At 44.9% G+C, this 144,179-nt stretch overlaps 1 protein-coding gene across 6 annotated transcripts; it reads left to right on the top strand.

The window, feature by feature from the left end:
• Positions 1 to 31,184: 31,184 nt before the first annotated feature.
• FERMT2 (FERM domain containing kindlin 2) lies at positions 31,185 to 123,686 on the top strand. 6 transcript variants are annotated; one of them, XM_069738539.1, is made up of 16 exons: positions 31,185 to 31,547; positions 32,963 to 33,129; positions 65,713 to 65,946; positions 81,285 to 81,419; positions 82,215 to 82,440; positions 82,524 to 82,626; positions 84,616 to 84,723; positions 90,323 to 90,457; positions 91,127 to 91,176; positions 92,972 to 93,096; positions 94,584 to 94,690; positions 95,609 to 95,830; positions 96,462 to 96,482; positions 112,905 to 113,029; positions 113,147 to 113,288; positions 121,503 to 123,686. In XM_069738539.1, the coding sequence occupies exons 2-16, from the start codon at positions 32,973 to 32,975 to the stop codon at positions 121,674 to 121,676; spliced, it is 2,064 nt and encodes a 687-aa protein (XP_069594640.1). In that variant the 5' UTR covers positions 31,185 to 31,547; positions 32,963 to 32,972; the 3' UTR covers positions 121,677 to 123,686. The 6 variants fall into 6 exon arrangements, with proteins under 6 accessions (XP_069594640.1, XP_069594658.1, XP_069594630.1 ...); XM_069738519.1 differs by lacking the exon at positions 31,185 to 31,547 and adding an exon at positions 31,555 to 31,663; XM_069738547.1 differs by lacking the exon at positions 31,185 to 31,547 and adding an exon at positions 31,819 to 31,841.
• The last annotated feature ends 20,493 nt before the right edge of the window (positions 123,687 to 144,179 follow it).

Raw genomic sequence — 144,179 nt, 5'->3', positions numbered from 1 at the left:
AGGGTTACCGTTGAGATTAGGGTTAGGGGTGTGTTTGGATTAGGGTTTCAGTTATAATTGGGGGGTTTCCACTGTTTAGGCACATCAGGGGCTCTCCAAATGCGACATGGCGTCCGATCTCAATTCCAGCTAATTCTGCGTTGAAAAAGTAAAACAGTGCTCCTTCCCTTCCGAGCTCTCCCGTGTGCCCAAACAGGGGTTTACCCCAACATATGGGGTATCAGCATACTCAGGACACATTGGACAACAACTTTTGGGGTCCAATTTCTCCTGTTACCCTTGGGAAAATACAAAACTGAGGGCTAAAAAATAATTTTTGTGGAAAAATTTTATTTTCACGGCTCTGCATTATAAGCTGTAGTGAAACACTGGGGGGTTCAAAGTTCTCACAACACATCTAGATAAGTTCCTTGGGGGGTCTGGTTTCCAATATGGGGTCACTTGTGGGGGGTTTCTACTGTTTAGGTACATTAGGGGCTCTGCAAACGCAATGTGACGCCTGCAGACCAATCCATCTAAGTCTGCATTCCAAATGATGCTCCCTCCCTTCCAAGCTCTGCCATGTGCTCAAACGGTGGTTCTCCCCCACATATCGGGTATCAGCGTACTTAGGACAAATTGGACAACAATATTTAGGGTCCAATTTCTCCTGTTACCCTTGTAAAATTACAAAACTGGGGGCTAAAAAACAATTTTTGTGGAAAAAAAGTATTTTTTATTTTTACGGCTCTGCGCTATAAACTGTAGTGAAACACTTGGGGGTTCAAAACTCTCACAACACATCTAGATGAGTTCCTTAGGGGGTCTACTTTCCAAAATGGTGTCACTTGTGGGGGGTTTCTACTGTTTAGGTACATTAGGGGCTCTGCAAACGCAATGTGACGCCTGCAGACCATTCCATCTAAGTCTGCATTCCAAATGGTGCTCCTTCCCTTCCGAGCCCTCCCATGCGCCCAAACAGTGGTTCCCCCCACATATGGGGTATCAGCGTACTCAGGACAAATTGGACAATAACTTTTGGGGTACAATTTCTCCTGTCACCCTCGGGAAAATACAAAACTGGGGGCTAAAAAATAATTTTTGTGGGAAAAAATGTTTGTTTTATTTTTACGGCTCTGCATGATAAACTTCTGTGAAGCCCTTGGTGGGTAAAAGTGCTCACCACACATCTAGATAAGTTCCTTAGGAGGTCTACTTTCCAAAATGGTGTCACTTGTGGGGGGTTTAAATGTTTAGGCACATCAGTGGCTCTTCAAATGCAACATGGCATCCCATCTCAATTCCTGTCAATTTTGCCTTGAAAAGTCAAACGGCGCTCCTTCCCTTCCGAGCTCTCCCATGCGCCCAAACAGTGGTTTACCCCCACATATGGGGTATCAGCGTACTCAGGACAAATTGTACAACATCTTTTGGAGTCCAATTTCTTGTCTTGCCCTTGGGAAAATAAAAAATTGGGGGCGAAAAGATAATTTTTGTGAAAAAATATGATTTTTTATTTTTACGGTTCTGCATTATAAACTTTTGTGAAGCACTTGGTGGGTCAAAGTGCTCACCACACCTCTAGATAAGTTCCTTAGGGGGTCTACTTTCCAAAAATGGTGTCACTTGTGGGGGGTTTCAATGTTTAGGCACATCAGTGGCTCTCCAAACGCAACATGGCGTCCCATCTCAATTCCAGTCAATTTTGCATTGAAAAGTCAAATGGCGCTCCTTTGCTTCTGAGCTCTGTCATGCACCCAAACAGTGGTTTATCCCCACATATGGGGTATCGGTGTACTCAGGACAAATTGTACAACAACTTTTGTGGTCCATTTTCTCCTGTTACCCTTGGTAAAATAAAACAAATTGGAGTTGAAGTAATTTTTTTGTGAAAAAAAGTTAAATGTTCATTTTTATTTAAACATTCCAAAAATTCCTGTGAAACACCTGAAGGGTTAATAAACTTCTTAAATGTGGTAAAGGTAATGGTCATATTATATTATGTATTCGCTATGTATTGGTGATGGTGGTGGACATTGATTAGTTTTATTGTTTTCATCTTTTATAGTAGTAATTTTGATAATTTTAGTCTATGCATTTTATGTTTTTGGTTAGCAACAGTGGTATACTGTAATTTTATATGTATAGATGCTCTTTTAAATGGCTATAGGGGGGTTAGATGGGGAGACATGAACTTTGGGGCTAGAACCCCTGATCTTTTAGAACCCTAGCAATGTCCCTGCCTTACTGTGTGTTTACTTGTCAGTGTTTCTAGAGAGATATACTCGAGTATAAGCCGAGATTTTCAGCCCAAATTTTTGGGCTGAAAGTGCCCCACTCGGCTTATACTCAAGTCACGATCGGCGGTGGGGTCGGCGGGTGAGGGGGAGAGAGCGTGTTGCATACTCACCTAGTCCCGGTGCTCCTGGCGCTCCCCCTGCCCGTCCCACAGTCTTCGGTGCCGCAGCTCTTCCCCTGTTCAGCGATCACATGGTACCGCTCATTAAAATTATGAATATGGACTCCACTCCCATAAGGGTGGAGCCACATATTCATTTCTCTAATGAGCGGTAACGGTGACTGCTGACAGAGGAAGAGGCTGCGGCACCCGGAGACCAGCTGTCCGGGGGAAGGAGCCAGGGACGCCGGGAGCAGGTGAGTATGTCATAGTTACCTGTCCACGTTCCACCCGCCGGGCGCCGCTCTGCCTGAACAGTCAGTGCGGAGAGACGCCGAGACGGGACGCTGAGGAGCTGCAAGCAAGAGAGGTGAGTATGTTGTTGTTTTTTTTTATTGCAGCAGCAGCATTATATATTGCACAGATTTATGTGGAGCATCTATGGGGCCTTAATCAACGGTGCAGAGCATTATATATGGGGCAGCTTTATGTGGAGCATCTATGGGGCAATACTGAACGGTGCAGAGCATTATATATGGCACAGCTTTATATGGAGCATCTATGGGGCGATAATCAACGGTGCAGAGCATTATATATGGGGCAGCTTTATGTGGAGCGTCTATGGGGCCATAATGAACGGTGCAGAGCATTATATATTGCACATCTTTATATGGAGCATCTATGGGGCCATAATGAACAGTGCAGAGCATTATATATTGCACAGCTTTATATGGAGCGTCTATGGGGCCATAATGAACGGTGCAGAGCATTCTATATGGCACAGCTTTATGTGGAGCATCTATGGGGCCATAATGAACGGTGCAGAGCATTATATGTGGCACAGCTTTATATGGAGCATCTATGAGGCCATAATGAACGGTGCAGAGCATTATATATGGGGCACAGCTTTATATGGAGCATCTATTTTTATTTTTGAAATTCACCGGTAGCTGCTGCATTTCCCACCCTAGGTTTATACTCGAGTCAATAAGTTTTCCCAGTTTTTTTGTGGCAAAATTAGGGGGGTCGGCTTATACTCGGGTCGGCTTATACTCGAGTATATACGGTATGTATATTTGTAAGTAAGCTCAGTTATGGCACCATATCTGAGCAGTAAGCTTGGTTCTCGTACTGTATTGATGTAGTAATCTAGATTCTGGTACCATATGCATGCCATAAGCTTGGTTCTGTTCCGTATCTATGTAGAAGACTTATTAAACTTTGTTCTGCTCCTATGTCTCTGTAGTAAGCTCGGTTTTGCTCCCATATCTCTATAGTAAGCTCGGTTCTGCTCCCATATCTCTATAGTAAGCTCGGTTCTGCTCCCAGGTTTCTGTAGTAAGATCGGTTCTGCTTCCTTATCGCTGTAACATAGTAACATAGTTAGTAAGGCCGAAAAAAGACATTTGTCCATCCAGTTCAGCCTATATTCCATCATAATAAATCCCCAGATCTACGTCCTTCTACAGAACCTAATAATTGTATGATACAATATTGTTTTGCTCCAGGAAGACATCCAGGCCTCTCTTGAACCCCTCGACTGAGTTCGCCATCACCACCTCCTCAGGCAAGCAATTCCAGATTCTCACTGCCCTAACAGTAAAGAATCCTCTTCTATGTTGGTGGAAAAACCTTCTCTCCTCCAGACGCAAAGAATGCCCCCTTGTGCCCGTCACCTTCCTTGGTATAAACAGATCCTCAGCGAGATATTTGTATTGTCCCCTTATATACTTATACATGGTTATTAGATCGCCCCTCAGTCATCTTTTTTCTAGACTAAATAATCCTAATTTCGCTAATCTATCTGGGTATTGTAGTTCTACCATCCCCTTTATTAATTTTATTGCCCTCCTTTGTACTCTCTCTAGTTCCATTATATCCTTCCTGAGCACCGGTGCCCAAAACTGGACACAGTACTCCATGTGCGGTCTAACTAGGGATTTGTACAGAGGCAGTATAATGCTCTCATCATGTGTATCCAGACCTCTTTTAATGCACCCCATGATCCTGTTTGCCTTGGCAGCTGCTGCCTGGCACTGGCTGCTCCAGGTAAGTTTATCATTAACTAGGATCCCCAAGTCCTTCTCCCTGTCAGATTTACCCAGTGGTTTCCCATTCAGTGTGTAATGGTGATATTGATTCCTTCTTCCCATGTGTATAACCTTACATTTATCATTGTTAAACCTCATCTGCCACCTTTCAGCCCAAGTTTCCAACTTATCCAGATCCATCTGTAGCAGAATACTATCTTCTCTTGTATTAACTGCTTTACATAGTTTTGTATCATCTGCAAATATCGATATTTTACTGTGTAAACCTTCTACCAGATCATTAATGAATATGTTGAAGAGAACAGGTCCCAATACTGACCCCTGCGGTACCCCACTGGTCACAGCGACCCAGTTAGAGACTATACCATTTATAACCACCCTCTGCTTTCTATCACTAAGCCAGTTACTAACCCATTTACACACATTTTCCCCCAGACCAAGCATTCTCATTTTGTGTACCAACCTCTTGTGCGGCACGGTATCAAACGCTTTGGAAAAATCGAGATATACCACATCCAATGACTCACCGTGGTCCAGCCTATAGCTTACCTCTTCATAAAAACTGATTAGATTGGTTTGACAGGAGCGATTTCTCATAAACCCATGCTGATATGGAGTTAAACAGTTATTCTCATTGAGATAATCCAGAATAACATCCCTCAGAAACCCTTCAAATATTTTACCAACAATAGAGGTTAGACTTACTGGCCTATAATTTCCAGGTTCACTTTTAGAGCCCTTTTTGAATATTGGCACCACATTTGCTATGCGCCAGTCCTGCGGAACAGACCCTGTCGCTATAGAGTCCCTAAAAATAAGAAATAATGGTTTATCTATTACATTACTTAGTGCTCTTAGTACTCGTGGGTGTATGCCATCCGGACCTGGAGATTTATCTATTTTAATCTTATTTAGCCGGTTTCGCACCTCTTCTTGGGTTAGATTGGTGACCCTTAATATAGGGTTTTCATTGTTTCTTGGGATTTCACCTAGCATTTCATTTTCCACCGTGAATACCGTGGAGAAGAAGGTGTTTAATATGTTAGCTTTTTCCTCGTCATCTACAACCATTCTTTCCTCACTATTTTTTAAGGGGCCTACATTTTCAGTTTTTATTCTTTTACTATTGATATAGTTGAAGAACAGTTTGGGATTAGTTTTACTCTCCTTAGCAATGTGCTTCTCTGTTTCCTTTTTGGCAGCTTTAATTAGTTTTTTAGATAAAGTATTTTTCTCCCTATAGTTTTTTAGAGCTTCAATGGTGCCATCCTGCTTTAGTAGTGCAAATGTTTTCTTTTTACTGTTAATTGCCTGTCTTACTTCTTTGTTTAGCCACATTGGATTTTTCCTATTTCTAGTCCTTTTATTCCCACAAGGTATAAACCGCTTACACTGCCTATTTAGGATGTTCTTGAACATTTCCCATTTATTATCTGTATTCTTATTTCTGAGGATATTGTCCCAGTCTACCAGATTAAGGGCATCTCTAAGCTGGTCAAACTTTGCCTTCCTAAAGTTCAGTGTTTTTGTGACTCCCTGACAAGTCCCCCTAGTGAAAGACAGGTGAAACTGTACAATATTGTGGTCGCTATTTCCTAGATGCCCAACCACCTGCAGATTTGTTATTCTGTCAGGTCTATTAGATAGTATTAGGTCTAAAAGTGCTCCTCCTCTGGTTGGATTCTGCACCAATTGTGAAAGATAATTTTTCTTGGTTATTAGCAGAAACCTATTGCCTTTATGGGTTTCACAGGTTTCTGTTTCCCAGTTAATATCCGGGTAGTTAAAGTCCCCCATAACCAGGACCTCATTATGGGTTGCAGCTTCATCTATCTGCTTTAGAAGTAGACTTTCCATGGTTTCTGTTATATTTGGGGGTTTGTAACAGACCCCAATGAGAATTTTGCTACCATTTTTCCCTCCATGAATTTCGACCCATATGGACTCGACATCCTCATTTCCTTCGCTAATATCCTCCCTTAAAGTGGACTTTAGACAAGACTTTACATAGAGACAAACCCCTCCTCCTCTCCGATTTTTACGATCCTTTCTAAACAGACTGTAACCCTGTAAGTTAACTGCCCAGTCATAGCTTTCATCTAACCATGTCTCGGTTATTCCCACTATGTCAAAGTTACCTGTAGATATTTCTGCTTCTAGTTCTTCCATCTTGTTTGTCAGGCTTCTGGCGTTTGCGAGCATGCAGTTTAGAGGATTTTGTTTTGTTCCAATCTCTTTGCTGTGGATTGTTTTAGAAATGTTCTTACCTCCCTTCTGAGTATGTTTTCCTGGGTCTTCTTTGTTCAAGTCTAATGTTTTTCTTCCCGTCCCCTCTTCTTCTAGTTTAACGCCCTCCTGATGAGTGTAGCGAGTCTTCTGGCGAATGTGTGTTTCCCAGGTTTGTTGAGGTGTAGTCCGTCTCTGGCGAGGAGTCCATCGTACAAGTAATTCACACCGTGGTCCAGGAATCCGAATCCTTGTTGTCTGCACCATCGTCTTAGCCAGTTGTTTGCATCAAGGATCCTGTTCCATCTCCTGGTGCCATGCCCGTCTACTGGAAGGATAGAAGAAAAAACTACCTGTGCATCCAGTTCCTTTACTTTCTTCCCCAACTCTTCAAAGTCCTTGCAGATTGTCGGTAGGTCCTTCCTTGCCGTGTCATTGGTGCCAACATGTATCAGAAGAAATGGGTGGACGTCCTTGGAGCTGAAGAGCTTTGGTATCCTATCGGTCACATCCTTGATCATCGCACCTGGAAGGCAGCATACTTCTCTTGCAGTTATGTCCGGTCTGCAGATGGCTGCTTCTGTGCCTCTCAGTAGTGAGTCTCCCACCACCACCACTCTTTGTTGCTTCTTGGCTGTGCTTTTTGCTGTCACTTGTTGCTGTGTGCCCTTTTCTTTTTTGCTTGCTGGTATTGCTTCATCCTTAGGTGTGCCATCTTCATCCTCTACAAAGATTTGATATCGGTTCTTCAGTTGTGTGGTTGGTGATTTCTCCATGGTCTTCTTGCTTCTTTTGGTCACATGCTTCCACTCATCTGCTTTTGGAGGTTCTCTGAAACTTTTTTCACCTTCTGTGACCAGTAGAGATGCTTCTGTTCTGTCTAGAAAGTCTTCATTCTCTTTGATGAGTTTCAAAGTTGCTATTCTTTCTTCCAGACCCCGCACCTTTTCTTCTAAAAGGGCCACTAGTCTACACTTCTGACAGGTGAAATTTGATTCTTCTTCTGGTCGATCTGTGAACATGTAGCACATGCTGCAGCTCACCATGTAGGTTGTCACATCTGCCATGTTGCTCCTAGATCCTGCTGACTTGCTGTGTGTTTTCCTTCTTGTGTAATCTACTCAGCCAAGCTCTCTTGCAATAATGTCCTACAGGCAAAAATTTGCGCGCCTTAAAGCGCGCGGTTTGGTGATGCTTTCCAAGCAGCTGGTCCCGGCTGTATCCAACGATCTTCTAGCTTAGGGAGACTCCTTGCTTTTCCCAGAAGGCTCCTGGAATATGCAAATTAGCCTCCTCTAGCTTGAATCCCTGGTTTGGTGATGCTTTCCAAGCAGCTGGTCCCGGCTGTACCCAACGATCTTCTAGCTTAGGGAGACTCCTTGCTTTTCCCAGAAGGCTCCTGGAATATGCAAATTAGCCTCCCCCAGCTTGAATCCCTGGTTTGGTGATGCTTTCCAAGCAGCTGGTCCCGGCTGTACCCAACGATCTTCTAGCTTAGGGAGACTCCTTGCTTTTCCCAGAAGGCTCCTGGAATATGCAAATTAGCCTCCTCTAGCTTGAATCCCTGGTTTGGTGATGCTTTCCAAGCAGCTGGTCCCGGCTGTACCCAACAATCTTCTAGCTTAGGGAGACTCCTTGCTTTTCCCAGAAGGCTCCTGGAATATGCAAATTAGCCTCCCCCAGCTTGAATCCCTGGTTTGGTGATGCTTTCCAAGCAGCTGGTCCCGGCTGTACCCAACGATCTTCTAGCTTAGGGAGACTCCTTGCTTTTCCCAGAAGGCTCCTGGAATATGCAAATTAGCCTCCCCCAGCTTGAATCCCTGGTTTGGTGATGCTTTCCAAGCAGCTGGTCCCGGCTGTACCCAACGATCTTCTAGCTTAGGGAGACTCCTTGCTTTTCCCAGAAGGCTCCTGGAATATGCAAATTAGCCTCCTCTAGCTTGAATCCCTGGTAGTAAACTCAATTCTGCTACATTATCTCTGTAGTAAACTCTTATCTGCTCCCATATCTCTGTAGTAAGCTCAGTTCTGCTCCCATATCTCTGTAGTAAGCTCTGTTCTGCTCCCATATCTCTGTAGTAAGCTCTGTTCTACTCCCTTATCTCTGTAGTAAGCTTGGTTCTTCGCCCATATCACTGTAGTAAGCCCTGTTCTGCTCCCTTACATCTGTAGTAAGCTCTGTTCTGCTCCCTTATCGCTGTAGTAAACTCCATTCTGCTCCATTATCTATGTAGTAAGCTTGGTTCTGCTTCCTTATCTCTGTAGTAAGCTCAGTTCTGCTCACTTATTTCTGTAGTAAGCTCAGTTCTGCTCTCTTATCTCTGTAGTAGTAAGCTCAGTTCCTCTCCCATATCACTGCACTAAGCTCTGTTCTGCTTCCATGTCTCTTTAGTAAGCTCGGTTCTGCTCCCATATCTCTGTAGTAAGCTTCGTTCTGCTCCTATATCTCTCTAGTAAGGTATTTTCTGCTGTCTTATCTATGTAGTAATCCATCCTTCTCGTGTCTATGTAGTCAGTTTGCTTCTGTTACAGTATCTATGTAGGCAGTAAGCTTGGTTCTGCTCCCATATCTATGCAGCAAGCACCATTCTATTTATATATTTATGTACAAGCCTGTTTTTAAAGCCTGTTATCTCTGATGCTTTAATGCAACAGCCAGCAATAAGTAGGGCAACGGTGGGCAACTGCAACTCGAGGGCCACTGCCTTGTGATTGCCCCCAGGCTGAAAAGTGCCAGCCAGCCGCTGTTATGTGGATTAGGCATTTGGGGAGTATGTTTTAATTAAGATTCATTAAAGGAGTCTGTGTCATTATTTCAAATAAGGGACTTTATTCTGAGTGTCTATGGGGTTTCTAATGGTTAGGTGTCTTAGTGACGCCTCTCCATTACTAACCTCTGGGCATGATGTCACATGACAATACAAAGGTGACATCAACCCCACAAATATGAACCCCACTTACCACCACTACAGGGCAAGTGGGAAGAGCGAGGCTAAGTGCCTGATTTAGCGCATCTTATAGATGCGCCTTTTCTGGTGTGGCTGAAACTGATGTTTTTAGTCTGGGAGGAGCCAATAGGGCCGCCTTCTGGGCATTACTGACCTTACTGGTGTATGGGGCCTGATGAGCAGAGGGGACGCAGCGGGTCCCCTCTGTTCTGCTCACCGGGCCCCAGCGGCAGGATCCTAACACTTCAAGAACTGATCGTGCATCCTCCGACGCACGATCAGTTAAAATCTGTTGCCGTGCAGGTGATTCCTCGTGCACGGTAACAATTAACAGCCACCAGCCAATCACAGGCCGGTAGCTGATATATGACATCACTTTCATACACCGGAATGACGCTGCACACCTTATCTGAATCGGAGAGGGCACTGCTTGGGCACAGCCAGGTAAAGAAAAAAAAGTGTGTAAAGCTGCAGTATGGGGGTGCATTATACTAAGGGGCTACATTATACTCCTATGGGGGTGCATTATACTATGAGGCTGCATTATACACCTATGGGGTTGCATTATACTATGGGGCTGCATTATATTCCTATGGGGCTGCATTGTTCTATGGGGGTGCATTATACTATGGGGCTGCATTATACTATGGGGGTGCATTATAGTACTTTAGGATGCATTATATTCCTATGGGGCTGTATTATACTGCTAAGGGGGTGCATTATGCTATGGGGGTGCATTTTACTGCTATGGGCTGCATTATACTATGGAGTGCAATATACTGCTATGGGGGTGCATTATACTGCTATGGAGCTGCGTTATACCACACTGGGGCTGGATTATACCAAAATGGGGCTGCATTATACAGCTATGGAGGTGAAATATACTGCTATGGGGGTGCAATATACTGCTATGTGGGTGCATTATACTTTATATGACTATAGGGTACATTATACTACTATGGAGGTGCATTATACTATATATGACTATGGGGTACATTATACTATTATGGATGGCTATGGGGGCAATATGGAGAGACATGGGGAAGTATGGAGAGATATGAGGCAGAATGGGAGGACACATGGGGTCCACTGTTATGAAAGGCAATTCAGTACTATAATGGACATAGCGGTCAGAGCACATACAGTGATCTGACAATAACCCAAAATCATAGAACGAGCTCTGAGACGTGGGAACTCTGCAGACCGCAATCCCTAATCCTCTCCAAACAACACTAGAGGCAGCCGTGGATTGTGCCTAACTCTGCCTATGCAACTCTGCACAGCCTGAGAAACTAACTAGCCTGAAGATAGAAAATAAGCCTACCTTGCCTCAGAGAAATACCCCAAAGGAAAAGGCAGCCCCCCACATATAATGACTGTGAGTTAAGATGAAAAGACAAACGTAGAGATGAAATAGATTCAGCAAAGTGAGGCCCGACTTTCTTAACAGATCGATGATAGAAAAGGTAACTTTGCGGTCTACACAAAACCCTAAAGAAAACCACGCAAAGGGGGCAAAAAGACCCTCCGTACCGAACTAACGGCACGGAGGTACACCCTTTGCGTCCCAGAGCTTCCAGCAACAAATTAGACAAGCTGGACAGAAAAAATAGCAAACAAATAGCAAAGAAGAACTTAGCTATGCAGAGCAGCAGGCCACAGGAATGATCCAGGGAAAAGCAAGTCCAACACTGGAACATTGACAGGAAGCCAGGATCAAAGCATTAGGTGAAGTTAAGTAGAGAAGCACCTAACGACCTCACCAGATCACCTGAGGGAGGAAACTCAGAAGCCGCAGTACCACTTCCCTCCACCAACAGAAGCTCACAGAGAGAATCAGCCGAAGTACCACTTGTGACCACAGGAGGGAGCTCTGCCACAGAATTCACAACAGTCCACAATGTGGGATATTATTACTGTAGGGGCTAGTTAAAGGATATTTTTGAGGATACTGTTTTCAGTGTGGGGTAGGAGAGGTCATGTTACTGTGCAGGGTGACGTGGTCTCTTTTTTTCTTCATCTGGCGTAGTATAGAGGTTGGGGAAAAATTGGGGAATGTGCTCTAGATAATTGTGTAATTTTCTGCAGAGACTAGTCCTGGCTGGAAGAAGTGATGGTGGTGTGCACTGGGTGAAGATGAAAAGCAAAGATGAAGGACTTCAACTAGAGACGTCACCAGTGAGTCAGTATGTTACCTGTACACTGACACTGTATACTATATACAGAGCTCCTGTGTATAATGTCACTGGTGATCACTGTATTACCTGTACACTGACACTATACACTATACTATACACAGAGCTCCTGTGTATACTGTCACTGGTGATCATTGTATTACCTGTACACTACACTATACTATATACAGAGGTCCTGCATATAATGTCACTGATGATTCCTGTATTACCTATACACTGACACTATAAACAGAGCTCCTGTGTATAATGTCACGAGTGATCACTGTATATTACCTGTGCACGGACTCTGTTTACAAAGTACAGATCTCCTGTGTATAATGGCAGTTATGGTGATATTAGTATTGGGGGTTTTTTAATTAATGATCAGTATTGTAGTATTTGGTCTCTATGTGGTGGTAATATGTGACCTGGTCATGGTGTGGCGGTTTTTGTTCTTTGTATTATTTGATCACTATATGGTGGTAATATGTGGTCTGGTCATTGTGTGGTGGTATTTGTTCCTTGCTGGTGATATTATTGGTCATTTTAAAAATTGAAAAATAAAAATATACAGAAATTGCACTGGATATTTTAACAAATGTTTAATAGGTTAGAGTAGAGTATAGCCCAGCCAAAAGAGGCTACCTTGTCATGGTGGTGGATTAAAAAAATCGTTTGGCCAAAACAAAAGCTGCTGGCTATGTATGTGGTGATGGGAACTATAAAAGTGTGATTGATGAGGATGTGGTGCAGAAGTGGAGTTTTTCCAAGAGAGGGTGGTGAGACTGTTCGAGGGGTGGAGGCGGAGCTGGAGTGAAGCCTGGGCGGAGTCTCAAGGGGGCCCAAAAATTTTTGCCAATATGGGGCCCCGAAATTCCTAATCGCAGCCCTGGGGGCCAATATCCATGGCCCCTTCATAGGCTATTAGTATCAGCTCACAGCTGTCTGCCTATCCTTTGCTGGTTAGATTTTATAGGGGGATTCTATGTTAATCTTTTTCTGGGGTCACCCTGTAAACTAGCTAGTAAAGTCTAAGCAAACAGCTGTGAGCTGATATTAATAGCGTGGGAACCTTTATGGCTATTGGCTCCTTCCCAGAATGTTAACATCAGCCGTCGGCTTTCCCTCTGCCGGTTATTCAAATTATGCAGGAGCCCACACATTTTTCCTCATTTATTTTCTTTAACATTAACAGTTGCTGTTTGGTTACAGCCTATGTACGTTTGTTCTGTTAACGCTCCTACATAGGCTGGGGACTAGTTGTGTTTGTGCTTACTTATCGGCTTAGTAATGAGGGTGTCGGGCTGACACCTTTTCATTGCTAAGCCTAGAGCTGGGTGTCAATGACAGCTGCTGACACCAAGCCCTACTACTGCAGCCTCATGAAAAAGGTGGTGAACCAAGAAATCACAAAACTTTTTACAAAAATATCTTTAACTCAAAAAAGCATTCCTTGCTGTACAAAAACACTTGCAAAAACGCACATTTTTTTCCGTTGCATTTTTCCTGTCAAGAAATGCAGAAATTTCTGCAAGCAGATACTCAACGTGTGCACATAGCCTAATACAGGATGTAACTCAGAATCAGTACAGGATGAGTGATGTAATGTATGTACACAGTGACTGCACAGCAGAATAGTGAGTGCAGCTTTGGAGTATAATACAGGATGTAACTCAGGATCAGTAATGTATGTACACAGTGACTGCACCAGTAGAATAGTGAGTGCAGCTCTGGAGTGTAATACAGGATGTAACATAGGATCAGTAATGTAATGTATGTACACAGTGACTGCACCAGCAGAATAGTGAGTGCAGCTCTGAAGTATAATGCAGGATGTAACACAGGATCAGAAATGTATGTACACAGTGACTGCACCAGCAGAATAGTGAGTGCAGCTCTGGACTATAATATAGGATGTAACTCAGGATCAGTAATGTAATGTATGTTCACAGTGACTGCACCAGCAGAATAGTGAGTGCAGCTCTGGACTATAATATAGGATGTAACTCAAGATCAGTAATGTAATTTATGTACAAAAAGATGTTTTTATTTGTAAATTAATTCTTCATAAAAACTAGTTTAAAAAAAAATGTTTGATTCTAATCATCTGGACCAGTACAAAGAAGATGTCTGAAAGATACATTTGGTGCCATGTCCGTTAGTTTCTAGTCTGGATTAGTAATTCACAAATTAACATCCCTGTACAGGTTCTTTCAGTTTGTAAAAAGTTGATTATTTTCTAGCTATAACAATCATTTACCCAGGTCCCTCTACATGCAAATACCAGTAATTATCAAGTGTCGCTTTTTATTTGTGTCTCCATCTGAGGTCCTAAAATGGGACAGGAAATCAAGAGCTGATTTATTTTAGAATTGTCAGTTAATCTCACATTTTATTTTATAGCTTCATCTATGAATTTGTTGGATTTGTTACAAGTCTCCAAAATAAATCCTTAACTCGTGTTCCACATTGTCCTTTAAATATCAGCTTTTAGCTATCCGCCAAATTCTCACCAATTAAGATTTGATATATTAAAGGGAGTGTCTACATGTAGGGTCAAGCCTGCAGTTATTCCTTGTGACTGCAGACTTGTGAATCCTTACAGTGTGCAGCGTGAGAGCTGTCAGGATTCTCTGGTGCTGCCACCATGAGTGGGCGGACTTGTGACCGCAAGTATGTGATATAGATACTTCTGGTCACATTCCAACTAGATGAGTCTGGCCTCACTCAAGTCATTGCTATTGAGTGAGGCTTCACATGGCTAGTCAGCCTGTGACCTCATGGATGCAGATGGCATGCTTGTGGTCACACTCCCACTCACCGGGGAATCCTGACACTGTGCCCACTATGTGCTGTAAGGATTCACAGGTCTGCAGTCACATGGAATAACTACAGACTTGAGGCCCAAGCCTGGACAACCCCTTTAATAACAATACTAATTTAGTAAATGATGCGAGTGATGATAATTAGGGTTTAGCAAAACGGATCGGACAAATTCAAAAATCGCCGACTTTCGGCAAAGTTGGGTTTCGTGAAACCCGACCTGATCCTAGTGTGGGATCGGCCATGAGGTCGGCGATCAGCGCGTCAAAGTCGCATTTCGTATGATGCTTTCAGCGCCATTTCTCATCCAATGAAGGAGGACGCAGAGTGAGGGCAGCGTGATGACATAGGTCTCGGTCCCCACCATCTTAGAGAAGGGCATTACAGTGATTGGCTTGCTTTCTGCGGCGTCACAGGGGCTATAAAGGGGTGTGCACGCCGGCCGCCATCTTACTTCTGCCTATCTTAGCATAGGGAGAGGTTGCTGCAGCTTCATCAGAAGAAGGGATATAGTTAGGGAGGGAAGATTAACCCCAAAACTGCTTGTGCTGTAGCGATTTCCACTGTCCAACACCACCTTTTCTTTGCAGGGACAGTGGAGTTTATTTTTTGTGCATCAGCTCTGTAGCTTATTAGGCTGCCTTATCAGGCTCCCTGATAGCTGCATTGCTGTTTGTATGCCGCTGTGCAAACCAACTGCTTTTTTAAAAGCAAAAATCCTGTTGCTCCTTTCTGCACAGTTCTCTTGTTCCTTTGTCCACACTTTTGTGTGCAGCAGTCCTTTTTATTGCTGCCATACTTGTACTGAGATCATTGTAGGGAGATTGAAATTGTACTACAGCCCTTGTATTTTTTTATATATCTTCCAGCCACGTTCTGCCACTTACATTGTGTAGTGTAATACACTGGGCCTGAGTTTTGTTGCAGTCTCCCCCCAAAAAAAGGGAGATTTAAATTGGCACTAAGTGGATCTACGTCACAGTTGTGTTAGTTTGTCGTACATCTTCCAGCCACGTTCTGCCACTTACATTGTGTAGTGTAATACACTGGGCCTGAGTTTTGTTGCAGTCTCCCCCCAAAAAAAGGGAGATTTAAATTGGCACTAAGTGGATCTACGTCACAGTTGTGTTAGTTTGTCGTACATCTTCCAGCCACGTTCTGCCACTTACATTGTGTAGTGTAATACACTGGGCCTGAGTTTTGTTGCAGTCTCCCCCCCAAAAAAGGGAGATTTAAATTGGCACTAAGTGGATCTACGTTACAGTTGTGTTAGTTTGTCGTACATCTTCCAGCTACGTTCTGCCACTTACATTGTGTAGTGTAATACACTGGGCATGAGTTTTGTTGCAGTCTCCCCCAAATAAAAGAGAGATTTAAATTGGCACTAAGTGGATCTACGTCACACTTCTGTTACTTTGTCGTACATCTTCCAGCCACGTTCTGCCACTTACATTGTGTAGTGTAATACACTGAGCCTGAGTTTTGTTGCAGTCTCCCCCAAATAAAAGGGAGATTTAAATTGGCACTAAGTGGCAGCAGCCATCTACATCGCAACATCTTTCATCTGGCAGGCCCGTATCTGGCCAAAAATGTTTGTCAAATCCAAAAACTGTTTTAGGACATCGTGGCCATCCGGTGAAAGTAGCACAGCGTGCAATGCCTGAAAAGGTATTCCATAGTAGGAAGAGTGCAGTGTGGGCATTTTTTAACCAAGATCCGAATGATCAGTGCAAAGTTATCTGTAAGAAGTGCTCAAAGATCTTTAGCAGAGGGAAGAATCTCCTAAATTTAAATACAACGTGCATGCGTAGACATTTAACCAGCATGCACTTGCAAGCCTAGACTAACTACCAAACGTCCAGTACCGTTGGTGCACCTGCTCAGAATGAAGGTAGTCAGCAACGCTACATTGCTTCCCTCACAGTAAGCCCACCGGTTAGGACACCACCAGCAGCAAATGTGGAGGTATCGTCGCAAGGCCAAAGTAGTCAGGGAATCACAAGGTTCTTGGTAGGAAACACTGTAGGTAGGCCAACATCAAGAATACCATCAGCAACCCTCTCTCAATCTGCCATGTCCACCACCACCCCCGCTAGTTCCACTATATGCAGCTCTCCAGTCCAGCTCACCCTACATGAGACTCTTGTTAGGAAAAGAAAGTACTCATCCTCTCATCCGCGTACACAGGGTTTGAACGCCCACATTGCTAGACTAATCTCGTCAGAGATGATGCCCTACTGGTTAGTTGAAAGCGAAGCTTTCAAAGCCCTGATGGCCTATGCAGTACCACGATATGACCTCCCCATCGACACTTCTTTGCAAGAAAAGCCATCCAAGCCCTTCACCAGCATGTGAAAGACCGCATTGTCCATGCACTCAGGCAATCAGTCAGTAGAAAGGTGCACCTTACAACAGATGCATGGACCAGTAGGCATGGCCAGGGACGTTATGTGTCCATCATGGCGCACTGGGTTAATGTGGTGGATGCAGGGTCCACAGGGGACAGCCATAGTGGGACAGTTCTGCCTAGCCCACGGTCTAGGAAACAGTTTGCTGTAGGCTTTCGCCACCCCTCCTCCTCCTCCTCCAGAAGTGAAAGCTCGTCCACAGAGCACAGTCGCACGACCACTCCATCCGCAGCTACCAGTGTTGCACACGAGGTGTCCCATTATGGAACAGCTAGTGGTAAGTGTCAGCAGGCTGTGCTACAAATGAAGTGTTTGGGCGACAACAGACACACCGCGGAAGTACTGGCCGAGTACTTGCAGCAAAAAACTCAGTCATGGCTGGGCAGTGTACATCTTGAGGCAGGCAAGGTAGTCAGTGATAACGGAAGGAATTTTATGGCTGCCATAGCCCTTTCAGAACTGAAACACATTCCTTGCCTGGCTCACAACTTGAACCTGGTGGTGCAGTGCTTCCTGAAAAATTATCCGGAGTTACCAGCCCTGCTCCTGAAGGTGCGAAGACTTTGCTCGCACATCCGCCGGTTGCCCATACACTCCAGCCGTATGCAGAACTATCAGCGATCGCTGAATCTTCCCCAGCACCGCCTAATAATCGACGTTGCAACAACGTGGAACTCCACACTGCACATGGTTCAGAGGCTGTGCGAACAGAGGCGTGCTGTCATTTATTTGTGGGAGGATACACATACATGGGCAGGCAGTTGGATGGCAGACATGGAGTTGTCTGGTGTGCAGTGGTCGAAGCTCCAAGACCTCTGTCAAGTCCTTCAGTGTTTTGAGGAATGCACATGGCTGGTAAGTGCAGACGACGCCATCATAAGCATGAGCATCCCACTAATGCGTCTGCTGATGCAAAGTTTGACGCACATCAAGGAGCAGGCATCTGCAGCCGAGGAGGAAGGAAGTCTTGATGACAGTCAGCCATTGTCTGGTCAGGGAACTCTCCTGGACGAGGTGGCAGATGAAGAGGAGGAGGAGGATGATGGGGATGAATATTTATGGGAGGAGGATGCTTCTCAGGGGGCAATAGAAACTGGTGGCGTTGCAAGGTCAGGTACAGGGTTTTTGCGGGCCACAGGTGATGTTGATTTGCAAGAAAGTGCTCCTCAACCCAGCACAAGCAGTGAATTGACACCTGGAACATTGGCCCACATGGCTGAGTATGCCTTGCGTATCCTAAAAAAGGACCCCTGCATTATCAAAATAATGACCGATCACGATTACTGGTTGGCCTGCCTCCTGGATCCACGATACAAAGGAAAATTACTAAATATCATGCCACATGAGAACCTGGAGCAAATATTGGCTACCAAACAAGCAACTCTTGTAGACCGTTTGGTTCCGGCATTCCCAGTACACAGAGGCGGTGATGGTTCTCACACGAGCTGTAGGGGGCAACATGGCAGAGGTGTTAGAGGTGCACAAATCCGAAGTGGCGTTGGACAGAGGGGTTTTATGACCAGGTTGTGGAGTGATTTCTCAATGACCGCAGACACGACAGGTACTGCTGCATCAATTCAAAGTGACAGGAGACAGCATTTGTCCAGTATGGTTACCAACTATTTTTCCTCCCTTATCGATGTTCTCCCTCACAGGTCATTCCCCTTTGATTACTGGGCATCTAAAATAGACAACTGGCCTGAATTGACAGAATATGCATTACAGCAGCTCGCTTGCCCAGCTGCTAGTGTGCTATCAGAAAGAGTCTTCAGTGCTGCTGGTTCAATTCTGACCGAAAAAAGGACGTCTGGCTGACCGAAAAAAGGACGTCTGGCTACCCGAAATGTTGATGATCTAACCTTCATTAAAATGAACCAATCATGGATTTCAAATTATTTTGCCCCACCTTCTCCTGCTGACAGGTAGCTTGCCTTAAAAATGTCTTGCTTTTGGCCACCTCTTACTGACTGCTCCAATTCCTCCATTTGCAGCTTCTGAATGTCCACCATAGGCCATTTTTATACCTCCCTAAATGGGCTGACTCCCCCCACAGGGCCGTGGTCACCACTTGGCGCAAGCACCCGTGCAAGTGCCGTTTGCCTGGTCAGGTGGGTGTGCCCACTCTTGGGCGACGGCACTGGCACAGGGTCCCTCATAGTACAATGAAGTGTCTCTGATGGTGGTGGTGCACAAATAACGTCAGACACACCGTTGTAATATGAGGGGCCCTGTGCCAGTACCGCCGCCCACGAGAGAGTGTTCCCCCCCAGCTCAAACAGTGCTCTACCACTTGCAAAACTTACCTCTCCCTGCTCCACCACTGTGTAGTCTGTGCTGTTAAATCCTTTAATGGCACTGCCAATACAAATTTGTTGAAATGATAGATGATAGTAAAAATATACAGGGGCCCTGGCCTCCATTTAGACCAGTTAATACTTTGCGCCAACTACCACTGTCTGCTACTCAGCAGAGGAGCCCACCCGTGTACCTAGCTATGTCACCAGTTTATTTATGAACATTTTTTTGGCTGACATTTAGCCCGCTTTATTATTTTGGCCTACTAACTGTGTCTGCCACTTATTACAGTTGTCCTCCACTGAACAAAGCAATGCCACCTGTGTACTCCTGTTACCAATTTTGAACTGCATTTAGCCAACTTACTTATTTGGGGCTAGTAACTGTGTCAGCCTCTCATTACAGTTGTACTCCTCCGCTGAACAAAGCAATGCCACCTGTGTACTCCTGTTACCAATGGTGAACTGCATTTAGCCTACTTTTTTATTTTAGGCCTACTAAGTCTGTCTGAGCTACTTATTACAGTTGTCCTCCACTGAACAAAGCAATGCCGCCTGTGTACTCCTGTTACCAATTGTCCAATTGTGAACTGCATTTAGCCTGCTTTTTTATTTTAGGCCTACTAAGTCTGTCTGAGCCACTTATTACAGTTGTCCTCCACTGAACAAAGCAATGCCGCCTGTGTACTCCTGTTACCAATTTTGAACTGCATTTAGCCTACTTTTTTATTTTAGGCCTACTTCTCTTCTTCACACAGGTATTTTATCCATCCATCCATTTGTGTGCTGACCGCAAGTGTGAACAGATTCATATCTAGCAAGCTTTGCTCAGCGTATTTTATCCATCCATCCATTTGTGTGCTGACCGCAAGTGTGAACAGATTCATATCTAGCAAGCTTTGCTCAGGGTATTTTATCCATCCATCCATCCATTTGTGTGCTGACCGCAAGTGTGAACAGATTCATATCTAGCAAGCTTTGCTCAGGGTATTTTATCCATCCATCTATTTGTGTGCTGACCGCAAGTGTGAACAGATTCATATCTAGCAAGCTTTGCTCAGGGTATTTTATCCATCCATCCATTTGTGTGCTGACCGCAAGTGTGAACAGATTCATATCTAGCAAGCTTTGCTCAGGGTATTTTATCCATCCATCCATTTGTGTGCTGACCGCAAGTGTGAACAGATTCATATCTAGCAAGCTTTGCTCAGGGTATTTTATCCATCCATCTATTTGTGTGCTGACCGCAAGTGTGAACAGATTCATATCTAGCAAGCTTTGCTCAGGGTATTTTATCCATCCATCCATTTGTGTGCTGACCGCAAGTGTGAACAGATTCATATCTAGCAAGCTTTGCTCAGGGTATTTTATCCATCCATCCATTTGTGTGCTGACCGCAAGTGTGAACAGATTCATATCTAGCAAGCTTTGCTCAGGGTATTTTATCCATCCATCTATTTGTGTGCTGACCGCAAGTGTGAACAGATTCATATCTAGCAAGCTTTGCTCAGGGTATTTTATCCATCCATCCATTTGTGTGCTGACCGCAAGTGTGAACAGATTCATATCTAGCAAGCTTTGCTCAGGGTATTTTATCCATCCATCTATTTGTGTGCTGACCGCAAGTGTGAACAGATTCATATCTAGCAAGCTTTGCTCAGGGTATTTTATCCATCCATCTATTTGTGTGCTGACCGCAAGTGTGAACAGATTCATATCTAGCAAGCTTTGCTCAGGGTATTTTATCCATCCATCCATTTGTGTGCTGACCGCAAGTGTGAACAGATTCATATCTAGCAAGCTTTGCTCAGGGTATTTTATCCATCCATCCATTTGTGTGCTGACCGCAAGTGTGAACAGATTCATATCTAGCAAGCTTTGCTCAGGGTATTTTATCCATCCATCTATTTGTGTGCTGACCGCAAGTGTGAACAGATTCATATCTAGCAAGCTTTGCTCAGGGTATTTTATCCATCCATCCATTTGTGTGCTGACCGCAAGTGTGAACAGATTCATATCTAGCAAGCTTTGCTCAGGGTATTTTATCCATCCATCCATTTGTGTGCTGACCGCAAGTGTGAACAGATTCATATCTAGCAAGCTTTGCTCAGGGTATTTTATCCATCCATCTATTTGTGTGCTGACCGCAAGTGTGAACAGATTCATATCTAGCAAGCTTTGCTCAGGGTATTTTATCCATCCATCCATTTGTGTGCTGACCGCAAGTGTGAACAGATTCATATCTAGCAAGCTTTGCTCAGGGTATTTTATCCATCCATCTATTTGTGTGCTGACCGCAAGTGTGAACAGATTCATATCTAGCAAGCTTTGCTCAGGGTATTTTATCCATCCATCCATTTGTGTGCTGACCGCAAGTGTGAACAGATTCATAGCTAGCAAGCTTTGCTCAGGGTATTTTATCCATCCATCTATTCAAGCTTTGTTCAGGGTATTTTATCCATCCATCCTGTGTTATTTTTATTTTTTATTTTTCCCCTCTGTTTTTGGTTTCTGATTTATTTAAAGTGTTCAAAGCTATTTTTTTTCTTTATTCCTCTTTCCCACTCTTTTATGGCTTTGTTCAGCATTGGTTGTTTACCCTCCATAGTAATGCCTGCTCTGGCCTTATGCTAATTGGTTGATTGCTGATTGGGACCATTTGGCTCCTGATGCTAGCAGTCACTCTATTTCATATATATTTAGTCTGGCTGGGATAGGACGCGTGCGTGTTCGCATGTGCAACAGATTAAGTGCCACAGTTTAAAGTGCGTGGCAGTTATACAATGGCAGTTGGGCAGGAGACAGGTAAGGTGCATAAGTTTTCCAAACATTCATGCTTCTTGGTCAGTCGTACTACATTATGCATTGATCATATCACTCTGCTTCTTATTTGTTTTTACTTCTGCTTTCTCACAACTCACCCGCCCTTTAACACACTCTGGTCACTCTCTCTATATCCACCCCTCCCTTCTCCCCTCTCCCATGTTGGCTCTACTGACATTTCTTACCCATTTCTTACCCACTCCAAACCAGCCATGCAGCAGTCAAAATCTTCATACAAATCATCCCACCACCTGCTCTTCCTGTTTTTTCTCCTTCTACTAGTTGCAGGTGACATCTCCCCAAACCCTGGACCTCCCTCCACCAGCATACATTACTCTCCTCCAGCTACATATAGAAACCCTGATAATCTTATTAACATTCAGTGCATGCCTTCTCCTATTGCTTTCCACTGTGCTCTCTGGAATGCACGGTCTGTGTGTAACAAACTAACTTACATTCACAATCTTTTCCTCTCTAATTCCCTTAACCTTCTGGCTATTACAGAAACCTGGATCCAGCACTCAGACACCACTGCTGCTGCCGCGCTCTCGTTTGGTGGGTTGAAATTTTCACATACCACCAGACCTGAGAACAGACAGGGTGGAGGTGTTGGTTTACTCCTTCCATCACAATGTGCTTTCCAGGTCATCCCCCTGGTTCCCTCACTTACATTTCCTTCCTTTGAAGTCCACGCCATCAGACTCTTTAAGCCCTTCCCCTTGCGGGTGGCGGTTGTTTATCGCCCTCCAGGCTCCTCCCACCTGTTTCTAGACCACTTTGCCACCTGGCTTACTCACTTTCTATCCTGTGACATCCCCGCCCTCATCATGGGAGACCTTAACATCCCCATCAATGATCCCCTCTCCCAATCTGCCTCTCATCTTCTTTCTCTAACTTCTTCATTCAACCTCTCACAGTTTACTAATTCTCCTACGCATGAGGACGGGAATACTCTGGACCTGGTTTTCTCCCATCCCGGAGCGCTGCACGACTTTACTAACTCCCCTCTCCCACTCTCGGACCACAATCTTCTTTCCTTCTCTGTCAAGAATTGTCTCCTCACCCGGGATACCCCCACTTACCAAACTTATCGGAATACACGTACCATTAATACCCAGCAGCTTATGGACAACCTCCACACATCTTTAGCCCCCATCTCCTCACTCTCCTGTCCAGACTTAGCATTGTCACACTTCAATATTACACTGAAGAATGCCCTGGATGAAGCAGCACCTTCTACACGCAGAAAGACCCGACACAGGCAACGGCAGCCCTGGCACACTATGCAAACACACTTTCTTCAGCGCTGCTCAAGGTGTGCAGAGCGGCAGTGGAGAAAATCTCTCTTAGCAGAAGACTTCATCCACTATAAGTTCATGCTCAAAACCTATAACTCTGCCCTTTCTCTGGCCAAACAATCCTACTTCACCACCCTCATCACCTCACTATCCAACAACCCAAAACGACTTTTTGAAACCTTAAACGCCCTCTTGAAACCTAAAGTACAGGCCCCCATCTCCAATCTCAGTGGTGAGGATCTGGCCACTTATTTCCTAGAAAAAATCAACCACATCCATCAGGATATCTCAGCCCAATCTCCTCAGTGCCTGGATCCCCTTCCCTGCCGCACCTCAAGCTCACTAGACATCTTTGAGCCTGTTTCAGAAGAAGAAGTTTCCAAGCTCCTCGCTTCTGCTCGGCCTACAACCTGCAATAGTGACCCCATTCGTTCACCTCTCCTCCAGTCTCTGTCACCAGTGGTCAGTGGTCACCACTCACCTGACTAAAATATTTAACCTCTCTCTTTCCTCAGGCATCTTTCCCTCCTCATTTAAACATGCCATCATTACCCCTTTACTTAAAAAGCCATCCCTGGACCAGAACTGCACGGCTAACTACAGACCTGTCTCTAACCTTTCCTTCATCTCTAAACTCCTGGAACGCTTGGTCCACTCCCGTCTAATCCGCTATCTCTCGGATAACTCTCTTCTTGACCCCTTACAATCTGGTTTCCGCTCTTTACACTCTACTGAAACTGCCCTCACTAAAGTCTCTAATGATCTAATAACAGCTAAATCCAAAGGTCATTGCTCCCTGCTGATTCTCCTGGATCTCTCTGCCGCATTTGACACTGTGGATCACCAGCTCCTTCTCACCATGCTCCGCTCCATAAGCCTCAAGGACACAGCCCTCTCCTGGTTCTCCTCCTACCTCTCTGACCGCTCCTTCACTGTATCTTTTGCCGGTTCCTCTTCCTCTCCTCGTCCCCTTACTATCGGGGTTCCGCAGGGCTCAGTCCTAGGCCCCCTCCTCTTCTCTCTATACACTGCCCCTATTGGAGAAACAATCAGCAGATTTGGGTTCCAGTACCATCTCTATGCTGACGACACCCAATTATACACTTCTTCCCCCGACATCACCCCTACACTAATTCAAAATACCAAGGATTGTCTGTCTGCTGTCTCTAACATCATGTCCTCCCTCTATCTGAAACTAAATCTCTCCAAAACTGAACTACTTGTGTTTCTCCCTTCTACTAACCTCACTCTACCAAACATCGAAATTACCCTGGAGGGTTCAACTATAACTCCCAAGCAGCATGCCCGCTGTCTTGGGGTGATATTCGACACCGAACTTTCCTTTACTCCCTATATCCGATCACTCACTCGCTCCTGTCACCTGCATCTTAAAAACATCTCCAGAATCCGACCTTTTCTCACCTTTGAAACTGCTAAGACTCTTACTGTCGCTCTTATTCATTCTCGTCTGGACTACTGCAACTCTCTTCTGATCTGTCTCTCTCTTTCCAAACTTTCTCCTCTCCAATCCATCTTAAATGCGGCAGCCAGGGTCATATTTCTGTCCAGCCGCTTCACTGATGCCTCCATCTTGTGCCAGTCATTACACTGGCTACCCATTCGCTACAGGGTCCAGTATGAACTCCTCTCTCTCACCCACAAAGCTCTTCACAGTTCTGCACCGCCTTATATCTCCTCTCTCATCTCCGTCTATCGCCCTACACGTGCCCTCCGTTCTACAAATGACCTAAGACTAACATCCCCCGTAATCCGAACCTCGCACCTCCGTCTCCAAGACTTCTCTCGTGCTGCGCCAGCTCTCTGGAATGCACTTCCCCAGACGATCAAACTGATACCTAGCCCCGACCTATTGAAGCGTGCTTTAAAAACCCATCTCTTCAAACAAGCCTACCAAATCAACTACTCAGTAAACTAACTTTGTCCTGTTCCCTCCTTCCAAATATTATTTGCATGTGAATCTGCACCCTACTACTCATCTGTCTCCACACCCTCCATGCTAGGGTTGAGCGAAACAGGTCGGCCATTTTCAGAAGTCGCCAACTTTTGGCAAAGTCGGGTTTCATGAAACCCGACCCGATCCCCTGTGTGGGGTCGGAGATGAGGTCGGCGATCTTCTGAATCTGGTATCGGAATTCCGATACCGAGTTCCAATATGTTTGCAAAATCGGAACTCGGTATCGGAATCCATATTTAAGTGTAAAATAAAGAATTAAAATAAAAAATATTGCTATACTCACCCTCTGACGCGCCCTGGTACTAACCGGCAGCCTTCCTTCCTTAGAATCAGCGCGTGAAGGGCCTTAGATGACGTCGCGGCTTGTGATTGGTCACGCGACCGCCCATGTGACCGCTCGCGCGACCAATCACAAGCCGCGACGTCACCGAAGGTCCTTCAAGCGCTGATTCTTAGGAAGGAAGGCTGCCGGAAAAAAGCAGGGCGCGTCCAAGGGTGAGTATATACCTAACAGGAATATACTCACCCTCGGACGCGCCCTGCTTCTTTCCGGCAGCCTTCCTTCCTAAGAATCAGCGCTTGAAGGACCTTCGGTGACGTCGCGGCTTGTGATTGGTCGCGCGAGCGGTCACGCGACCAATCACAAGCCGCGACGTCATCTAAGGCCCTTCACGCGCTGATTCTAAGGAAGGAAGGCTGCCGGTTAGTACCAGGGCGCGTCAGAGGGTGAGTATAGCAATATTTTTTATTTTAATTCTTTATTTTACACTTAAATATGGATCCCAGGGCCTGAAGGAGTTTCCTCTCCTTCAGACCCTGGGAACCATTGGAAACCCAATGCACTGCATTGGGTTTCGTGTTTCGGCCGACCCCGACCCCGACTTTTTTATAGGATCGGCCGATTTCACTCGACCCGACTTTTGAAAAAGTCGGGTTTCGTGAAACCCGACCCGATCCTATAAAAGTAAAAGTCGCTCAACCCTACTCCATGCACATAACTGCACTTGATACTTGACTATTGCACTTAAACACACAGGCTGATGACCGGATCATGCAGCTTTATATGAAAATCCCTATTTACTATAATTGCCAGACCTGAAATAACAAGCACTTTTCACCTATTGTGTCCCCCCCATTTCCTTGTAGATTGTAAGCTTGCGAGCTGGGACCTTACCCCTAATGTCACTGTTTAAATTGTCTTAACTTGTACTGAATTTATTGTCTGTACATGTCCCCACTTATTGTAAAGTGCTGCGGAATTTGTTGGCGCTATATAAAAATTATTATTATATTATTATTATATTACTAAGTCTGTGTGAGCCTCTCATAACAGTTGTCCTCCTCCGCTGAAAAAAGCTATGCCGCCTGTGTACTCCTGTTAGCAATTTTGAACTGCTTTTAGCCTACTTTCTTATTTGGGCCTACTAACTGTGTCTGCCCCTCATTACAGTTGTCCTCCGCTGAACAAAGCAATGTTGTCAGTTTAGTCCTGTTAGCAATTTTGAACTGCATTTAGCCTACTTACTTATTTGGGCCTAGTAACTGTGTCAGCCACTCCTTACAGTTGTCCTGCGCTGAACAAAGCAATGCCGCCAGTTTAGTCCTGTTACCAATTTTGAACTGCATTTAGCCTACTTTCTTATTTGGGCCTACTAACTGTGTCTGCCCCTCATTACAGTTGTCCTCTGCTGAACAAAGCAATGCCGCCAGTTTAGTCCTGTTAGCAATTTTGAACTGCATTTATCCTACTTACTTTTTGGGGCCTACTAACTGTGTCAGCCTCTCATTACAGTTGTCCTCCGCTGAACAAAGCTATGCCGCCTGTTTAGTCCTGTTACCAATTTTGAACTGGATTTAGCCTACTTTCTTATTTGGGCCTATATCTGTTTCCTCCTCATCCTGCCCATTGCCCAGCCACTGCTAGATGAGTCTGCTGGTACATTGACCCAGACCACTACATTCCCCTTGCACCCTACACAGCCAGAATCTGACCCTGCTGAAAGTCAGGTTCCCCTTCCCGCATACTATACCACAAAGAGGAAGGTGCAGATGAAAGTGCAGGTTCCTTCATCAGGTGGGGAGGCATACTCGTTGGCACTGGCACAGGGCCCCTCATAGTACGCAAAAGTGTCTCTGGCAGTGGGAGGCGCCGCCCGCCATCAAACACACCGCTGTATTATGAGGGGCCCTGTGCCAGTGCCAATTAGTGGCCCCCCCTGCTTGCTCAGGATCACAGCACTTGCAAAGTTGAAATACTTACCTCTCCCTGCTCCACCGCCATGACGTATTCCGCGTTTCCTGGGCCCACGAAAATCTTGAGCCAGCCCTACCCCCCCCCCACAACTTTAGCCCAATGAGCCCGTTTTCAATGCCTAACTATTATTATAAAGTAAATTAAGATTGACAAGCTTCAGTAATACGAATTGATGTTTTTGGCATTAAAATGGGCACTGTAGGTGTTTTCCTGTCCTCCACTCACTGCCGACTTTGATTCCCCATTGACTTGCACTGGGTTTCGTGTTTCGGCCGACCCCCGACTTTTCGCAATAATCGGCCGATTTCACCCGACCCGACTTTTGAGAAAGTCGGGTTTCACGAAACCCGAAACGATCCTAAAAAAGTAAAAGTTGCTCAACTCTAATGAGAATCTCTGTGCTGCATTCTGCATAGTATTAGCGATCAGGAATACATCGTTTTTCTGCCACACCATTGTTACTTAATAGCACAAGTTCTTTAGATTGGGACAATTCTGAGTAAAACAAATTGCTCTCTTACACCATAAGTCACAACTAAAGTGGTTTTCTTACTGAACAAAATATACAGGACATAAGCCCCGCCCCATTGTCAGTCCCTGCTAATGGTTTAGCCAGAAAGATGCTGTCATCTGGTCCTTTCACACTCTGCCCGACATGCCTCCTGCTCTGTGGCCTCCCCTCTTAGGGTATGTGTCCACGGGCCGTTTTACATCCGCAGCGTCCAGATGTTACAGCATAGTGGAGGGGATTTTATGAAATCCCGTCTCCACTATGCGTGGTAACACGCATCCGGCGGCCCTGCTATTCCGGACATGCGGTGCGTCTTTTTAGATCGCAGCATGTCCGTTTACCTTGCGGCGACGCTGCGCCGCCGCAAGGTAAATCACAGGGCCCTATGTGTGGGGTGCGATGATTCCGGATGAGTGACACATCTGGCATCATCGCGTCTCCAGAAGGGGGCAGGGCTTTGGGCACAGCGAGTTTTCCGCTCCGTCCAAAGCGCCGGCCATCCTGAAGGTGGACACATACCCTAAGGCTGCCGTCACACTAGCAGTATTTGGTCAGTATTTTACATCAGTATTTGTAGCCAAAACCAGGAGTGGAATAATTAGAGGAAAAGTATAATAGAAACATATGCACCACTTCTGCATTTATCACCCACTCCTGGTTTTGGCTTACAAATACTGATGTAAAATACTGCTAGTGTGATGGCAGCCTTGGGGTATGTGTCCAGCCTAATACTCTCGCATCCCTCCAATCAATTCTAAACTCTGCTGCCCGACTAATCCACCTGTCCCCTCGCTATTCCCCGATCTCTCCCCTCTGTCAATCCCTTCACTGGCTCCCCATTGCCCAGAGACTCCAGTACAAAAGCCTAACCATGACATACAAAGCCATCCACAACCTGTCTCCTCCATACATCTGTGACCTCGTCTCCCGATACTTTCCTGCACGCAACCTCCGATCCTCACAAGATCTCCTTCTCTACTCCCCTCTTATCTCCTCTTCCCACAACTGCATACAAGATTTCTCTCACGTATCACCCCTACTCTGGAACTCTCTACCACAACACATCAGACTCTCGCCTACCATCGAAACCTTCAAAAAGATACTGAAGACCTACCTCTTCCGACAAGCCTACAACCTGCAGTGACCACCGATCGACCAAACCGCTGCATGACCAGCTCTACCCTCACCTACTGTATCCTCACCCATCCCTTGTAGATTGTGAGCCCTTGCGGGCAGGGTCCTCACTCCTCCTGTACCAGTCGTGACTCGTATTGTCTGCGATTACTCTACCTGTTTTTATTATGTACTAGATGGTGGCCCGATTCTAACGCATCGGGTATTCTAGAATATGCATGTCCACATAGTATATTGCACAGCCACGTAGTATATTGCCCAGCGACGTAGTATATTACCTAGTCACGTAGTATATTGCACAGCCCACGTAGTATATTGCCCAGCCACGTAGTATATTGCCCAGCCACGTAGTATATTGCACAGTCACGTAGTATATTGCCCAGTCACATAGTATATTGCCCAGCGACGGAGTATACAGCACAGAGCCATGTAGTATACAGACTTAAGATAAAAAATAAACATATACTCACCCTCCATTGAAGTCCTGGCCCTGTGTGCGGTGCACGCGGCAGCTTCCGGTCCCAGGGTTGGTATGGGTGCAGGACCTGTGATGACGTTGCGGTCACATGACCGTGACGTCATGGCAGGTCCTTGTCGCATACCATCCTTGCCACCGGAACCTGCTGCTTGCATGGAGCGGTTATCAGAGCATCGCCGGAATGTGAGTATATGATGATTTTTTATTTTTTTTATTATTTTTAACATTAGATCTTTTTACTATTGAGGCTGCATAGGCAGCCTCAATAGTAAAAAAAGTTGGTCACAGAGGGTTAATAGAAGCATTAATGGAGTGTGTTACACAGCGGCATAACGTGGTCCATTAGCGCTGCCATTAACCCTGCTGACTGGAGGGGAGTACGGAGCGGGCACTGACTGCGGGGAGGAAGGAGCGGCCATGTTGCCGCCGGACTGCGCCCGTCGTGGCAATGGGCGTGGGCGTTTTGCCACGACCAATCAGCGACTTGGATTCCATAACAGAGGCCGCGACCAATGAATATCCGGGACAGACGGACGGAAGTGACCCTTAGACAATTATATAGTAGATATCCCTCCTCACATGTAAAGCGCCATGGAATAAATGATGCTATAATAATAAATAAGAATAATAATGTTGTTTTTTTTTTGGATCGTTTGCATCGGTAGCTGTGGCGGATTGTTCCTCCAGACATCGCATGCGACTTTTTCTATCCGTGGAGCGCTGCAGTGTCCAGCTCAGGCATAAATGGAAAGCTAGCCGAACGTAGAATCATGGGATCACACTCCCGTGGCTGTCATGTAATCTCTACCCTTATTATTTCTCCTTCCTCTGATATCCCAAAAATATAGAAAAGACACAAAAAGAGACAAATCTGAAAGTATTGTGGCCGCCAGCAATTGATACACAAGCCATTATTCCACGCGTTTCGTGCACATGCTATAGCCTTATTCTTCAATCCTTAGGCTGCCGTCACACTATCAGTATTTGGTCAGTATTTTACATCAGTATTTGTAGCCAAAACCAGGAGTGGAACAAATAGAGGAAAAGTATAATAGAAACATATGCACCACTTCTGTATTTATCACCCACTCCTGGTTTTGGCTACAAATACTGAGGTAAAATACTGACCAAATACTGCGAGTGTGACGGCAGCCTTAAGAGTTTAGGAATTCTCTTCTCTTTGCAAGAAAATTAGAATTGAGAGTCCTCAGTGGTTGATACCTTTTAATGGCTAACTGAGAAGACTTTGATGACATCCTCCAGGATGATTGACACTTTGACATGATGTAAAGATGTCCTGCAGCAGCTGCAGCTTGTGACTTCCACATCGCCCAGCTGCTGGGAGTGGGGGGGAGGGAGGTTCCTGAACATCTGGAGACCAATGATGTGGAGCTGCAGCGCTGTATAACGGGACTACATCCCCTCCAGCCTCCTCTCCCAGCCCCCTTCCACCAGATTCCCGGATGTTGGATCCACTCCTGGAGTTTGATTCGCTTCCATAAAAGGGCAGCAGCCTCCTAAGACTCGTCCTGAGCCTGCAGCAGCTCAGTCAGCATCCCAACTCCCCAAACTTTTCTCCCCTCCTCCCCTCAGTCGTGAGTGGGAATAGAGGGGGAGTGACTGCAGCAGATTCGCCCAGAGCCTCGCAGCCTGGGGGACTCCATTAGAAGAGCTCTGCCCTCACACGGGAAGCTGCGTCCTCCCGGCCTCTGTGGCGCTTCCTGAAGGAAGAACGGTGAACGCTTTCCCTCAGCTCAGGAGGCCACGTTACAGGTGAGGGGGGATTTACTGCACAATGGAAAGTTAATGTTCCACCCGGGCTGGAAGCAGACGGACCGGTTGGATAAGTTGCGAGGAACAGGTGAACAACGGTTTGTGGAGAGCAGAAGGTGAATACTAACGACATGGCTGATCTGCGGAGCGGCCGAGGGTCCTGGCTTGGAGGGGAGGAAGCCCTGGACTAGGAGGGGCTGCTGCTGGGGGAGAGCTCAGCCTCCCCGCTGCTGACAGACCCCGACTGTAGGCTGCTAGGACTACGATTAGAGCTGGATAATAGTGCAGGCGCTGGTTGGTTGTGCTTGGACTTGTAGTACTCTTACAGAGGGGTGGGTGAGGGAGGGCACAGCTTGTTTTAGGATATGGCTCCCTATTGTTATGACAGGCCATTCTTAGACTTGTAGTTCTGCTGACTCTTTAGATTGTGGCTTGTTTTCATATAATTTGTGTTTGATCTATATCTAATCTAAACCTTCTGCCCTCTACTAGCTGGGACTACAAGTCTAAGCATGGCCTGCTATGGAGATCTAATCTGTGTGTGTCCATCCATTGAGTTGTTAACCCAGGCCAGCTAATGCATTTAATAGTAGGGGGTCTTTGTTTAGGTGTCTATATTTGCTATTTATCTATGTACAGATTTGTTGTGTTTGTTTTTGTTTTCAGTGCTGGTTTGTCCCAAAACCTGAAGGGTGTCCAGGTCCCAGAGAAGTGAATGAGAATCCTAGTCTACCCACACTGCTTATTTTTCACTTGTCAATTCTTTCAGCATTTTTTGCTGCAGATTTGATTGATACTGCTGAGTGGGTAAAACATCTGCACCAAAAAAAAACACATGTAAAAAAATTGCTCCTAGCGTTTTTTCTGCACCGCATACTGAATGCGTTCCCATAGTGTTTTGTTTGTTTTTTATATATTTACATCTTGGTAGAAGATCATGTCGTCACTTAGTTTCAGGCCATGTGCTGGATGTGAAGTGTTGTGTTATGGCAGCAGATTATCACTCACAATCTTTGTTCCCCTTTTTTTTTTTTTTTTTTTTTTCCTGGAGGGGTCTACTGGTCTTGTCTTGTGGTTTTCATTCTCCTCTTGAATAATTTCCTTTATATTGATGAGATGGGTGTGATGTCCCTTGTTCTGCGGCGCTGTCTGTTCTGCAGTCTTGGGTGGGGAGAGTGGAATGTAAAAAAAAAAAACTGCTGGGATTTCCCGATGGATTTTATTTTTTTATTAGGGCATCTGTGTCTTGTATTGTGAATGTATCAGTTCTGATAATAAAAGGTTGTATTGGTAAACATTTGTTAGTATGTTTCCTATAATTATTACATGTCGTCATACCAGCTATGGATATCCCTACTGTTCAGTGCATATAGATGGCTCCTTGCTAATGGGATTGTCATTTCCTTTCCTTCCAGGAAGGGAACGATGGCTCTGGACGGTATACGGATGCCAGATGGCTGCTACGCTGATGGGACATGGGAACTAAATATCCATGTGACGGATCTGAACCGGGATGTTCTGCTCAGAGTCACTGGGGATATACATATTGGAGGGGTGATGCTTAAGCTGGTGGAAAAACTTGGTGAGTAGCACATTGGGTAGGTGTGACTGGCTTACTGTACAGGGGTTGGATCGTTCCCATCCCCCTAAGCCAAAGTCTGGAATAATGAATTCATTTTGCTTTTTTTTTTTTTTTTAACCCTTTTTTCTGAATAACTTTTTTATTCTGCATTTACCTTCTATTTTTTTTTTCTTTCACTGTCTATTCAGGATTCCTAGTAATTGCTGATTAAATAATGTTTTTAGGCTTGTTGTATTTTTTATAAAAGATTAAGAACATGTGAAGTTTATGGTCACCTTTAGTGAAGATACAATGTAGCGATTCTTGTGTCCAGGGATTGACCACAGGGTAAATCCCTTGTGCCGTTTTTTATTGTTGTGTTGACTGGAGCAGGCTTTATAGAATAGAAGTATATTAGGGAATTTTGATATATGCGATTACTAATATACGTCTACTGTTGTAAACATCCACATAATGTGCAGGGAAATTCTGATAGTAAGGCAGAAAAGCCACAAGGAACTCCACTGTTTTCTTGCCGTCTGTTCCTGCTATGACATATGCAGAAATTAGGAGATTCCGGTATCAGAGGAGTCATTGATTCCACTATCCCTACATGATTACTGATTCTTTTCAGGCTGTAAAGGAAGTAGTTCATATACCGGAATAGTTTTTCTGTTATCAGTAGGGAAAACCCTTAAAACCCCTGCTGTCTATAGACTCCCTTTATCTGCACCATTCAAATGCAAGGACTGAATTGATAAAAGGTAATCAAGAAATCTTTGATTAAATAATTTGTTAAAAAAAAATAAGGGCTAAATATCTGATGTAACAAACTTTTTGTCAGATTTTCATCCATTGGATGAGAAATAGAATCATAGACTCACAGAATGGTAGAGTTGGAAGGGACCTCGTGTCCAACCCCCCCTGCTCGATGCAGCATTCACTAAGGCCTCTTTCACACTTCCGTCGTTTGAAATCCGTCGTTTAGGGCAAAAAACGGATCCTGCAAATGTGCTCGCAGGATGCGGTTTTTTTTTTTGTTTGTTGCCCATAAACTTGTAATAGCGACGGATTGCCACGCGTCACATCAGTCGTGCGATGGATCCGTCGTGTTTTGGCAGACCGTCGGCACAAAAAGCGTTCAATGTAACGTTTTTTTTGTGCGTTTCGTCTGCCAATTTCTACCGCGCATGCGCAGCCGTAACTCCGCCCCCTCCTCCCCAGACTGCAGAATGGGCAGCGGATGCGTCGAAAAACTGTATCCGTTGAACACGTCGTGCAGATATTTCACTACGTCCGTCGGTATGTCAGCCCGACGGAAATGTGAAAAGAGGCCTTAATCATCCCAGACAGATGTCTGACCAACCTCTGTTTGAAGAAAATGGTGAATTGACCTACAAAGTTTATTAGAAAGTTGCAAAAAACTTAAAAGGGTTAGAAAAACATGGCTGTTTTTCATTTAGAAGCCTCACCACCACCGAGGGGCGTGACATCGCTTCATCTCTCCGTTCATTTTAACATGGCTGAGTTGTAATATCCGACACCTCCCGTGGTCATAGTTGTGGCTGCAGCAATGTTTCTCTAATCATTATCAACCCTGCTAAATATACTGATAAAACTTTCCTCTACAGAGCTTTCTCTTTGGAGCAGGTTGGATTAGACAAGTCGAGTCCATGTCATAATCACATGGACGAGTGTATGGAAACAATCGTCTCTGAAACAAGCAGTCACTGCCTTCATAGTAGCCCATAATAGTAACTTTTGTGGTGAGATTCCCCTCCAAATCCTAAGCACCATCTTCTTGTATTGGTGCCTTTACTTATTTACTCTTCTGGAAATCTTTTTATCTTTGATCCTTTCAGCTGTGAGTCCTCCAGTTATTGCACATTTGGCCACGTCCTGCCATCCTTTTTTTTTTTTTTTTTTTTTTTTTTTTTGTGTTTTGCTTGTTCCTCTTGTGGGACTTTGTACGGCTGTCGGTGTATAAATAGCTGAATACATGGTTCGTACTCGTCGAGAATAAACATGTCAGATAATGGGCTGTGTGTACACACTGGCCGGAGCGCACAGCGTATAAATCCGCGGCGTGAATGATGTGTACCGCAGACGCTTGCTGATATGAGTGTGAGTCATCGAGGCTAGGTGATATGATTACCAGTTAACGGTTTACTTCACTGTTGTGCATCGTTATCTTTTTAGTTTATATTTTTTTTAAGTGATTTGGTAAAACAGTTTGAAATGGCAAGTGTTTTGCTCGTCCATCGGGTGATCAGCCGCTCGTTTCCACTGAAAGATTATCGTTAATAACCGTTCTTAGTGGCAATACATCTTTACTCTGGCGCACTCGTCATTGAGACTTTTGTGCAAAAGGCTAGTCTTGATGAATTGGGTCCATAGTTTGCCCACTTTACACATGAGATTTCAATGAACATCTAGGAATAATCTACTCACCGCTCGGGGGTCCTCCGAGTATTTTTTAGTGCTCAGATTTCGTTATTATTGCTGTAGCTGAATGATTTGCATCTGATAGCCAGCATAAGTACATGTGGGGGTTGCCTGGTTGCTAGGGAATCCCCACATGTAATCAAGCTGGCTAACAGATGTAAATCATTCAGCTGCGACAAGAAAAACTAAATCTCCGAGCACTAAAAAATACTTGGAGGACCCCCGAGCATGCTCGGGAAATCTCGAGTAATGAGTATATTTGCTCATAACTAATTAGAATAAATCGTTCCTGATTCCACCACCACCCAACCTCCCTTTATTCCAGACCTTCCTCTTCTTTTCCCAAACATTTGCCATCAGGTTAGTGTTGGGACCCTCATCCATACACGTTGGATAATTATGTAGTTCTTCTGAAATCTTTGATCTCATCCAGTTTTCATGTGATGGGCATCAGAAAAGCTATAGTATTGTTATAGATCAATCCAACTATAGCAGCACATGTCCATTGTCTTGCTCGGCCTGCCATCTTATTAATACTCATGTGTAAATTAGTGCATTTATTGTATAACTGGACTTTTTAGAACACTTTTTTTTTTTTTTTTTTTTTTTTAGTGCTGCACATATTGGGAGCTGCTTTTTCTCTGCCTTTGGCTGCCGTCACACTGTCAGTATTTGGTCAGTATTTTACATCAGTATTTGTAGCCAAAATCAAGAGTGGAACAATTGCAGGAAAAGTATAATAGAAACCCGTCACCACTTCTGTATTTATCTCCCACTCCTGGTTTTGAACACAGATGTAAACAACTGAACGTGTGAATCAAGCCTTAGGCCACGTTCTTATGTCCAAGTACTGACCGCGATGCACATGCCGGCCGCTGATCTCCTAGCCAAACTCCTCTGCATCAAGGCGTACTTAACTCGAAACGCAGATGTGTAAATCTGCCCCGACTGTATCCCATACTTCACGTTTGTTACATTAGGATTGGTTCACTAACCCTTGAGTGACATTGGATGAAGGAGTAGAAGGGAATGTGGGGGACAGTAAATAAAGTGTAACGAGCCGTATGGATGGCTTTATGGCCGCCACTCCCAAAATAACATATAATCTGGAATATGCTAAATAATTCCACCGCACCCTCTCATCAACAATCTGTTCCTACTGAAAGTGTGAATGAACGCTTTGCCAGTTGGCCATTTTTCACCGGCGAGCGGCTGAAGCCAATCCGACTTCTGTGATGTTTGACATATATCTGTAATTGTTAGTAAACATGGCCGCCTGTTATATAAAGTCTGTTGGTCTATATGCGAGTCCACACAGAACTCGTCTGCTGTGGGTTCGGCGAAGGGTTTACTGCAGCTTTTAGCGTTTGCATTGCAAATGGTGACATTCCCAGTGCCGTTTGTTGGGTGATTGCGGAGAGTCAGGGAGGAGTTTTCCTATGAACTCTCTTGTCCACCATTATTCTATACCGTGCTGTTTGCATCTCCATCTCCCCTTCCTCTGGCCGACATGAGTGACACTTGTTTTGGTTGGTGACTTTGCAGAGGAAAACTCGCATTTCTTAATTGCATTAGTGTAATTCCAGGTCATTGTGCTTGGTTTACAATCTGATTAGATCTATTCTTATTTCTGATGATGATGTTCAAGGATTGTGCGCAGTTGTTGCTGCTTCATTAGGAAGCGGTGAAATCCAGGACATCACCTTCACATCCAGAACATCACAATCACAACAATGACATTTGCTCTTTGTACAGAGATAAAGATTTTGCAATTGTCAGTGCAGGCTGAGCTGCATTATCTTGTGTGTCTGATCTACTATCTGTCAGATTGGTGATTACAGGGCAGCAAGCTGGAAACATAACCAGTAGTCCTTAGCATTTTGCCTTAAGCCCCCTCCTCCCCCGCCCCTTACACACTAAAGTCAGATATATCCACCACCAACAGTATAATGTGTATGGGGTCCACCCGGCTGCCCCTGAAGATGATGACTGGGGAGATAAGTGTTGGAATTAATCCTTGACCCTTTTTGTTATTCAGAAGATTAGCCGCTGCCATAGTCTCCGGCGGTGACTTTCTCTGCTCTTTTCTTAAGCTACGTTCACATTAGCGTTTCCCGACGCATGCGTCATGCGCCCCTATATTTAACATGGGGGAAGCATGGACATGCGTTGTGCGACGCATGCGTTTTTTTGGGGGTTTTTTGCCGCAAGCGTCGGGCAAAGAAAACGCAACAAGTTGCATTTTTTTTGCGTCGAAATTTTGGCGATTGACGCATGCGTCGCAAAACACAGCAGTTTTGGTGCGTTTTTATTTGCGTTGTGCGTTGCGTCGCCGACGCAGCGGCGCACAACGCAAATGTGAACGTAGCCTTACATATAATAAGTACTGGCATCTCAGTCACAAGTGTGACCCCAGCCTAAAGGTACCTCCACACTCAGCAACTTTACAACGAGAACGACAACGATCCGTGACGTTGCAGCGTCCTGGATAGCTATCTCGTTGTTTGACACGCAGCAGCGTTCTGGATCCCGCTGTGCCATCGCTGGTCGGAGCTAGAAGTCCCGAACTTTATTTGTTCGTCAGGTCGGCATATATCGTCGTATTTGACAGCAAAAGCAACGATGCCAGCAATGTTTTACATGGAGCTAACAACCAGCGAGAACGATAAGTGAGTCGCCGTTACGTCACTGGATCGCTCCTGCATCGTTCTGGAGCTGCTGTGTTTGACGTCTCTACTGCGACCTAAACAGCGACTCTGCAACGATCTAGTTTAGGTCGGCTCGGTGTCTATATCGCTGCAGCGTTGCAGAGTGTGACGGTACCTTAAATCTACTCCTCTGGTCCTGATGGGCGAGGGGCATTGCCAGGATCCTAAAAGATCCAGGTATCCATGACCCCCAAAACCTTAAGGCTATGTTCCCATGATGAGCCTTCGTTGTTTTTTTTTTCTTTTTCTTTATTTTTTATTAAATCCACACTCACACCAAAAGCTCATTGTGGGAATGTAACCGTGATCTCATGTTATCCACCTTCTTCCCCCTTACCCATCCCCCATATAAAGTAATAAATAGATGTACCGTAATATACAGTATATTAGTACAGTAATGCACAGACTCTCCTTCCTAAAACTTTGGCAAAATAAGAAAGCCTGTAAAAATGTAAGTAAGTAGAAGCAAACTCTAAATCTTATTTCTTGCACACCTCCCCCCCCCACACCCCCATAGATAACTTCTATGCTAATAATAAGGAATATCCATTTCCCCCCTTAGAGCTTTGGCCTGAGTTGCGCTGACTTAAAACTTTGTATGCCATTGAGATTGCAAGCTTGGGAGATTTCAGGAAATAAATCGGACTATACAGAACTGGCAGAAAATTGAAGTGGAATTTTTGGAGAGCTGAGTTTGCAGGTGTCTTGTATTCCCGAACCTCCTGTATATTTTAGGGTTGCACATACTTTCAGGGCCACATCATTCGGCTGAGGTTTCCTTTCTGGCCAGCTCTTGGCACATTCCCCCGGTAGTGCTGGTACAATGGCGACAGTGCCGTAATTTTCAACAATCTACAGTATATTCTATTAGTAGCAAGTCCATGGGATATGCTGGTGGGTTAGATTCCAGGGAAATGCATGACCCTCAAATTGCAGGATATTTTCCCCTATGGTGGTAATCCCATGATTTGATTGTAACTCACAAGTCTAATGCTGCACTAAAGTATACTACTACTGTCCCTGGAATAAACCAGGACTGTGGAGTCAGTGTCATGGAAATTGAGGAGTCGGAGATTTGGCTTACCGACTCCACTGCCCTGAATAAAACTTCTATGTTGTTGTATGTACTTGTTCTTTCAGCTTACTATGGTAAAAATAATGAAATTGATAAAAAAAAAAAAAAGGATTTTCTTTGATCAACAAGAAGTTTCCGAATAGTCATGTGACTTATCATGCCGATCCCGAGTGAGCAGATGGGAAGCATCCAAGCTGCTCTGTTTAACCCTTTTCACTAAAGGTCTGTGCACACGTTGCGGATTTGGCCCTGCGGATCCACAGCAGTTTTCCATGCGGTGTACGGTACCATGTAAACCTATGGAAAACAAAATCCGCAGTGCACATGCTGCGGAAAATTCCATGCAGAAACGCAGCGGTTTATTTTCCGCAGTATGTCAATTGTTTTGTGCGGATTCCGCAGCGTTTTACACCTTTTCCTTAATAGGAATCCATAGGTGTGAAATCCGCACAAAAACTGGACTAAATCCACAGTGAATCTGCAGGTAAAACGCAGGGCGTTTTACATACGGATTCTGCAGAATCAGCGTGGAAAAATCTGCAATGGAATCCGCAACGTGTAAACATACCCTAATAGATGTATCTGTCATGGTTGTTTGGGGGGTCTTTGGTTTGGCTGTCACTTATGGGGAATGCTCATATGTATAGGACAGATGGCTGTTGTGCACTCGGCTATCATATGTTTATGGCCACCTGGAGTAACAGGCTCCATATGTTGGTATTTAACCTTTATTGTGGATTTGCTGGACATTCGAGAACAGGGATGTGCTAATGTCGGCAGCTGATGGATGATATTGGGATAATAAAGGAACAGGTATGTTGCATGAAAATGCCCAATCCGTCTGCTCATTGTTGGCAACCTACTGCCGTCTCCTCTATAAGAACACGTGCATGCTCTGCTGAGTCGGGCATGTATGAAAATTAGGGAGATGCTGCTCACCAAATAGAGCATGCATGTGTCGGGAGACATGACCCTTTTAAAGGTGTGTGTGTGTGTGTGGCCGTCTCAAGGGGTCTGTCTAGTTCTATTCCACTTCTGATGCAGAAGTGAGCAGTGCAATATCGACACATACCCACCAGGACGATTTACAGGTATCAGCAGACATAATCAGACTGAAGGGTGCACACCGGACACAATCGGCACCTCCTGAGCAGAAAGAATATATGAGCCCTTTTCAGCCCAATAGCTCATCATAATTCACAACTCCACCTGCTTTGGAGGTGATGTGGCCCCCTTATCTCTTGCGCCCCTGATTGGCCACACAGGTTTCACCAATGATATGTCTGCCCCTGATTGTGCCATTGTCCTCTGGCTGTGCTATGGACCCGTCTCCTTTTGCTCCTTTAGACTAGAAGATGACTCCTGTATTAGATAAAACAGATATCACACAAATGCCAGAATATATTCATGAAAGGAAAAGGAGACCATGTCCCTAGCGCCTGTCCTGCACCCAGGGGAGTGAGCTCTGCCCAGTGCCAGTTATTTTTATACTATGGCATCACCAGTGAACGGAGCCGGTCAAGGTGACTTCTTCAGGGCTATTAAGCGCTCAAAATAAAATAATTAGTCTGCAGAAATGGCAGAAAGTAAAGGCTGGGCCTCAGCATCTGACTTATTGATTCTCTTCAGCCCCTTTCTTAGCTCTTGCTGGCTTCATCCTCTGCTTCACCGTGGTGGTGATAATGAATGGACTTTCTGTCTGGCACAAGGAGAAGCTATTTACTGCCTTTCACGTGATGGGTGTGGAATTTTAGAAATCCACGTGGTTGACGACAGGAGACCAAGGACTGGTCTGTTCTACCGTCCGCAGAGTCCTTGCAGTGTGAGCAGGGATAAGATGAAGGTCCCTGGGCCAAATGCAAACTCTGTAATGGTCCCCGGCCACCGTGTGCAGCCGGTGATCTTTTCTGCTGCCACCTTTAGGCATCAGGAGCTAAGTGCCTCTGTTACCTCTGACTTGGACCAACCACTCCCTGGGCCAGGCCAGAAGTGACAGCCAGGATTGTTCTCAATTTCCTCCCACCACATGGAAGTGTAAGGGGGAAGCTTTTACATTCTGGACAACATAACTCTTAGGTCTCGCGTTTGGTTCAGACTTGCAAGTGCAACACTTTTGATGGGTCCCTACAGTCTGTTACGCCATGCAACCACCTGCTGGGAGTTGTAGTGAGATGTGCTAAAAGAATTGGAACCACCAAGCGCTGCGCAACTGTAGAGCGACTTCAAAGTGCATCTCCTAATCTAAAAGCTCCCCCATTGATTTGTATTACACTGATGATCTCTTCAATTATAAGAACACTGTAATGCTTCATTCCCCCTGAGGAGGCGCTGCTATTCACAAGATAAGCGGTGTAGGAGATGCCAGCCGGACACATACTGTGAAGGTTTGCTGATGAGCGATCTCGCAGCTGACTAATATCCACCCATCTCGCTTCTCCCATCAACCTGATGGCACACGTATTATGTGGTGGAGATGAACGGCGATTATGGTGTGGATCTGGCTGTTAGGAGTCTGACATTGCAGGCAGTCTGGTTGTCTGCAGACACTCGGAGGGATCAGCGGCGCCCCTCCGCTCCTCTTTATCACGTCTGATGGTTCTGCATTAGCCTGGCTGAGATAAGTCTGCTTCATACAGTAAATGTAATGGTTCTTAGAATCTGAAGAAGCCGCTGACGTCGCAGTGCTACTGGGAAATGGAAACTGCTGTGGGGAAATGTGAGCGCAGGATCATGGGCGATCGCTGGGCTGTGGCTGCTACCATGTGACGGTGGATTTGAGGTCTCATACACATTACATGAGTCTGATGAATCTGAAAATGATGGAGCATAATGTGTATGGGGGTCTCACGACTAACCCACCCCCCCCACACCCCCCAAGAAATGATCTCTGGGGAGAGAAATAATTCTGATGGCAGAAACTTTTCTCCTGGAGATAAGATGAATCCAGCAGCAGAATTCTCATAGGTAACATGCGCACTTGGCCAAGCTATCCCGTGCACGGGGGAGATGGTGGCCTTCTCCACTTTCAGGGTAACCCCCTATATGTAATGGGGATAGTGATAGCATAAAGTGGGGTCTCCAATTCTGGACCCTTTTGATGATCAGAGTATGGAGCCGCTGTGAAGTATCAGCTGTAGCTCTGGTGGAAACCGACCGTCCCTTGTATTTATATGAATGGTAGTAATTTAATACTTCCATTTTGGCTCCTCCATAGCCGCCGTGACTTTCCGATAATGCCCCCTTTTCCTTTACTTTCCTACGCACTATTGACCTTATAATATAGTATTGTGGGTCAGATATTGCACAAGTCGCTACGTGTCAAAATCTTCTGTTGCAATCCAGGGGATGTACATGATTATAAAACATGACTGTGCGGCTCCATATACAGTGAATCCAGCTGAGATGCAATCCCAAACACAACCTGTGTACAGATGTGGCGCTGTTCTAGAAAAGTTATTTCGATCCGGTCTACAACAGCTCCATAATGTTTGGGGGCTCTCCTCCCTTTTCTCCATTGTTGCATATGGTGTAAAAAAAAAAAGGATGTGGCTATTAATAAATGATTTTCTGAATGTCCTTTACCTGCTTAATGATATATTCATAAATTATCCGGATAGTTTTATTTAAAAAAAAAAAAAAAAAAAAAAAAACAAAACCAAAAAAAACCCCTCACATCCAAAATATTAGCGCTCGCAGCAGTATTTGTAAGAATATTCTAAAGGGGGTTGTATAAATGTAATAACTTGTATGCCCTTATTTCCAACACTGCACCGCTCTAGTCCATGTGCTGCTGTTTTACTTGAAGGTGCTGAGCTACAACCTCAATCTAGATCAATGAATGAGTATCGCGATTTCTTTTGTTTCTCCCTATCGCCGTCTGTACAAAATAAAAATAGAAACCTTGTGGTTTTTAAGCTGGTCGCTTTAATTATTTTTATTTTAGAGACTGTTCTTTCATTAAATTCGCATGTACATTAGCAGCAATGAACTAACTCCGATCCTACCTTGTTGTACCGAAGCATCTAATGAGTGTGTGCAAAAATCACTGTGAAGGGAAGTGGAGCTGTGCAATTGTCTGTTGTGATTGGTGGATTATTATTATGCTTTTGTTATATTTTGCTATCAGATTCCACAGCGCTTTAGACATTATCTTCACTGTCCCCATTGGGGCTCACAATCTACATTCTCTATCAGTATGTCTTTAGAGTGTGGGAGGAAACCAGAGAACCAGGAGGAAACCCACGCAAACACAGAGAGAACATACAGACTCCTTGCAGATGGAGGATCCTCCATTATGGACTGTATATAGGTATGTTACCTGTCATTTTAGGGTATGTGCACACGTCCGGAATGCATGCAGAATTTTCCTGAGATAAACCTGAGGTTTTCCGCAGGAATTCTGCATGCATATTTTTCGCAGATTTTATGCGGATTTTTTGCATTTTTTTTTCCCCAGACACTCCAAATGCCATAATATAATGGGAAATCCGCAAAAATAATGAACAAGATGCTTATTTTCCCGCAGTGCGTTTTTTTTTTTTTTTTTAAACGCATCATGTGCACAAAAAAATGCGGAATGCATTCTAAATGATAGGATGCATATGTATGCGTTTTTAAGCATTTTAATCCTGCCTCTGCTGATAATAAGCGTGCTGAAAACTTCCTGAAAGGACAGAGTAGGGGTCTTTAGCAAAAAAAAAAACTGTCCATGTGAAAATTGCATGTTTTTTGTTATTTTATTTAAGTTTGCCATGCAAAAATGTTCATAATAATCTTGATAAACATTGTCCTTTTTTTTGGTGACACATCCCCTTTAAATACATATGGAGCACTGAAGGGGATTGCCCAATGAAGATAAGATATTCCCCATTCTGGTTGATCACATCTTTATCAGTGGCTCCACTGATCCGCAGAACGGTGTACTTTTACCAGCAGTGCACGTTCCCGACCGCTGCGCCAATCCTTTAGTACAGGCCTGCAGAGCACTGTGGCCGGCTTTTTCCTTGCAGCTGCTCCATTCTGGGTAAGTCCCAGCAGTTGGACCCCACTGATCTACAAGTAGAGGGGTCATACCGTAGATTTACTGGCTAGCGCTTAAAACTATGGATCCTTTTAATTTTTTTGTCCTAAAATGTCTCTTTAGATGTGGTACATAGCCCTGCCTAACCCTTGGAGCACGGCGACCTCTGGGAATATCCCGCCCTGCAGTGCTCCCTGCACCAAGCTTCTCACTAATGGCCTCTCCCATAGTCTATGAATAAACCAATGGCTTCATTGATTCCTGACATGGATGGAGGCCGCAGTGCACCGTGTGGTCCTGACCCGCGTCTTCACAGGACAATCATCTGGTCCTCCTCCCACAAATGCTAAACTGTCGCATTCTTAGCTGTCACGTGCGATCCTTGCAGAAGGTGAGAAGTTACTTGTCAGTGAGTAAAAAGCATTGCATCGGTGAACAGGATTGCGGAAATGCTAAATCTAGAATTGAACGGGTTAATTAAGCCAAGGAGGTGAGGTTCAGTAATGATGGATCCGGCTGAGGGGAGAGGCTCCTGCCGCAGCCAGTGATCTTAAGCCAACACACGATTTCTTTCATATAGTTTTCTCTATCTACATTCTGAAAGAGATTTTCGTTGTGTACATGTTTGCAACCCAAACTAGATGCTCCAATGCATCTAGCATGAGAAATGAGACCATAATAATAAATAAAAATAAAGATTCTTAAATGAGACAAGTTATTAATGTATACGGCTCCCATAAAGATCTATTTGTCGCCATGGTAACAGACTACAATGAAGCCCTGTGTAGTCAGATTCTGCAATCGTGCTTCCTCCATTTGGATTCCCACTTCGTACTAATATATAAGATGTTAGGACTGAATTGAAGTCAAAGAAGCAGACATAAGCCTTGAGAATACACAGAAAGGAAGTTAGAATTTCCTACAACTTTAGAATGGGCTTTTACTTTTCCTCCTGACAGCAGTTACCGTACATGTCTTTATGGTGTCTTATGAAGGATTTAGTCCAGACGAGTTGTCCATGAATGTTCTGCTCTTCCGGGGGATGAGTCTCCCGTGTTGTCACCAGTATGTGACTTTCCGTGTCCTGTTCAGAGATTATTGGCCTAGCCGCCCAGTGATCACATAACATATGGGCCGTGAGGACGTTCTATTTCCAGGTTTCGTCTGATCCCTGCCAAATTACCACAGAGAACTACAGGGAATGTTTATAGTTTCACAACAGTATACAGACAGCGCAACCCGAGCTGACCCCGTGTAACTAGTGATTAAAGATGGCTGCAAAAAACACCGTTCACTTCACCAGAGCTGAACTTCACTGGGCTTAAAGGGGTATTCCAATGTTAGAGTTAGGATGTGGCTAGTGGGAGTCTGGCATCCTTATGATCCTGAAAAGGGAGAGGCCGCGAAGCTGGTATAACCCTGCAGCCGCCTCGGTGCACCACGGCACACATCCACCCAGCTGTGCAGATAATTCCCAACCATTAATTTCCGCTAGTAAATATTCGGGTTGTCAGCTTTCCACAGACCACTCCACCCCCTGAATGGAGAAACTTTTGAGGCTTCATGCAATTTCCTTTTTTTTAAGGTAACCGTTGTTTTAATATCTCATAAACTTTGTATTATAAATTGGCATTTTTTTTTCTCCTCCCTGACTGATCATTCATTGTAACTAAATGGGTAAAATCTGTTTTCAGTTAGTTTTTTTTTTTTTTTTTTTTTTCCCCATTATTGAGAGTGCATGACAGTTGGTGCTCATTAAGTTCTATGAAGAACTTTTACTGTAATTTCAGGAGAACTGACAGCAAAATGTCTGCCACTAGCTCCTCCCCTCTGTCTGTGTTCCTTTAGTACCTCCTCTCTCCATAGGAGTTGACAGTTGGTGCTCATATAGTTCTATGGAGTGGGGAGGAGCTAAAGGAACACTGACAAAGAACTTAAAGGGAACCTGTCACCCCGTTTTTTTCAGATTGAGATATAAATACTGTTAAATAGGGCCTGCGCTGTGCGTTACTGTAGTGCAAACTCTGCTTTGGGAAAATGGCCGTCGCGATCTCTTCTGCGCACGTGTGGCATCCCGCGGCCATTTTCCTGAAGCCCCATGCAGCAGAGCACTCCATCTGCGCACGCGCGGCCCCAGGAAGATGGCCGCCCCCACCGATGAAAGGGATAACAGCGCAGATCGCGCGCTGTTTCTTCACGTGCGCGCAGGGAATTCGGAACTTGGACATGCGCACACCACTACGCCACCAACGGAAAGCTGGGGAAGAAAAGAGCGATGTCACCACGCCCACCTGACCTGACCAGCCTGATTGACAGGCGAAAACGGCGACTTTGGTAATGTATTTCTCAGCATAGGTGGGGAATCGGGGTACACTACAGTAACGCACAGCGCAGGCCCTATTTAACAGTATTTATATCTCAATCTGAAAAAACGGGGTGACAGGTTCCCTTTAATGAGCACCAGCTGTTATGTCCGATTTCAGTAATGTAACATTCTGTCTTCATTGAATGTAGATTTTACCCATGAAGTGAGTGAAAGAAGCAGATTTATCTGATGAGACCTTTTACAAAGTTGCTTATTTTCTTTTATATCATTGATTTATAAGATAAAAAAATGAAAATGACAGTTTTGCCTTAACAGTAGTTTGATATTGCTAATGCATTGTGTCTTTCTCACCTGCTGTTCTGTGTGCAACAGTAATTCTTATGTCCTGATCCTCCAGGTTCATGCAGACATGTTGTTATAGGGACCCACTACAGAGCCCAGGTTTTTTTTAGGGGAATTGTTAGACCGGGGCAGCACGGTGGCTCAGTGGTTAGCACAGTAGTTTTGCAACACTGAGGCCCTGATTGTTCTCTCCACATTGGCGTGGAATTTGTATTTTATCCCTAATGGGGCATTGATGAATGTGAAGCGTTGTGTAATTAATAACCGCAGTGTAATGAGTCAAATACAAATGTAAATATTAATAAGAATAAGGTTTTATTTTGTATCACAAATGTAACCATTTTAAATCAACTTAGACCCTTTGTATCAGGATGGGTGGATTTCCCCTCGTGATTTTGTGGCGTGTCCTTTCTGTATGAATAATTATGGAATTTTGATAAAATTCTGAAAGTTCTTTTCCAGGGTTCCCTGTTCTGGCCCATTTGATTTTTCTTCAATTATTCTGAAACCAAAGTGTCGCCTCTGTAAATTTCTCTTGTATGGCCTCAAACCACTCAGAACCGAAGCCAAAAAACACACGTTGTGGGGAGCGGAGGAAGCGAAGTCTCTGGTTTTCCATGAAATGAAATAATGGTCAATGCATGGTCACATAACCTTATCAGGAAGGGGGTGGGCGGCCGCGCAGCGTAAAGGGGAAATGCCGGAGAGTGACACAATCTCTAATATTAGGAGGGATTGTCAAAGCCGTAGACCAGTGCAGAGGTTACATAATACAAGAATCCTAATTTGTAGCCTGCAAACCTCTCTCAATGAGTACCTCTTCCTGATTTTTTTTTTTTTTTTTTTCCCCCACAATGTTTCACCTGCATCTGAGCTGATCAGCAAAAAACGAGCCACCTCTGTCTACGTTCTCTTCTTCCTCCTAACTTTATCCACAAAGTTACAGCAATCCTTTTCAGAAGCCAAGATTTAGTCGCAGCCAGGTCACCAGGCTTCCTACAGATTCATAGTCCCTGCTCTCCCCTTTTTACTTTTTGGCTCCTCTTTGTTGTCTCTTACAGTAAGGCCGGGGTCACACTTGAGTGTGATGTGAGGAACTCGCGCCAATACCATGCGCTGCCGCCGGCACTCCGCACCAGAGCATTCAGCTGCATAGAAATACATGCAGCCGCACACTCCGGTCCCGAGTTCCGGCAGCAGTGCCGGGTATTGAGGCGAGATACTCGCATCACACTCAAGTGTGACCCCAGCCTAAATCTACTCCTCTGGTCCTGATGGGCGAGGGGCATTGCTAGGATCCTAAAAGATCCAGGTGTCCATGACTCCCAAAACCTTAAGGCTATATTTCCATGATGCGCCTTCGTTGTTCTGTTTTTGTGTGTGTATTTAATAAAAAAAAAAAAAACTCACCAAAAGCTCACGGTGGGAATGTAGCCGTGGTCCCATGTTATCCACCTTCTTCCCCCTTACCCATCCCCCCCATATAAAGTAATAGATGTAATATACAGTATATTAGTACTGTCCAACCCCTCCCCCCCCCTCCATGCACAGACTCTCCTTCCTAAAACTTATAATAAGAAAGCCTGTAAAAATGTAAGTAAATAGATAAAAAACAAAGTAAATGGAAGCAAACTCTAAATCTTATTTCTTGCACACCTCCCTCCCCCATAGATAACCTCTATGCTAATAATAAGGAATATCCATTTCCCCCCTTAGAGCTTTGGCCCGAGTTGCGCTGACTTAAAACTTTGTATGCAATTGAGATTGCAAGCTTGGGAGATTTCAGGAAATAAATCGGACTATACAGAACTGGCAGAAAATTAAAGTGGAATTTTTGGAGAGCTGAGTTTGCAGGTGTCTTGTATTCCCGAACCTCCTGTATATTTTAGGGTTGCACATACTTTCAGGGCCACATCATTCGGCTGAGGTTTCCTTTCTGGCCAGCTCTTGGCCCATTCCCCCCGGCAGTTCTGGTACAATGGCGACAGTGCCGTAATTTTCAACAAACTACAACAAAATCCGCAATGGAATCTGCAGCGTGTAAACATACCCTAATAGATGTATCTGTCATGGTTGTTTTGGGGGGGGGGGGGGGGTGCTTTGGTTTGGCTGTCACGTATGGGGAATGCTCCTGTACGTGGACACTAGTGCTGCCGTCTTGGAGGGTCTTTTTGCTCACCCATAGAGAATATAAAGGCAAATGTCATGGCTGAGACTGGATGATGTTTCTAGCATGCAGTCATGATGCTATTGGCATTGAAGGGTGCTATATGACCGATTCCCTCTTTGACCCTGGACTGTCTATATATATATATATATATATATATATATATAATTTTTTTTTTTTTGTTTGCTTGTTTTAATAAATCGGCCACATGGTTAAAAAGATTACATAAAGGAGCAACTGGAATAAAATTAGAGGGAAAAACGGGCCCTTTTGAGCTGGTGTCAAGTTCTGTTTATCCTAGTCCTCAATGTCCGTTATGAGTTACACAGGTGAAGAGTTTTCGCCCTCGCTCCTGAATGTTCTTGATCAGCAGAATGAATGAGCTGCTCTCATATAAAGGGAGCATTGCTAACTGTCGCTGCCTGTGTAATGTAACAGTCAAATCATCGCGGCTTCTGATCTCTGCACCCTGAACCCTTTTTTGAGCTATGCTTTGTGAGCACAACTGCTGCCTCTAGAGCGCAGCAGGAGAGCTGACTTTGTGTTTTGCTGCTGCGCTTTGCACTTTGCAAAAGAGTTTTTAGAAACCAGCTTGTAAGCACTGCTCTGAAGCCACTGGATCTGGCTCCTGCACTCCACTGATCCTGCAGAGCGTAGCGGAGTGCAGCGGCTCCATAATGCCAAGCAAGAACCACCACCCCAGGGAGCAGGAACTGTTGCCCATGTAGGTGCTTGGCCAAACCTCTTGCCTCTTTACGGATGAGTTTATGAAGCCCCAAAATCAGTTTTAAATTGGGAGACCTGTGTATACGCTATCAATATTTGCTGCACATCCCAGGTATATAGTGTGTGGATGGTAGCGACGTCCTATTCTGATGTGCATCTGTTCTTCTTTCTCATTGTTGCTCATCCTGCAGGTTGGTGGCAGTTGCTCTTTGATCGTTTTTATCCTCTTAATGCCATGAGTCCCTCTCCTACAGTCACTGGGTGACCATGGAGGCCATTCCTGCCCATCCACCCGTTCGCATATTGGAACCTGCCATGACCAGCCTGCGTGGCCTCGGGGGTGCACCTGTTGAGATAATAAATATATATATATATATATATATATATATATATATCTTTCTGAATTGTCATGTCCCTCAGGATTTTCTTATCTGCAGAAGTTCAGTGACCACCAATGTGGTGTTACAGCTTCCATGGAAGTTGTCATCGGCCTTTCATAGACCCCTGAATTTCAGATCTGCCTGGTTATAGAAGCTAGACTTAGGGTACCGTCACACAGTGGCACTTTGATCGCTAGGATGGCACGATCCGTGACGTTCCAGCGATATCCTTACGATTTCGCTGTGTCTGACACGCCACTGCGATCAGGGACCCCGCTGAGAATCGTACGTCGTAGCAGATCTTTTGAAACTTTATTTAGTCGCTGGATCTCCCGCTGACATCGCTGAATCGGCGTGTGACGCCGATTCAGCGATGTCTTCACTGGTAAACATTGGGTTACTAAGCGCAGGGCCGCGCTGAGTAACCCGATATTTACCCTGGTTACCAGTGTAAATGTGTGTGTAAAAACAAAACAAAAAAAAAAACCCCTACATACTTACCTTCCCGGTGTCTGGTCATGTCCCTCGCCTTCAGCTTCCCGCACTGACTGGTGAGCGCCGGCCAGCCGTAAAGTACAGCGGTGACGTCACCGCTGTGCTTTCTGACTGTCTGGCGCTCACTGTCAGTGCAGAGAAGCACAGCGCCGAGGGACGCGACAAAAATGTAAGTATGTAGTGTTTGGTTTTTTTTTTTTTACGTTTACGCTGGTAACCAGGGTAAACATCGGGTTACTAAGCGCGGCCCTGCGCTTATTAACCCGATGTTTACCCTGGTTACCAGGGGACTTCGGGATCGTTGGTCGCTGGAGAGCTGTCTGTGTGACAGCTCTCCAGCGACCAAACAGCGATGCTGCAGCGATCGACATCGTTGTCGTATCGCTGCAGCGTCGTTTTAGTGTGACTGTACCCTTATTGAATACTTTGCACATTCCCTTTTTAAAATTTTTTTTAAAAAGTTATCTGTCTATTATAATACAATCGCACACATGAAAACCAGGGGCATGCAGGTCCTTGGAAGCTAAATCCATTGATGCCTTTCATATGTCATATTTGTTGTTGCATTTCTGAGAAATCTGCATTTAATTCACATGGGAATTAGTTAAGTGCTCTGGGCGTGATAAAGCACTTCCCGAGTCTCTGCTCTCCAGAGAGATGTGCTGTATAACTTCCAGCGGGATAAAGTTCTCATTTCTTTATTAGCGCGTTGTGCATCCCGTTCTGGCAGGCACTCGGTGTAGAGGTGCTGGCGCAGCGCGTGTTATGATAAAATACACATTATCTCCACAGCACTGGAAAGAATTTCTACAACCAGACAAAAGTTGGAGGACGCTGATGTATAAAACCCCTCAGCCAAGTCATTCTATGAGGGGTCTTATGGCCGAGATGCAGACTGAAAACACACGTTGTGCACAGAAATCCCAGAGATTAGGTGTTGGTGTGCTGCCAGGTCTCCTGCTTTTCCTATACTACAAGAGACATTAATCTGTTCTCCGGCCCCTTTACCATCCAGCGCTTGCTCTTCCTATATTTAATGCTATGATATACTTATTTTCAAGTCCTTAATTTACTGTTTTAAAGACATAGTGGACTTTAGAGATGACCATTTCTGAAAAGATAATAACATTTTTTATTTATATAGCGCCAACATATTCCGCAGCACTTTACATTATAGAGGGGACTTGTACAGACAATAGACATTACAGCATAACAATAAGTACATAGATCAAAACAGATACCAAGAGGAATGAGGGCCCTGCTCGCCAGCTGCAATCTGAGATGCCCTGAAGGGTATCTAGTGGGAGATCATCAGGTACACACCCCAACCTTCTGTAAAGTTTCTACTACACACTTGAATATTGTCAGGTAGAGTTTTCTAAGGGTCATGCAATAAGCAAAAAAAAAGGGTTTGGGCTAAAAAGCCACAGCCAGCTCACCGATCAAACGCAGGTGCACGGAACTTCATCTTGGACCAGGATGAGTAGATATAGTGGAAAACAGAAGAAGGCGTTCCAGCTCCATAAAATTTCAAATCTTTATTTCTCCGTTAAAATACGAATAAGAACAACAAATCCTTGTCTGAATGCGAATGCAGGAGCGCACATAACATGCGACGCGTTTCGATCGTTAACCCTGCATGTTATGTGCACTCCTGCATTCGCATTCAGACAAGGATTTGTTGTTCTTATTCGTATTTTAACGGAGAAATAAAGATTTGAAATTTTATGGAGCTGGAACGCCTTCTTCTGTTTTCCACTTTTCTAAGGGTCATCTACCTGGTTAATCGGTATTCAGATTCAGCTGCTCTTCGCCAGTCGTTACACTGGCTGCCCATTCTTTTATAGGGTCAATTCAAAGTACTTGTTCTCACCCACAAAGCTCTCCACAGTGCGGCACCCCCTTACATCTCCCTTATTTCTGTCTATCTGCCTAACCAACCGCTGCACTCTGCAAATGATTTTCGACTAACCTCTGCATTAATCAGTACCTCCCACTCCCGACTCCAAGACTTCTCCCGTGCTGCGCCAATCCTCTGGAATGCTCTACCCCAAGATATTAGGAACATCCACAATTTACATAGTTTTAGGCGCGCCCTCAAACCATTTGTTCAGAGTGGCCTGTCACGTTCCCTAATAAAAGTCATTTTATGTGTAAGGGCGCGTGTGTAGCCCATTCACTATCTCCATCTATCCCCCACCCCCTGAAGATGGCTGGACCATCATTGTAAATACATCATTGTAAATACACACCTGTACTTTGTATTTCCCCCACCTCATTGTAGATTGTAAGCTCTCACAAGCAGGGTTGTCTTATTGTGCTTTAATTATAGTATTGTTAACGTTGTTTCTTATGACTGTTGTTTGAAACTGTTAGGGTATGTTCACACGTTCCTGATTTCCATCCTTTTTTTTTTTCAGGACTGTTTTTTAAAAAACTGCAGCTCTTGGCAGAAAACGCAGGTCCTTTTTTTGGTCCTTTTTTTTGGTCCTTTTTTTGTCCTTTTTTGATGCGTTTTTTGATCCTTTTTTTTATGCAGTTTTCTATGCAGAGTCTGTGTGTTTTCTAGGAAGTTTTTTAGGGTTTAAATGGCTGAAAATACCCTACCCCTAACCCTATTCTAGCCTTAGTGGGAAAAAAAAAAAATTCTTAATTTTTTTTTTTTATTGTCCCTACCTATGGGGGTGACAAAGGGGGGGGGGGGTGTCATTTACTATTTTTTTTTTTTTTATTTTGATCACTGAGATTATATCTCAGTGATCAAAATGCACTTTGGAACGAATCTGCCTGCCGGCAGATTCGGCGGGCGCACTGCTCATGCGCCCGCCATTTTGCAAGATGGCGGCGCCCAGGGAGAAGACGGCCGGACGGACGCCGGGTAAGTATAAGGGGGGGGGGGGGGGAGATTAGGGCACGGGGGGGGGCATTGGAGCACTGGGGGGGCATCGGAGCACGGGGCGGTGGGATTGGAGCACGGGGGGGCGGGATCGGAGCACGGGGGGGGGCAGCCACACTCCGCCCACGCACTTCCGCCCGCTTCCCCGCACTTCCTGCTGCAGCGGTTCTGCACCACAAGCCGCAGTAAAATCCGCAGATATTTTTTTCATCTGCGGGTTTGACCTCACAATGGAGGTCAATGGGTGCAGAACCGCTGCGGCTCCGAAAAAAGAAGTGACATGGTACTTCTTTTTTCCCGCAGCTATTCAGCGCGGCTTTTTTTATTTTCCGCATTGTGGGCACAGCAGTTCCTGTTTTCCATAGGGTACAATGTAATGTACCCTGCATGGAAAACAGCTGCGGACCCGCAGCGGGAAAATCGCGGCAATTCCGCATGAAAAAAAGGATCGTGTGAACATGGCCTTAAACTGTAAAGCACTGCAGAATATGTTGGCGCTATATAAAGATTATTTATCATTATTACATCACTTTTTAATTAATGGGGTATTGTGGGCTTCATAACTGAGATCAGTGTGCGTTTCGCCAATCGCCAGAGTGGAGAAGTCATGTACTCCATTCTGGGGGGCGCAAAACCACAAGCAGGAGAAGTTTGGGTGGAGTGACTGGTTCTGCTGCTCCATTCTGGGTCAGTCACTAAATTCATCCAAATCCCATCAAAAAGTGATTGTTTGGGGGCAATCCGAGGTGATATTGGAGATGGGACTTAACTCTAAAACTTTACTGCGCGCAGGGTTATCTACATCCGGACCATAGACTTGGAAGGAAGACGTGTGCATGGCCAGTCGCTACATACATCTAGTCTTATGGCTGTGCGAGAGCAGGATGCCAACCTCCCATTCTTGTGCACGGGATCATGATCTGACTGCCAGTAAAAGAGTGATCATGTTTGTTGATCGGGATACCATGTTATGACCAATTTTACTTGATTGGTGCTGATACAATACATGGGTTTAGAGATTTGGGAACATGGTGTCATATTAAGTCATGTTTCCTATTCCCCCTCATTTGCACATGGGATGTGATTCAGCATTTAACCTATAATGTGACCTTACAATGTTCCACCATTGTTGATTGACCTCCCATAAGGGTGTGATCAGCGTGCAGTTATGTGATGAGCGTATTTCCCCATCAAACATTCCTGTCGTGCCTGGTTGTACAGTAAAAGGGAAGAAAATCTGCAGTTTATCCTCTCTCCTATAGAATGCAATGTATTGTTCTGTTATCAGCCATATAGGGCTTGGTAATTCTACAATGGTAATGCCATTTCCCATATCTACGGTGCTTAGAACCTCTAGGTACATGTCCCTCCATGTTGGTGAATTACATAATATTTTGCAGACATTTACTGTCATTATATGGGCAGCATGGTAGCTCAGTGGTTAGCATGGTATGGTGGCTCAGTGGTTAGCACTCTCACTTTGCAGCACTGGTTTTCTGGGTTCAGATCCCATTAAGGATGACATCTGTAAGGAGTTTATATGTTCTTCCCGTTTTTGTGACTGTTTCCTCCGGCCTCTCCGTACACATTCCAAAAAAACATACCGATGGGAAGTCTAGATTGTGAGCCTCCGTGGGGACAATGCAGGATGCTGCGGAATATGATGGCGCTATATAATCCAAAATAATACATTCTAACATAGGCCCTGCCACAGCAGTAATGGTGCTTTTTATCAGTCTTGCCCTCTGATCTCTGTTTGCTGATTTCTTAGGTCTCTGGCTCTTGGTTTTTATCTTGGCTTTTGTCTGAAGTGTCTGAGATCTTCTCTATCAGCTGTGAAGTGGATGACAGGGGATCAATAACCTCTTTGTACAGAGATTTGTAGCTTGGGTGTTCCTTCAGATACTAAAGCTTATGACTGAGGTGAGGAGTGAGAGTGCTCCTCCGATAAGAGACGTCCTTACCACAAATGGTCTCCTCTAGTCATTTAGGGTGGACCTGGGGACTTTGGCTGGGAGAGTTGAACAGATAAGAACCAAGCTGGACCAGTCCTAGAGTAAACATATGTGGTAAATGGATGACCAATGAATTATCTTCCTCAGTATTGCAAATTGTCTCTTCAGAGAGGAAGCGGACTAGAACTCTAGTGCCACCTATTGGAAGTAGCAATCCTAACAGTCAATGTCGACTCTTTAACGAGCCTTGTCACATGACTTAGGATAATAGCCAAACCAGAATCCTAAGTCATGTGACAAGGCTTAGTAAATTGACATTTACAATGCTCGTTAAATTGACAATTCCACATTGACTGTTAGGATTGCTACTTCCAATAGGTGGCACTAGAGTTCTAGTCCTCTTCCTCGCTGAAGAGACAATTTGCATATTTCCCAGAGGAGCATTGTGGTTTTAAGTCTCCTCGCCTCGACATGCTTATCATGTCACTCTCCGTGAGGAGAAACGATACTTCTTGGATCCTCTTCCTCAGTATTGGAATTGTTATATCACCACTAATTTTTCTTAGTATTTTAATGTTCTTTCTACTACCTCGTTAATTTTTGTAAAGCTCTATACAAAAACCTTGAATTCTGCCTTGGTGAAGGGAGGAGACCTGAATGTGGAGAGAGGCTCATGCACTCCCCCCCCCCCCCCCCGCCATTATGGCCACACAGTGGAATTTTCTTGTTTTCATAGACATGTGACTCCCCTCTTGTCAAGGAGAAGTCACCAGATATGGTCAATCATGACTGCTTGTTCCCCAGGCGGCAGTGAAAGAGCTCCAGCACTTCATGAAGCAAACACATAGTGCAGCCTAGCTGGGAAGGACAGGGTGACATCCCAGCTCTGCAGGGTTTGATTAGAAGTACCTGCATGGTTTCTCTATGAATCAAAGTAGATTCACTGTGGGATTAGCCAAGATGTGAGCTGCAGTTGAGACATGTCGGGGTCTCTTTCTGAATGCAGTGACTGAGGAGTCAATCTCGTGGATGTAGCAGAGGCAAAGATGTTCGCTTGTGAATGCACAGACCGTGGGCACCAGATTGGATGTGTTTTGGACCTGAAGCGAGGCCAGAATCTCTCTGAGAGTTTGCACAGGCCAGCATCAGTGGTCACTGTGGACAAAAGCTGTTGTTTGACCAGGATTTATGTTGGAATTTTGTTTTGGAGTTGTGCATCCTGTGGGGGGAAAAATGGATGTGTTTTGGACAAAAACTGCATGGCCTGTGTGAACGCAACCTAAGGTCGAATGCCTATCGGAGAGAGTGAATCTCTAAAATAGATTTATTGGAGGGTACTGGAGAAACCCAGGGGAGCCCAATGTAAGTGTTTTCCACAAGATAATGGTGGTCCTGGTCAGCTTGGAACTAGGATCTCCATGTTTCCATGCCTACTACTACCTTTTTATTACAAATGTAGAAAAAAAACCTTAATGTCAGACAATGCCATGTGGTTGCATTCTTTCTGCTAGGAATTATATTTCTACATCCGCTAAAGAGCCAAAGATTGCCAATCACCAGATGCAAATCAACCAAACCATCAATGTCGGTGAGAATGGACCTCATTTTTTTGTTTGGGAGTCTTTCAATTCACCTCACATGGCAAATATTGGGGGGGGGGAAAGAGGGAATGCGCATGTTAAACTTCAACATGCCCAATCCATTGTTTTTAGTGGCATGAGAGGCGACCACTAAAATGAACATGTTCACCAATGCAAGCCAACAAGAGACGTTAAAAATGAGTGTCTGATGTACCAAAATAAATGGTACCGAGGCTTCGTTAATGTGTGTTTTTCGCACTAAAGTCATGTGTTTTTTTTTTTTTGTTTTTGTTTTTTTGTTTTCTTCCTTCAATCTACTTACAAAAATAAATTGGCACACTTGTAAGAGGCTGGACCAGGGCCGTAGTCATGGCCGTGCACTCTGGTACATCAGTGCCCTGGTCTCCCAATACATGAAAACATTGTCCATTACTTTGTGTACCTGTGGCTCCACTCTCTGCGCCACCTCTGTTTTGCTGTAGGTTCCCATCAGTCGGTGTAACAAAGATTGAGACAGTCCTTTTCAGCTTTCAAATCAACAACTTTAGGCTACGTTCACATTAGCGTTTCCCGACGCTGCGTCGGGAAACGCAGCGGCGACGCACGCGTCATACACCCCTATGTTTAACATGGGGGACGCATGCGTTTTTCACGTTGCGTTTTCCGACACGTGCGTCATTTTTGACGCTAGCGTCGGACGCAAGAAAATGCAACAAGTTGCATTTTTCTTGCGTCCGATTTTCGTCAAATGACGCACGCGTCGCAAAATGCAGCGTTTTTGCATGCGTTTGCACGCGTTTTTGCGTGCGTCGTGCGTTGCGTCGCCGACGCAGTGGCGCGCAACGCTAATGTGAACGTAGCCTTACTGTAGGCTTTGCACAGCACATCCAGAGTCTTCACAGCAATTACAACAGGATCAGCATTACACATTGCCTCTGCTTTCCCTGCACCTTCCTTTCAGTCACATATCAGGGTCGGACCGTGCTGCACGTTTCCTCAGTGTCCTCCCAATTCAGCTCTGCTACAGTTAGGCCTTCAGTCTTTTGCCCAAGACAAGAGTTTCCATCTCCGAAGCTAGTTGCCACCTGGCGAGTGACCTGCCCTTCAGCATTGTGCTTTGTAGTGACCCAGCACTTTCCTGCTCCAAGCTCTCTGCTTTTGGGAACTGCCCCTGCTACCGTTTCACCCCGGTACTGGGAACATCTGCCCAAGCTATAAGCTGCCACATTCTAGGGCTACCTGTATCCGCGTCTTTCCTCTTTTCCTACTGCTGTACTGGCCTCTGCTGTTCTGGCCTGATGCTGTGTATGGCTGGGCTCTCTCCTCTTAATCAAACAATGTTGCATAGTAGCTGCTAATGTCCTGGGCACTTAAGCCCGTGTGGACTGTCTGGGTGCCCGGGCCCTTCTGAACTTAATCAGGGAATGTTCCTTCTCTAGCTGCAGCTGACCCCTCCCACATTAACTAGTAACATGTACACTGATCCACAACCATGCTTACCTAAGTGTACCAAAATGCCCCCACCCAGTGGAGAGAGAGAGAGAGATAGATAGATAGATAGATACATACACACACTTAGCAGATTAACAAAAAAAAAATATATACTGCATTTTCTGGCGTATAAGACTACTTTTTAACCCTTGAAAATCTTCTCAAAAGTCGGGTGTCGTCTTATAGGGAAGGTGCGGAGTAATCTGCGGTTGCCGCATATTGTGGGGGAGCGACCCCAATGACAAGGAGAGGGGGCACCTCACCGGGAAGGTGTAAGTGAAGCAGAGGCAGAGAAGGAGATAATAGGATACAAGGGTGAGCCAGATGAGTGAAAAAGGAGTGTTTTTTTTTTTCTAGGCACAGCACCGCTCTTTTTTTTTTTTTTTTTTTTTTTTGCATACCCCTGGCATCCCAGAAGCTGACAGTTTGCTTCACTTACACCTTCCTGGTGAGGCGCTCCCTCACCTAGTCATCGGGACCACTCCCCCCACTATATACATCGACCGCAAATTGCTCCACACCCACTCTATAAGACGACACCCAGCATATAAGACAACCCTCGACTTTTGAGAAGATTTTATATTTTAACTGGAAAAGTTGGGGGTCGTCTTACCATAATCCCCCAGAGTGTGTCCCCTGCAGGAACAGTGACCTGGGCCATCGGGAGGAGATAAGGCAATCCTACTCATTAACAGGCTGCAGTCGGGTGCTTGTTATCCGCTGAAGGATATTCTGCAGCCTCCCTGTTGAATAGACGCTTTATCTAATGACTTATTCCATTGTGCAGAGTGGGGGCTTCCTAGTAAAACTTGAAAGAGTCTGCAAGGTCTTTGAAGTAACAGAGCGGACATGCTGTTCTGTGTTTTATTTATTAAAATAAAAAGAAAAAAAATCTACAGACTGGTTACTCTTCCTTTAGAGGGGTGTACTTAATATATCTCTCTGATACACTAGTTAAAGGGGTTGACCACTTTAGAAACTCCCAGTTAATGGTCTATTAGATTTTAAGTTCATGGATTAGGGTTTGGTCGGGTGGACGCCCATACATTGACAGTTTGTACCACAGTACCTCAGTTCTCCTGTGGAGGCGCTCCAAGCTCTGATTTACTGGGGGAACCACAAGCAGGAAATCATGTGATCGGCTTATCTTTGACATCCTTCAAGCAAAAAAAAGAGGATTTGACCGAATCCAAACTTTCTTTATCGTGTTCACTTGCGGCTGTCGGATCATGTTGGGAGTTGCAGGATGGTTTGGGTTTGCAGATCACTAGCTAGTTCCATGTTTAGTTACTTGGTTTAACCCCATTAGATAGATATAAAGGGGGTAAATTAGGATGTATCACTTCGTGGTGTTAGGCGAGTGGGCTGATGTCTGCAACTACTGCACCCCATCCTCATTAGAATAGGACAGGTGTGTATGACCTGCACCCTGGCAGGTGTCTGTAGACATGATGTCTGCACCCTCCTAGATTTCAGAATGTTTTTTTTAGGGTGAAATAAGCTTTGGACAGATGCACACGTACATGCTCAGCCATCATGAGCGTGCATGTTTATGGGTCACGTGACAGCAAACGTCTATCTAATGTGTGTATGTTCAGAATTCGGAATGGACTTGCATACTGCAGTGCTAGGTCAGTGGTGCTGTAGAGAAGCATCTTGTGCCAACACTCACGTGGCGTTGTGCCAGTATTAAAGAACTGCACGTTGAAGAAGACAATAAGTGTCCTATTTAACACCGGAGAGAGTGTCTTAAAAGGCACAAGGTTGAGAAATTTGCATTCTTAGCAGGCTGCTGAAGTGACTGAAAATTAGGTCAGTGGTCCTTTTAGGGTTGGGGACACTATCTGGGGGAAGGGCCATTCCCAAAATGGTGATGTTAGTAATGATTGTAATTTTTTATATTTTTTACAATTGTCTCCATTGTATCCTTCATGTGTGTGCACTGGGCCAATTATTGTGCAGTATGGGCCTTGACATGCGTTACATAGTTGTGGCTGCTCTGCTTCCCACCCACATGTTCATGGCATGTCCCTGCAGCTTAATTCGGTAATATGGATTCTGAAGAACAATTAATAAAAGACCACCCATGTACAGACGGTCGTTAGTGGTCCCTATTGAGTGGGGAGTATCTATCAATGAATGGGTAAGGGGTCGCCATAGATGGAGCAATGCGGATGAGCGAGGGGTAAATAGATAAATGGATTCATAGAAATTATGGATGGATAGATCTTCAGAAATATTGTAGTTCCATAGATCTATAGATATATTAGGAATGATGGATAGATGCGTTCTATCTCTAGATCCATAGAAATGATAGGTAAATCCTATATCACATGGATGGATGAGACGATGGGACATTTTCACTTTATTTTCAACTACAAATTGCCTTATGGCAGATCATTGCCCTGTAATATTCTGTAAGGCGCAGTTCATACAATGCAGCTTTGATCGATTTGTGGAATGTAATAAATGTTACAACGTCTATTTGTCTGTGCAACATTGTATCCAAACCTTCTGATGCAGATTTCTCCTGTACCATTCAGGGGATTTTTGATGTATCTTGTTTCCAGTAATGTTTCCAGATCTCGGATGCGGCGTCCTTGGATTGATATTGATGTAACCGTTATACGACATGAATTACAATTGCTGCATTAGCCTGTAAATGCAGGTTGGCATCATGTCTGTGATGTCCCAAGACATGAACACTGGATAAATCCCTTTTAGTTGGTCTCCTTCTAATTTAGTTATTAACCCTAATTGAAATGCTCCATGGATGAGCATGGCTCTGAATGAAATTAATGTCTTCGGCCCGAATGTCTGTCTCTAAGGAAACTGAAATCTCCTTACAAGTTGGGGCCATTAAAGACATCGGTGTTAGTCACTGGAATGAAAACTGGTCAAATAATGTGAGAACGGCAAATTTTTAATTTTTTTTTTTTCATGTTATGGAGTACAGTACTACAGTGGGTAGGGAAAGTATTCAGACCTCTTTAAATTTTTCACTCTTTGTTTCATTGCAGCCATTTGGTAAATTCAAAAAAGTTCATTTTTTTTCTCATTAATGTACACAATGCATCCGATCTTGACTGGAAAAAAAAAAAAACAAATGTAGAAAGTTTTGCAAATTTATTAAAAAAGAAAAACTGAAACCTCACATGGTCATAAGTATTCAGACCCTTTGCGCAGTATTGAGTAGTAGCACCTTTTGAGCTAGTACAGCCATGAGTCTTCTTGGGAATGATGCAACAAGTTTTCCACACCTGGATTCGGGGATCCTCTGCCATTCTTCCTTGCAGATCCTCTCCAGTTATGTCAGGTTGGATGGTGAACGTTGGTGGATAGCCATTGTCAGGTTTCTCCAGAGATGCTCAATTGGGTTTAGGTCAGGGCTCTGGCTGGGCCAGTCAAGAATGGACACATAGTTGTTCTGAAGCCACTCCTTTGTGCTTAGGGTCATTGTCTTGTTGGAAGGTGAATCTTCGGCCAAGTCTGAGGTCCAGAGCACTCTGCAAGAGGTTTTCATCCAGGATATCTCTGTACTTGGCCGCATTCATGTTTCCTTCAGTGACAACCAGTCGTCCTGTCCCTGCAGCTGAAAAACACCCCCATAGCATAATGTTGCCACCACCATGTTTCACTGTTGGGATTGTATTGGGCAGGTGTGAGCAGTGCCTGGTGTTCTCCACACATACCGCTTAGAATTATCACCAAAAGGGTCCATCTTCATCTCATCAGACCAGAGAATGTTATTTCTCATAGTCTGGGAGTCCTTCATGTGTTTTTTAACAAAACATGCAGGCTTCCCCGCTGTGACCAGTGGGGTACCGCAGGGGTCAGTATTGGGACCTGTTCTCTTCAACATATTCATTAATGATTTGGTAGAAGGTTTACACAGTAAAATATCGATATTTGCAGATGATACAAAACTATGTAAAGCAGTCAATACAAGAGAAGATAGTATTCTGCTACAGATGGATCTGGATAAGTTGGAAACTTGGGCTGAAAGGTGGCAGATGAGGTTTAACAATGATAAATGTAAGGTTATACACATGGGAAGAAGGAATCAATATCACCATTACACACTGAATGGGAAACCACTGGGTAAATCTGACAGGGAGAAGGACTTGGGGATCCTAGTTAATGATAAACTTACCTGGAGCAGCCAGTGCCAGGCAGCAGCTGCCAAGGCAAACAGGATCATGGGGTGCATTAAAAGAGGTCTGGATACACATGATGAGAGCATTATACTGCCTCTGTACAAATCCCTAGTTAGACCGCACATGGAGTACTGTGTCCAGTTTTGGGCACCGGTGCTCAGGAAGGCTATAATGGAACTAGAGCAAGTACAAAGGAGGGCAACAAAATTAATAAAGGGGATGGGAGAACTACAATACCCAGATAGATTAGCAAAATTAGGATTATTTAGTCTAGAAAAAAGACTGAGGGGCGATCTAATAACCATGTATAAGTATATAAGGGGACAATAAAAATATCTCGCTGAGGATCTGTTTATACCAAGGAAGGTGACGGGCACAAGGGGGCATTCTTTGCGTCTGGAGGAGAGAAGGTTTTTCCACCAACATAGAAGAGGATTCTTTACTGTTAGGGCAGTGAGAATCTGGAATTGCTTGCCTGAGGAGGTGGTGATGGCGAACTCAGTCGAGGGATTCAAGAGAGGCCTGGATGTCTTCCTGGAGCAGAACAATATTGTATCATACAATTATTAGGTTCTGTAGAAGGACGTAGATCTGGGGATTTATTATGATGGAATATAGGCTGAACTGGATGGACAAATGTCTTTTTTCGGCCTTACTAACTATGTTACTATGTTACTATGTTTCATATGTCTTGCACTGAGAGGCTCCCGTCGGGCCACTCTGCCATAAAGGCCTGACTGGTGGAGGGCTGCAGTGATAGTTGACTTTGTGGAACTTTCTCCCATCTCCCTACTGCATCTTTGGAGCTCAGCCACAGTGATCTTGGGGTTCTTCTTTACCTCTCTCACCAAGGCTCTTCTCCCACAATTGCTCAGTTTGGTCTAGGAAAACTTCTGATGGTCTCAAACTTCTTCCATTTAAGGATTATGGAGGCCACTGTGCTCTTAGGAACTTTGAGTACTGCAGAAATTCTGTTGTAACCTTGGCCAGATTTGTGCCTTGCCACAATTCTGTCTCTGAGCTCCTTGGCCAGTTCCTTTGACCTCATGATTCTCATTTGGTCTGACATGCACTGTGAGCTGGGAGGTCTTGTATAGACTGGTGTGTGCCTTTCCAAATCAAGTCCATCAGTTTAATTAAGCAGAGCTGGCCTCCAATGGAGGAGTAGGACCATCTCAAGGAAAATCATAAGGAAATGGACAGCATGCGACTTAAATATGAGTGTCTGAGCAAAGGGTCTGAATACTTATGACCATGTGATATTTCAGTTTTTCTTTTTTATTACATTTTCAAAAAAATCTTTTTTCAGTGAAGAAGGGGTGCAGAGTGTACATGAATGTGGAAAAAAATGAACTTTTTTGAATTTACCAAATAGCTGCAATGAAACAGAGTGAAAAATTTAAAGGGGTCTGAATACTTTATGTACCCACTCTTTTTCTCCTTTGCAGAGACCGGTGAGCAAGGATTCTTAAAGGCAATGTTCGATGGGAGAAAAGTATGCAAACTGGCTCTCAGGATGAGGAGAATGGGATCTTACAGGGTAGCTACCTCTATTTAGGTGGTACTTGCAAGACAATACCTGCAAGTAATTTCCCCCGGGATCAATAAAGTGTATCGTAATACCTGACCTCTACATGTGCCTGTCAACATGACAAGTGCAAAATGCAAACCAGAAACTCTGCAGATAGCCTGATTCGGGGTAGTTGTGACAATTCTGAAAGAGCGTTTTGTTTTTTGTTTTTTTGCATAGTTTCCTGCCATGGAGCATTGTCTATAATTCTCCATATTCTGGTGGTTTTATTAAGGACAGACTCTGTTTTACACTAATGAGAGGCAAAGCTCTCGAAACATGCCTTCTATTGATGAGTTTTAGGTTTGACATCCAGCCTGTATCTTGTTGCAAGGATCAAGAAAGGGACTGACATTGACTCTGTATTGCTGCTACTTGGGAGATTAATTCTCTTGAAGAGGAAAGAAAAAACTTCTTTACGTACATTGGGTTACGGACAACAGCTTTTAGATATGAAGCCCTCCACTCCTTCCCAACTCTTCTTCCTCTGTCAGCCAGATCCAGGGTCCAAGTGCAGAGTTCTGCAGGATACATTAAAATTTGTCAGTGGGCATTGATGTCAATGGATGTCTTTTCAAATATGTATTTCTGGTCTCCTCTAATTATCACTTATTCCTGGAAATGAGACAATTAGTAGATTGGTGTTTGTCAGAGCAGGGAACTGGTTTCCCCCCCCCCCCCCCCCGAATCTCCCGTGGCTGGAGGACAAAAGCCGGGAGGAGATAACTGGAGCCGCAGGTCTTGGATGCACATCGCCCTTCTCAAGTTTAGGGCAATGACCATCCCCCTTTCTGTTTCCATTGCATAACCGAGATGTCATCCCAAATTTATGGGCAATTATAATTGTCATATAATGGCTATATCAATATGGTGCCGAGATAACGATAATTCCCTTTCCTGGAGGCTGAACGACCCTTTTAAAGTAGATTTTAATAGAGGATCTCTAAGCGGTGATGCCTACTCTTGGATATCCTAGAGGAACCTCTTTATTTCTTTCTCCAAAGTCTCCTGTGAACATGTACGTTCAGCTCCGTGTTGAGACTGGAGTGTCTCGCTCATCTGGCAGCTGCTTTTTCACAAGGAAAGGATTGAGCATGTTGCATTTGGACATGTGCCATCAGACACAGTGCGGTCACCCCCATACATATTATTCCTGCAGGAATCCGCAGGCTTGCCATCTCACATATATTATATAAGGACATCTGTAGTTCGCCTTCTCTTTAGACAATTTAGAAAATTGATCAAATTTCTTATTTTTGTTCCCTTTTCAGATGTAAAGAAGGACTGGTCTGATCACGCCTTGTGGTGGGAGAAGAAAAAAACATGGCTGCTGAAGACTCATTGGACCCTAGACAAATATGGCATCCAAGCAGATGCAAAACTCCAGTTCACCCCTCAGCACAAACTGCTCCGACTGCAGCTTCCAAACATGAAATACGTCAAGGTGAAGGTCAACTTCTCTGACCGGGTCTTCAAAGCTGTCTCCGACATTTGCAAGACATTCAGTAAGTTATAAAAGCCGATTGGGCCTCCAGCTGTTCAAATGGGAGAATATATATTAGCAAGGGGCTGTGTACCACTGGCATCATGTCAACAGGGGGTTAGAGCCAGGTCTCATGGAGCTGTTGAATCTCTCACATCAGTGTGCACAGATTGTGTCTTCCTGATGGGGAAATTATGTGACCTCAGGCTGTAGTTCAGGGCTTGTTTTGTTACAGCATTTTCCAGTAATGCCATCTTGTGATGTAATGCCCCATTCCCCCCCCCCCCCCCCCCCAAAAAAAAAAATATTATCATAACGCTGGGAGCGTCACTCTGTCCGAAGCCTTTATAGACTGCGCAACTGCCGGCGCAGTCTGGACCCCCACAGTGACGCAGCCCAGGAGATCGCAGTATGCATAAGCACTGAACGCACACCGCGATCTCCAACGGAGAAGCAGGGACGTGCCAGGAAGGTGAGTATAAGGCTACGTTCACATTAGCGCTGTACGGGGCAGCGTCGGCGACACAACGCATGCAAAAACGCATGCACAACGCAGCTTTTTGTGACACATGCGTTCATTTTTGCATGATTTTTGCATCACAAAATGCAAGACAACACATGTCCATGCGCCCCCCATGTTAAATATAGGGGCGCATTACGCATGCGTCGCCGTGGCTGCGCCCAATGCTGCCCCGCACAATGCTAATGTGAACGTAGCCTCAGCTATATTCACCTGTCCCGTTCCAGCGCTGCATGCCGCTCCGTCTTTCGGGTCCTCTGCCTGTGACGTTCAGTTCAGAGGGCGCGATGACGCGCTTAATGCGCGCCGCCCTCTGACTGAACAGTCACAGCCAGAGGACCCGGAAGAGGGAGCGGCACGCAGCACTGGAACGGGACAGGTGACTATAGCAAGTGTCGGGGGCCTGAGCTAGCGGCGACTCTGGCACCTGACCCCCTCAGCGCGCCGGTGTCTCCGCCTGCTCAGGATCCCCAGCACTCGGCGCCCAGCGACGATAGGTGAGTATGTTGTTTTTTTTTTTTTTTTATATATATATATCGCTGCAGCATACGGGGCATATAATACTATGGAGCATCTTATGGGGGCCATCAACCTTTATGGAGCAGCGTATGGGGCATATGGATGGGAGCAGCAAATTACAGAACGGTGGCGCAGGATGAGAACAGCACATTACAGAACGGTGGCGCAGGATGGGGGGAGGCCACATGACAGAATGGGGGTGCAGGATAGCAGCAGCACATGACAGAATGGGGGTGCAGGATGGCAGCAGCACATGACAGGATGGGGGAGCAGGATGGGAGCAGCACATGACAGAATGGGGGCTCAAGATGGGAGCAGCACATGACAGCATGGGAGAACAGGATGGGGCTGCACATGACAGGATGGGGGCGCAGGATGGAAGCAACACCTACCAGGATGGAGACCATATACCAATATAAATGCTCGCCACCCGGGCATAGAACGGGTTCAATAGCTAGTACATACATACATACATACATACATACATACATACATACATACATACATACATACATACATACATACATACCGATTCTAACGCATCGGGTGTTCTAGAATATGCATGTCCACGTACTATATTGCACTGCGACGTAGTATACAGCACAGAGCCACGTAGTATATTGCCCAGCCACGTATGTAACAGGTTAAAAAATAAAAAAGAAACAAATACTCACCATCCGAAGAGCCCGTTGTAGTTCCGGCGCTTGTGTGCGGTGCACGCGGCAGCTTCCGGTCCCAGGAATGGTATGAGCGCAGGACCTGTGGTGACGTCGGTCACATGACCGTGACGTAATGGAAGGTCCTTCTCCCATAGCATCTTTGGAAACGGAAGCTGCCGTTTTGCAGTGCCGAGGAGGGGACGCGACGGCGGAGGGTGAGAATAAGGTGTTTTCTTGTTTTTTTTAAATTATTTTTAACACTAGATCGTTTTACTTTTGATGCTGCATACGCAGCATCAATAGTAAAAAGTTGGTCACACAGGGTTAATAGCTGCGTAACCGGAGTGCGTTACACCGTGGTCTGGTAACGCTGGCATTAACCCTGTGTAAGGGCTGACTGGAGAGGAGTATGGAGCGGGCACTGACTGAGTGCGGGGAGGGAAGTGTGGCCATATTGCTGCCGGACTGCGGCCGTCGCTGAATGGTCGTGGGCGTTTTCCATGACAGACAGAGGCCGCGACCAATGAATATCTGAGACAAACAGAAAGACAGAAGTGACCATTAGACAATTATATAGGGTGGGTGTGTGTGTGTGTATATGTATACATGTGTATGTGTGTTATGTATAATATCCGTACGTACAGACCAAAAGTTTTTTCTGTATTTTCATGACTATGAAGATTGTACATTCACACTGAAGGCATCAAAACTATGAATTAACACATGTGGAATTATATACTTAACAAAAAAGTGTGAAACAACTGAAAATATGTCTTATATTCTAGGTTCTTCAAAGTAGCCACCTTTTGCTTTGATGACTGCTTTGCACACTCTTGGCATTCTCTTGATGAGCTTCAAGAGGTAGTCAAAGGAAATAGTCTTCCAACAATCTTAAAGGAGTTCCCAGATGCTTAGCACTTGTTGGCCCTTTTGCCTTCACTCTGCGGTCCAGCTCACCCCAAACCATCTCGATTGGGTTCAGGTCTGGAGACTGGAGGCCAGGTCATCTGGCGTAGCACCCCATCATTCTCCTTCTTAGTCAAATAGCCCTTACACAGCATGGAGGTGTGTTTGCGGTCATTGTCCTGTTGAAAAATAAATGATGGTCCAACTAAACACAAACCGGATGGAATAGCATGCCGCTGCAAGATGCTGTGGTAGCCATGTTGGTTCAGTATGCCGTAAATTTTGAATAAATCCCAACAGTGTCACCAGCAAAGCACCCCCACACCATCACACCTCCTCCATGCTTCACGGTGGGAACCAGACATGTAGAGTCCATCCGTTCACCTTTTCTGCATCGGACAAAGACACGGTGTTGGAACCAAAGATCTCAAATTTGGACTCATCAGACCAAAGCACAGATTTCCACTGGTCTAATGTCCATTCCTTGTGTTCTTTAGCCCAAACAAGTCTCTTCTGCTTGTTGCCTGTCCTTAGCAGTGGTTTCCTGGCAGCTATTTTACCATGAAGGCCTGCTGTACAAAGTCTCCTCTAACAGTTGTTGTAGAGATGTGTCTCCTGCTAGAACTGTGTGGCATTGACCAAGTCTCTAATCTGAGCTGCTGTTAACCTGCGATTTCTGAGGCTGGTTACTCGGATAAACTTATCCTAAAAAGCAGAGGTGACTCTTGATCTTCCTTTCCTGGGAAAGCGCTTGATGGTTTTTGCAACTGCACTTGGGGACACATTCAAAGTTTTCCCTTTTTTTTTTTTTTTTTTTGTCTGACTGACCTTCATTTCTTAAAGTAATGATGGGCACTCGTTTTTCTTTACTTAGGTGCTTTTTTTTCTTGCCATAATACAAATTCTAACAGTCTATTCAGTAGGACTATCAGCTGTGTATCCACCAGACTTCTGCACAACACAACTGATGGGCCCAACACCATTTATAAGGCAAGAAATCCCACTTATTAAACCTGACAGGGCACACCTGTGAAGTGAAAACCATTCCCGGTGACTACCTCTTGAAGCTCATTAAGAGAATGCCAAGAGTGTGCAAAGCAGTCATCAAAGCAAAAGGTGACTACTTTGAAGAACCTAGAATATAAGACACAATTTCAGTTGTTTCACACTTTTTTAAGTATATACTCGAGTATAAGCCGCCCCCCCCCCCCCCCTAATTTTGCCACAAAAAACTGGGAAAACTTAATGATTCGAGTATAAACCTAATGTGGAAAATGCAGCAGATACTGGTAAATTTCAAAAATAAAAATAGATACCAATAAAAGTAAAATTAATTGAGACATCAGTAGGTTGTGTTTTTGAATATCCATATTGAATCAGGAGCCCCATATAATGCTCCATACAGTTCTTTATGGCCCCATAAGATGCTCCATATACAAATATGCCCCATATTATGGCCCCATAGATGCCCCATATAATGCTCCATACAGTTCATTATGGCCCCATATAATGCTCCATGCAGTTCATTATGGCCCCATATAATGCTCCATGCAGTTCATTATGGCCCCATATAATGCTCCATGCAGTTCTTTATGACCCCATATAATGCTCCATGCAGTTCATTATGGCCCCATAGATGCCCCATATAATGCTCCATACAGTTCATTATTGCCCCATAGATGCTCCATATAAAGCTGTGCCACATATAATGCTGCTGCTGCAATAAAAAAGACATACTCACCTCTCATCGCTGCTCCTCAGCGTCCTGTCTCTCGGCACTGACTGTTCAGGCAGAAGGCGGCGCGCACATTAATACGTCATCGCGCCCCCTGACCTGAACAGTCACAGCAAGAGGACTGGAAGACTGAGCAGCGCCTGGCGGGTGGAACGCGGACAGGTAAATATGAAATACTCACCTGCTCTGGCGCGGTCCCTGGCTCCTTCTCCTGGACAGATGGTCTTTGGGCACTGCAGCTTCTTCCTCTGTCAGCGGTCACTGGTACCGCTCCCCTCTGTCAATCCCTTCACTGGCTCCCCATTGCCCAGAGACTCCACTACAAAACCCTTACCATGACGTACAAAGCCATCCACAACCTGTGTCCTCCATACATCTGTGACCTCGTCTCCCGGTACTTACCTACCCGCAACCTCCGATCCTCACAAGATCTCCTTCTCTACTCCCCTCTTATCTCCTCTTCTCACAATCGTATACAAGATTTCTCTCGCGTATCACCCCTACTCCGGAACCCTCTACCACAACACATCAGACTCTCGCCTACCATTGAAACCTTCAAAAAGAACCTGAAGACTCACCTCTTCAGACAAGCCTACAACCTGCAGTAACCACCGATCGACCAAACCGCTGCATGACCAGCTCTACCCTCACCTACTGTATTCTCACCCATCCCTTGTAGATTGTGAGCCTTCGCGGGCAGGGTCCTCATTCCTCCTGTACCAGTTATGACTTGTATTGTTTAAGATTATTGTACTTGTTTTTATTATGCATACCCCTCCTCACATGTAAAGCGCCATGGAATAAATGGCGCTATAACAATAAATAATAATAATAATACCGCTCATTACAGGAATGAATGAGGCTCCACCCCTATGGGAGTGGAGTCCATATTCATTACTTTAATGAGCGGTACCACGTGACCACTGAACAGAGGAAGAGCTGCGGCACCCGAAGACCATGGGACAGCGCCAGGAGCAAGTGAGTATGCGACAGTCCTCTCTCTCCCCCTCACCCGCCGACCCTGCCGCCAACCATGACTCGAGTATAAGCCGAGATGGGCACACTTGGCCCAAAAATTTGGGCTGAAAATCTCGGCTTATACTCGAGTATATAACGGTAGGAGCATCATTCTGTCCGAAGCCTTTTATAGACTACGCAAGTGCGACGCTCCTAGTGTTAGACTATAGACAGTGTCTGTATTCAAGAAAAATGGCGCCGGAAAACACAGACTGCGCTGGCGCCGAAATCTGTGTCACAATCCTGCCCATATTACTTAGTTTCCACCCCCACAGTGTCCCCACGCCCCCTGATTCCGGCCCTTAAATGTCCCCCTGCTCCCGGAATCAGGGGTCGTGTGGACACGATTCCGCCTTCTTGATGTTGCAGCAGATCATGCCACAGCAATTACTTGCGCCCCCTGATTCCGGCGCATGAATGTCCCCCTGCTCCCGGAATCGGCGCCTGCGCAGTCCGCGCTTTCTGGTGCCATTTTCTTGAATACATACATACTTCAGTGTGTCTTCCAGAAAATGGCGCTGGAAAGTGCGGTCTGCGCATGCACCGATTCCAGGAGCAGAGGGACATTTATGAGCCGGAATCAGGGGGCGTGGGGACACTGTGGACACGATCCCTCCCTCATGATGTTGTGGCAGTTCATGCCACAGCAATTACTTACTTGGGCCCCCTGATTCCAGGGCTTGAATGTCCCCCTGCTCCCGGTATCGGTGCCTACGCAGTCCGCCCTTTCTGGCACCGTTTTCTTGGATACTGAATTGTGTCTTCAAGAAAATGGCGCCAGAAAGCGTGGACTGCGCATGCGCCGATCCAGGGAGCAGGGGGACATTTATAGGCTGGAATCAGGGGCCGTGGGGACATGGTGGACACTATCCCTCATGACGTTACTTACATTGTACATCTGAAGAGACACTGCAGCGCGGACTGCGCAGGCGCCAATTACTGCGTCACAATCCCGCCTTCTCATGTCATGGCATTTCCGCCCACATTAATGATTTCGTTACAGATATCAGGAGCATGTGTAAGAATATCTACACTATACAATATGTCAGCAAAGCTACCAAGTAACTTTCTAAAGAACATATAACTCACGTCTGTGGAGCAAGGCAGCCACTTTCGACTCAATACCGCCATAGTGTTGCCATCACTGATTTAAAACGGGGGCGCAGGATGGGAGCAGCACATGACAGGATGGGGACCATATGCCAATATAAATGCTTGCCACCCGGGCGTAGAACGGGTCCAATAGTGTGTGTATATATATGTATATATGTATATATATATATATATATATTATTAATAATAATAATAATAATAATAATAATAATAATAATAATAATAATAATAATAATATTATTATTTATTATATATATATTATTATTTATATATATATATATATATATATATATATATATATATATATATATATATATATATATATATATATATATATATATATATATATATATATATATATATATATATATATATAAAGGAACAGCATCAAAACACTACCTTGAAATGACGTGCAAAGCTTCCCAAACCACTATTGCAGGTGGTTCAAGTATAAAGGAAAAAAAAGGAAAACGGCTCAACAAAAAGTAAAAAATGTGGACTTTAATGCCTGAACGGCGTGGCAACATTTCGGATATGTTATCCTTTCTCAAGATATATATATATATTTAGCCATTCAGTGCAGTGTCCTGATATTTACTGTCATAGAATAGTGCCACCTGGTGTTTAAAGTATATCACAATGTGCACATCCACCTATGGCATACAGTGCTGGTGGACGCACATGCTCAGTCAGGCCTCTGCATAGTGATTCTCTGAACAGCCAGTAGAAATAACAGAGGTGTGTGTTTGGAAAGGTGAAGGTCAGGGTTGTCTGTTTTAAGCATAAACTTATAATGGATGAAAATCTTTGTCTAGATTGGATTTTCTCCACAAATGTTGGGCACACCTGGAACACTGCTTGAGAAAACGTGTTTGCAGGATTGTCAGTCTGTACTGAGCTATTTTATGTGTACGCTGTGCAGCTCCATCCAGGGAACAATGCAGTGTTTCATTATAATGTTTCAGTGCAAAGTCAGGACATAAGAGAGAGGAAATTGGGGCCAACTATGACTGCACATTCTTCGTTAGTTTCTGGGCATTAATGGCACTTATATTACTGTAAGTGAGGGTATCCTGAGTGGGGTTACAGTTCTTGACAAAGAAAGAAGGATATGGTCAGAGTGGGAAAGGGGAGTTAGTAAAGTCATGCATTGAGCAGAGCTGGGAGAAGACCGGGTCCAGCGTATTCCTGTCTTCATGCGTAGGAGCGTTTGTAAGCTGTGAAAGGCAGAGGGAGGAAGTTGGAAATAAGTGAGGGGGATCACCAATGGGGATGTTAGTCCCCCATGATGAGGGTGGGGATGTCACAGGAGAGGAACTGTGGGAGCCAAGTGGCAAAGTGACCCAGGAATTTACTGAAGAGGCCCAGAGGATGATACACAACCGCCATTCACAAGAAGGGCTGGTAGTCTGATAGCATGTACCTCCAAAAGAATAATAATAATTTTTATTTATATAGCGCCAACATATTCCGCAGCGCTTTACAAATTATAGAGGGGACTTGCACAGACAATAGACATTACAGCATAACCGAAATCACAGTTCAAAACAGATACCAGGAGGAATGAGGGCCCTGCTCGCAAGCTTACAATCTGAGGAAAAGGGGAGACACGAGAGGTGGATGGTAACAATTGTTATAGTTATTCGGACCAGCCATAGTGTAAGGCTCGGGTGTTCATGAAAACCTGAAAAGTACTTTTTGATAAGAGGAGCAGACCAATACCTCCACCTGGTCTCTGAAACATATAGGCCACCATATGAGAGGGCAGCAGCAGCCATGGTGTCGGACTGCTGGATCCAGGTTTCAGTAACAGTCCGAAGGCTAAGCGAATTTGAAAGGTAGAAGTAATGAATTTAGGAGAGTTTGTTACAGGCGGACCGTGCGTTCCAGAGGGTGCAGTTAAGAGACAGAAGGCATGCAAGGAATATTAATAAGAGATTTGCAGGGTTTCTGAGTCTAGCGGGGGGGGGGGGGGGGTTACACTTTCTGGTACAAGTGGAGCCAGGGGCAGGTGCGCTCCTGCGACTAGGAGGAGAATAGAGAGCGTGAGCAGATGGTTGAGTGATTTGTGAGAGCGTCTCTCGTCTTGTATGGTAGGAGTGAATGGATCAATGCAGTTTAAGATTGTGAAAAGAGCTTGTGAGCTGTACATAGGAGGAGAGAGGGGCTGATATGGGTAGAGTACACAGAGTATGTAAAAGAGCGGTAGATGTGAGTGATTTTAGCAGCTACAAAGTAAATGATACAGATACATAAGGTGAATATATTTTGCAAACCAAATTACCTTGAAACAAGTTTCTTTGAAAATCTTGCAGGCCTCCTGCCAATGTTTTACTGCCCTGACACTTTGAAAAATATGGCATTGGGATAAAACCTGCATAAATGCTTCCCCTTTAGCTTTGTATCTATCTATCTATCTATATATCTATCTATCTATCTATCTAATATTTATGCTCTTAGATCCATTTACTGACCATAACCCAGCAGTTTCTACACGGCCTGGGAGGTCCTACTATATTGAGAATTTTTGATCCTTTGTGTTTTCTTATTGTAAGGGCTCATGCACACGAGTGCTTTGGTTTTGATACAAAGCACTCATGCCCATGTTATTCTATGGGGATGTGCACGTCAGGCTTCTTTTTTTTTTTTTTCCTCTCGAAAATCTTATCCCATGCAGATTAACATAATTTGACCAATTTTCTCAGATGGAGAGAAGACAGCCCTGTGACCCTTGAATTGCCAAGTTGCTTCTATAGTAAATGTGAACGTCCCAGTGGCTCATCCTCTGCAGTTATTGTTTCCAAATCTATCTAGACTTTATTTTATTTGTGTCAATGATAAAAGTTTATGAAATTGAAATGAGTGATGAAGTATATAGTGACCCGACCTTCACTTGTGGGACATTAAAAAAAAAAATGCTGATGTAAATCGTTGTTTTAAAAGATGGAGAGGTTGTAATTTCATTAACAAAAAAATGCTATTTCACCCCCCCCCTCAATGCTCAGCGACTAGTTCATGCCTTGTATTGATTGCTCTCTGATGAAAGGAGCGTTTTTAGAGAGTTTCTATGTAGCTAATTGTGTGGAATGTCTGTGCGGATGATGGGCATCATAGTGGTCACTTTGTGTGATGTCACGAGCCCCCTCTTAGTGAGAACTGTAAGAATGTAAAGCCCTTACAGACTGTGATTGTTATAGGGACAGGGAAAGGTCAGTCGATAGAGAGGAGATTGTTCCCTACAGGCACCAAGCGACACTTTCATCGGCCGCACATTCCACTTCTCTGGGAGTCAATGCAATAATCTCAAGTGTGTTTATATTCGGGGAGGTGGAGGGGGCAGATACTTATTCTCTTTACACGTATGATGAAAAATGCAAAACAGGAGCAAATTTTGAGTTTCTTGATTGACACAGAGGCACAGTAATATTTAATAATCTGCTTATCTGCATTTGCAATCTATTTTTCCTCCCTTACATAGGCTAAAATTAATTCACCTCTTATACTTATAAAAGTTTTTTTGTTTTTTTTTTTGTTTAGCTGCAATGTAATAAATCTACCAAAAATGTAAAGGGAATTTCCAGAAGCACTTCAGGACTTATCACTGGGGGGTCCTAAGATTCTTCAATTCTGAGAATGGTGGAGGTGGCCTTTGCTTGGAAATCAATGGTTTTTGCATTGGTTTCCTCCCATACTCCAAAAGATATGTCTCGAAGGGATATAACATTTCTGCAATGGAACAAACACATTTTGCTACAGTTTCCCCCTTACAATGGTGATATCTGCAGCAAAAATGTACATACTGTCAATCCACAGTGCGAGGCAATGGCTGGTATGTGAGAGATGTCATAAGACCTCACCGATAACACTGCTGCTATAATACCCAATGGACTTTTCACGCTTGGATCCACAGCTGAATATCCACTACGTGTTTTTAATTTTAGGAAAATGCCTGGGTTACTGGGACACCTTTAGAGAAGGTGGAAAAGAACATCACGTAGTGATAGAAATTAGTCTTAAGTTCACAATGTTCCTTCTCCGTTACTACCATCCTTCAGTTCTTCATGGCATGTAAAGGGTTAGGGAACTTTGGGTACATATTCCTAAACCTCAACCAGATGGGTATTTTGGGTCATTTTTGTTATTGAGGAGGATGTTCCCTGACATACTGAGCTCTTGTTACAACGTGTCTTCTTGTGTTGAGGCTTCTCCAGTTAAGGTACCGTCACACATAGCGACGCTGCAGCGATACCGACAACGATCCGGATCGCTGCAGCGTCGCTGTTTGGTCGCTGGAGAGCTGTCACACAGACGGCTCTCCAGCGACCAACGATCCCGAGGTCCCCGGTAACCAGGGTAAACATCGGGTAACTTAAGGTACCTTCACACATAACGATATTGTTAACGATATCGTTGCTATTTGTGACGTAGCAACGATATCGTTAATGAAATCGTTATGTGTGACAGCGACCAACGATCAGGCCCCTGCTGGGAGATCGTTGGTCGCTGAAGAAAGTCCAGAACTTTATTTCGTCGCTGGACTCCCTGGAGACATCGCTGGATCGGCGTGTGTGACACCGATCCAGCGATGTCTTCACTGGTAACCAGGGTAAACATCGGGTAACTAAGCGCAGGGCCGCGCTTAGTAACCCGATGTTTACCCTGGTTACCATGCTAAAAGTAAAAAAAAACAAACACTAGATACTTACCTACCGCTGTCTGTCCTCCAGCGCTGTGCTCTGCTCTCCTCCTGTACTGGCTGTGAGCCGGAAAGCAGAGCGGTGACGTCACCGCTCTGCTTTCCGGCTCCCAGCCAGTACAGGAGGAGAGCAGAGAAGCAGAGCGCAGCGCTGGAGGACAGACAGCGGTAGGTAAGTATCTAGTGTTTGTTTTTTTTTACTTTTAGGATGGTAACCAGGGTAAACATCGGGTTACTAAGCGCGGCCCTGCGCTTAGTTACCCGATGTTTACCCTGGTTACCGGCATCGTTGGTCGCTGGAGAGCGGTCTGTGTGACAGCTCTCCAGCGACCAAACAGCGACGCTGCAGCGATCCGGATCGTTGTCGGTATCGCTGCAGCGTCGCTTAATGTGAAGGGGCCTTAAGCGCAGGGCCGCGCTTAGTAACCCGATGTTTACCCTGGTTACCATCCTAAAAAGTAAAAAAACAAACGCTACATACTTACCTTCCGCTGTCTGTCCTCGGCGCTCTGCTTCTCTGGTCTGGCTGTGAGCGCCGGGCAGCCAGAAAGCAGAGCGGTGACGTCACCGCTCTGCTTTCCGGCTGACCGACGCTCACAGCCAGAGCAGGAGGAGTGCAGAGCACAGCGCTGGAGGACAGAGAGCGGTAGGTAAGTATGTAGTGTTTGTTTTTTTACTTTTAGGATGGTAACCAGGGTAAACATCGGGTTACTAAGCGCGGCCCTGCGCTTAGTTACCTGATGTTTACCCTGGTTACCAGCAAAGACATCGCTGAATCGGTGTCACACACGCCGATTCAGCGATGTCTACGGGGAGTCCAGCGACGAAATAAAGTTCTGGACTTTCTTCCCCGACCAGCGATCTCCCAGCAGGGGCCTGATCGCTGCTGCCTGTCACACTGGACGATATCGCTAGCGAGGACGCTGCAACGTCACGGATCGCTAGCGATATCGTCTAGTGTGACAGTACCTTTACTCCATGTTGCTACTTTCTTGCTGTTACATCTGTTTATATTGCAGATGGATCCCAGTGGGATTTCTTCCTTGTAAATCTAATTAGCAGGCAGAACACAGTACACCCCGGCCAAGGTGATCTTGCTTTCATTGATCCATCTAGCGGAAGCTTTGGCTTGTGAGAAGGTGACTCCTGATACAGTTGGCTAGGAGAACAATAAAAATCCCTGATCTACCACCATCCACAAAACAAAGTGCATCACTTAATCTGTTTCTTGGAAAGCTGGATTTCCAATATGACTATAATTAAATGGTTGTTGTTTAATGTAGACCCCAATATGGACCTTAACAGCAGGACGTTAAGTGGTCTTAATAGAGTGGGGCTTCACTTTAAAAAGTGTGAGAATTTGCTTTTGCAGGATGTTTATACTCTGCAGTAATTGCATGCCACGATGGCTAATGGGGGGGACATTACTGTTATGGCAGGCAAAACATTGGGGTCCAGAGTTACTGCCCCCCTGGCCACACACTGCACAGAGCTTATGTATCTGTCTGGGTGGGAGGAGGGTGCAGTCTTTGAACCTCAGTCACACAACAGATTTAGCAGCTTCTCCCCCTCCTACAGCTGCCAGGGACTTCAAAGCTCGTAACCGGATACATGGCCGGCTTGTATAAGTTCCTACTGCATGATAGGAAGTGCCCACACACAAGTGTTTCCTTATCACTGCCCCCAATGCCAAGCACAGGATCTCCAAGCTTTATATTGTGCTTATTTTATTCATCCTTGTGTCTATCATGCAGCGATAGAGACTTTTGCAAATCTGGTTGGAGACTTCTTCTGTGCTGTACCGGTTTTGTAGAATCACTGCTTTTGGACTTGGACTTTTCGCTTTCGATAGTCCCAGTTATAAATGTGTGGGTCTGTCAGGTTTCCATGATCTGTATACAACCTGACCTGGTCATGGTATCTCCCCTCCACCCTGTCCTCATCCAGCACCATATCTCCATTGCGTCAAGTTCCCTGTACATGGTAAATTGGATGGTCCTGCAGATGATATGACAATCATCTAATGTGTATGGGGGGTGGGCCAGGACACCCATCTGTTGGTGGAAAGAAGGATCGGACATGTTTTGTTTCCACAGCTGATAAGCCATACAAGACCCCGCTCACTCTTTGAAAACACAGCCAAGCCCCGCTTACATCTATATGGGGGATCAGGAGAGATAGCCAATGTCTGCCCAACTACCTACTACCTTATCTATAGCCAACAGTCAAAGCTGTGTATACTTTTGTCAAAACGTATCTTTTGCTTCCATGCACCTATAAATAATTCAGTAACTTACATATAATTGGATTAAATAGCCGCTGCCATGTTGTGTTTAGAGCAGTTATGACAAACTGTTTCCCTGATAACAGACTATGAGCAATCTGTGTAGTCTGATCCTGCAGTTCTGCATTACACCATGCCATCTATCCAATATGTTCTGTTAGCCGATATTTGGTAGGTTTACCCTTCCCTATATATTAGGGACAGCTCAGGGGGTAACATTGTGTCAACATGGAAAAGCACCAGCATATTCCACAGCCCAGCACAAATATTGTTGTCCTCAGTCCCTACAATTAATGGGGCTCTTAATGCTTTTTTCCATTGACACACACACACTACGGTGAATTTCTTAGGATGCCCACTGACCTTTTCAGTGAATTTTTGGAATGTGGGAGGAAATTTAAGTACTGGGAGAAACCCATGCGAACAGCGGGAGAACAAATACACTTTTTATATTTTGCCTGTTACCGGTAGTTGTTTTTGAACCCAGTGATGCATCGTCCCTCGTTTCTTCATCGCGCCGTCCCTCGTTTCTTAATCGCGCCCGTCCCTCGTTTCTTCATCGCGCCTCTCCCTCGTTTCTTCATCGCGCCTCTCCCTCGTTTCTTCATCGCGCCAAGGACGGCTCAAAGTGACTTGTGCTACGGCTTTGGCCCAATTAGCACATGAAGCAGAACGAAGAGATGCCATTGACATCCACGAGCTCTGATTGGAATGTGTCACATTGTTTCATGATCATACAACCCAGGGCACAGACTAAAGGTACTGTCACACTCGACGACGCTGCAGCGATATAGACAACGAGCCGATTGTTGCAGCGTCGCTGTTTAGGTCGCTGTAGAGATGTCAAACACAGCAACTCCAGAACGATGCAGGAGCGATCCAGTGACGTAACGGCGACTCGCTTATCGTTCTTGCTCCATGTAAAACGTTGCTGGCGTCGTTGCTTTTGATGTCAAACATGACGATACACGCCGATCTAGCGACGAAATAAAGTTCTGGACTTCTAGCTCCGACCAGCGATATCACAGTGGGATCCAGATCGCTGCTGCGTGTCAAACACAACGAGATCGCTATCCAGGACGCTGCAACGTCACGGATCGTTGTCGTTCTCGTTGCTGAGTGTGACGGTACCTTAAGCCCGGAGCTCCAGCAATGGTCTGGTCCGTGCCCCCCAGTCCTCCGCTACTGTCTCACTCTTTTGCTTTTTAAACTTTGTTCTTTCATCTGTCAAATATTGCATAATTGCAGGCAAAACTGTCTTTCCCCTTAAAAGGCTGTTTGTCTGCCTGTCTTTTCAAGGCTAGGCAAAAAAAAAAAAAGATAAATTCCTTTTTGCTGCCAGTTTAAATATATAACTTTTTAAGTCTGTCTTCATGGCCAATGACCCAGCTCTTAAAATGTGATTTCTCAATCAGCGATGAGTTACAAAATACACGTGTGGTTCAGCAGCCAAAGCCAAAGAATCCTAAAGGGCTTCTACCCCCAACAATTCCCCTTCCTCTTCTGTTAGAATTTATGGCAGTAAATATAGGTATTCTCCGAAAAATAACGATTCTGGAGCATCTTTTGTCAAAAACCTTTCCAGAAGATTTAACAAGAGGGAGGGATAACAGAAGTGATTAATCTGGAGTAAAATGGTCATATTGGTCCTGTGGTTATCAAACTGTGCTGATAATGATAATCCAATTATCAATTAATTGATCCATTTCCAGGATGAATAACAGAGGAACATCACAAAGCAGAGTTACAAGAAAAGCTGCTCCTTGAATTATTATAGTAATATAGTAAAACAGAGCTGTCCAGAGCGGAGACAGCTTCTTTTTTGATTTGGCCATTTCAGTTGTATTTATTCTGGGAAAAGCTAGGTGACGGTGTTAGAATTTTTTAGTTAATAATTTTACTTTCTTGCAGATATCCGACACCCGGAGGAACTTTCACTTCTTCGGAAACCGCGAGATCCAACAAAGAAAAAAAAGAAAAAGATTGAAGATAATCAAACCGAAGAGAACATTCTGGAACTAGATGGCCCTTTAACACCGGGGACTGGTCAGTATGGGACAGGAAGCGACAATCTAATGGCAGCCAGGTCCTATACCTAGGTTATATCTTTGTGCCTCGGTTCTCCGTCCTATCCTTTCTCTATGGTTCTGTGGATGTCATATGCCTAGGTTACATTCTCATGCCTTGGTTATAGTCACTGGTGGACCCAGACAGGAGAGGCCCCTGTGCAGGAACAATATATGGAACCTTTGCAGCCCAATAGCTCATCATTGTGCAGGTTCTCCCTGCTTTGGAGGTAGACTTGGCCCCGCCACCTCCTGGGCTCCTGGTCGGTTGCATCAATGAGATGTCCTCCCCTGGTTATAGCCTTAAGAGAATGATGCCTTGAGATCAAAAGCATTAGGCATATTAAAATTTAACATGCCCAATCCTTCCCTCCCCAAGATAACCTAGAGATTTTATAGATACCCATCTGTTCTGCTGACTGAGCACTTTCCTCCTATTCTTCACTCTTTGGCTTTCTCATTTCTTTTTTTTTTTTTTTTTTCTTTTTATTTCTTTTTCCACTTCTTTCTATAGGAAATGATGTTCTTTACATCGGGCCGGTGAAAGGTGAGCGCATTCTCTCTGCCTCGGTGTCTCCGCTCCTGTCTTCTTCCCTTTTTGTTTTCCCACCTTTTTGTATTTCATTTTGCTGGCTCGTGTAGCATGCAGGACTTGACTTGTGTTGTGACCATTTTTTTTTTTCTTTATTTTGTTTACAATAATATTTACAGGAAGAAAATAAAATGTATAAATCACTTACTTTCTGCTTCCCTTTTTTTTTTAATTTTTTTATAGGAAGCATATACTCCAGCCCTGGCTTATATAGTAAAACCATGACCCCGACATATGACTCCCGTGACGGCAGCCCTCTTTCACCCACTTCAGCATGGTTCGGGGATAGTGCCTTATCAGAGGGCAACCCTGGCATCCTGGCTGTCAGCCAACCAATCACGTCTCCAGATATCCTGGCCAAATTGTACAAGCCCCAAACCCTTCTTGACAAAGCCAAAATTAATCAGGGGTAAGAGGCTGTTTGTTTATTTTTTTTAGAATTGTTATTTTACAGTTTAATAAATGTAATTTCCTCCTTCTCTTCCTCCTCAGCTGGCTAGACTCCTCGCGATCTCTCATGGAGCAAGATGTCAAAGAAAATGAGGCTTTACTTCTGCGATTCAAGTATCACAGCTTCTTTGATTTGAATCCTAAGGTAATTCCATGCCTGACCAGTAGACGGCAGTAGTCATGGGGCTAAATCTTCTCTGGTAATCAAAAATAAACTTAAAGGGGTTGTAAGAGGTGGAAAGAATATCTATTTTTCTAGAAACCGCACCATCTTTGTAGGCTGCGTGTGATATTCCCAATCACAACCAGTTCCTAGTGTGCCGAGTTGATCAGAAAAAGGGTCAATGATTTTCTGATCTTATAGAACCCCCTACAAGGCCCATGTGCTCATCCAGTGTACTCTAGTTTAGTCATGAAGAATTGGAAAGATAAAGGAAGTCCCAGCAGATGTAGTGCCCGGAGGCATTTCTTTAATTTTTACATCTGTTTGGAACGTATGAATGGCGGTGTCATGATCGCGGCCGCAGAGGGCTATGTGCATCTCGGGACATGCGTCCAGCTGAAATGTACTGTGGTGCAAAGGCCCGCCATGATGCTGCACCACAATACATGCTGCCAGCCAATCGGAGGCCGCCAGTTGACTTCAGGGTGCCAGGCATTGCATTGGCAGTGACGTCGTGTGTCGCCATAGCAGGCATGTCTGTGTCAGGTGCCGGCTATAGAAGAGGACACCGCTCATCGTGGGAGCGGACGAAGGGTAGTAGAATGTGTGTGTTGTGGGGGGGTTATATGCAGCATCAGAACGGGGGACATGTATATCAGGAAGGGCCCCAGGATGGGGGGGGGGGTCTTGCAGATGAGAATGGGGCGGGGGGACGGGTAAATCAGGAAGGGGCCCAGAATGGGGGGGTAGGGTCTTGCAGATGAGAATCGGGGGACATGTATATCAGGAAGGGGCCCAGGATGGGGGGCATCTTTCAGACGAGAATGGGGGGACGTGTTTATCAGGAAGGGGCCCAGAATGGGGGGGGGGTCTTGCAGACGAGAATCGGGGGACATGTATATCAGGAAGGAGCCCAGGATGGGGGGGGGGGGGGTCTTGCATACAAGGATTGAGAACATGTATACCAGCAAGGGGCCCAGGATGGGGTGTCTCGCATACGAGGATGGGGGGGACATGTATATTAGGAAGGGGCCCAGGATGGGGGGTCTTGCATACGAGGATGGGGGGGACATGTATATTAGGAAGGAGGAATATATACCTGGAAGGGCCCAGAATGGTGGACATCTCTACACAATGAAGGAGGCGAGGGGCAATGTGTGTCTTTATAGGATTTAGAACGACACAAAGGTCCATACAGCTGACCAACTTATATGGGAATGTCCAAATTTTCCATCGGGGCCCATCGGACTCTCGTTACGCCACTGTGGAAATAGACATCACAATGGAGAATTTGCTACTTAAATGCCACAAAAGTTTATCCTTTAAGGGCGATTTTATGACTAAAGGTAATCAGTGTGGTCAGGGAATGACTTTGGGTGACAAGGAATGTGCGATGTGTCCATTACAGGATATGTGCGACCACAAACTAGGAACCGCTGCTACAATGCACAATTTACCGTCTGTCAGCAAAAAAATCTTACTGATGCCCCCTGACACCACAGACTGGTGCAAAAGGGAACAGATATCAGTACATCCACAATCTGGTTTTAGCATTGGCCGTGACGGCAAATGACTGGGTCCCTCATAGTCTTGGTGAGACACTGGGAGGTCGTTTTTTTTTTATTTGATTTGGTCATTAGATTTCATGTCTAAACTTACTTTGTCTTGTGGTTGGATATTGTGTGTATTTTTTTTTTTTTCTCCTTTATCCTGATAAAACTGTAATAATGTAAATCGCTCTTGTATATACCCCACAATATTGCATCCACCCCTCCCCCTTTTTTTTCAGCCCTCACTATAAGGCATCTAGCTGCAGCAGGAGCCTCTCCCCAAAGCTCGAATTCCCTTTTTTATGTACAGTAGTTATCTGGTTTTGAAATGGCAGATTTTTCTTTTTTCCCCTAGGGGATAGGTTTTGCCTTTCATTTTTTTTTTTTTTTTTTTTGCTGATTTTCTCTTGGTGTGTTGCAGTATGACGCCATCCGCATCAACCAACTCTTTGAACAAGCAAAATGGTCGATCCTGCTGGAGGAGATTGAGTGCACGGAGGAGGAGATGATGATGTTCGCCGCTCTGCAGGTGGGTAGATAAGGGCACAGGCGAGCTTATGGTTTCCTTTTTTTTTTTCCTCTTTTAGTCCTTGTGTCGAGGACCTGCCGCCCCTCCGCATTCTGTGAAGGGGACAATAGGTTTTGGTTGTAGTATTATTTTGTCTGGTCTGCATCTGATCTGCTCCTGGCGGGGCGTACGCAGCACATCAGAGCGCTGCTCTGGGCCTAACGACCCTTCCTGGGACTCTGCTGAGCGCTGCTCTGGGCATAGCGATGCTTTCTGGGACTCTGAGCGCTGCTATGGGCATAGCGACGCTTCCTGGGACTGTGCCGAGCGCTGCTCTGGGCCTAACGACGCTTCCTGGGACTGTGCTGAGCGCTGCTCTGGGCCTAACAACGCTTCCTGGGACTGTGCTGAGCGCTGCTCTGGGCCTAATGACGCTTCCTGGGACTGTGCTGAGCGCTGCTCTGGGCCTAACGACGCTTCCTGGGACTGTGCTGAGCGCTGCTCTGGGCCTAACGACGCTTCCTGGGACTGTGCTGAGCGCTGCTCTGGGCCTAACGACGCTTCCTGGGACTGTGCTGAGCGCTGCTCTGGGCCTAACGACGCTTCCTGGGACTCTGCTGAGCGCTGCTCTGGGCATAGCGATGCTTTCTGGGACTCTGAGCGCTGCTCTGGGCATAGCGACGCTTCCTGGGACTGTGCTGAGCGCTGCTCTGGGCCTAAAGACGCTTCCTGGGACTGTGCTGAGCGCTGCTCTGGGCCTAAAGACGCTTCCTGGGACTGTGCTGAGCGCTGCTCTGGGCCTAACGACGCTTCTTGGGACTGTGCTGAGCGCTGCTCTGGGCCTAACGACGCTTCCTGGGACTCTGCTGAGCGCTGCTCTGGGCCTAACGACGCTTCCTGGGACTCTGCTGAGCGCTGCTCTGGGCCTAAAGACGCTTCCTGGGACTGTGCTGAGCGCTGCTCTGGGCCTAGCGACGCTTCCTGGGACTGTGCTGAGCGCTGCTCTGGGCATAGCGACGCTTCCTGGGACTGTGCTGAGCGCTGCTCTGGGCCTAACGACGCTTCCTGGGACTCTGCTGAGCGCTGCTCTGGGCATAGCGATGCTTTCTGGGCCTAACGACGCTTCCTGGGACTGTGCTGAGCGCTGCTCTGGGCCTAGCGACGCTTCCTGGGACTCTGCTGAGCGCTGCTCTGGGCATAGCGACGCTTCCTGGGACTCTGCTGAGCGCTGCTCTGGGCATAGCGACGCTTCCTGGGACTCTGCTGAGCGCTGCTCTGGGCATAGCGACGCTTCCTGGGACTCTGCTGAGCGCTGCTCTGGGCATAGCGACGCTTCCTGGGACTCTGCTGAGCGCTGCTCTGGGCATAGCGACGCTTCCTGGGACTCTGCTGAGCGCTGCTCTGGGCATAATGATGCTTCCTGCGACTTTGCTGAGCACTGCAGATCTTTCACACTGTTCTGTTGACAAACGATATTTTGTAGTTCGTGAACTTTATTTTTTTACATTTATATTTTTAAGGCAAACCTTTTTTCCGTTTGATACTAACCCAGTGTCTAACTTTTGCGCTGTTTCTTGAGTACAGATCCTCTTCTGTTTACTGTGCATACTTTACATTTTTAGCTGCCACCGCTAGAGGAGCGATCAGCGACCTGCTGCTCGCTGGCTATTGTGAAAGTAGAGCGGGCAAAGGGGCCCTGCTAAAAATAAAAAAATGGCCACAGGGCATTCTGGGAGTTGCAAGATCAGCAACCTGCAGTTGTGGAACTACATCGGGCAGTAGTTGGGACTATAGACAGATGAGTTCCCTAGTGACCACAGCATGGGGCTGAGACTTTACATGTCCGTGCCTAGTGGGTAGACTAAAGGCAATACTAGAAATGGGAACACTAAGCTGAGCAATGTTTAAGGCTTTCTCCTTGTTAAAAATGTATTGTCGCTACATAGAAAATTCCTTACATTTTCCCCATCTAAGCCAGAGCTAAGAGAGCTTAACAAAAGAAAAAGCTTTCATTCCACTACTGAATTGTGGAATCTGTTATTATTTGGCCTGTATATAAATAAGAAGCATGTAATACTACATTTCCCCACAAGTGGCCACTGCAGGTAAAATGCATGTCTGGCAGATCTTTTCCCCTGGTCAGAAATCCCTGGTGATCACCTGTGATCGAAGTTAGACTCAACTCAAGAATTACTGAGAACTAAGGTCACGATTTGTTAAGCATTAAGATTTTGCCAGAAATCTGGTTACTTAAAGTGTCTACTAAATACAGCGCAAGTGGAAATAAAACGTAACTTTTACTAGAACAAGATAAAAATACAAACAAAAAATTCACCCAAAAGTGATATAAAAACACATGGGGTGAGGTCTCAACAAAGAGACACAACAACACAACCCCTAAAAAGGATTCAAAAGACTCCGCCTGCAGAGGCACTTGCGGGTGCAAAGCAGACCAACATATGTTTCACGCACTAGCTAACCAGAAACAAATGCATATGAATCATAAGGCAATATTACATATAGTTGGTTGCATGTAAATAAACAAATATTGCAAAATGCCAAAAAACATGGCACCTATACCACGGTGTCACTAATAAGAGTCAGACTAAAAAATGGAACATTCTCACCAACTCCAGGATAAATAGGCAGGAGAACCGGAAAACCTCTTGTTCAAGGAAGGATCCGGAATTTGATGAAGGGAACTGACAATACCCTGTCATTCCCTATGGGGCTAACAGTAGTCTATCCCCAAAACTCCTGCCCTTACAAGGGCAGTCCACAGCTACCCCTGCACTCTCCCTGTGGTCAGTCCCTGTGGTTTGTATTTAGTATTTTTCTTGTGGGGACATCTGTGTGGTTCACTTGGGCTACGTTCACATTAGCGGTTTGCATCGGGCGACGCAGCGGCGACGCATGCGTCATGCGCCCCTATATTTAACATGGGGGACGCATGGACATGCGTTGTGTGACGCATGCGTTTTTTTTTTGCCACAAGCGTCGGGCGCAGAAAACGCAACAAGTTGCATTTTTCTTGCGTCCAAATTTCGGCATAAAACGACGCATGCGTCGCAAAACGCAGCGTTTTTGCGTGCGTTTTGGTGCGTTTTTATTTGCGTTGTGCGTTGCGTCGCCGACGCAGCGGCGCACAACGCAAATGTGAACGTAGCCTTACATACAGATTTTTGCTATTTTTGTTACTTAAAGTGTCTCAAACTTCTTGTGTAACTGTGGACTGTGCAAAAGTTTTACGGCAGTCCTAGCCCGCCCCATCAGCTTTTTTCAAATTGAGCAAACTTTGGCAGGGTGTTGCTGATTGTGCCTGACAAACGCATCATTTACAGCACAAAAGTGGGGTAAATTAGGGCAGAAATGTCAGCCGGCCCCTGACGATGGAGCGCAGCACTGATACCAAATTGATTTAAAAAGATGCGGCCCTCCTCATGGATTTGACGCCGCCTCACTGATTTGGTGGATCTGTTCTCCTTCATTAACAGATGTACAAAATGCCAATCTGGATGAGTGGGATCAGATTAGTATGAAAACTGCAGGGGAGAATAAAAGGCTGTGGTAAATAAGGGGTTAACCTGGACGCCATTCACCTGCTCGAAATCAGCTCGTCTGTGCAGGGTTTCTCAGCGGAGACATTTCTGTGGCTCGGACATCGGATCTGGGAACGCGGCTGCGTTTCCTGTTGTCGTTTCTGTACATGTGAAAGGGGATCTGTTTTTCTTGCACAGCTGCTGGAGCTGTCAGGGGGCCGCGCTATTTATAAGTGGGCCGCAGGGTGGAGTCGTTTCCTCACATCTCTGGCCCCTAATTCATGTAATTAGCCGCTCACAGCGGACGTCGTAGGACTCGTTAATGTCCCAGCCCTTGTGTTCCCGAGAGCGCAGCTCCTTCGCAGTGTGAATGAGGCTCTGGAGTGTTGTCCCTGCAGAGCTCCGATATCTGGACTCGTCGTCGTCCCCGCAGCGTCTGGGAATGTGATCCAGACCCCCGTGCCATGCTCTCCCGCTCCAGACACTGACAGCCATGATGCTGATTCACAGACGTTCATTAATGGTCTGTAGTCGGTGACATTTGATGCCGTGACTCATACAGCGAGTGAGTAATCCTACAGCAGCAGATGTGCCGGACCCCACAAATGGGGGTTCAGGGGGTCCATCAACTTAAACAATTTGTACTGGTAACCTGTAAAATGTCTGCATGGTTGTAATATAATACCAGTCTGTTTTACTCACTACAACCCCCAACATCATTCTAATACGTTCTGTGCATAAGACTGCAACCCCCAACATGGCGATAATACAATTCTATTATTCCCTGTAAAGGGACTGCTACAACCCCCAACATGATCCTAATGCAGTTCGAATACGTTCTGTATATAGAACACTACAACCCCCAATATGACCAACCAATAGATATGACCGTTTTATTATACGCAATACATAAGATGCTACAACCCCCAACATCATCCTAATGCAGTTCGAATACGTTCTGTATATAGAACACTACAACCCCCAATATGACCAACCAATAGATATGACCGTTTTATTATACGCAATACATAAGATGCTACAACCCCCAACATCATCCTAATACAGTTCTAATAAGTTCTGTACCTAAGACTACAACCCCCAACATAATACAATTCTATTATACTCTGTAAAGAGAGCACTACAACCCCCAACGTGATTCTAATACAGCCTGTACATAGAACACTACAACCCCCAATATGAAGAACCACTGGATATGCCTGTTTTATTATACACAATACATACGACACTAGAACCCCCAGCAAAATCATAACACAATTGCAAAATACTCAATACAAAGAACATTACAACCCTCATCAGGACATGACTATTGGGTGTAACTATAATATAATTCTCTTGTTTGTTTAGAACACTACTACCCCCAATATGACCCAACCACTGGACACCTAATATTACTCTATACATGAAATTGCATTATGATCATGTTGTGGGTTGTAGTTTCTCTAGCACGCTCGGGTGTCCTCCGAGTATTTTTTAGTGCTCGGAGATTTAGTTTTCATTGCCTCAGCTGAATGATTTACATCTGTTAGCCAGCATAAGTACATGTGGGGGTTGCCTGGTTGCTAGGGAATCTCCACATGTTATCAAGCTGGCTAGTAGCTATAAATCATTCAACTGCGGCAAGAAAAACTAAATCTCGGAGCACTAAAAAATACTCGGAGGACCCCCGAGAAATCTCGAGTAACGAGTATATTCGCTCATCACTTCATAATCACCTGATCGTGTCGCAGCCGGGGGCGTCTGTAATCCGTGCTTTGCCCTCCGTAGATATGACCAATCCCAACATTGGACGTGCAGCGAATCCTGGCAGACAGGACCTCTCTCGGCTCTTCAGTGACATCACTGCTGTATGATGACATCATCCGTGATGGTCGTCCATCCGAGTATATGTGCCGCTATTTGTACACTACGCTGGAGATAAACCAGCCTGGATATGTAGTAGAGCTACTAACAAGTGGTGCCCAACAACAAACCCAGCTCTGCTACATCCATAGGAAGACATTCAGGCCTGTGATACATTGGCAGCTGCTGACGCCAGTCATCGTGTCTTTTGTTTTTTGCAGTATCATATAAACAAGCTGTCCATGATGTCATCAGAGAACCATTATAACAACAGCGATAAAGAAGTCGATGAGGTCGATGCAGCTCTGTCCGATCTGGAGATCACCCTGGAGGGAGGAAAGACGTCAACCATCTTGGTAAAATCAGTACTCCAGTCAGCACCGTTGAGACATGGCATTTTTTTTGTCACTTTTAGATTGGCGGAGTTCTGCCCAGTTGCACCCCGTCCTAAGCCAGAAAAAGGGGCCACGGAGCTCATTAAAGGAGATGTACAAGATTCAATAAACATGGCTGCTTCCTTCCAGACAGTCTCCTCTCTATGGGGCGTTTGGTGCTGAAGTTCAGCTCTAATTGAAGGAATGAGTCTGAGCTGCAATACCAGGTACAACCTGTGGACAGGGATGTCACTTTTTTTTTTTTTTTTCTTTTTTTTTTTTTTTTGGAAGAAGGGAGCCATGTTTTTTTAATTCGGGAAAACCCCTTTAAGCATTGTTGACTAATTTCATGCGTAGTAACACTCCAGGCCAAACTGAAGCTCTGATCACCTGTACAATGCTGGCAGCTGCCATAAGTGGTGGGGTTACAAAGATTAGCTGGACTACCTGGCAAGCAACAGCTAGTCCTGCAGGGCTAATCTCCTCCTGAGAAAACACTGATTGTATTGAAACTACAACATACAGTCTAATTAGTGATACATTGATGGAATCGGGGGTCTCTTCCCCCATATTATGCTGCTCTCAAATAAAAAAGCAAAAACCTGCTGACGGATTCCCTTTAATGCTCTATTGCCAATCTTTTTCTCTTAGGGTGACATCACTTGCATTCCAGAACTCACAGACAACTTAAAAATCTTCAAGTAAGTGCACAAATGTATGACCATAAATTACGGTGATGCAGCATGCCGCTCTGCCCATTGTGCCCAGAATGTCTTCATCCCAAGTGTCACCCCCTCCTGGACAGTTAGGCTTTGGTCGGCTGGCATCAGATGCTTGAATTAAACAGCACTCCGGTTGGAATCTGTTCTATCTGTGAGGATGGAGACAGGGGCACATTGTGAGACGGGGTCGCATTGAGACTGACCCCATTATCATAATGGGGACCGTAGCTCTGCAGTATTTTCCAGCCAAATCGGGAGGCTGCTGCGTCTGGGGAGGGGGCTGCTGCGTCTGGGGAGGGGGCTGCTGCGTCTGGGGAGGGGGCTGCTGCGTCTGGGGAAGGGGCTGCTGCGTCTGGGGAGGGGGCTGCTGCGTCTGGGGAGGGGGCTGCTGCGTCTGGGGATCGGGTGCAGAGTTTCGGATCTTGTTAGATAGTGAAGCCATGGCTTGAATGCCTTGGAGCTGAGAAAAGCTTTTGGCCTTTCATATAAGCTTTATGGTCTTGATGTATTTTCCATTGGCTCCGTACATGGGAAATCTAAGCAGCACCTGTGCTGGCCGCATCACTCCAAAGGACTAGAAATTGGTCCTCTGCCCATGTCTTGTTTGTGCTTGGATGAAAACCTGTTCCGTGGGCTGTTGGCACGTTAAAAATGGCACGATATCTGTCTCCGTGAATGCTCAAGTGCTATTTGTGTTCCCGGCACAAGAGATTGGTAAAGGTCAGGATACAGGAGACCCCGCGGGGCACACAGAGGGACAATGGCGGAGCTGTCAGAATATGGCAGTGGCAGTAACCCAATCTGCTCTTCCTTTAGCGACTCCCGAAATATCAGGCTCTTCCAAGTTGTGCCCGGAGCGTCTCTATTTATAGGGCCGCGCTCATTAACTCCCAATCTCTTGCTCTGCTTATCCAACTGAAGTCTGGAAGGATTCCAGAGCGAAGCCGAACCAAGGCCTCCATGCCGAGCACATGGCCGCCCTGACGCCGGATGAGCGCCTTATAATTTATTGCAGAAATCCACTCCAATCTGAAGAGGACACGGAATCCACATTGTTTTCCAAAAGTTATCCGATTCTGCCAAAAAAGTTTAAATTGAAGATCCAATCTCCGTTTGGCATGAGAACGATATTCCGGCACCGCTTTCAGATAGTTATTGGGATTATTAACCTATTAAATCTCGGAAACCTCGCTCTATCTCACTCTCTTCCTTTAACCGAGGAACTGATTATGTTGAAAGTGTCTTATGGTGATAGAAAGAAAATTGGCTGCGTTCATCCACAAGCGCCACTCATGTCCACAGGTTGCATGTGGTATTGCCGCTAAGCCCTATTAGCGTCTGTAGAGTCAAACTGTAATACCACAGGCAACCTGTAGACACGTGTGGCGCTGCTTCTGGAAGAAGACAGTTATGTGTTTCTAATGCTTAACACCCATAAGTAGAGTAGATGAATACAGACAAGATATGCCATTTGTGGCAGTCTGTATTATGTGAATTGTAATCGGCTTTTGTAACATTTCGGGCACAGCCATTGCCGCTCTTTTCTGAGACAACAGTATCATTTTGTAAACTTTGATACACTCCCATTATAGACAGATCAGCCCTGTGTGATAAACGCGGTCTGACCCGATCATCTGATGTCTCGCTTAGTTGGATGCTGAGAATTTCTGCTATCCACTGCGGATCATCTGATGATTGCAGGATCCTGACCGAAGGGGAAGATGATGTCACATGGAAACAATGATTATTGTCGTTTCTTTTCTTCTCATCATAGACCCAAGAAACTGACTCTGAAAGGTTATAAACCATATTGGTGCACATTCAAAGACACGTCAATATCCTGCTACAAGAGCAAAGAAGAAGCGAATGGAACCCCTGCTCATCAGATGAACCTGCGGGGTAAGGCAAAGACATGGGACATATAGTATTAGGTAGTTCTATTCTTGTACATAGGGGGCAGTATTCTAGTAGCTATATTCTTCTATATAGGTGCAGTATTATAGTAGTTCTAATCTTGTACATAGGGGGCAGTATTATAGTAGTTACATTCTTGTACATAGGAGCAGTATTATAGTAGTTATATTCTTGTACATAGGGGCAGTGTTATAGTAGTTATATTCTTGTACATAGGAGGCAGTATTATAGTAGTTATATTCTTGTACATAGGGGCAGTATTATAGTAGTTATATTCTTGTACATAGGAGGCAGTATTATAGTAGCTATATTCTTCTATATAGGGGCAGTATTATAGTAGTTTTCAGAGCTGTGTTATTCCCTGAGGTGTTAGATATTCAGTAGTATTGGTAGTTTGTCGTCCAGTCACCAGTTCCCCATTTAGTTGTGCAGTAAATACACTTGCTGCCAAATGATGTCAGGCCACAGTCATGACAGATGGCGCCAGGAATACTTTTTTTTAGGTACATTGATATGCTCCAAAAGCCGGTGACTACGCTTTATGGAATGCTGATCCTCTGAGTTATAATTGGAGCTCCGTTCTATGATTCGGGAGAGGTGGAGGGGTCTTTGGGACCTGCGTCACAGAGATGATTGGGTCTTGTGTGACATTTCCTAGTTTTATTTAAAAAAAAAAAAAAAAAAAAAATGAAGCAAACTGAAGTTTAATTAAAAAAAGCAAAAAATATTAATACTTAATACCTGTCAATGGGATGTGTGTGGCAGTACATCTTAGGCTAGGTTCACATTGCGTTAATGGGTTAACGCTAGCGGACTCCTTTACATGGCGAAATTGTCGCAATTAATGCCATGCAACGGATCCGTTAGCGCACCCATTGATGGCAATGTGCTGACGGATCTCTAGTGCATGCCATTTTCGGCACGCGCTAGCGATGTCCCGTTAGTTTTGGACGGACCGCGGATGCTGCTTGCAGCGTCCGAGGTCCGTTCCTCGCTAGCGCAGATCGGGTATCTGCGCTAGCGGGATTGGCAAACGCGATCCCTTTTGGGACATTGCGTTAGCGCAGTCCGTAGCGCTATGTGCTAAACGGACTGCCCTAACGCAATGTGAACCTAGCCTAAGTCCTCGATGAGTGAGACTGAACTGCAGTACCAGACACAACCTCAGGACAGGTCTGGCGCTGTTTTTGGGAAAGAAAAATCAACCATTTGTTTCTCTTTCTGAAGTAATTGCTTTGGGCCACATTTGGCATCTCCAAGCAATGCTTTAGAAGTCCTGCTTCTGTAGTAATTTTTTATACTTTTGTGACATGACGGTATCCTACAGAAGTGCAATGCAGCTAAACCATTGTCCAGATGTAAATGATTATTATGGCACATGTGATGTTCCCTTCCTCCGCCATAGTTTTAATATGAATGTTCTGTGTAAGAACTTGGGGCAATAAAATGTACCAACTCTTCCTGTTTTCCAGGCTGTGAAGTGACTCCAGATGTGAACATATCGGGCCAGAAGTTTATCATTAAGCTCCTCATACCGGTTGCTGAAGGAATGAATGAGATCTGGCTCCGGTGCGACAATGTAAGATATTGCGGAGCGTTTGTGGCATCAATATCCGTGAAATGGTTCCAACTCTGGCTTTAGGTTGGATGGTGTCTGCAGCGGTGCCTTATTTTAGTCACCATCCCATATGTATCACCGTCATAGCATACACCGTCATAGCATACACCACCTAATCATAACCACTCGTCTATTGTGCCATATGTGTCCAAATGTCTGTACAACAGACTAAATAAGAGTGCTATTCTGTGCTGCCACCGCCATACACTGCACAAATATTTTACTGTATAGGTACTTAATTAATGGGGCCTGACAACTGGCACTCATCAGCTCCTTTTGAATAGTTGTTCTGCAGTCATCGGCAAGGGCCACTACGCAGTGTGTAGTACAGCTCCATTTATTGTTTACATCTGGTCACCACCAGCTTGTCATGGCTACCGGGTGTCGGACCCCACCGATCTGTTACTGACTATCCTAGGAATAGGTGATCAATGTAATGTGCCCTGGGGGTGATCCTTTTAGGGAACAGTGCAATGCAATTCTTTGTAAAATAACACCATAAACTTCTAAATAACCTCTCCATACGAAATCTAATAACCGTGCTATACAATGACAATTATCAGACTGGTGGCACCCATAAGGCTCTGGTTCTTCACTTGTTGGGATGTCCATGATAAAGCTCCATGGTGGCGGTGTACGGCACTTGTGCACCTTGAGTAGAATTGAATGGCGTAGGTGGGGGGTCTGACCTTAGTCGCTTGTATGTCCCACATCGTATTGAAAGCCTGAGCCTAGGTTGGGATTGTCCTCCTTTCTGGTGCTTGAGTCCAATCCTAGAAATAATTTGTGGTCTAATGCAATGTCTTCTACTGGATCTGTGCATCTGTCCAATATTAGACGCTTCTAAATGAAGATATTACTCTTACATTATCCTTGCAGGAGAAGCAATATGCTCACTGGATGGCGGCCTGTAGATTGGCGTCCAAGGGCAAGACTATGGCGGACAGCTCCTACAATCTAGAGGTCCAGAACATCTTGTCTTTCCTGAAGATGCAGCATTTGAACCCCGACCCGCAGTTCATTCCAGACCAGGTTAACTCCGATATCAACCCAGAATGTGTAGTTTCACCCCGGTATTTGAAGAAATACAAGAACAAGCAGGTAATGGAGATGTTTTGGGGGTGCTTTGAACATGCTTTGGGCTCAAAGCTATGAGCATTTATTAATCACTTGTAGGATCCAGAAGCCTGTTTTGATAAGAAGCCGCATTAAGGGTTAATAACATGGTTGCTACATCCGGGAAGTGGCTTTTGTTGCTGGTCTAGAGGTCAGAAGGGACGTTTCTGTCCCACAGAACTGGTGACACTGGGCTGCAGTGTAAAGCAGGATGTTCTGTGCCGGGGGAATGTGCAGAATGCAGAGGCACAGGGCGGCTGGACCATCTGTACTGAGATTTAGGACATGGGTTATTATCCAAGAAATGTTACTATAATTAAAACATCATAATAAAATAAGTCGTTTACTGGGAATTCTTTCTAGAAATGAATCCGTATTCGCCTCCTTTCTGGATATTCCGGGGATTTGGTCTGTTGAGCGATTAGGTCTCTACTGTGTGCTGTAACTTTCAGCTCAGACTTTGTTGATTTCACTTTGTTTTATTGTTTCTTCGTTTTTTTTTTTTTTGCAGATCTTTTTCTTTTGCTTTTTTATATTTTCAATCCATATTTACTGTGTTTTCATGCTTATTTCCATCCTCTTACTATTTTCCATTTGTCGGCTCTTCCACCTGCAGCCAGGCTATGTAAGAGACTTGGTAAGTTACAGGCACAAGGGTTCCTGTGTTGTGGATGGCATGACACTGGTTTTTCCTGCTTTGGTGGAAGTTATAGTGGAGTTTTCTGGAGAATGGGTGTTCACTACGGAGCTTTTTAGAGAAGAGTCAGTGGCATAAATAACAATTACCTAATACGAGATCGGCAGGATACATGAGGTTTTCTGCAGCTTATGTCACAAAACCTCTGTAGGAAACTGAAATTTCATCTTGTTTTCTCTGTATTTCTAAGCTTGATGCAGATTGATTTACATCTACATGCAATTTTAATGGTAAATAATCTGCAAAATTGCAGAATCCTATACACTTAGATGGAGCAACTCTGATTAACGTATCGGGAATTGCTACTTGTGCAATTGTCTGTTATTTCTGATTTCTGCACTTTCATAAAATGTTACATAGTGTCCCTAATATATAGGAATGTCAATGACTAGTACCTAGTATTAGACCGCTATAGATACAGCAATGATCAAGGGCCGACATAGCATTGGTGCAGCCTCACAGGCGCCAAGGAGGTGTGCAATAGGATGATCTTTTTGGGTTGCAATGCAAAGGGTCCATATGTTGTTCTTGCACAGGGGCCTCTTCTGTGTCTGCCAGTGGTCGTGATGCATCATTTCCATTGCTACTCCAGAGTTCCACGCATCACTTCTATTTACGAGCGAGCCGCTCATTGCTGGGATTTTTGTCATCCGCTAGTAAGGCCGGGTCACACTTGTGAGTGTGATGCGAGAAACTCACGCATCAATACCCGGCACTGCCACCGGCACTCTGGACCGGAGCGTGCGGGTGCATGTATTTCTATGCAGCCGTCCGCTCCGGTCCAGAGTGCCAGCGGCTGTGCCGGGTATTGATGCGTGAGTTTCTCGCATCACACTCACAAGTGTTACCCCGGGATAAAAAAAGAAAGGATGTAATGATACGTTTATGGGATTGGAATGTGCTTCATCCCAACCCTAACCCATCTCTTCAACCTATCACTAACAACTGGTGTCTTCCCCTCAAGCTTTAAACATGCCTCCATCACACCTATCCTCAAAAAGCCCTCTCTTGACCCATCCTCTGTATCTAGCTATCGCCCTATATTACTTCTCCCCTATGCCTCCAAACTACTGGAACAACACGTCTACCTTGAACTGTCCTCTCATCTCTCTTCTTGCTCCCTCTTTGACCGCTTACAATCTGGCTTCTGGTCACACCACTCCACTGCAACTGCCCTAACTAAGGTCACCAATGACCTCTTAACCGCCAAGAGCAAGCGACACTACTCTGTCCTTCTCCTGGACCTGTCCTCTGCCTTTGACACAGTGGACCATTCCCTATTATTACAGACCCTCTCATCCCTTGGCATCACAGACTTGGCCCTATCTTGGATCTCATCGTACCTAACAGATCGGACATTCAGCGTCTCCCACTCACACACCACCTCCTCACCTCGCCCCCCTATCTGTCGGAGTCCCACAAGGTTCAGTCCTAGGGCCCCTGCTCTTCTCCATTTACACTTTTGGCCTGGGACAGCTCATAGAATCTCATGGCTTTCAGTATCACCTCTATGCTGATGACACACAGATCTACATCTCTGGACCAGATATCGCCTCCCTACTAACCAGAATCTCCGCTAGATTTCTGAAACTTAACATGGACAAAACAGAATTCACCATCTTTTCCCCCATCTCACGTGACCCCCCTCCCCCCCCACCCCCCCAAACCTATCAATTACAGTGCAAGGCTGCCCACTCTCCCCAGTCCCACAAGCTCGCTGCCTTGGGGTAAAGGTACCGTCACACATAGCGACGCTGCAGCGATACCGACAACGATCCGGATCGCTGCAGCGTCGCTGGAGAGCTGTCACACAGACAGCTCTCCAGCGACCAACGATCCCGAGGTCCCCGGTAACCAGGGTAAACATCGGGTAACTAAGCGCAGGGCCGCTCTTAGTAACCCGATGTTTACCCTGGTTACCATGCTAAAAAGTAAAAAAACAAACGCTACATACTTACCTACCGCTGTCTGTCCTCGGCGCTCTGCTTCTCTGGTCTGGCTGTGAGCGCCGGGCAGCCAGAAAGCAGAGCGGTGACGTCACCGCTCTGCTTTCCGGCTGACCGACGCTCACAGCCAGAGCAGGAGGAGAGCAGAGCACAGCGCTGGAGGACAGACGGCTGTAGGTAAGTATGTACTGTTTGTTTTTTTACTTTTAGGATGGTAACCAGGGTAAACATCGGGTTACTAAGCGCGGCCCTGCGCTTAGTTACCCGATGTTTACCCTGGTTACCAGCAAAGACATCGCTGAATCGGTGTCACACACGCCGATTCAGCGATGTCTACGGGGAGTCCAGCGACGAAATAAAGTTCTGGACTTTCTTCCCCGACCAGCGATCTCCCAGCAGGGGCCTGATCGCTGCTGCCTGTCACACTGGACGATATCGCTAGCGAGGACGCTGCAACGTCACGGATCGCTAGCGATATCGTCTAGTGCAGTGTTTTTCAACCAGTGTGCCGCGGCACACTAGTGTGCCGCGACACATGGTCGGGTGTGCCGCGGGGAACGGGAGTCAGCTGTTCTCTGTGCCGACTGTCAAGCTGACAGCCGGCACAGAGAAGCTGCAGCGCGCCGGCTCCCGGAGATCAATTGTACTCGCAGACATCTACCAGCTGCGAGTACAATTGAGGCTCTGACCGCTGGGTCAGAGCGACGCCAGCAGCGTGATCAAGTCATGTGATCACGCTGCTGGCGTCACTATCCGGCGCGCAGGGGACAGAAGACACTTGGTGGTAAGTGCTCCTGTGCTGTGGAGCTGAAGACACCGAAGATTCAGAGTGGGGTGGGTTTATGGGGAGTGTGTGGGGGGATTTATTAAGTGTGGGGGGATTTATTCAGCGTGGGGTGGGTTTATGGGGAGTATGTGGGGGGATTTATTAAGCGTGGGGTGGGTTTATGGAGAGTATGTGGGGGATTTATTAAGTGTGTGGGGGGATTTATTAAGTGTGGGGGGATTTATTCAGCGTGGGGTGGGTTTATGGGGAGTATGTGGGGGGATTTATTAAGTGTGTGGGGGGATTTATTAAGTGTGGGGGGATTTATTCAGCGTGGGGTGGGTTTATGGAGAGTATGTGGGGGATTTATTAAGTGTGTGGGGGGATTTATTAAGTGTGGGGGGATTTATTCAGCGTGGGGTGGGTTTATGGGGAGTATGTGGGGGGATTTATTCAGTGTGTGGGGGGGATTTATTCAGTGTGTGGGGGGGATTTATTCAGTGTGTGGGGGGGGATTTATTCAGTGTGTGTGGGGGATTTATTCAGTGTGTGGGGGAATTTATTCAGTGTATGGGGGGGATTTATTCAGTGTGTACGTGGGGGGGGGCTGGAATTTATTTAGCATGTGTGGGGCAGGGTGCATTTATTCTGTGGAAGGGGATGGATTTATTCTATCGGAAGGGCAGTGGATATATTCTGTGGGAGTGAGTGGGGAGATGGGGGTGGACACAGTAGCGAGGGGAAAAATGTGTGCTGACAGTACTGGGAGCAACGGTGATGGGATGTGTGAGGACAGTATGGGGAGTCGGGGGAATGTGTGAGGGGGGAATGTGTGAGGAGGAAATATGGAGAGAGCAAAGGGGTATGTTAGCAGGGGGGATGTACAGGAGGAGGCTATTAGAAATGTGTGCAGACAGTATGGGGGGATGAAAGTGTGAGTGGACACATAATAGATACTGAGTAGTGTGAGGGTAACAGCCAGGAGGAGACAGTATGCCAAGTAGGAGGAGTGTAATGAAGGGGCACAGTAGAGAGACTGGGCTCTCTATGAGGGACACCGTATGAGAAGGCAGTGTGAAGTATGGAAAAGAGAGAGAGGGTAGTGTGGATGGCATGTACCATAAGAGGGACAGTGAGGGTCATATTATGTGCTGGGAATAAAGTGAGGGGCAATTATTTACTCAGGGGCTCAGCCTAGGGCAGATATTGTTATTCCGGAGCATTATAATAACACTGCTATCTTTAAGGGTGTTGTGTCGGGATGTGCTGCAGAAGACAGGAGAAGATGGAAGTCTGCAGAAACGAGCTCTGCCGGTGGAAGAGAAGAGTCATCATGGCATCTGGACAAGGTGAAGATGAAAAGAAAGAGGCGACTCCACAAACAACGTCATCTATCAGGTACCTGGATGTAAATGTGTTTTTTTTGTGATACTAATTCTCATTTTTATTTGTTAGGAACATTAAAGGGGATGTCCAAGGTTGTGATGAGTCTGCAGTCATACTATGTGACTGCAGACTTCTGAATTCTCACAGTGCACACTGCTATCATAATTCTCTGATGTTGGTGATTTACATACATGCGGTCACGTGCTGACTAGACATGTGTGGCCTCATTCAATGAAAATGAATTGACTGAGGCCGGACACGTCTAGTTAGAATGTGACCAGAAGTATCCAAATCACATACTTGTGCTGTCATGACCGTCCACTCTGGCCACCGGCAAGGGAGAATCCTGAAAGTGTGCAGTGCTTGCGCTGTGAGAATCCAGAAGCCTGCAGTCACATAGAATGACTGCAGACTTTCATCTCAAACCTGGACGCACCATTTTGTGCCATTTTGGTTGGTGGTGTGCCTCGGGATTTTTTAAGTATAAAAAGTGTGCCGCGGCTCAAAGGTTGAAAAACACTGGTCTAGTGTGACAGTACCTTAATCCTTGACGCTGATCTCTCCTTTAAACCACATATCCAAGCCCTTTTCACTTCCTGCCGACTTCAACTCAAAAATATTTCACGAATCCGTACATTCCTCAACGAAGAATCTGCAAAAACCCTAGTCCATGCCCTCATCTCTCGCCTTGACTACTGCAACCTCCTGCTCTGTGGCCTCCCCTCTAACACTCTCGCACCCCTCCAATCTATTCTAAACTCTGCTGCCCGACTAATCCACCTGTCCCCTCGCTATTCCCCGGCCTCTCCCCTCTGTCAATCCCTTCACTGGCTCCCCATTGCCCAGAGACTCCACTACAAAACCCTAACCATGACATACAAAGCCATCCACAACCTGTCTCCTCCATACATCTGTGACCTCGTCTCCCGGTACTTACCTACACGCAACCTCTGATCCTCACAAGTTCTCCTTCTCCACTCCCCTCTTATCTCCTCTTCCCACAATCGTATACAACAGTGTTTTTCAACCTTTTTTGAGCCGCGGCACACTTTTTATACTTAAAAAATCCCGAGGCACACCACCAACCAAAATGGCACAAAATGGTGTGTCCAGGTTTTAGATGAAAGTCTGCAGTCATTCTATGTGACTGCAGGCTTCTGAATTCTCACAGCGCAAGCACTGCACACTTTCAGGATTCTCCCTTGCCGGTGGCCAGAGTGGACGGTCATGACAGCACAAGTATGTGATTTGGATACTTCTGGTCACATTCTAACTAGACGTGTCCGGCCTCAGTCAATTCATTTTCATTGAATGAGGCCACACATGTCTAGTCAGCACGTGACCGCATGTATGTAAATCACCAACATCAGAGAATTATGATAGCAGTGTACACTGTGAGAATTCAGACGTCTGCAGTCACATAGTATGACTGCAGACTCATCACAACCTTGGACATCCCCTTTAATGTTCCTAACAAATAAAAATGAGAATTAGTATCACAAAAAAAACACATTTACATCCAGGTACCTGATAGATGACGTTGTTTGTGGAGTCGCCTCTTTCTTTTCATCTTCACCTTGTCCAGATGCCATGATGACTCTTCTCTTCCACCGGCAGAGCTCGTTTCTGCAGACTTCCATCTTCTCCTGTCTTCTGCAGCACATCCCGACACAACACCCTTAAAGATCGCAGTGTTATTATAATGCTCCGGAATAACAATATCTGCCCTAGGCTGAGCCCCTGAGTAAATAATTGCCCCTCACTTTATTCCCAGCACATAATATGACCCTCACTGTCCCTCTTATGGTACATGCCATCCACACTACCCTCTCTCTCTTTTCCATACTTCACACTGCCTTCTCATACGGTGTCCCTCATAGAGAGCCCAGTCTCTCTACTGTGCCCCTTCATTACACTCCTCCTACTTGGCATACTGTCTCCTCCTGGCTGTTACCCTCACACTACTCAGTATCTATTATGTGTCCACTCACACTTTCATCCCCCCATACTGTCTGCACACATTTCTAATAGCCTCCTCCTGTACATCCCCCCTGCTAACATACCCCTTTGCTCTCTCCATATTTCCTCCTCACACATTCCCCCCTCACACATTCCCCCGACTCCCCATACTGTCCTCACACATCCCATCACCGTTGCTCCCAGTACTGTCAGCACACATTTTTCCCCTCGCTACTGTGTCCACCCCCATCTCCCCACTCACCCCCACAGAATATATCCACTGCCCTTCCGATAGAATAAATCCATCCCCTTCCACAGAATAAATGCACCCTGCCCCACACATGCTAAATAAATTCCAGCCCCCCCCCCACGTACACACTGAATAAATCCCCCCATACACTGAATAAATCCCCCCACTCACTGAATAAATTCCCCCACACACTGAATAAATCCCCCCCACACACTGAATAAATCCCCCCCCACACACTGAATAAATCCCCCCCCACACACTGAATAAATCCCCCCCCACACACTGAATAAATCCCCCCCCACACACTGAATAAATCCCCCCCACACACTGAATAAATCCCCCCACACACTGAATAAATCCCCGCACACACTGAATAAATCCCCCCACATACTCCCCATAAACCCACCCCACGCTGAATAAATCCCCCCACACTTAATAAATCCCCCCACACACTTAATAAATCCCCCACATACTCTCCATAAACCCACCCCATGCTGAATAAATCCCCCCCACACTTAATAAATCCCCCCCACACTTAATAAATCCCCCCACACACTTAATAAATCCCCCCACATACTCCCCATAAACCCACCCCACGCTGAATAAATCCCCCCACACTTAATAAATCCCCCCACACACTTAATAAATCCCCCACATACTCTCCATAAACCCACCCCACGCTGAATAAATCCCCCCCACACTTAATAAATCCCCCCCACACTTAATAAATCCCCCCACACACTTAATAAATCCCCCCACATACTCCCCATAAACCCACCCCACGCTGAATAAATCCCCCCACACTTAATAAATCCCCCCACACACTTAATAAATCCCCCACATACTCTCCATAAACCCACCCCACGCTGAATAAATCCCCCCACACTTAATAAATCCCCCCACACACTTAATAAATCCCCCCACATACTCCCCATAAACCCACCCCACTCTGAATCTTCGGTGTCTTCAGCTCCACAGCACAGGAGCACTTACCACCAAGTGTCTTCTGTCCCCTGCGCGCCGGATAGTGACGCCAGCAGCGTGATCACATGACTTGATCACGCTGCTGGCGTCGCTCTGACCCAGCGGTCAGAGCCTCAATTGTACTCGCAGCTGGTAGATGTCTGCGAGTACAATTGATCTCCGGGAGCCGGCGCGCTGCAGCTTCTCTGTGCCGGCTGTCAGCTTGACAGTCGGCACAGAGAACAGCTGACTCCCGTTCCCCGCGGCACACCCGACCATGTGTCGCGGCACACTAGTGTGCCGCGGCACACTGGTTGAAAAACACTGGTATACAAGATTTCTTTCGCGTATCACCCCTTCTCTGGAACCCTCTACAACAACACATCAGACTCTCGCCTACCATCGAAACCTTCAAAAAGAACCTGAAGACTCCCCTCTTCCGAAAAGCCTACAACCTACAGTAACCAACGATCGACCAAACCGCTGCATTACCAGCTCTACCCTTGCCTACTGTATTCTCACCCATCCCTTGTAGATTGTGAGCCCTCGCGGGCAGGGTCCTCTCTCCTCCTGTACCAGTTGTGTCCTGTATTGTTTAACCCCTTAGTGACCGAGCCAAATTTTTTAAATCTGACCAGTGTCGCTTTATGTGGTAATAACTCTGCGATGCTTCAACAAATCCCAGTGATTTTGAGATTGTTTTTTCGTGACACATTATACTTTATGATAATGGTAAATTTTGTTCAACATTTTTTGTGTTCATTTATAAAAAATATCAAAAATTTGAGAAAAATTTTAAAAAATTAGCAATTTTCTAAATTTGAATGATTATCCCTTTAATCCAGATAGTCATACAACAGCAAACCATTAATAAATAACATTTCCCACATGTCTGCTTTACATCAGCACCATTTGTAAAATGTTATTTTATTTTGTTAGCATTTTAGGAAGTTTAAAAATGTAGCAGCAATTTTTCATTTTTTCAAAGAAATTTACAAAATTTATTTTTTTAGGGACTTATCCATGTTTGAAGTGACTTTAGGGGTCCCATATATTGGGAAACCCACAAACGTGATACCATTTTAAAAACAGCACCCCTAAACATATTGAAAACTGCTGTCAGGTAGTTTATTAACCCTTCAGGTGTTTTACAGGAATTAATGCAAAGTGGTATGACAGAAATGAAAATGTGTATTTTTTTTTTTTTTTTTAAATTCGTTTATTAATTTCAGAATAGACAAACATTGCACATATTACATTTATCATTATTAAACATACCATCAGATACAAATGATTACAAACATCATCGCATCCAAAGTTCAGAGGCAATAGACTGTGCATGTTGAATCACTAGTACCTACAAAATACCTACTATACAACTTAAACAACTTTAACCTTTAGTAATAAGTCGCCAAAAGAAAACAGATTCAAGTTTGCTCTGCAACGATGTCCCCAAACCCCATGCCCTCATCCCCGTGCATATATCTAATCCACGCAGACTACAGAGTATGATGAGATGAGTTCCATCTACCCCAAATTTTTTCGAATTTACCTGGACATCCTCTATTATGGTACAGTGTTCTTTCATATGGGATAACCGAGTTCACCAGGTCAATCCAAGCTCTGAGAGACGGGGAGGAGCCACCCATCCACCTTAATGCCAGTACCTTTCGTGCTAAGAAGAGCGTTTCTCGAAGGAAGATCCCAGTATGGTGGTCCCAGGTCTCTGTATCCCACACCCCAAATAGGCAAGTCAATGGTTCAAGTGGGACAGGGATTAACAATAAAGACGTTAACAATGTCGTGACTTCTTTCCAATAATGAAGGATTACCGGGCACCGCCATATCATGTGGGTAAAATCCGCATCATGTGCGTGACACCGTAAGCAGTCTGACGTCTGAAGGCGGCCCATTTTAAAAAGTCGTGTCGGAGTCAGATAAGTCTGATACGTAATATATAGCTGGGTCATCCTATTGTTAACTGAGGGAGAAACTTTAGTTGGAGATTCCAAAATATCTTCCCACTCCTCTCCCATTGTATCGGGAAGGAGTCCCTCCCATTTCTTTTTTAAGGTGTTAATAGTGAGCCCATCTCCCACGGATAATAGGTATGTGTATAAAGAGGAGATGAGCCCCTGAGGACCCTGTGATTTGAGAATGCCTATAAGGGGTAAAGATGAAATTGCTCGACTTGCACCTGCATTTCGCATATGTGACTGGAAAGCTGACCTCAGCTGTAAATAACGGAAGAATTGAGATCTTGGGATATTGCAGGTATCCCGCAATTGCTCAAAGGACACAAAAACATCCTGGTTATACAAATTACCTACCGAGAGAACACCACATGAGATCCAGAACTCAGTAGACGGGTGATTTAGTAATTCTGGAAAATAACTATTATACCACAGTGGCATTTCGGCTATTATATCTGTATATTTAATAACTTTTTTAATTTGTCTCCATATTAATCTCGCTTGTCGAAGCAATGGCAGCAAACGGGGAGCACTGACTTTCTCCATTTCCAAAAAACCCAGTGGACAGTCAATACGGGCAGAATGGATTATATGGCTTTCTGAATTAGGTAGGGGGTTGCTAGGCATCCATTTGCTTATCGCCCTAGCCTGCCCAGCAAGATAATATAGATAAAAGTCTGGTAAGGCTGCCCCTCCCCCCCTTGTCGGTCTCTGTAGAGTAGATAGCTTGAGTTTGGGTCTAGTCTTCCCCCATATAAAGGACGTGGTCAGGGAGTTTAAGTTTGCAAAGAAAGATTTGGGTATTGGCACAGCACTATGTTGTAGACAATAATTAAATTTGGGGAGCAATATCATCTTAACTAAATTAATGCGACCTGCAACGGAGAGAGGGAGTTTGCTCCAAGCTATGAATTTAGATTTGGCCAGGTCCAATAGTGGATAAATATTAAGTCGTAGGTCCAGCTGACTATATTGAGACATATGTATTCCTAGATATTTGAAATTGGAGACTACAGGTAGTGACGAGAGATTTTCGAGACGGGGCATCGGCGCATGAGACAGAGGCATCAGAGCAGACTTATCCCAATTGATATAGAGACCAGAGAATTTGCTAAAATTATCTATAGTCGTTATTACTCGCGGTAGTGTTTCTTCTGTTTTATCCATAAATATGATCATATCATCAGCATATAGACCGATGGTATCTACACGATCCGCAATACTTATTCCCTTGATATCTGTGGAAGACCTTATGCGTATTGCCAATGCTTCTATCGCGAGGGCAAAGAGGGCCGGGGACAGAGGACATCCCTGACGGGTTCCCCTATGTAAAGTAAAGGAATCAGAGATAGAATTATTCACAATTACCCGTGCCCTAGGATTCCTATATAGTGTATCTATCCCTCTAATAAATTTATCTCCAAAACCGTATTTCTGCAGACATGCAGAAAGAAAAGGCCACTCGAGGGAGTCAAACGCTTTAGCTGTGTCTAGGGATGCCAGAGCCCAGTTATTATCCAATTCTAGGGAGCTATATTGAATCACTGATTGGACCCGCCGAATATTAATAGAGGTACTTTTCCCAGGCATAAAGCCTGTTTGATCTGGGTGTATAAGATCTAATATGATTGTATTTAGTCTAGTGGCCAATATTTTAGTGAAGATTTTATAATCTACGTTTACCAATGATATGGGGCGATATGATCCACATTCCAAGGGGTCCTTTCCCTCCTTCTTAAGTACAATGATATTTGCATCATAAAATGTTTCAGGCATAATTTCTCCCTCCCATATATTCTGAAGCACCTTCAATAAGAGTGGTGCCAGGTGGTCCCGATATTTTTTATAGAACTCAACGGGAAACCCGTCAGGTCCAGGGGCCTTCCCGGTGGCCATATCCATTATAGCCTGTTCCACCTCCTCCAGAGTAAACTCGGCTTCCATAAAAGCTTGCTGGGTTGGGCTCAGTAAGGGGAATGTCATGTCTGATAGATAGTCTATACATTCAGGGACCCCAAGACCACTACCCGATTTGTACAGTGACTTATAGTAATTGCAAAAACTTTGAAGAATTTCCTCGGTGGAGGATACCAACGAACCATCGAGTGTCCGAATCTGTAGTACCGTGTTGGAGGTGTTATGCTGACGTACCAAAAAAGCTAGGAGTTTACTGGCCTGATTCCCCATTTCAAAATAAGACTGACGGGTAAAAAATAATTTACGTTTTGATTTAGTGTCTATATTTTGGGTGTATAATCTTTGGGAAGTGAGCCACTCCACCCTGTTGCCGTTAGTTTGATTGGCCACATAGGCGGCTTCCGAGTCCTTCAGCCGTCGCTCAATCTCGTCATCTTCCCCCGCCGTCACCCTCTTTATATAGGAGATTGTAGAGGACAGACATCCCCTCAAGTATGCCTTTAGAGTGTCCCAGAACAGATTGAGATTCGAGGGGTCTGGGTGAGTAGAGACAAAGCAGTTTAACTGATCAACCGTTCTATCACTAGCATCTATTAGTTTCAGCCAGAAGGGATTCAATTTCCAAGGTATATTATTATTTGACTGACCGTATTTAAGTTTGAGAACAATTGGGCTGTGATCTGATATCCCCCTGTTACCATGTTCGACACTATTCACCCACAGCGCTAGGTCGCTAGATCCAAATATGTAATCTATACGGGATAGAGACTGTCTAGTTGAAGAATGACAAGTATATTCCTTTATCTCAGGGTGACGTGTTCTCCATAGGTCTAACCATCCGCTACCGTTCATAAATGATGCCAATTGAGAGTGAGATTGAGAAAGGGGCCCCCTTGACATCTCGCCGTCTAGTCTCAGTCTGTCTTTAAGATTATCCATGACTAAATTAAAGTCTCCCATACAGATAACACTAGCATTAGGATAATTTAGGGAGAAACCCAGTGCCATGCGGAGAACCGATATGCCGGCCGGGGGTGGGTTATAAACACATAATATCACATATTCCTTCATATTAATAAAGGCATGAACAAAAACAAAGCGACCTTCGGGATCGCGTCGTGACTCTCTAGCCTCCCACCTGACATTCCTATGTACCAACAGGGAGACCCCTCTGGAGTAACTGGTGTGAAATGCGTGAAGGGACCATTGCACCCACGGTTTTTGAGTACACTTAGCTGTGTCTCTGGTCAAATGCGTCTCCACAAGTGCTACAATATGTGGATGATACCTTTTAATTTGTGAAAATACCTTAATTTTCTTTCGAGGAGTCTTAATACCCCGTATGTTCCACGTCATACATACAATCTCAGATCCCATATCTACGTTCGGGAAAAGGCATAATATACACCACAGCCTGGGCGGGAATCAGGAACATCATACAGAGCATAAGGTTATCACTGGCGACTAATAAACATAACAAACAATTGAAACTGGTGTAAAATACCAAACCAAACAACATTTGAACAGTGGAGGAGTGTAATCCTACACTCCTATAGTTGAGTAGAATAGGGGATACCCTCACTAGAATCAGCGTCCGGTATAGTTGACAAACTCAGCACCCACATAGAGAGCTCTAGATTGTGTTGCCATCAGATAGAAAGAGCTACTCAAGAGTCCGGGGTACTAGGCCCCTTGTATGACCGTAACCATTCGACCGCCTCCGCCGGGTCAGTGAAGAACAGGGAGGAGCCTTCATGAACAATACGGAGTCGAGCTGGATAAAGCATGGAGTAAATGATGTTTTTATCCCTGAGCTGCTTTTTGACTTCCATAAATCGAACTCGCTGCTTTTGAAGTTCCATAGAGAAGTCCGGGAAGATTGATATAGTGGCATTATTGAATTTAATAGGGGCCTTCTGCCTTGCCAAGCGAAGAATTGCATCCCTGTCTCTGCAGTTAAGGAGACGTGCCAGAAAGGGTCGGGGCGGAGTTCCAGGAGGAAGAGGTCTCGTTGGGACCCTATGGGCCCTTTCCACAGAAAATGTTGAGGAGAATCCGTCTCCCAGGGAGGTTTTAAGCCAGTCCTCTAGAAATTGTTCAGGTTGCTGACCCTCCGAGCGTTCTGGTAGGCCAATAATTCGGATATTATTACGGCGCAGCCTGTTTTCCAGGTCATCTGCCTTTTGCTTCCAGGCATTCACAGAGCCAGTGGCCTTTGATAACTTAGCCTCCATTGGGGCAATGGTGTCCTCTATCTGAGACACCCTTGTTTCAACCTCTGAAATACGCCCTCTCATAGTTTGTATATCTTGTCGCAGACGGCCCACTTCAGTATGCACGTCTTCTATTTTCTCAGTGAGAGAGGACCTGGTGAGAGATATGGCCTGCATCAACTGCTCAGATGCTTGTTTAAGAGTCAGTTCGTCTTGTTCTCCCTCCTCATTGCTGTCAGAAAGACGATTTTTGCGTTGACACTGCGTGGGATTATTTCTGAGAGAGCGTGTATTATCTGGGGCATCTTCTCTGGCATATTTCCTCAACTTGTCAGCAGCCCCCGCTCCTTTAGGATGATGCATAGTGATTGGCAGAAGATCCCCACCAAAGGACCAGAGTTATTATTATGGCAGTCTATTCTCCACTAGCAGACCGGACAGGGCCAAACACCGGGATGCACCCCCGAGAGGCAGCAAACCAAGCAAAAAGTCTCAGATATCTGCAAATGTATCAACTTAGGGGTTTGCCCAGGCACCGTGTCCCAAAGCAGCCACAGTTCCCCAGGAAGAACAGCAGGGAGGGGGAACGATCCCTCCAAAGTAATGGTGCAAGCAGGGGTTTTGATAAGGGGAGTGCAGGGCCCAATTTTCCAGGGCGCACACCGCTCTGCCCCTTTTAGTGTTTCAGGCCGGTAGCTCACCTCCTGAATGCACCGCAGTCTTGCTATATAGCGCCTCTCTCCTTGCTGCTGGAGAGTGCGCTATGGTAATGGCCGCCGTCTCCCAGGGCCCGCCCGCCGCTCCAGACCCGGCACCTGTCTCCTGCTCCTCGATGTTCCACAGCGTCCCCGCTGTATGTAAGTGCCTGCCGTGCTCCCCGGGGGATCCACCCGGCTTCAGCCGCCGCCGGCACTGCGTCCCGCCCGTCGGAGCCGCGCTCAAAGATGGCCGCCGCAGCTCAGGGACTCTGCCGCTCTTCCAGGCCGCCACAAATACCGGCTCTCCAGCGTTCCACCGCCGCCGCCCGAGGAGTCGCCGGTCTCCCGAGCTCTCAAAGCACCGTCTCAGCCGGTGCAGGCTGCAGTTCAGGGGAATTAGTGGCCGGATTCAGGTCAGGATAATGGGAGCCTCCAAAAGGTGCGTCTTCTCTCTTGGCTTACATAGCCACGCCCCGAAAATGTGTATTTTTACCACCTAAATGTTGCTAACTTCTAAACAGATTACTACAGCCGTCAGACTCTAAGGCCGTTATTTGGTCATGAATTGCCATCGCAAACATCAGGACAACAAAATCATGATCTGAGGGCACCAATTGTGACAAAGAAGAAGCCCCCACACTCTGTTAACCATTTATAATGATGTAGTCACTATTGACAGCAGCACCTAAGGGGTTAAACAGATTTAGATGGTGCAAATACTGATCGTGGCTGATACAGCAAGTTGTCAGCTATAGTGTACAACAGACAGATGCTGGATTGTCATCTGTATGGGGAGGCTATGCTCTTATATCTCAGGTCAGTTAAAAGACGTATTGGCGGTCATTAAGGGGTTAAGATTATTGTACTTGTTTTTATTATGTATACCCCTCCTCACATGTAAAGCGTCATGGAATAAATGGCGCTATAACAATAAATAATAATAATATTAGTCATTTGTTTGTAAAAGCTGCATTCCTGTCCTTCTTGTGTAATATTTGTGCAATCTCCTGGAACTTGTGGTTCCCCAAGAGCTGAAAAGCTGCAGATTGCAAATCCTTGATGTACATTGCTTGTAAAGCACATATGGCTCTGAAATGACGACTCGATGGGTACAAGCCAGTGACACAATCCAGGGGAGGGGTGTCTTAGAATCTTGTGCATAAGATGAGTCGGCACTGCCACCGTAATAATCAATATAACTTTCTCCCTGTTTGCAGTTAAATGTTCTGCTCGCAAAGCCTTTTTCATAATGAAATGACTAATCATTTGCATGTGTCAGTTATTTTTCTAAACTAATTCACTGCATGAGTTGGGCATTATTTATCTGACAACTTAAAGACCTCACATAGGTGGATGAGTAAAGTCGGCCATGCATGTTACATGGCTGTCAGCTGAGCCAACGGCCATCTCAGCTGACTCTCCAATATACAGCCGACAGACCAATTTATATGGAGTCCTTTAAAAAGTGGTTGGGTGCATGGATAGGTGGAAAGCTTAAACATGGACTGATGGGCAGATGGGTACTCTAATGGAGTTGGATAGAGGGGTGGGTGCTCTAATGGAGTTGGATGGAGGGTTGGGTGTACGGGTGGAGTTGGATAGATTAGTGGGTGGAGTTGGATGGAGGGGTGGGTGCCCGGGTTGAGTTGGATGGAGGAGTGGGTGCCCGGGTGGAGTTGGACGGAGGTGTGAGTGCCCGGGTGGAGTTGGATGGCGGGGTGGGTGCGCGGGTGGAGTTGGACAGCGGGGTGGGTGGAAGGTAAATGTGGCAATATGGGCTTGGGTATATGGGTGATGGGTGGTTGTACGGTCCCTATATCCAGTATTCAACAATCCAGAATATTTTTCACAACTCTCTACTTTTCCGTAACCCTGAATGTTTGTCCTGGACATTTTAATATGATGTAAATCTCAATTCTTAAACATTTTCAAGTGAAGTAATGGTCCTAACTGAGGGATGGCTACAACTGTATCCAGTCTAGACAATGCTCTGTAAGCTGTAACCCAGACTGATACATTGTAACAAACTAGAAGAGGGGTTTGCACAGCTGCTGCTGATGTGCTCAGCTCACAGAGCATTGTCTACACTGGATACATTGTATCGGCTGAGAGCAGGACTATCTACAGGGTTCATCATTTCTGAATGTCAGAAGTAGAGATGTCGCCAACGGTGGAAGATTGATAATCCAGTATAAAGTTGTAGAACTTTATATTGATCCAGTGTCACATAAATTGTAGGAATGCAGGAAGATGGGTTTAGCACTTTGATGTATTGGCTTTTTCATGTTCAGATTACAGCCCGTATTTTGGAGGCGCATCAGAACGTCGCTCAGATGAGTCTAATAGAAGCCAAGATGCGGTTCATTCAAGCGTGGCAGTCATTACCAGAATTTGGAATTACCCATTTTCTTGCCAGGTTAGTGAGGTTTTCTTTGTTGCAGGAGATATAACATCTATTTTTAGCATTGTCAAGTGTGTAATAAATTTTGCCCTTGTTGTTCTATATACTGATGCAAATTGATTTTCTGAACAGGTTCCAAGGTGGAAAAAAGGAGGAGCTGATTGGCATTGCCTATAACCGGCTCATCAGGATGGACGCCAACACTGGCGATGCCATTAAAACCTGGAGGTTTAGTAACATGAAGCAGTGGAACGTCAACTGGGAAATAAAGATGGTGAGACCGCTGGGATTAACGATTGGTCTAATGAGGGGCACTGTGAGTCTGGCATTAGGAGGGGTTATTGATGGCCTCTGGTCAGGCTGAATAGTGGGGGTGCTGGACCCGGGTGATGAGATATTGATAGCTTTATTAAGACCCAGTGTAAGAAAAGTCCTTAATGAGAGCTGGAAGAGTTGGGAAAAATATGTAGACAATGCTCTTATCAAGCTGAGACTGAAGTTTATTCTGAGTTTTCGCAGCAGAACAGTTCCATGGAAAGTCGGTGAGATAAAGCATGCAGGCACAAACAGGAGTCCAGACAAAGTAACGCTGGAATATCTGGCCATGGTGTGGCACGGTGGCAGACTGGTGGTGTTGTGGCCCTGAACAACAATAACGGGCTTTTTATACATGATACCGACAAAGAGACAGAGAAAGCACATTGCAGCAAAAGGGCGTATACATGATAACAACATATTGTGGAGAAAAACATATATTTAAGGACAAAGCATACAATAGTTAAGTGTAATGACTTTAAGGCTCTTTTCCCCAAACTCCATTAGAACTCGTAAATCTCCATGTTCCTCTTAGCCACTGTCATTAATCACATCACATTTTAACCCTGCCCCGTAATTCTTTTTTTTTTTTTTTAACTCATAGATTTTTATCAAGAATACAATTACAGTTTACATGTCATATTCTAGTTTTCAGTACAAAGTTTTCCTCATACCCAAACCCCATTATTCCCAACTTATCCCACCCCCTCCGAACAAGACAGCCCTTCTCTTTCAATATCACGACCATCAATAATACTGAATAAATATCATCCCATTTAGGACCACATGCCTCATATTCTGTTCTCACCAACTCAGGTCCTTGACTCACCCGCCCCCTCAATTGAACCTCATCCCATTTCAGCCCCAGTAATTCTTACTATATATTGACAACTATATGTCTATTTTCCAATATCACTACAACGAATACATTTATTTATTGCCATATGTTACCCTTTTCTCATTGCCCTGCAGCTGATCCAATTAACCTGTTTATGTCCACTATACCTGCTAATGGCCATGATCTCATCTTGTCGCCAGTCTGTCTGACTTTCAGAAGTACATCTTATTAGCTTTTCAGAAGCCGAAAAGCCCCCCCCTAATTTTGTCACAAAAAACTGGGAAAACTTAATGACTCGAATATAAGCCTAGGGTGGAAAATGCAGTAGCTACTGGTACATTTCAAAAATAAAAATGGATACCAATAAAAGTAAAATTAATTGAGACCTCAGTAGTTTAATGTTTTTGAATATCCATATTGAATCAGGAGCCCCATATAATGCTCCATACAGTTTATGATGGGCCCCATAAGATGCACCATATTAAAATATGCCCCATATAATGCTGCACAAATGTTGATTATGGCCCCATATAATGCTCCACAAATGCTGATTATGGCCCCATAAGATGCTCCATAGAGACATTTGCCCCATACAATGCTCCACAAATGCTGATTATGGCCCCATAAGATGCTCCATAGAGATATTTGCCCCATATAATGCTGCACATGGCCCCATAAGATGCTCCATACAGACATTTTCCACATATGTTGTTGTTGCGATTAAAAAAAAAAAAAAAAAAAATCACATGCTCACCTCTCAGGCCCCCGACACTTGCTATATTCACCGGTCTGCTTTCCACCATCGGCTGCCGCTGTGTCTTCCCCTGTGTCTTCTCCTTCCCATGTTCAGGCAGAGGGCGACGCGCACACTAATCGCGTCACCGCGCCCTCTGACCTGAGCGTCACTGCAGAGGACTGGGAAGACGCAGCGGCGGCCGTCGGTGGAACGGGGAGCAGGTGTGTATTGTGCACTGCGTTATACTCACCTGCTCCTGGCGCGGTGCAGTCCATGGTTCTCCGGCAGCTTCTTCCTGTAGTGAGCGGTCACATGGTAACGCTCATTCCAGTAATGGATATGGGGCTCCACCCCTATGGGAGATGAGTCGGGTCCATATTCATTTTTTTGATCAGATAACAACTCAACCCCATCCCCTCCCCCATCCCTTCCACCCTTAGAGACCCGCCAAGAGCCTACCGATCTTCGCCATCCTATAAATAAAAAACAATACTCCCAAAACCCACCCAAGGTACCCTAGAGCTCACAAGTTTAGGCCCACCCCCTTAGCTCAAGTCAATCCAAGGTTGCCACAGCTTATAAAAAAGGTCCAGCTTCTGCCTTTTAGTGTATATACTTCTCTCCAAAGAAAAAATGTGGTCCACCTGCGCCAGAAAATCTCCCCTCGTCAGAGGCTCTTCCCTAATCCAAAACTTGGCGATCAATTTCTTGGCAATAAATAACAACCAAGCAATAACAATTTTAAGTGTGTTGTCAATTGCAATCTCCTCCACATACCCCAAAATACAAACCAGGGGATGCCTGGGAACAGTGCAATTATATACCACCTCAATTCTGTTTAATACTATTATCCAAAAGGAGGACAGTCTAGGGCATAGCCACATCATATGAATACCTGCCTCAGATTGTGAGCACCTAGGACATTGTGAGTTAGGCCTCATCCCAGCTTTGAATAATAAATTGGGCGTTCTATAGGCCCTATGAATTACAAATAATTACGACAACCTCCCTGGTTCACTCATAGAAATCCTAGGCACGTACTCTAGAATTGATTCCCATTTATCTTGATCAATTTCTCCCAATTCCGCTTCCCATTCACCTCTAGCCTTAATAGGGTGTTTATCAAGAAAAGAAAAAAGGAGATACTCGTGTATCACTGTTTTTAAGGATAAAGTCCAGCATAAGATCCACTTGCAACACTATGGGACTCCTTTTACATTGTGCCAAATATGCATGAGAGATGCAGCTATACTGATATAGTTCAGACCGCGGCAACTGAAATTCCTCCTGCAGTGCTTCAAAAGACCTAAGTTTACCCTGAGACTGCAACTGCCCAATCCTACTAATGCCAGCCTCTTTCCAAGCTCGGAACCCCTTCAGTTGCCCAAGTTGTGGTAGATACAAATTTCCCCAAATCGGTGAGTATCTATTAAGGTTCCCCACACCCCTAATAGTCTTAACTGTTACCCATACCTTATGAATTAATCTAATGGTACAATATTGAGACCCCAATTTTTGAAAGCGACCCCCTTCCAGACTCTCGCTTAGTACCTTCACATTAAATAAAGAGCTCAAGCAATTGGGTACAGAATCCCTCCCCGTATCATCTCCCCACCCCCTGAAATGCTGGCACTGTGCCACTAGGGAGTATAACCAGGGATTGGGAAGCGCCAACCCACCCTCTGCCTTAGGCCTTTGAAGTATCTCCTGTTTGAACCTAGGACACTTGCCCCCCAAAATTAAATCGCCAAACAAAGTCCTAATCTTACGAAATCTACACTGCGGGATCCAAATGGGAGAGTTATGTATCACATAAAGAAGCTGTGGCATTACAATCATCTTAATAAGATTTGCCCTACCCACTACCGACAAATGCAATTTTTTCCATGCCCCCCCCATCATTACCTACCTTATCCCCATCAATCAGGATCATACAAGATTTGTCCCAATTGATCCTGAGACCTGAATACCTCCCAAAATCCTCAATAATAGCCACCGCCTTATGAAGGGTCCCCTCCGAGTCCTCCAGAAACCACAAAATGTCATCGGCATACAAGGCCACTTTATCTTCTTTTAAACCATACACAAAACCTCTCACCTCTTGTGTACCTGTTATTTTGGCTGCCAGCAGTTCTACAGCAAGAGCGAAAAGCAGCGGAGACAGTGGACACCCCTGCCTAGTTCCCCCTAAACAAGGAAAAACTCTCCGACAAATTGTTAACTCTAATTTTTGCCGTTGGGTCAGAGTACAGCAACCTTACCCAAGAGATAAACTTGGGACCAAATCCCAGCCGATCCAGCACCGACCACAGATAATTCCACTCTATACAGTCAAATGCCTTATGGGCATCTTAAGACACCACAGCCCTCGTACCAGCATTATCAGAAGGAATTTGCATATTTAAAAATAACCTTCTCAAATTGAGTGCTTTTGATTTGTTGGGCATGAAACCTGACTGGTCCGAATGAATCAGTTTGTCAATCACCTGGGTCAGTCTGTTTGCCAGAGCTTTAGCCAGAATCTTAATATCAGCCGTTAAAAGTGAAATAAGTCGGTAAGACTCCGGCAACAGCGGATCCCGATCAGCCTTAGGAATAACCACCACAATAGCTTACCTCATAGACAGAGGCAACACCCCCCTCTCCAACGAATTATTGAATACCCCTTCCAATTTAGGCACGAAGTCATCTTGAAGAATTTCATAAACCTCAGTCAGAATGCCGTCAGACCCTGGGGCCTTAACCCCTGCCATACCTGAAAGAGCTGCCCTTTAACTCTTCCTCCCCAAGTGGTTTATCCAACCATTCACAGTCTTCCTTACTTAGCCTTGGCAAGTCAACCCCATTCAAGTAGCTAGTCATTTCCTCTTTTCCCTTTACCCCCCTAGAGGAATATAATTCACTATAGAATTTCCTAAAAACTTCTAATATTTGCCCACCCTGGGTAACCACTTTCCCTTCCTCAGTTTTTATGGAGTAAGTATGGGAAGAGTCCCGCTGCGCAGACACCACCACGGACAGTAAGTGTCCCGCCTTTTCCTCTTCCAAATAAAGTGTCTTTTTGGAATGCTCTCATCCCATCAGCCTTACGCAAATATAACTGATTAACCGCTGACTGAGCCAACCTCATACGTTGGTGTGTCCCTTGTACATTGGATACCCAGTGCTTCCTCCGCTGCCTTCAATTCCTCCAACACCGCTGTATCTTGGATTTTAGACCTAGTCTGATGTCTAGAGATATCTCGAAATAAGATACATCTCAGGTAAGCCTTCATAGTGTCCCATATTACATGACTCTCAGCGCTACCCTCGTTAATCCTGAAAAACTCCACCACTTCGGCCCTCACCTTCTCCATATCCAAAATCTTTAGCCAGGAAGGGTGTAATTTCCATCCCAACCCTCTAGATCTATCCTGTTCTACTAACTTAAGGGAAACCAAGACCGGGCTATGATCTGATATTACTCTGGGTCTATAGTCCACCTCATGTATTAAGTTATTCATACCTTCATTACCTAAAGCGACATCAATGCGAGACAGAGCTGTATGTCGTCGAATAACATGAATAAGAATATTTATCAACATTACGTACCCGCCATAAGTCTATCCATCCTATCTCTCTCAGGTAGTTACCAAAGGAAGTAGAATTACCATCATTTCTCGACAATGCATGCATCCTCTTATCCCACTGATCATTAATGATATTATTTACATCTCCCACAACTAGAAGAGGGACCCCCTCCCAATTACCCATGAGCTCCAGAATTTTCCGAATCTTCTTCCCGGAATAAGGTGGTGGAATATATAGTGAAACAATACAAAGTAATCTATTAAAAATCTTACATACTAAAAACACATTGTCCTTCCCATCAGTTTAACCTCAATCTCTTCGAACGGGGTACTAGTATGCATCAATACTGACACTCCTCTAACATAAGTTGAGAATGTCGAATGATATGCCTTTCTCACCCATGTCTTTTGTAACAGAGCAACTTTATCATCCACTAGGTGAGTTTTCTGTAAGCATATCACCGAGGGCCTCAGTTTCAGAACATACTGAAATACCGCTGCACGCTTGGTTGCATTTGGAAAACCCCTGACATTCCAACTTAAAATTTTAACATTATCCCCCATCATGACTTAGATTTTTGTGAATACCATCAGGCTCCCCCAGGTCTCTAACTTTGCCCTCCTCCCCCCCACCACTCCCCCTTGTATCAGCCAAACTCTACCCATCCCAACCAAAATAACCCACTAGTAACTCCCCCCGACCCAATAAGAACTATACAAATCCCAGTAGAAATGAGTCAAACTAACTTTCTCTATACAAGATCAGAGGGCTCTTTTACAGCCCAGAATTATAAGCAATAACCAATATCCTCCTAACTCCCTCCCTCCCACCTGAGTCAACATGAACTGAACATTGCGCCGCCGAACACCAAAAAGTTGAAATACAGCAGATCAAACTTGACCACCATAGAAAAATTTAAAGAAATTCTTCAGAAACACCCATCAATCCTGCAGACCCTCCAAACCCTCTTCACCGGGTCTGCTCAGCTTGGATATGTTTAGCATTGAGGTCTAACCACTTTGTGGCCTCCTCCGGATTTTGAAAGAAATGCACCAGGTCCATAGCTACCACCCTGAGTTTAGCTGGGTAGATCATGGAGTATCTCAAGTCTAATTCTCTGTTGCCGATTGACCTCCCCACACTGCATCCTGAGTTTTTGTACTACTGCAGAATAGTCTGGATAGATGGAGACCTTCTTTCCGTCAATAGTAAGGCCATCGCTTCCCCTGGCCTTTCTCAGCAAAGTTTCCCGGTAATTCAAAATTTTTGCCAGGATAGCTCGCGGGGCAGATTCCGACTGCAAAGGTCTGGTTGGGATTCTAAGCGCCCTTTCTACCGAAAATTGAACAGACAGACTGTCGCCGCCCACTGAGTTTTTCAGCCATGACTCAATATAGTCAGTTGGATTATTCCCTTCCACTTTTTCTGGCACACCAATTATTCTCAAATTATTCCAGCGGGAACGGTTTTCCAAATCGTCCATTTTAAATTCCAGTTCTGCAATGCGTTGAATATACTTCTTTTCCCTCTTAAGCAGTTCAGTAGTTTGATCCTCCACACCGCCCACACGCTCTTCCACCTCCTCCCTCCTCCACTCTTTTCTCCACTTTGTGCATGGCACAGTTAAGGGACATAATCTCCACCTTTAAGTCATCTACACGAAGATTCAATGCTGCTAATGCGGATTTACAGTAAATTACTACTGCAAAAATATCTTTCAGAGTCGGTTCCTCCATATCAGTCAGATCCGCAGTTACCACAGAGCTAGCCTGAGCAGCCATTTCCACAGACCTCACGGCTCCACTCACGTGTGCAGCCTCCTGCATCTGCGGGGACCCCCGCAGCGACACACCACCACCTCTCAATTGGTCCTCTGGGTCTCTCAGCTCTCCAGGCCCCTCGCCCTCCGCCTCCTGCCGCAATTTACCGGCCTCCTCGGTCCTTGCAAACCGCTCCAGTTTGGCTATGACCTCCAGCTTCTTGCGGTAAGCGGCACTTGCTTTCGCCGCCGCCTCCTCTGCCACAGCGCCATCATGGATCTTCGCGCCCTCCGCAGGCGCCGGCTGTTTACGGCACGGCATTCTCGGACACAGCACTGTCGTTTCCAGCCCCGCTGGTGCCCCTCTGCTCACCCGGTCTTCAGGCACACACTTGGCCAGTTTAAGCGTTCGGCGGCGCCGCCAAGGTATGAGTTAATTAGTGGTGCAGGGAGAGAGATCCGACACACGTCTACTCACATTGCCCGCTAGGCCACGCCCCCGGGGTCCATATTCATTACTGTAATGAGCGGTACCATGTGACCGCTCACTACAGGAAGAAGCTGCCGGCACCCGGTAAACCGGGGACCTGCAGGGACCGGACCAGGAGCAGGTGAGTATGATTAGACAGCTGCCGCTCCCCCTCCCCTGCCAACCCATGGGTATGACTCGAGTATAAGCCGAGAGGGGTTAATTTCAGCCTAAAAAATGGGCTGAAATTCTCGGCTTATACTCGTGTGTGTATATACGGTAGTTAGTTTCTAAATTTGCACAAGATGGCTGCTAGAGCCAACGTGGCTGTTAAATATATTATGGCTGACCATTCTCTCACACCAGAAAAAAACTTTAAAAGGACATTCAATTGGCTTCTAAACCAGCAGCTTCCTCAGGCTGCCCCCCAAATTTCCAGGTGTTATACTAGGGAACATGGATATCTGAACATAAGCCTGACTGCTCTTCCGCCCCATCACTCACTAGCCATGGATGACTGTTTCCTTGTCCCCATACAATCCCACATCAAAGCAAACCACCTCTGGGAATTGGCCACCATTTGCACCTTGTTCCCCCAAGCTGGTAGCTCCAGTTCCATTCCATTGTTCCTCTGACAACACTTCATGATCCATGTTGTTGGAGTTCAGTCTTGGGCACATCTTGTCAATCCTGCAGCAGTAAAAGGCGCTAATGTATTTTCCACAATTTTGGGTCTGGGACTCGTGTTTTTTTTTTTTTTTTTTTTTAAATGCTCAGTAATGCCTATTGTTTCCTTCACAGGTAACGGTGGAGTTTGCCGATGAGATGAGGCTCTCCTTCATCTGCACAGAAGTAGATTGCAAAGTAGTTCACGAATTTATCGGCGGATACATCTTTCTGTCCACGCGGGCCAAGGATCAGAACGAAAGTCTTGATGAAGAGATGTTCTTTAAACTCACCAGCGGATGGGTGTGAGACCTATGCCCCCCGCTCACCGCGGTCCTTCACCCCCGATTACCAGAGCTTTTTTTTCTACTTTTTTTTTTTTTTTCCTAAGTATGCTGCTTAAGAAAAAAACAAACATAAGCTTGAAATGTATCCACCCTAGGAAAGTTCTGCATCTAACAAGCTGTGGGCACTAACCAAAGCACTTCCACACTACAATATGTAGCCAGTACTGCCTGCCGTCCGAAAAAGGCAGAAATCAAGTTTTGTTTTTTTTTCTTTTAACCACTCTTATTTGCCGGTGGTTTGAGGATGCCTAATACAAGAAGGCGAACATGCGAGAATTTAAAGCCATTAGCCAGAAGACTATCAAGGGCTTAGACTATTACACAATAATCAGGCCTGCGTGGATTTTTTTATATTTCCAAAAAAAAGTTCACCTTGTTGGGTTTTGTTTTTTAACCCTTTTGATGAAATGTTTTTAGCTTTTTTTTTTTTTTTTGACACATTTAGCTCAATCTAAACAGATTCTTGTGCTTTTTCAAGAAGACTATGGCCATATAAAAGAAAATTATGGCGCTGGCTGACACTTTAAGACCCTAGGGTTAACCCAACGAGTTAGTTTGGTCCACGTCGTGAAGTTGGAGCATTGCCCTCATCTTGCCTCAAAATTGCTTTGATGATCATGTTCTCTGGGTTATTGGCAGCTGTGTATGGGCTGCGGTACATATACATTTAGTTACATTTCCCTCTTCGTTACCTTTTGCTCTTTTTCTGTCTGCACCATATAGTATTAAACAAAAATGTAGTGTTCACCAGCGTCCGATATGCAACGTTTTATGACTATATGAAGTAAAGGTCGAATGAAGTATGTTATTTTTTTTGTGTAACTTATGTAAAAACACAAATTTTATAAAATTGTACAGTGTTTATTTTTTTGTTACAAGCTCACTTATTTGTTTTGTTTTTTTCGTGGTGTTTTTTTCTTTGTTTTTGTGTTTTTGGGGGGCTTTAGTTACATAATCTGCATTTAAGAATGTATTCCTTATTGTTATTTTAGTATTAAATATATTTCACTGCAACCTAATGGTATTGTTTATCACTGAAGTATCGATGGTCCCAGAAAAATCCGTGCGGGTCATAAATTTTGACTTTATTGAGAAAACGGCTTTTAGGTGTTTTTAATATTAAAAAATAAATAATACTATGGACACGTATTTTTATTTCTAAATGATATTAGACTTTAACTCAACTGCTTCGGTGCTAATGGTTTTCATATTTCTTTGCTAGAAAAATTGGTCTTTCCCCAAAACCTTGTTTAAAGGGAAGCAGAGAAAAATTCAAGTGGCTGTATGGGACGTTAAAAACACAACTGCTGTCCTTCAGAAATGGCGCCACCACTGACTACAGGTTGTGTACAGTACTACAGCTAATTTCCATTTACATGAGTGCCACGCACAACCTAAGGACAGTGGTGGTGCTGCGTTTTTTTTAATCCTGTATAACCTTTTATAACATTAACACTAATGTAATTTAGCAAAACCGACAGAACTTCTACTTTCAATTTCTGACCAGTTTTGATAAATGAGGGCCATTCTTTTGCACATTAGACAAGTCTTTGGATTGATCACATAAAATTTTCTGTAATCCACATGTTCACCTCTCTTGGGGAAGGGGGGGGGGGGGCACAATCCTTAAATGGTTCAATTTGATTTCCAAATTATTTTTCCAATTTAATCTGCGCAGATGGAAATCTTCTTAAATATGGAGTTCATCCACAAAACTGCAAATATAATATTTCTAAATTCCCTAAGTCTGACCTGGACATCTTTTGCGTTTTTTTTTTTTTTTTTTAATTTGACCCCCTCCAAGCCCCCCAATCCCAGAGAGGGTTATTTTTCCATTGTTTAGAGCAAAGTGCTGCATGAAACACCTCAGCCATGCTGCGTAGTAAGGTATTATGTGCAGACATGATATATTATGATTACAAACTATGTATAAATGCTTTTTATTTTAAATAAAAGATAACATTTTATTTAACGTCTGTTGTGGTTTTGTTTGTTTTATTTTTGGTTGTTTGGTATTTGCCTTTTACTTAATGGAGCTGCAATACTAGGCTTGACCCACGGATAAGGGTGGCGCTGTTTCTGGAAGGAAGAAGACCATGTTTGTTTCTTATCCTGGACAACCCCTTTGATTGCGTTTTAAAGTCCAGTGTAATAATTATCACCGATCAAGATGGCTGATGACTTATTTTGTCTAGAATAGTTACTTTTGAGAAAAACTTTACAGTCCACTGATCAATGTATCTAATCCTTTTCTGTGTGATGCAGTCCCTGTATCTAATACTATTGTGTGGCGTATATAGTCTGCTGAGCCATGTTTCTTTTTCTATCCGCGTTCTGAACTGTGTAACTACTGATATATGAGAGTTGCAGCCACAGTGATATGACTGCTCTGCTCAAATCTCTGTAAAGACCAGTGAGCATCACAGCATCAACTAACAGACTTGGCGCTGCCGGTTATCCGCGCTGACATTGTCTGTAGATCAGTATCTTTGTGCGGTCACCAATAGAATGTCCCTGCTCTGTGATCCTAAACTTCATCAGCCCATATCATATCCTTATCTCAGAAGTGGCAGGAGGAGTGACATCAGATGCATGTGAGCAGACCCTGCCCACACTTACTGCAGTCATAAAGCGAGCTAGCAGCACTCCTAGATAATCAAAGATTTCAGCATCTACTCCACCGAGAGTTTAAAAGTTGGAAGAAAAATTGTTTTTAATGTTTTACACCATTGAAATGTAGTTGTTGTTTTTTGGGTGTTTTATACACCCTCAATACTTTCTATTTTTTCAATTGTTAAAAACATTTTTTTCCACATTCCCTTTAAGACTGGGGCCACATGGTCACTTAGAAGGTGAGACTTTTGTCAAGGTCAAAGATTGTCGTGCTCAGCTGCTACATTGCAGCTTGGTCTACGTGAATGGTGTCACATGTGACCAGCAAGTACTGAAGCGGTTGAATTTTACTGTGACCTGCTTGTCGAAGTATCTTGCGGGTCAAGATCTGACCCAATTAACCTGTATTATGTTGCAATGCAACAGCGCCACCCCAACTCACAGGTTGAGTTTTGTACTGCAACTCTGCTCCATTCACTTCAATTAAATTAATCTGCAATACCAAACCCCGGCCACTGATGTCTGAGGCGCTGTTTTTGGAAGAAGCTAGACTGCTTGAGGAAAGGCTAGGTGACAACCAACATGGCCACGATCACAGGTTGTCACCCAGCTTTTCCTGACCTCTGAAAAACAAGTTTGACTAGTTATGACAAGATATTTCTACTGTTCTGCAACTATTGAGGTTTTCATTAGTAACACTCGGAGTAGAATTTTGACAAAAGTCAATCACTTTTCTAAGATATCTGAATCTCACTGTAGCGTTATGGACGCCGGCCACTAATTACACGGCACTAAAAACAAAAACAAAAAAAAACACCCGCGGCGTGAGTCATGACATTGCACCGTGCGTCCTGCTTACAAAGACTTTCCATTTTAGAGGCAACATTTTTGACAGCTTCCTTTTTTTTTTTTTTTTCCTTTTTTGGCAAACCGAGAACTATTTGGATTTATGTTTGTTTTTTCCTATTTTTATATTCTAAACTTTTTTTTTTATACTCTTTATTATATTCATCCAATTTTGTCTGGGGTCTTTTGGAAAGAAGTTGCATGTGAATCCCTGCCAGCCGATCCTTCTTGCCTACTCTCCAAGCCCCAATCCTATACTTGCTGCCTCTTTAGGGTCTCCTAGCTGCTCCTGACTAAATTCTCGCCTCGTCTCATTCCTGCGGATATCTTCAGTCCTCAGATTTGGGGTCCGTGCCAGGCAGACGTCTATGATGCCTTGAAGTGGAGAAATCTGCGAGCATCAGGAATGGGGAGCGGCGTATCTGCAGAGTCTGGGGGTCTACATTATTCTAGGAAGTCTACATTTCTTTTTAGGGGGGGTTAGTAGTTTATTTCTTTAGGGGCCAGGACTGGGATCTGATCTCTTCTGGGTGGGTCTGTATTACTTCAGGGGGTCTGCAATTGCTTGGGGAAGGGGGGTCTGTTTCTATTATTATCATCTACTTTTATTTTTATAGCGCCTTTTATTTCAATAGGTCTGATCTAAGAATTTTCTGTTTTGTTTGGGATCTGTATTCAGGGGTCTGTTATTTTGGGCAATCTGTCCGAGATCAGGGGTCTGTATGAAGAAATTTGGTTTTAGATCTGTATATAGGGGGGATAAGGGGATGTATTACTTTACAGGGTCTGATCTGAGATCTGTATTTTGTTTACGGCTCTGGATTTGGGGTCTGAGTAGATTTAGGTGGTCTGGCATGGGGTCTACATCAATTAAAGCAATCTGGGTTCAAATCAATATAGAGAGCACCTGTTCTGGGGTCTTTATAGATTTGGGGCTTGGTAAAGAGGGTCCTAAGCACTACCTGGGCTGTGGGTGTATTTTGTACAATGGGTAAGACCATCGTAAAAAAAAAAAATGTGCGCCACTTATTAGATCACTTCTGGAATCAACTAGTTTTCACTCTGTAGGGGGCAGGCACAATATTTTTGTAGGGTTTTAATTTCAAAAATGATTTTTTTTTTCTGATTTTCCTAATTTTCTTAGAACTGCCCCCACTGTGCATAGCATATGATAGGGAGGGGTGGCCCCTGACTTTCATGATGTCGCTGACCCTTATTTTCCATGATGTTCCGCCAGTGGCGACAGCTGCAGGGCTAGAGGTGGCCCATCCTTAATTCTCAATATTCTTCATATGAATTCAACTACTTCCAAGGATTTATCCAGCCTCTTTAGAAATACCTAGCATGGTTCTTACTGGAAAAAGGCAAAGTGTTTTATACAGTTCCCACGTGTAGGACAATTCGGTCTCCAATTGTTTGGAAGTTCTGATAATCCCACATGTGCAAGATTACCGTAATTATCTGCAGTTATAAACCTCTTATCGATTTTGCTATTACTATATATAAAATTTATTTTTTTTCTTCTGGAATGATTGCACTGTCCATGGAACAAGGTGACACTTTTCAGCACTCCTCCCGAACTGTAGGGGGCAGGTATTTAATCCTTTTTGGGTTTTTTTTTTTTTTACAAGGGCTGATGACCCTGACAGTTGACCTGTGCCAACGTGGCAGCAATCAGCTGATCGTTTGCTAGTTTTTGGATAATTGTATCATTCATGAGTAAGGGATAAGCAGACCTGTGGAAGTTGAGGTTCTTGTACCCAACCCAAACTTTATTTTAAAAATCAGTTCTGGTACCAAAACTGTGCCCAATCTTCAACCAGAACCAGAACCCCACTGAAAACAATGAGGACATGGACTTTTAAGCTGGAAAAAAATCTCCTTTCCCCAGAACCCCGAACCCCGAACATTGCAAAGGACTTCCATGAAAACTCAGTGTTCGGCATTTTGCAGAGGACACTAACTGTCCGGTACGATCCCCGAACTTTAAGGTTCAGGTTTGCTAATCTCTAGTCATGAGGCTTAGTGGTGAATTACTATGAATCTGTAGGAATGCCACATGGTGCACTGCACCTAGGGGAGAATACTGCTATACTGCAGCATGGGATGGTATATGTGCTCATTTGTGCGTGTTCAGTCTGAGCACAAGCTAAGGGGTTAACTCCGCATTTCGAGCCAGTGTACGGCTCCCATTTGCAGAGTAATCTGCAGCTTCCTGCACACAGTGCATTAGGCTAATTGATGACTGGCTCTGTGATGGGTGCACTCAGGAAAATGGAGATGAGGGAGGAACATCCTGAGCACCCATCACCTCCAGACCTACTCTGCAATATTGCCAAGGAAGGACACACAACAGTGATGTTTCCTGCGGGCAGATGCAGGTCACATATTCAAGGATTAGAAAAACGTATGCTTCTTCTAGAAACAGCGCCACCCATGTCTTTTAGGCTGTGTCTGGTTTTGCAGTAAAATAAGAACTGGGATCTAGTGATGATAGAACATGCCCGGGTATTGTGTTGTCCGAGTATCTTGGGTGTGCTCGTATATTATGTTCAAGTCTTTGCGACTGTTAGGAAAGCCCTGCATGTCGTGCGGATGTCTAACAGCCGCGAATCATGCAGCCGCGGGAACAAGAACATATTATACGAGCACGCACAAGATATTTTAATAACACGATATCCAAGCACGTTCACTCAGCACTACTGGGATCTGATTGGTTTCCCTGGGTTATTGTTGGTGAGAATGGAGAGAGCTGTGACTTCTGCCTACATCTGCTTGCTGTCTGTGGATGGTAACGCTCATATTTTGAATTGGCAAAGCAAAACCTGCCCCGATTATGTATCGCAAACACGAGGCGACGACATATTCCAGTCTGTGGGGCAGATATTGAACTGTATTTTCGGTTACATCAGGACCTCTATTCTTTTCCTATGCAACTTACTCAATATCTCACTTTTTGGGACATTTTTGTTTTTCAGAGCAGTGTCCACCAATCTCGTGTCGTTCTGCGGCACCTTCATCTAGTGCCGTGACAAGCTTGGAGATTTGTAAGTATCAGGTATAGCCCCATTTTACTATCTCCGTCCTGCGGAGGTTGGTGCTTATAGCCCAATGAGCAGGTGGGGGCGCCATCCTGTCACAGCCCTGGGTTGCTGTCCCACTTCCTAAGGCAACAGTAATTCCTTTAACTTTTTGAAAGGAATTATGATGTTACCAGTAGAAATGAGTAGACCTGTGGAAGTTCGGGTTTGTCAGGTTCGATCGAACTTTACTCCAAAGTTTGGTTTAGGTACCAGAACTCGACACCAAGCCCCCATATAAATCAATAGGAACCTGAACTTTGGTGCTGTAAAATGGTCGTAGGAAGAGCTAGCGTGCTAAAAATGGGGTCAAGAGTAGAACAATTGCCATGCAAACAAATATGGATAGGGAAATTACTTAAAATAATACAAAATAAAAAAATATAAAAAATTATAATTTTAAACCAGGAGGTGGAGGTCCAAGAGGATGAGTGAAGCAGTGCCTTGCGTGTGTAGTTTGCTGTGCTTATTAATAAATACAGTTTTGCTCAAAAGTCTACATACCCATACATGCAGAATTTTTGCTTTCTTTGCCTTTTTTTAGAGAATATGAATAACACCAAAACTTTTTCTCCACTCATGGTTACTGGTTGGGTGAATCTATTTATTGTCAAACTACTGTGTTTTCTTTTTAAATCATAACAACCCAAAACATCCAAATGACCCTGATCAAAAGTTCACATACCCTATTTCTTAATACCGTGCATTGCCCCCTCTAACATCAATGACAGCTTGAAGTCTTTTGTAGTAGTTGTAGATGAGGTTCTTTATTTTCTCAGATGGTAAAGCTGTCCACTCTTCTTGGCAAAAAACTCCAGTTCCTGTAAATTTCTGGGATGTCTAGCATGAACTGCGTGCTTGAGATCTCCCCAGAGTGGCTCAATGATACTGAGGTCAGGAGACTGAGATGGCCACTCCAGAACTTTCACTTTGTTCTGTTGTAGCCAAGGACAGGTCGACTTGGCCTTGTGTTTTGGATCGCTGTCATGTTGGAACATCCAAGTACGTCTCATGCACAGCATCCGGGCTGATGATTGCAAATTTGCCTCCAGTATTTGCTGATAACATGCTGCATTCATCTTTCCTTCAACTTTGACCAAGTTTCCTGTGCCTTTGTAGCTCACACATCCCCAAAACATCAGTGATCCACCTCCGTGCTCCATGCCTTGTTGACCTCTCTCCAAATGGTTGTGGCCAAAAAGTTCAATTTTGGTCTCATCACTCCAAATTACCTTGTTCCAGAAGTTTTGAGGCTTATCTTGCTGTTTTGCGTATTGTAGGTGAGATACTTTGTAGCATTTGCACAGTAATGGCTTTCTTCTGGCAACTTGACCATGCAGCCCATTTTTCTTCAAGTGCCTCCATATTGTGCATCTTGAAACAGCCACCGCTAGTTTTCAGAGAGTCCTGTATTTCAGCTGATGTTGTTTGTGGGTTTTTCTTTGCATCACGAACAATTTTCCTGGCAGTTGTGGATGACATTTTTGTTGGTCTACCTGACCGTGGTTTTGTTTTTAGAGCCCCAGATTTTCCATTTGTTAATCAGTTTGTATGCTACTGACTGGCATTATCAATTCCTTCGCTATTTTTTTGTATCCCTTTTCTGTTTTATACAGTTCAACTACCTTTTCGCGTAGATCCTTTGACAATTCTTTTGCTTTCCCCATGATTCGCAATCCAGAAATAGTATAGAAAAACATGGCACTCTCTAGTAATGGTGCTGTTGGTTCTCAAGTCAGGTGTCCAACCCGTCCAAATGTAGTAATAAACTTGGCACTCGGTATGTGAACAAAATAGAGCTTCCTTTTATTTGTGCATCCTGACAAAATGGTTATGAACGTTTTCGGTCTGTCACAGGACCTTCATCAGAACATTCTTTAACATGAACTACAAAGTATATAAAAAATAAAGAAAATTTAGAACACAGGTAATGTCACATGATGCATAGTAGAAAAGTTACAAATTGTCATATAACATCGGTGATGATCTGTGTTCCAAACGGCTGAAGGTAAAGGTGAACAACTAAACAAAAGAAATGCTATCCAGTGGTGCTCCATAAGCCGTAGGTGGTTCCAGTGCAGGTTCAATCTGTGCTCTATTAGCCATTAAAGGGACACTGTCACCTGAATTTGGAGGGAACAATCTTCAGCCATGGAGGCGGGGTTTTGGGGTTTTTGATTCACCCTTTCCTTACCCGCTGGCTGCAAAATTGGATTGAAGTTCATTCTCTGTCCTCCGTAGTACATGCCTGCACAAGGCAATCTTGTCTTGCGCAGGCGTGTACTATGGAGGACAGAGAATGAACTTCAATCCAATATTGCAGCCAGCGGGTAAGGAAAGGGTGGATCCAAAACCCCGCCTCCATGGCTGAAGATTGTTCCCTCCAAATTCAGGTGACAGTGTCCCTTTAAGCGAAACAGTTACTGTGATACCCACATAAGGATGTACACGTGGAGGTGTACTGGTGGTGAAATATTGAGGTACAGTAAAGGATACATCGTTTCTCTTCTTTTTTTAGAGAATGTGAGATATAAACAAAGCTTCCAAGGTGTTTGATAGAGGCGTGAGTCTATACAGTGACTGTAAGGTGAATACCTAAAAAATACGACTTAGCGTAAATTAAAGTGCATACAATGTCCATTATGCTGTATAGGAGGAGAAATCAATGTGAGACTTATAATTAGACCTATGGTGATGGCGCTGACATAAATGGTGCCAATTAGAACAGTGCCCTAATGCCTGGCAGGAGCCCATGGGGATATTCTGGCAGTAATATTAACTGGCGGTCAGTAAATATACAGTATAGTGTACCTGGATGTGGAGTAATGCTCTGTATACGGCAATGAGCGTCCGGATTATTTGGACCTGCTGCAGCAGGTATGTGCTATAAGGAAGAGCAATGAGGAAGAAAACGCAGGTAACATAAAACGATAGTGGGAGAAAGCTGAAAAGAGCTGGACAAATCCAGCATAGTAGTGTCATATACCTGTGGAACAGCTGGGCATCGTAAGCCAATGAAAGCGCATCGGGCAGAAGCAAATCAATTGCAGGAGAGCAGCGCTAGAGTAAAAGTATGTAGCGGTTAGGTATAATGACTGAAGGGAAGTCTGGCCATGACCTCGTCTCCCTGTGTTACCTGTGTGTCCCAGTCCGTGTGGAGAGTGCGCCATGCAGCAGGAGGAACGCTGTAATACAGCGGTACTTCCGGGTTTAAGTAGCTACAAGCCGGGATTTAAACCCGGAAGTACCGCTGTATTAAACATACCTAGTGCCAAGGTTATTACTACATTCACAATCCAGAAATGTCAGTGGCTGGATGACAGATGCAAGACTCTGTCTGGATCCCAGAAACTCACTCAGCTTTTATGCACACACACGGATTACAAGCAAACAGGTCACAGGTGAGGATGTTTCCTTCAGTAGCCATTCACACCCATTTGTGTCAACTTCTGTGCATGTTATCAGGCCAAAATCACCAGGGTATGTAAACTTTTGATCAGGGTCAGTTGGATGTTTTGGATTGTCATTATGATTTAGAAAGAGAAAACACAGTAGTTTTACAATAAATGACATCACCCAACCACTAACCATGAGTGGAGAAAGTGTTCATGTTATCATTCATATTCTCTGAAAAAATGCCAAGAAAGCAAAAATTCTGCCGGGGTATGTAAACTTTTGAGCACAACTGTAAGTGAAAGCGAAACGACTTGGGGTCCCATGTATTTTTAATAAACAGCCAAGGGAAAGCGGACAGCTGGGAGCTGGTATTATTATGCTGGGAAGGGGCCAATGTCCATGGACCTTCCCAGACTATTTATTAATATCAGCACCCAGCTGTCTGCTTTGCTGAGTATTAAAAATAGGGGGACCTCAAATAAAAGACGTGGTCCCCCCTATTTTTAATCAGCTAAGGCAAAGCAGACTGCTTTGTGCTGATATTAATAGGCTAGGAGAGTCCATGGATATTGTCCCCTTTCCCATCCTAATAAGACCAGCCTTCAGCCACCCCAGAAATGGTGCATCCATTAGATGTGCCAATTTTGGCACTTGGTCTCGTCTCTTCCCGATTGCCTTGGTGTATTGGCAATTACGATAATGGGTTTGTGAGATTGTCAGCAGCTGGCTGACATCAAGCCCTGGGGTTAGTAATGGAGAGGCGTCTATCGGACACCCCCATTACTAACCCCGTATTTAAAAATAAAAAGACACGCACACAGGAAAAAAGTGTATTTGAATAAAGACTTCCCCCGCACATTCGCTGGTTCATTCATTTATTAAAAAACAATCCCAGCAGCTCTGATGTAATCCATTGTGGTTCCCATGCTGTTAAGCGATTCCCTCCTGCAACCAATGGAGTGTCATTCTGCATAGGTCACTCGCTGTCATGTCTCACGGGCGATGACGTTACTGTTTAAACCTCATGTCTATAGTCCCCTTTATTCTGGATTTCCCCTTTTAAAGAGGACCTTCCACCAAATTGTGCATGTTGAACTGAACATAGCTGCAGAGCAAAATAAAACTTTCTTTTTTTTTAAATTTCACCTACCCATTGCAATTAACAATCACTATTTGGCAGCTAATGAGTTAACATCATCATTGACTTAACTAGTTATCAGATAGTTTAAACTGGGGGCGTTTGTGCAACTCATTACAGGGAGAAATAGCAATCATAAGAAGGCAGCAACATGGAAGAAAAAGAACATGAGCCCCTATAGCTTATATTTCTTCCTGTGTGAGGTACAGCTCTGATCTCCTGGTCTCGCCTCCTGCATGATTAGAAAGTGCTGCTGAGTTTATCTACCTGCTTATGATTTGGGCAACTCTTAGGCCGGCGTCACACACAGCGTATGAAAATACGGTCCGCATATTACGGCCGTAATACGCTGAAAAGTCCTGAAAATAGTGGTCCGTAGCTCCTCCGTAGGCAGGGTGTGTCACCATTTTTTGCGCATGGCATCCTCCGTATGTAATCCGTATGGCATCCGTACTGCGTGTTTTTATCGCAGGCTTGCAAAACCGACATACGGCTATACAAGGGATCCATGTGTTAAAAAAAAAAACATATATACTCTCTCTATATATATATATATATATATATATATATATATATATATATATATATATATATATATATATATATATATATATATATATATATATATACACACACATACACACATACATATACAGTTAGGGCCAGAAATATTTGGACAGTGACACAAGTTTTGTTATTTTAGCTGTTTACAAAAACATGTTCAGAAATACATATATAATTGTAATATGGGCTGAAAGTGCACACTCCCAGCTGCAATATGATAGTTTCCACATCCAAATCGGAGAAAGGGTTTAGGAATCATAGCTCTGTAATGCATAGCGTCCTCTTTTTCAAGGGACCAAAAGTAATTGGACAATGGACTCTAAGGGCTGCAATTAACTCTGAAGGCGTCTCCCTCGTTAACCTGTAATCAATGAAATAGTTAAAAGGTCAGGGGTGGATTCCAGGTGTGTGGTTTTGCATTTGGAAGCTGTTGCTGTGAGCAGACAACATGCGGTCAAAGGAACTCTCAATTGAGGTGAAGCAGAACATCCTGAGGCTGAAAAAAAAGAAAAAATCCATCAGAGAGATAGCAGACATGCTTGGAGTAGCAAAATCAACAGTTGGGTACATTCTGAGAAAAAAGGAATTGACTGGTGAGCTTGGGAACTCAAAAAGGCCTGGGCGTCCACGGATGACAACAGTGGTGGATGATCGCCGCATACTTAATTTGGTGAAGAAGAACCCGTTCACAACATCAACTGAAGTCCAGAACACTCTCAGTGAAGTAGGTGTATCTGTCTCTAAGTCAACAGTAAAGAGAAGACTCCATGACCGTAAATACAAAGGGTTCACATCTAGATGCAAACCATTCATCAATACCAAAAATAGACAGGCCAGAGTTAAATTTGCAGAAAAACACCTCAAGAAGCCAGCTCAGTTCTGGAAAAGTATTCTATGGACAGATGAGATAAAGATCAACCTGTACCAGAATGATGGGAAGAAAAAAGTTTGGAGAAGAAAGGGAACGGCACATGATCCAAGGCACACCACATCCTCTGTAAAACATGGTGGAGGCAACGTGATGGCATGGGCATGCATGGCTTTCAATGGCACTGGGTCACTTGTGTTTATTGATGACATAAGAGCAGACGAGTAGCCGGATGAATTCTGAAGTGTACCGGGATATACTTTCAGCCCAGATTCAGCCAAATGCTGCAAAGTTGATTGGACGGCGCTTCATAGTACAGATGGACAATGACCCCAAGCATACAGCCAAAGCTACCCAGGAGTTCATGAGTGCCAAGAAGTGGAACATTCTGTAATGGCCAAGTCAATCTCCAGATCTAAACCCAATTGAGCATGCATTTCACTTGCTCAAATCCAGACTTAAGACGGAAAGACCCACAAACAAGCAAGACCTGAAGGCTGCGGCTGTAAAGGCCTGGCAAAGCATTAAGAAGGAGGAAACCCAGCGTTTGGTGATGTCCATGGGTTCCAGACTTAAGGCAGTGATTGCCTCCAAAGGATTTGCAACAAAATATTGAAAATAAAAATATTTTGTTTGGGTTATGTTTATTTGTCCAATTACTTTTGACCTCCTAAAATGTGGAGTGTTTGTAAAGAAATGTGTACAATTCCTACATTTTCTATCAGATATTTTTGTTCAACCCTTCAAATTAAACGTTACAATCTGCACTTGAATTCTGTTGTAGAGGTTTCATTTCAAATCCAATGTGGTGGCATGCAGAGCCCAACTCGCGAAAATTGTGTCACTGTCCAAATATTTCTGGCCCTAACTGTATATATAAATAATCAGGGAGACACATATGTATATATATTATTACTTCATCCAGCGCGATATAGCAGAAAGCCGGTAATTCAATTACCGGCTTTTGCTTTCTCCTTCCTAAACCCGACATGATATGAGACCTGGTTTACATACAGTAAACCATCTCATATCCCCATTTTTTTGCATATTCCACACTACTAATGTTAGTAGTGTGTATATGCAAAATTTGGCCGTTCTAGCTAGTAAATTAAGGGGTTAAATGGCGGAAAAAATTGGCGTGGGCTCCCGCACAATTTTCTCCGCCAGAGTAGTAAAGCCAGTGACTGAGGGCAGATATTAATAGCCTGGAGAGGGTCCATGGTTATTGCCCCCCCCCCCCGGCTAAAAACATCTGCCCCCAGCCACCCCAGAAAAGGCACATCTGGAAGATGCGCCTATTCTGGCACTTGGCCACTCTCTTCCCATTCCCGTGTAGCGGTGGGATATGGGGTAATGAAGGGTTAATGCCACCTTGCTATTGTAAGGTGACATTAAGCCAAATTAATAATGGAGAGGCGTCAATTAAGACACCTATCCATTATTAATCCAATACTAGTAAAGGGTTAAAAAAACAACACATTATTAAAAAATAATTTATTGAAAAAATCAAAGGCTGTTGTATTAATTTATTCTACTCTCAATCCACTCACTGAAGACCCTCGATCTGTAAATTAAAAAAAAATAATAAACCAACAATATCCTTACCTTCCGAGGATCTGTAAGGTCCAACGATGTAGATCCATCTGAAGGGGTTAAAATATTTTGCAGACACGAGCTCCGCTAATGCAGGCTGCTCATGTCTGCAATACCCCGGCGAATGAAGCTAAATATAGGTCAATGACCTATATTTAGCTTCATTTGCGGTGAGGCGCCCTCTGCTGGCTGTTCCTAGATCGTGGGAACTTTCCTAGAAAGCTCCCTTGCTCCAGTTCATATGAGGACAACCAGCAGAGGGCGCCTCTTATGATCTCGAGCAAGGGAGCTTTCTAGGAAAGTTCACACGATCTAGGAACAGCCAGCAGAGGGCGCCTCACCGCAAATGAAGCTAAATATAGGTCATTGACCTATATTTAGCTTCATTCGCCGGGGTATTGCAGACATGAGCAGCCTGCATTAGCAAAGCTCGTGTCTGCAAAATATTTTAACCCCTTCAGATGGATCTACATCGTTGGACCTTACAGATCCTCGGAAGGTATGGATATTGTTGGTTTATTATTTTATTTTAATTTACAGATCGAGGGTCTTCAGTGAGTGGATTGAGAGTAGAATAAATTAATACAACAGCCTTTGTGATTTTTTCAATAAATTATTTTTTAATAATGTGTGGTTTTTTTATTAACCCTTTACTAGTATTGGATTAATAATGGATAGGTGTCATAATTGACGCCTCTCCATTATTAATTAGGCTTAATGTCACCTTACAATAGCAAGGTGGCATTAACCCTTCATTACCCCATATCCCACCGCTACTCGGGAATGGGAAGAGAGTGGCCAAGTGCCAGAATAGGCGCATCTTCCAGATGTGCCTTTTCTGGGGTGGCTGGGGGCAGATGTTTTTAGCCAGGGGTGGGCCAATAACCGTGGACCCTCTCCAGGCTATTAATATCTGCCCTCAGTCACTGGCTTTACTACTCTGGCGGAGAAAATTGTGCGGGAGCCCATGCCAATTTTTTCCGCCATTTAACCCCTTATTTTACTAGCTAGAACAGCCAAATTTTGCATATACACACTACTGACATTAGTAGTGTGGAATATGCAAAAAAAATGGTGATATGAGATGGTTTACTGTATGTAAACCAGGTCTCATATCATGTCGGGTTTAGGAAGGAGAAAGCAAAAGCCGGTAATTGAATTTGAAATTGAAATTGGCTTTTCTCTCTAACAGCGCTGCGTATTCCTCGCAAGTCACACTGCTGGTCTGTGTGTAATCCGTAATTTTGGGGCTTCCATTGACTTTCATTGACGTTTTATTTGCGCAATACGGTGACAAACGCAGCATGCTGCGATTTTCTACGGCCGTAGAAAGCCGTATAATACTGATCAGTTTAATACGGCAGATAGGAGCAGGGGCATAGAGAATAATTGTGCCGTATTTTTTGCGAGTTTTACGGACGTAGTTTCTGCGCTCTTACGTCCGTAAAACTCGCAAGTGTGACGCTGGCCTTATAGGGAGAAGTACACGCCCCTAGTGAAAACTATCTAATAACACCCACTTAAAGTTAACTCATTAGGTGCCAAATACTTGGATTGGTAAGGAGGGAAACCAGAGATCAGACCAGTCCCTGAAAAGGACGTTATTACCAGTCCATTCTCAATAACATCTTCTTTGGGGGGGCCAGTCAGGTCTTAAATCTTACTGCATGCTGTGTTCTCAACCTTTTTCAATCTTCCCTGACTGTGCACTCTCTTAATGGCTCATCACTGCTCATTAAGGCCGGCGATGAAGTGCACTGTCACTGCGCATTAAAGAGACTATAGCACTGCGAGCAAGGAGTGCATACTGAAATGGATGTCACTAATGACACTTACTTTCAGGGTGGGGAAAACATTTGAGTATCACAACAAATATAAAAAAAAATATTTTTTAAAAAGCAGGAATATAGAGGGAACGGTAGGGAATCTTTTAATTGAAGTACATTGGAAAAGTGACTAGATTATTGAATTAACCCCTTAGCGACCGCCGATACGCCTTTTAACGGCGGCCGCTAAGGGTACTTAAACCACAGCGCCGTTAATTAACGGCGCTGTGGAAAAAGTCCATAGCGCCCCCCAGAGGCCGATTTTCTCCGGGGTCTCGGCTGCCGAGGGTAGCCGAGACCCCAGAGAACATGATTCGGGGGGTTTTTAACCCACCCCGCATTTGCGATCGCCGGTAATTAACTGTTTACCGGCGATCGCAAAAAAAAAAAAAGCGATCTCTTTAATTTCTCTGTCCTCCGATGTGATCGCACATCGGAGGACAGAGAAAAGGGGTCCCAGGTGGCCCCCCAATACTCACCTAGCTCCCCCGATGCTCCTCGTGTCTCCCGGTGGGCGCCGCCATCTTCAAAATGGCGGGCGCATGCGCAGTGCGCCCGCCGGCCGGCACCGGGAGAATCTTTGGGGTCTCGGCTGCCGGGGGTAGCCGAGACCCCAAAGAGCACGATCGGGGTCGGTATTACCGACCCCTGTTTTGCGATTGCCGGTAATTAACTGTTTACCGGCGACCGCAAAAAAAAAAAAAAAAAAAAGTAAAGTGTAATTCTCTGTCCTCTGATGTGATCGCACATCAGAGGACAGAGAAATAGGGGGATTCGGGAACCCTAGCATACTCACCTAGGTCCCTGGATCCTCTTGCTGCTCCTCCTGGCCGCCGGAACATGGCGGACGCATGCCCAGTGCGCCCGCCATCTGTCTCCATCTGCCGGCCGGCAGGAGAACAGCAGTTGGGGCTAAAATTAGGGGTAGGGTTAGGTTAGGGGTAGGGTTAGGGGTAGGGTTAGGTTAGGGTTAGGTTAGGGGTAGGGTTAGGGGTAGGGTTAGGGGTAGGGTTAGGGTTAGGGGTAGGGTTAGGGGTAGGTTAGGGGTAGGGTTAGGGGTAGGGTTAGGGTAGGGGTAGGGTTGGAGCTAAATTTAGGGTTAGGGTTGGGGCTAAATTTAGGGTTAGGGTTGGGGCTAAACTTAGGGTTAGGCTTCTTTCACACTTACGTCGGTACGGGGCCGTCGCAATGCGTCGGCCCGACATACCGACGCACGTTGTGAAAATTGTGCACAACGTGGGCAGCAGCTGTAGTTTTTCAACACATCCGCTGCCCAATCTATGTCCTGGGGAGGAGGGGGCGGAGTTACGGCCAAGCATGCGCGGTCAGGAATGGCGGATGCGACGTACAAAAAAACGTTTCATTGAACGTTTTTTTGTGCCAACGCTCCGCCAAAACACAACTGATCCAGTGCACGACGGACGCGACGTGTGGCCATCCGTCACGATCCGTCGGCAATACAAGTCTATGGGCAAAAAACGCATCCTGCGGGCACATTTGCAGGATCCGTTTCTTGTCCAAAACGACGGATTGCGACGGAATGCCAAACGACGCAAGTGTGAAAGTAGCCCTAGGGCTAGGGTTAGGGTTGGGGCTAAAGTTAGGGCTAGGGTTGGGGCTAAAGTTAGGGTTAGAGCTGGGATTAGGGTTAGGGTTTGGATTAGGGTTCGTATTAGGGTTGGCATTAGGGTTACGCTTGGGATTAGGGTTAGGTTTGGGATTAGGGTTAAGGTTAGGGTTGTGATTAGGGGTGTATTGGGATTAGGGTTAGGTTTGAGGTTAGGGTTGAGATTAGGATTAGGGGTGTGTTGGATTTAGGGTTTTGATTAGGGTTATGGTTAGGGTTGACATTAGGGTTGTTTTGGGGTAAGGGTTGTGATTATGGTTAGGGTTAGTGATTAGGATTATGGATGAGGTTGGGATTAGGGTTAGGGGTGTGTTGGGGTTAGGGTTGGAGCTAGAATTGGGGGGTTTCCACTGTTTAGGTACATCAGGGGGTCTCCAAACACGACAGCCAATTTTGCCCTCAAAGTCAAATGGTGCTCCCTCCCTTCTGAGCTCTGCCGTGCGCCCAAACAGTGGGTTACCCCCACATATGGGGCATCAGCGTACTCGGGATAAATTGGACAACAACTTCTGGGGTCCAATTTCTCTTGTTACCCTTGTGAAAATAAAAACTTGGGGGCTACAAAATCTTTTTTGTGGAAAAAAAAATATTTTTTATTTTCACGACTCTGCATTCTAAACTTCTGTGAAGCACTTGGGCATTCAAAGTTCTCACCACACATCTAGATAAGTTCCTTGGGGGGTCTAGTTTCCAAAATGGGGTCACTTGTGGAGGGTTTCTACTGGTTAGGTACATCAGGGGCTCTGCAAACGCAACATAATACCCGCAGACCATTCTATCAAAGTCTGCATTCCAAAACGGCGCTCCTTCCTTCCGAGCTCTGCCGTGCGCCCAAACAGTGGTTTACCCCCACATATGGGGTACCAGCATACTCAGGACAAATTGGACAACAACTTTTGGGGTCCAGTTTCTCTTGTTACCCTTGTGAAAATAAAAATTTGGTGGCTAAAAAATCTTTTTTGTGGAAAAAAAAAATATTTTTTATTTTCACGGCTCTGCATTATAAACTTCTGTGAAGCACTTGGGCATTCAAGGTTCTCACCACACATCTAGATAAGTTCCATGGGGGGTCTAGTTTCCAAAATGGGGTCACTTGTGGGGGATTTCTACTGTTTAGGCACATCAGGGGCTCTCCAAACGCGACATGGCGTCCGATCTCAATTCCAGCCAATTCTACATTGAAAAAGTAAAACGGCACTCTTTCTCTTCCAAGCTCTGCGGTGCGCCCAAACAGTGGTTTACCCCCACATATTGGGTATCGACGTACTCAGGAGAAATTGCACAACAACTTTTGTGGTCTAATTTCTCCTGTTACCCTTGTGAAAATAAAAATTTGTGGGCAAAAAGATAATTTTTGTAGAAAAAATGCAATTTTTTTTTTTCACGGCTCTACGTTATAAACTTCTGTGAAGCACATGGGGGTTCAAAGTGCTCGCCACACATCTAGATAAGTTCCTTAAGGGGTCTAGTTTCCAAAATGGTGTCACTTGTGGGGGGTTTCCACTGTTTAGGCACATCAGGGGCTCTCCAAACGCGACATGGCGTCCAATCTCAATTCCAGCCAATTCTACATTGAAAAAGTCAAACGGCGCTCCTTCACTTCTAAGTTCTGCGGTGCGCCCTAACAGTGGTTTACCCCCACATATGGGGTATTGGCGTATTCAGGAGAAATTGCATAACAAAATTTATGGTTACATTTCTGTTTTTACACTTGTGAAAATAAAAAAAATGGTTCTGAATTAAGATGTTTGCAAAAAAAAGTTAAATGTTCATTTTTTCCTTCCACATTGTTTCAGTTCCTGTGAAGCACGTAAAGGGTTAATAAACTTCTTGAATGTGGTTTTGAGAACCTTGAGGGGTGTAGTTTTTAGAATGGTGTCACACTTCATTATTTTCTATCATATAGACCCCTCAAAATGACTTCAAATGTGATGTGGTCCCTAAAAAAAAATGGTGTTGTAAAAATGAGAAATTGCTGGTCAACTTTTAACCCTTATAACTCCCTAACAAAAAAAAATGTTGTTTCCAAAATTGTGCTGATGTAAAGTAGACATGTGGGAAATGTTATTTATTAACTATTTTTTATGACATATCTCTCTGATTTAAGGGCATAAAAATACAAAGTTTGAAAATTGCAAAATTTTAAAAATTTTCGCCATATTTCCGTTTTTTTCATAAATAATCGCAAGTAATATCGAAGAAATGTTACCACTAACATGAAGTACAATATGTCACGAAAAAACAATCTCAGAATCAGCGGGATCCGTTGAAGCGTTCCAGAGTTATAACCTCATAAAGTGACAGTGGTCAGAATTGCAAAAATTGGCCTGGTCATTAAGTACCAAATTGGCTCTGTCACTAAGGGGTTAAACAGACATTTAGGGTGAAATTCAACATTGGTTTCAGAAAAGCCCTTTTTATTCTACAAATGTCATGCAGCTGGGATGGGTACAATGCATTGAAATGTTCCTGCACCCTTCCACCCAGCCAATGCTCTGCAGACATAGAAGTTACAAGCCGACTTCCACATTCTAGAATGTCAGTGACCGCTGAGAATTCTCCATGCTGGACTCGCTGGTTATATCCTGACTAGTGTTGAGCATTCCGATACCGCAAGTATCGGGTATCGGCCGATATTTGCGGTATCGGAATTCCGATACCGAATTCCGATATTTCCCGCGTATCGGATACCGGAATCGGAAGTTCCCAGAATTCAAACTGAACGCAGCAGCCAATGAGGAATGATTGGAAGTGTGGGCACATCCTGTTTAGCATGGTGGGCATGTAACTACTGGCAAGGCTGTGATTGGCTGCTGAAATGTCACTCTGCACTATAAAAAACGCTGCCGCCATTTTGCGCTCACTCTGCTGTGATTTCAGTTAGGGACAGGACGCTGTGTTCTAACTGAGGGCCAGTTGAGATAGCTAATTGCTTTATTTTCCTTTCCCAAGGCTAATTTAGCAAAACGCTGTGTGTTCTTCACTGTTCACCTTGCTCTTGCCTTGCAGCGCTGTTTTAACAGCGTTCTGCAAGGTCTCTGTGTGTGTGTGTGTGTGTGCAGCTCACTCTGTAGTCTGTGTGCAGCCATATACCCGGTTGTATTCAGCTCAGGGGGGGTTCACACTGCCTCACACAGTTGTCCTTTTTTGCTCATAGTGCAGCCTGCTGCACATTTTTTCTCAAATTTCCTATTAGTGTTTTTCCACCCGTCTCCAGCTAAATTGTGGAAAAACACTACATAGGATAACCTAGATGGGGTTTTTTGGGCCTTGCAGCGCCGTTTACGGCTGTCTGCACGGTCTCTGTGTGAGTGCAACTCGCCCTGTAGTCTGTGTGCAGCCATAGCCGGTTGGATTCAGCTCAGGGTGCGTTACTGCCTCATACCTTGAAAAAAAATTTCCTTTTTTTCAAATAGTCAAGCCTGTTTAAAATTTAAAAAAAAAATTTCCTATTAGTGTCTTTCCACCCGTCTCCAGCTAAATAGTGGAAAAACACTACATAGGATAACCTAGAGGAGGGTTTTTGGGCCTTGCAGCGCCGTTTACGGCTGTCTGCACGGTCCCCGTGTGAGTTAAACTTGCTCTGTAGTCCGATCTGCAGAAACAAAAAAAAAAGGAAAGTTCACCAAACACAACTTAACACTTGTGTAGGCCACATTTGAAAAATAATAAAGTTTAGTCCACACTTTACAACATTAGTGTTTCTTACACCTGTTAGGAGGAGCATTTCAGGAATAAGCACACTAAGGCCTTAGTACTTTTCTGCTTATCTTTATCTGTCAACCAAGATGAAGAGGGCAGGGAGTAAGGCACGTGGGCGTGGGCGCGGAGCAGGGAGAAGAGCAGGGAGAGCACGTGGTGATTCTGTGCCTGCTGCGGGCGCCGGTGACTCGTCGTCACTCAGTTTCAGCAGGGAACAGTCCTTCATGCGCAGCTTTGTCGGAGAGCGCCGTGCACCGCTGCTGCGTGAAGACCAAATTGAAGCCGTTGTCGGGTGGATGGCAGCTAACGCCTCGGCATCGACTTCAGTTAGTGCCACATCCTCTCAGGCACAGAGCACTGGAGAGCAGCCATCTGTCTCTTCACCATCTGCCAAATTGGCCAGGCAGTCAGAGAGCCCAGGACAGGAGCCGTCTCTACTTCTGTTCTCTGAATCTCTTGGCTTGGAAACAGGGGGCCAGCCAAGCAGCATTGGAGAAATGGAAGAAGAGGCAGTGTGCAGTGATGCCCAACAGCTTTGTCTCTCTGACTCTGAAGAGGCGGGTGGGCCAGTGCCTCCGGTGACCACAGCGCAGTACGCATCTGATGATGAAACTCAGGTGCCGCTTTCTGGTGCGTACTGTGCTGCCGAGACTACCCAGGAGGAGCAGTTGGTGGCAGAGGGTAGTGGAGATGATGAGGTCGTTGACCCATCGTGGCGTGAGGAACAGGAAGGTGGTGGGAGCAGCTCTGAGGAAGAGATTCCCCTTACGGGCCAAAGAGGGAGAGGGAGGGGGAAGACTGCGGAGCCTGTAGCCTCCACTTTGGCACCCGTTAGGAGCCTGTCTCTTTCCAAAGCCAAAAAGGGCGCTCCCAAGACTTGCAGTGCCTGGTCCTTTTTTGACACAGTTGCAGATGACATTTGTTTTGTCAAATGCAAGCTGTGTAATCAGAAAGTCAAAAGAGGGAAAAGTGTCAGCAACCTCAATACCACAAATATGTGGAAACATGTGCGGAACAGGCACGCGGTGGAGTTACAGAAACACACTGAAGATGTAGGCCAACCAACAGCGGCAGCTACCACCTCTTCAGCTCGTGTTGCCTCTTCCTCCAGCTCACGCACAGCTGGTTTGGCTTCCTCCCAGGATCGCCATGGAAGAACCTCTGGCACTGTTGTCCAGAGACCTTGTGTAATTCCACCCACAGCACCACCTT

Source organism: Ranitomeya imitator, chromosome 1 (assembly GCF_032444005.1).
Source record: "Ranitomeya imitator isolate aRanImi1 chromosome 1, aRanImi1.pri, whole genome shotgun sequence".
In the NCBI taxonomy this organism is placed as follows: Eukaryota; Metazoa; Chordata; class Amphibia; order Anura; family Dendrobatidae; genus Ranitomeya; species Ranitomeya imitator.
The sequence above is the reverse complement of the archived record's forward strand: the minus strand, read 5'-3'. Positions and strand labels throughout refer to the sequence as shown.

What these genes read in the sequence shown, in the direction of transcription:
- FERMT2 (XM_069738519.1), top strand. Translation starts at nt 31,581, where the DNA reads ATGTTCCACCCGGGCTGGAAGCAGACGGACCGGTTGGATAAGTTGCGA. An exon ending in GAAAGACGTCAACCATCTTG is followed by an intron (nt 90,458 to 91,126) that starts GTAAAATCAGTA and finishes TTTTTCTCTTAG; the next exon opens with GGTGACATCACTTGCATTCC. An exon ending in CAGGCTATGTAAGAGACTTG is followed by an intron (nt 96,483 to 112,904) that starts GTAAGTTACAGG and finishes TTTCATGTTCAG; the next exon opens with ATTACAGCCCGTATTTTGGA.